This window comes from Moschus berezovskii, chromosome 6, assembly GCF_049115385.1.
Source record: "Moschus berezovskii isolate FMDL1 chromosome 6, NW_MosBer_1.0, whole genome shotgun sequence".
Taxonomy (NCBI): Eukaryota; Metazoa; Chordata; class Mammalia; order Artiodactyla; family Moschidae; genus Moschus; species Moschus berezovskii.
The window spans coordinates 23,223,051-23,350,595 of NC_142465.1; the positions used below are offsets into that span (position 1 = coordinate 23,223,051).

General features: G+C 41.2%; 1 protein-coding gene and 1 pseudogene across 3 annotated transcripts; both read right to left on the reverse strand.

The window, feature by feature from the left end:
* Positions 1–10,682: 10,682 nt before the first annotated feature.
* On the reverse strand, positions 10,683–121,339 carry POC1B (POC1 centriolar protein B). 3 transcript variants are annotated; one of them, XM_055396735.2, is made up of 12 exons: positions 121,212–121,339; positions 120,488–120,572; positions 90,617–90,788; positions 86,017–86,196; positions 70,222–70,329; positions 69,980–70,095; positions 68,717–68,850; positions 65,894–65,962; positions 65,128–65,280; positions 46,128–46,208; positions 15,119–15,337; positions 10,683–11,060 (listed from the first exon to the last, which is right to left on the reverse strand). In XM_055396735.2, the coding sequence occupies exons 1-12, from the start codon at positions 121,224–121,226 to the stop codon at positions 10,956–10,958; spliced, it is 1,437 nt and encodes a 478-aa protein (XP_055252710.2). In that variant the 5' UTR covers positions 121,227–121,339; the 3' UTR covers positions 10,683–10,955. The 3 variants fall into 3 exon arrangements, with proteins under 3 accessions (XP_055252710.2, XP_088692973.1, XP_088692974.1); XM_088836847.1 differs by lacking the exon at positions 46,128–46,208; XM_088836848.1 differs by lacking the exons at positions 10,683–11,060; positions 15,119–15,337; positions 46,128–46,208; ... (5 more) ...; positions 86,017–86,196; positions 90,617–90,788 and adding an exon at positions 115,105–119,783.
* Positions 27,457–27,557, reverse strand: LOC148777553 (U6 spliceosomal RNA; annotated as a pseudogene).
* Positions 121,340–127,545: the final 6,206 nt, after the last annotated feature.

Sequence of the window (127,545 nt, forward strand, 5' to 3'; positions counted from 1 at the left end):
ATGTTGGCTGGGTTTGTTCCATAGTCCAGAGTAGATCATAGTTGGAAGTCCCACTGGCGGGATTTTGGAGGCAATAGGAAAGATCTTGGCTGCTGAGGTTCTACGTGCCTGGGGGAGAGGCCTGGTTCAGCTATTTGTCCTTTTGTTCTGGTTTTCTGTGTCCTGCTGCTGCTGCTGCTAAGTCGCTTCAGTCATGTCCGACTCTGTGGGACCCCATAGATGGCAGCCGACCAGGCTCTGCCATCCCTGGGATTCTCCAGACAAGAACAATGGAGTGGGTTGCCATTTCCTTCTCTAATGTGTGAAAGTGAAAAGTGAAAGTGAAGTCGCTCAGTCGTGTTCGACTAGTAGCGACCCCATGGACTGCAGCCTACCAGGCTCCTCTGTCCATGGGATTTTCTAGGCAAGAGTACTGGAGTGGCTTGCCATTGCCTTCTCCGCTTCTGTGTCCAGGACCCTATATATCTGGTTGTCTTCTTAAGGATTAGATATCGGGGATTGAGCTGCTTGGTGACCTCAGTAAGGACCCTGAGATTTTGTTACCGCAAGCACCTGGAAGCAAGCCCCTTCAGAATTGTGGTGGTGGTGGTGGTGGTTTAGTCACATCTGACTCTCAGGACCCCATGCATTGTAGCCTGCCAGGCTCCTCTGTCCATGGTATTTCCCAGGCAAGAATACTGGAGTGGGTTACCATTTCCTTCTCCACCCAGGAATCAAATCTGCATCTCCTGCACTGCAGGAGGATTCTTTACCAGTGAGCCATTGGGGATTCCCCTCAGAATAGGAGATGTTAATTCAACAACTTGCCGTTTCCTCTAACTTGCATTGTCCAAAATTGGGTGACTTTGAGTGAGGACAGAAATGGTATATACCTAACAGAAGCAGAAGATATTAAGACAAGGTGGTAAGAATACACAGAAGAACTATACTAAAAAGATCTTAACCCACAGATACCATGATGGTGTGATCACTCACCTAGAGCCAGACATCCTGGAGTCCAAAGTCAAGTGGGCCTTAGGAAGCATCACTATGAACAAAGCTAGTGGAGGTGATGTAATTCCAGCTGAGCTATTTCAAGTCCTAAAAGATGATGCTATGAAAGTGCTGCACTCAATATGCCAGCAAATTTGGAAAACTCAGCAGTGGCTACAGGATTAGAAAAGGTCAGTTTTCATTCCAGTTCCAAACAAGAGCAATGCCAAAGAATGTTCAAACTACTGTACAATTGCACTCGTCTTACACGCTAGCAAAGTAATGCTCAAAATTTTCCAAGTCAGGCTTCAACAGTACCTGCAACGTGAAATTCCAGATGGTCAACCTGGATTTGGATTTGGATCATCGAAAAAGCCAGAGAGTTCCAGAGAAACATCTACTTCTGCTTTATTGACTATACCAAAGCCTTTGACTGTGTGGATCACAAAAAAACTATGGAAAATCCTTAAAGAGATGGGAATAGCAGACCACCTTATCTGCCTCCTGAGAAATCTGTATGCAGGTCAAGAAGCAACAGTGAGAACCAGACATGGAACAACAGATTGGTTCCTAATCAGAAAAGGAGTAGGTCAAGACTGTATATTGTCACCCTGCTTATTTAACTTCTGTTTAGAGTACATCATGCGAAATGCCGGGCTGGATGCAGCACAAACTGGAATCAAGATTGCCAGGAGAAATATCAATAACCTCAGATATGCAGATAACACCACCCTTGTGGCAGAAAGTCAAAAAGGAACTACAGAGCCTCTTGATGAAGGTGAAAAAGGAGAGTGAAAAAGCTGGTTTAAAACTCAACATTCACAAAACAAAGATCATGGCATCTAGTCCCATCACTTCATGGCAAATAGATGGGGAAACAGTGGAAACAGTGACAGACTTTATTTTGGGGGGCTCTGAAATCACTGCAGATGGTGACTGCAGCCATGAAATTAAAAGACACTTGCTCCTTGGAAGGAAATCTATGACCAACCTAGACAGCTTATTAAAAAACAGAGATATTACTTTGCTGACAAAGATCTGTCTAGTCAAAGCTATGGTTTTTCCAGCAGTCATGTATGGATGTGAAAGTTGGACTATAAAGAAAGCTGAGCACCGAAGAATTAATGCTCTTGAACCGTGGTGTTGGCGAAGACTCTTGAGAGTCCCTTGACTGCAAGGATATCCAACCAGTCAATCCTAAAGGAAATCAGTCCTGAATATTCGTTAGAATGAATGATGAATATTCATCATCAGCTGATGCTGAAGCTGAAGCTCTAATACTTTGGCCACCTGATGTGAAGAACTGACTCGTTGGAAAAGACCTTGATATTGGGAAACATTGAAGGCAGGAGCAGAAGGGGATGACAGAGGATGAGGTGGTTGGATGGCATTGCTGAGTCTATGGACATGAGTTTGAGAAAACTCTGGGAGATGGTGATGGATAGGGAAGCCTGGCATGCTGCAGTCCATGGGGTCGCAAAGAGTTGCATATGACTGAGTGACTGAACTGAACTGAGTTATGAATCCATGTTGGAGACACTGATTTAATTCTTGCTGTAAAACGACAGGTTTTGGAATGGGGTTGATGTGTTCATGAATGGTAACTTGTGCTTTTGGGTTCAAATTTCCCACCTCAGAGTTCAGTTGTTGATACCACCCATGTGTATCACAGAGAAGCATGCCTTGGAAGAGTAAGTCATTTGAGTACGAGATGGAGACATACGGGATTCTTATAGGCATGTGTGGAACAAAAAACACATCATTTCTAAGAATTTTTCTCTTCAATCATGACTGCCTTTCCCTATAGAACCCCTTCTAGGGTCCTGACCCAGAATGCAGAAAGGTGGGTCCCCCTTTGTGTTCCCTTCACTGTAAACCATGAACATGCATATTCATTTTGTCTTAGCATCCCTGACACCACAGCCCTTTACTCTGCAGGGTTTGGTCTGGTAAAGGTACCAAAAGGCATCCAGCACGTGGGTGGTCCTGCCTTTAGCATTCTTGCTGACTGTATTTTACCAGGAAATAATGTGTTGAGTGAATAATGATACCAAGTTTGCCTGCCTCTGTGAGAGTAAGAAGAACATGGATCACTTGAGTGGGCTTATTGCACTTTGGCTTTCCCATGTTTAACAGGTTCTTAGCATCCATGCATTTCTGTCTCATCTTCTCTTCCCCTTTTTCCTCCCTCCTCATCTCCCAGAAGTCTTTTGAATCAGTTATGAAAGCTACATGGTAGAGATGGTTTCTGTTCAGGTGCTTACGTGTCTAGAACCTTATTTTATATGTTTCCGTTATAGTATATGATAGTATTTTCAATATTTCTTGCACTTAAAAAATTAATACCAGAATTGCAAACAACTTAGGGGCCTTTTCAGATGGTCATCTTTCACTTAGTGATATACATTTAAGATTCCTCCATATATTTTTATGACTGGATAGCTCATTTCTTTTTAACAGTGAATAATATTCCATTGTCTGGATGGATCAAAGTATTATTGTACAAATAGTCCCTGAAAGACATCTTGTTGGTTTCCAAGTTCTGGCGACTATGAATAAAGATGCTATAATCATTCATGTGCAGGTTACTGTGTGAGCACATTTTCAATCTGTTTAAACAACCAAAGATAACTGATTGTTGGACTGCATGGTAATCTGCATGTCTACTTTTGTAAGAAACTGTCAAACTGTCTTGCAAAGTGGCTGCAAGAGCTCCTGTTGCTTCACATGGTTACCAGCTTTGGTGTTCTCAGTGTATTTAGTCATTCTAACAGGTGTGTAGTCAACTCTCCTTGTTTTAATTTGCAACTCTCTACCAGTCCATTCTAAAGGAGATCAATCCTGGGTGTTCATTGGAAGGACTGATGCTAAAGCTGAAACTCCAATACTTTGGCCACCTCATGCGACGAGTTGACTCACTGGAAAAGAGTCTGATGCTGGGAAGGATTGGGGGCAGGAGGAGAAGGGGACGACAGAGAATGAGATGGCTGGATGGCATCACCGACTTGATGGACATGAGTTTGAGTGAACTCCGGGATTTGGTGATGGAAAGGGAGGCCTGGCGTGCTGTGATTCATGGGGTGGCAAAGAGTCGGACATGACTGAGCGACTGAACTGAACTGAACTGAGTGACCTATGACGGAGAAGGCAATGGCAACCCACTCCAGTACTCTTGTCTGGAAAATCCCATGGACGGAGGAGCCTGGTAGGCTACAGTCCATGGGGTCACTAAGAGTCAGACACAACTGAGCAACTTCACTTTCACTTTTCACTTTCAAGCATTGGAGAAGGAAATGGCAACCCGCTCCAGTGTTCTTGCCTGGAGAATCCCAGGGACAGGGGAGCCTGGTGGGCTGCCGACTATGGGGTCGCACAGAGTTGGACACGACTGAAGTGACAGCAGCAGCCCCGGCGGCAGTGACCTATGATGTTGAAGATCCTGTTATGTGCTTATTGAGCCTGAATTTATCTTTGGTGTTTTCAGTTGGTTTATTTATTTTTTGTTTTACTGGGTCGTTTTTCCTGCACAGCCTTCCTCTAGTTGCAGCGAGCAGGGACTACTCTCCAGTTGCAGTGTGTGGGCTTCTCCTTGCGGTAGCTTCTCTTGTTGCAGAGCACGGGCTCTAGAGCTCAGGCTCAGTAGTTGTGCTTCATGGGCTTCATTGCTCTGAGGCATGTGGGATCTTCCCGGATCAGGGATCAAACCCTGATGTCCCCTGCATTGGCAAGCAGATTCTCAACCACTGGACCACCAGGGAAGTCCCGGGTTTTTGTTTTTATATTGTTGGGCTTCAATCGTCTTACGCCTACTTTAGATAGGATTCCTTTATTAGATAAGTGCTCTGAAAGTATTTTCAAAGGTCGGATGGGCCAAAGAGACTCTCCTTTTCAGTTCCCGACATTAAAGCACCCTAACAAGTTTGCTGTATTTATCCCAGATTAAAGTTTGGGAGAAAATTGCACTGAGATACTTGATGAATAACTACTTGGTGCAACAGTTCAGTTCAGTTGCTCAGTCGTATCCTACTCTTTGCGACCCCATGAATCACAGCACGCCAGGCCTCCTTGTCCATCACCAACTCCTGCAGTTCACACAAACTCATGTCCATCGAGTCGGTGATGCCATCCAGCCATCTCATTCTCTGTCGTCCCCTTCTCCTCCCGCCCCCAACCTTTCCCAGCATCAGAGTCTTTGCCAGTGAGTCAACTTGTCGCATGAGGTGGCCAAAGTATTGCAGTTTCAGCTTCAGCATCAGTCCTTCCAATGAACCCAGGATTGATCTCCTTTAGAATGGACTGGTTGGATCTCCTTGCAGTCCAAGGGACTCTCGAGTCTTCTCCAGCACCACAGTTCAAAAGCATCAATTCTTCGGCGATCCGGTTTCTTCACAGTCCAACTCTCAGGACTAGTCAAAATCAAGTTAAAAGATTGATAAAAGGGCCTGAGTCTCTTGGCTCAACCCCTCACTGGGGGACCCAGAACCTTTTATACAAAAACAGATGAATGGTCAGAGATGAAAAGAAAGCTTCTAGGACTCCTTGTAAAATCAAGGTTTTTTTACTCAGTCCTAATGTAGACTAAAAGGGGCTTCCTTGGTGGTTCAGCAGTAAAGAATCTTCCTACCAATTAGGAGACAAAGGTTCAATTCCTGGTTCAGGAAGATCCCCTGGAGCAGGAAATGGCACTCCAGTATTCTTGCCTGGGAAATCCCATGGTCAGAGGAGCCTGGTGGACTACAATCCACAGGGTTTGTCATAAAAGAGTCAGACACGACTTAGCAACTGAACAACAACAATGGAGACTAAAAGCTAAGGGCGTAAAAGTTGGTAGAACTGAGGTGACATTTTATAAACATTGGTACATTTAAATAGGTTTTATTGAAGCTGGGTTGCCTAAGTATATTGTCGAAAAAACACTTGGTCTTGCTGGGGAATGCTTCCCTGTGCTGTGCTTAGGCACTCAGTCATGTCCGACTCTTTGTGACCCCATGGACTATAGCCCACTAGGCTCCTCTGTCCATGGGGATACTCCAGGCACGAATACTGGAGTGGGTTGCCATGCCCTTCTCCAGAATGCTTCCCTTGCTTGGTATTATAAGGCAGGGCATATGAATCTGTCCCTCAGGAAATACATTAATTAGCATACTAAAGGAAACCGATGGGGTTACCTAAAACTGTGCAATATAAAGTAAAAACTGGGAGCTAATATTTAGGGGCTAACTTAAAAAAAAGGAAAGAAACTTTGCTCTGGGTCTAGCCTTGCACTTCGAAAGAGGGCCTTTGTTGAATGCCTTGTGCAAGCTTCTGAAGGTTTGATAAATTAACCCTGAAATTCTAGAACACAGAACTCTTGAGTTTCAGTTTAGTTGGAAATCTTCTCACTTTCTTAAAAGATCAAATTAAAGAAAATCTAGTTGGGCAAAATCAATCTTTTAATATCATTTGGGAGGCACACCGGTTCTTCGGAGAATTAAAAGCAGCTATCTTTCTCTCCCCAGGCAAGAATACTCAAAGTTGCCACATCCTCCTCCAGATCTTCCCAACCCAGGGATCGAACCCAGGTCTCCTGCAATGAGGGCAGATTCTTTACCATCTGAGCCACCAGGGAAGCCCATCTTTCTCTTGCTGCTGCTGCTGCTAAGTTGCTTCAGTCATGTCTGACTCTGTGCAACCCCATAGACAGCAGCCTGCCAGGCTCCCCCGTCCCTGGAATTCTCCAGGCAAGAACACTGGAGTGGGTTGCCATTTTCTTCTCCATCTTTCTCTTGCAAATCTCTTCAAATCAGAAACTTCGTTATAGCCCACAATGACCTGAGACTCAGCCTAATTAATCAGATAGATCCTGACAACAAGGAGAGAACAAGTGGAAAAGTAACCTTAAAAACTCCAACAGTTGGAAAGGCTCTTTTGCCTACAATCCAATTCATAGCTTCCTTAAGGGTTTATCAAGGGCAAGTAAAAATTTTATGCTTTTCCAAAAGGAGTAAAGCCCTAGTCCTCTGTGCAAGCAAATTTAACTTATTCTAGCTATTATTTATAAACTGTTTATACTGTTTATGGGCTTCACCAGTGGCTCAGCAGTTAAGAATCTGTCTGCAGTACAGGAGATGCAGGAGACACAGTTTTGATCCCTGGGTTGGGAAGATCCCTTGGAGGAAGGCCTGGCAACCCACTCCAGTATTCTTGCCAGGAGAATCCCACGGACAGAGGAGGCTGGTGGGCTATATGGGGTCGCAAAAGTCGGACATGACTGAAGCGACTCAGCACACGGCATACAAGTTTATACTAAGTTTATATTGTTTATAAACTTACTTTATAAGTTTATATCTAAATATACTGTAATGCCGGATTCATAACTGTTACAGTGAAGCTATGAGATTTCAAAGTATGTCTGTGTAGGCTGAATAGCTTATATCATATAGTCTCCAGCCAATCTAGGACTGAAACTTCCTAGTGCCATGGTACAAAATTGATCATTAAATGCCTTCTAAATGGTTGAATTTACGATTGAGAGACATAGAATGTTGCTAGCATTTCAGTAAACAGAGAATGTTGTGGTCACTGCACCCACCCTCGATTGGGCACCCTTAATTCAGAATGGAGAAAAAACAGGATACTGGTACTAGATAGTTAAGATGCATATCAAAGGAATAATTTCAATAAGTCCAGACTTTTTGCATCTTCTTATACATAGAAAGGACTTCCCTTGTGGCTCAGCTGGTAAAGAATCCGCCTGCAATGTGGGAGACCTGGGTTCGATCCCTGGGTTGGGAAGATCCCCTGGAGAAGGGAAAGGCTACCCACTCCAGTATTCTAGCCTGGAAAATTCCATGGACTGTATAGTCCATGGGGTTGCAAAGAGTCGGACACGACTGAGCAACTTTCACTTCACTCACTCATACACAGAAAAGTGCTAAAATTCATTAGCTTGAGATATCTGGTTTTCTTCAACAGTAATCTTTTAATGTTCTGACTACTTAGTTTGTATTTGTTTTGTTATGCGGTTTTATTTGCAAAACTTCTATTTATCCTGGTTCCTGTCTTTCCTCTTTAGAAAGTCCCTTAGAGTTATCTGAGAGGCTGTATCTTGGACTTAAGTCCTCAGTAAATGCACTGAATAAAATCTTCTCAATTTTTAGGTTGAGCATTTTTTGGATACCTATCTGTTGAGCTCCTCCTATGAACTGTGCTAGTTTGGAAATCTAAAGATGACCGTGCTTACTTTTTGAGAAGGTCAGTTCACAGTGGAAGAGGCAGAACTGGGATGGTGCTGCAATCTTGTACCAGGGCCAGGCAGGGGGTGAATCAGTTCAGTTCAGTTCAGTCGCGTCCGACTCTTTGCGACCCCATGAATCACAGCACACCAGGCCTCCCTGTCTGGGGGGTGAATGGAGGGTTACTATTTCACATAGGCTGATTAGGAAGGGCACCTCTGAAAAGGCAACATGAGAGCCGGGCTGGAATGTTATGAGGGATGCCTGGGGACAGGGCTCCAGGCAGAGGAAACGGCAAGGCCAGTGCTTTCAGGTGGGAGCTGCTTTGCTTCTACAAAGGGAAGCAAAGAAGCCACTGTGATCAAGGGCAATGAGTAAGTGTGGCCCGCAAGGGGAAGGGGAGGTCTAAGATGAAGGGGTGGGGAGCACATCACCACTGTCAAGCCTTAGGCTTCTACTCCAAGATGGGAGGCCCTGAAGGGTTTGGAGCTGAAAGAGCCACATGTTTGAACTCCGTCTTTTCAAGAACCACTCTGGCCTGCTGTGCAAATGTGACGGTGCAGACAGTTATGAGGTACCGCAGTCATTCTGGGAAGAGACAATGGTGGCCTGTTTCGGTGGCTGATGGAGGGGTGAGAAATGATTAGGTCTCTCATATCTTCTCATAAGATTTGCTGAAGGAATGGGAGTGGAGTGTAGGATCAAGGAGTCAAGGATAACTCCAATCTGAGTGCCCTGAAGGAGAGTTGGAGGTCCGGAGACTAGGGCAGAGAGGAGCTGGCTGGTGGCTGAGGGTACAGTAGGGACTGGCTTTGGGCACATTCAGAGATGGCCTGCCAGGTCTTTCAAGTGGAGATGCTGCTCATGCAGTGAATAGGCAGCTAAGACAAATGAGAGGCTGGAATCTGAAGGAAAGAATCCTCAAAAGCATAAACAAAGGTGTGGGGGAGGGAAGGAGGGTTATAAAATATCCCTCCTGAAAAAGTTTTTTAAGGCTTTTAAACTTCTATCATCACTGTTTTTATATCACTTATAATAAAGGTCTATGGCCATAAAAGTATGTGGCAACATCGTGTTGAAGGAAGTGGCTATAGCTGGTCAACAGTTTCTAAACTGTCGGCCTGAGGCCAATAGCACCAAATCTCCTGTGAGCTTGTTAGAGATGCAAATTATTGTGCCCTGCCAGACCAGACCTAGTGAATCATAAGCCCGGGGAAAAGCACCGGAACTGTTTTGACAAGTCTCTCCAGGAGGTTGTTATGAAGGTTAAAGTTAAGTGAGCTAGATAAGAAATTTAGTATTATTTCTAGATTTTAATCATTTAAAAAGAAACAATTTTTTTAAAGGTAAAATGTCTTTATTGTTTGAAAAATAAAAAAGTAAACAAAAATTGGTATGACATTTCATTTCTTAGTCTTCTCAATAAGGTTATGAAAAATACAATGCCACTTAGTTTTATAAACTCTTGAAATGGTCTAGAAGTTCCTACTTAGTATTGTATAAAAAGGCACTTAAAACACACGAGATGATAAAACAAAACCACCTCATAAATACAATTGAAATCACTTTGAGAAATTTCTCAATATAGACCCGTACGTAAATAGGACTTTTTTTCTTTTCCAAAACAGTATTTTCCCCATGGTATGCCTGCAGGCATCATAAATGTGGACTGTCTTCTCCCATCTTCTCTTTTTGATATAGGTTAACAGAAATGCAAGCTAAATTCTTTTTTTTTTTCAACTTAATCTCTTATTTTAAGATAAAATTCTTAAATTATAACCAAGATCTTTTAGAATGTTTTACTCATTTTCATTTTGTTTCAAATCACAATTGAAAGAGGTAGACAATGATGCAAATAAATGTTCTTTTAAAGTCCTTGTATCCAGGTACCAAAATCACCCTAAATATTCCTGAAGCATGTGAACACACATGTGTGTATATTTTTAAGTATTGCTATTGCATGGTTCTGGGATTTGAGGATTCTGCACTAATTTAATCTTCATAAACTGATATCACAGGTTTGGATATAACCGAAAACATTCAGTGCCTTCATCTACGGGAGAAGATATGTGCACTTCACATATTTCTAATTCTTCATTTTCTTTCAGGTTGGTCAGAGAATAAGCAATATATGCCGTAAATTAAATCAAAATCCCTGCCATATGTCCTGTATGTGCTGTTGCTAATTAAAATAAGTATTCTTGATGTAGAAATTCTGTGGTTTGTTTGAGAGTTTGTGAGATCATCTTTTCATCAAATGGCATAGGTAAGAAAGAGTAAATTTTTTTAACTGAGAAATACAAGTCAGATCATTAATTCATTCTCTGCACATAAAATGCTACTTTAGAGGTAAGAGAATTTATTTCACCCAAAGGGTACTGTTCACTAAGTACACTGATTGTTGAAGGAACTGCCTAAACATGGTCAATTTGAAACAACAACAAAATCCAAAGATTTGGTTCTTTTCCTGGCAGGATTTGAACTATTAATGAAAACTGACATTTAAAAAGTAATATGGGGGGAAATATAGAGCCACTCGAATGCTTATCACTTTATTACTGGAACCATAAATAGTAATGATTTGAATTAGTCCTAGACATTGATTGGTATGTTTAAACTGGTCCTTAATTATGCCTTTTCTGTTGCTCACCCTTTTAAGAAATGCCATGACAATTAGCACATGGTTGCGTTGCATGAAGCAGCTGGTATTGCCTTCCTGAGTGTATGTACATGTGTTCATGTCTCATGACTCTGCTCATACTTTTCTGTTCAAATTTTCCGTTGGATCGCATTGAAAAGCTTTTGCTGATTTTCAAGGCAGTCTTTCAGCTTATCCTCTGTCAAAGTCAGTCGCTGCTCCAAGATCGAAACAGTCTGCAAAACAAGGAGGACAGTCATCAGGGCCTGGAGACCTGGTGGTGGGAATGACGGTGATAAGATAATCTCTGCACTGATCTTTTTCAGAACTGTAACGCCTACCCTTTTACTAGGAGGTTGGCTCAGAAATGAGCTCCAGAACTTGCTCTGTTTCTGCACCCCACCACAAGGCAAAGCACTGCCAAGCCGTTTGAGGAAAAGGGAAAAAGAGGAAGCATTTAAGGAAAAAGGAGTAAATGATCAACCCTCTATGGACAATTCTAAAGTCTGATCTTCTAAAGCATTGATGCCAGAGAAGAGACCACATGAGGCATGTTAAATAGTGTCACAGGTAATGTGGAATGTGGGAGGTGGGACGGAATGCCACATGCCCACTACCACTTAAATGGCATCACTGGTCATTCTGCCACAATCAATCCATATGGACCATATCTATATTACCCTAGACAGCTGGATACCTGGCTTACCTTGAAAATATAATGACTGCCACTCATTTCTGCACCCAGAAGATGACAACAGGACCTCACAGAGTTGGTAGGAAGACTGATTGAAATCAGGCATGTAAAATCCTTAAGCTGGTGCCCGGCACAACAGGACTTTATGAATCTTAGCTATTCTAACTCCTTCGGCTAGTAAGTGAGTATATGAACACACACACACACACACAACTACTTTTAAATTGTGATTATCGATTACTTCACTTCAGTTTTTTTTTTTTAATTTCACTATAAACTAGATTCAGGAAATTGCACACTAAAAAGTGTCAATGAATTCTCATGAGAAAAACACCCTTGTGACCAGCACCATGTCAAGAACTAGTGCCTTGCACGCAGTAACAGCCACTATCCTGACCACTGTAATAATAATCTGCATGTTTTTATGGTTTTATCTTTCAAGTATGCATCCCTAGAAACTACAGCTTTATCTTTACCATTTAATCTGCAGATTCCCCACTTCCTTGCTTTATTTCCTTTATAATTTGTCTATTTACAGGCTCAGGCCATCTGACCTATAGATTCCCTACCAGACTGGATTTTAGGGACTGTGTGCTCCAGATACAGTTAAATCTGTTCTTTTACTCTCTGTATTTTATATAAATTTGAAACAGGATTCAAAGGCTTGATAAGACTCAGGCTAGATCCCTCAGTAAGTCTACTCTTTCTTTAGAGGGCAATGACATTCTATTTCCATTTATTAGTTGGGATGATTTATAAAATACACTTCTCATATATTATTTGGTTACCCGGAAGTACAGTTCATACAGGAAAAACAGCATAAATGCATGGTTACTTTAGTCAATTAGTTTCAAGATAATGAATTGATTCCCTATCAGTTTCTGACAGTAATCAGTTGTTCTTTTTTTTTCTTCTATTATTTAATAGTTTTTTTTCTCTCATATTCCATACTATAGATCATGACTTGTTATGATTGGCCTGGTAAACAGGCCAATCAAAACTAAAGCTGGCATGAGGTTGAGAGAAAAACTGCCTTTTAAAGGCAAGAGATGTCTGATAAACACAAAGTCACCTCCAGCACAATACTGCAATACTGGTAATGATCAAAATTAACAGCAATGCTCATAATACTTTCTAATATTTCTTGGGTGCCTACTACGCTCCAAGCATTTTGCCTGATATTTACATACATTATCACAATGCAAAAAGCAAAAGCTTTTGATACGCATATTATCAACACCTATAACACTGGTTAACTGCAGTTACCTACTGTCTGAAAAATTATAATGAGAAAGTGATATTGTTGCTGCTGCTGCTGCTGCTAAGTCGCTTCAGTCGTGTCCGACTCTGTGCGACCCCACAGACGGCAGCCCAACAGGCTCCCTTGTTAGGTTGGCCCAAATGCTCGTTTGAGTTTTTCTGTAACATCTTACAGCTTACAGAAAAGTCTGAATGTTTTGGCCAACCCAATACAATCTGTACTGAATTATAAACATTGCCACAGGGTTAGGAGATATTCAGTCATCTGTAATTGAAGTGAATCAGAATGTGTTTATTTCACTTGATTCGCCCACAGATTCACACTGTTCCCATTTTGCAAGTGTGCTATGCCTGCTTTTCACTTCTTTCGTATTTGAAGGGTAGTCAGTCCCTCAAAGTTAAAAAAGTAGAGACTTTATCAATAAAGTTTAAAGTGATTCATTTAACCTTGAATCAGGGAAAAAGGTGAAATGGGTCACGAAGCTGATAGAGCAGAGGATGGAAAGACCCTCAAGAGGACCTGCCACTCAATGTGACAGCGCAAGTGAGGAAGCCAGCAAGTGAGGAGCCAGGGCCCTGGGAAACAGGCCCATCAAAACTAGAGCTGGCAGGAGGTTGAGAGACAAACTGCCTTTTAAAGATGAGAGACATCTGATAAACACAAAGTCACCTCCAGCACAATACTGCAAAGCAAAAATTGGTGATTTTCCTATGATTTTCACTGAACAAATCTTATGACTCCAAGGTCTCACAAGACTTATTCCCACAACCTGTCATGACCCGTATCCATGTCCCTTAACTCCAAGGTTCGGAGATGTTATCTAAAGGGTAAAATTTTTAATTACTGGCTCTAAACCCAGAAGGGAACGTTAAAAGATTCATGCCAAGGTCTTTAATTCTCTGGAGATGAGAACTGGACATCTGGACGATTCTTAATTACCTGGGCAATTATAATGAACAGGACTGAAAACAAGAATTAGATATACTTTGGCCACCTCATGCGACAAGTTGACTCACTGGAAAAGACTCTGATGCTGGGAAGGATTGGAGGCAGGAGGAGAAGGGGACGACAGAGAATGAGATGGCTGGATGGCATCACCGACTCGATGGACATTAGTTTGAGTGAACTCCGGGAGTTGGTGATGGACAGGGAGGCCTGGTGTGCTGTGATTCATGGGGTCACAAAGAGTTGGACATGACTGAGCGACTGAACTGAACTGAACTGATGCAAGAGTTATTTCAACTTGAAATATTTATTCTGGGGAAGTAATCGACATCTCCAGTTCACATCAGAGCTTCTTTCTGTATAAGTTGGGACAGCATCTGCTCTGATAAATATTAGTATCCTCATCCTATTTATCAAAGAATGGTAAGACTTATTGAAAAGAAACACCAAGGAGAACTGTAAGGACAACCTTTGATGTATCCATTTTAATACACTGCTTCCATTATATGACATCTAAATTTCCTGACCAAGAGTTGTAAGACCTTTGGTATGTTAAGATTCATGGTATTCCTTCTTTGCAAAGGTAAACTGGCATTCTGTAAAGCAATTATCCTTCAATAAAAAAATAAATTAAAAAATTGCTTAAATGTAATTAAAAGGGATTAAGCCATTACATCTTTCCTTTTCACTGTAAAATTAATTATTCACTACAAGCATGACTATATAGTGAAATTTAATAAAAGAATGTATACAGTCTGGTAAAAAAAAATGAATGCTGGAAGTCAACATGTGCAGTAAAAAATTAAAATTTAGCATCAATAAAAAAAAAAAAAGACTGGGTAATATTCTAAAAGGGGAATGCAAAAACCTCATCTCCAGAATAGAGTGTCCTTTAAGAAGCTTTGGAATGAGGGGAGTTAGTTATACATTGGACAGAGGGAATTATCCTCAGAGTGAAAACTAAAAGCATTGCCAATATTTCATTCTAACTGAAATGATTAATCCCAATACATTTTTTCTTTTGGCCTTAAATATTTCTTTGATAATATCCAAAATCTGAATACCCTGCATCAGAAAATTCTTAGGGCAAAACATTACTGTCCAGAATCAAATTTACAGCATGAAGGACCACAACAGTTCTTCACTGTCTCCTGCCCTCCCTTCTGGTCCTCAGATGCCAGATATAGTACAGTGTGTGTATGAACACACGTTTACATACGCATGGGCTCAGACCTTGCCTCCACAAGATCTAGAGCATCTCAGCAGAGCATGTGTTGCTCTGTTAACTGCCACCTTTGAGCTTGCTGAGAAAGAGAGTATCCCCCCTGCTCTGCTAGTTCTGCAGCCTGCTGTAACCAGGCTCTTACCTCTAAGTGTGAAACACACCAACCCACCTGTGTCAAAACATTGAGCTGTTCCATAATATGCTCTAATGCGTCGGTCACAGCAAGCGGTATGCTTCTTTGACTCTCAGAAGGGAGGTCGCTTATGTCTTCTGTTTTCTTTTTCAAGACTGTAGGTGAACATTCTGATGACATTAAAGAAGGATTCAAGAAATATCCGCTGATCTCTTCACCCTTGTCTGGTAGAGTTCTAACAGTGGTTTCTGTTGTCTTTGACACCATAGAAAAGATGGGAAGAGTTATGTTTTCCAAACTTTAAAATTATATATATATATATATAATATATATAGTTTCAATATTCCTCTTTTAAAAGCCCAACTTGCATTTAATTTTTATCTTCAACTACTGAAAATTACAAGAGGAAAAAAAGGCTAAAAAAGAGAATTGAGGAAATTCACAATTTTCCTTGTTTTTTTTTCAGTGAAATATAGTTTGTATGTTGTATGTATCTGTCTGAAGGATGAGGTGTTATACATTTAAACAGGTTGTTAAATGCTGTCTAATTCTTGATTTTAAAAGTCATGTCAATTAAGATGACTATTATTTGATTTCTGAGGGGAGGAGACAAGATGGCAGACTAGAAGGGCTTGGGTTTGAGTCCTCTCATGAAACACCAAAATTACAACAAACTGCTGAAGAACCATCGACAAAAAAGACTGAAACCTATCAAAAAAGATATTCTACACTCAAAGATGAAAAAGAAGACACAGCAAGATGGTAGGAGGGGGTGCTTTCCCAATATAATCAAATCCCATAACCACTAGGTGGGCAATTCCCACAGAAGGGAGAGTTCTGAGCCTCACTTGAGGTTCCTGAACCTGGGGTCTGGCATCAGGAAGAGGAGGAGCCTCTGACTTTGAAGAGCGTAAGTACAGGAGCTCCATAGGACTGGGTGAAACAGAGACTCCACTCTTGGAGGGCACATATAAGATTTGATTTCAAATGCACTGCAAGCCACGGTAAGGTAATGACTCCATAGGAGCCTGGGCCAGGCCTGCCTAAGGATCTTGGAGGGTCTCCTGGGGAGGTGGGGCTGTGGCTCACTATAGGGTCAAGGGCACTAATGGCAGAGATACTGGGGAATATTCACTGACATGAGTTCTCCTTGAGGTTGTCATTTTCACAGAGACAGGGCCCCACTCAACAGCCAACAGGCTCAGCGCTGGAACACCTCATGACAAACAACCAACAAGGTGGGAACGCCTTGGGGACAGCTGCCAAATGGAGGGAGCCCCATCCATCAGTAGACACGCTGACTAAAGTTGTCCTGAATGTACAGCCACCTCTAAACACACACCATGACACAGCCCTCCCACTGGGAAACCTGCACAAAGCTCCTAGACCAGACACACCCAGCAGGAGGCAGACACTAAAAGCAAGAGGAACTACAGTCTTTCAGTTTGTGAAACAGAAACTGCAATCACAGAAAGTCAGACAAAGTAAGATGACAGAGAAATATGTTCCAGAAGAAGGAACAAGATAAAACCCCAGAAGAACAATTACACAGTTCAGTTCAGTTCAGTTCAGTCACTCAGTCGTGTCCGACTCTTTGCGACCCCATGAATCACAGCACACCAGGCCTCCCTGTCCATCACCAACTCCTCGAGTTTACTCAAACTCATATCCATTGAGTTGGTGATGCAGAGTGGAGATAGGCAAACTACCTAAAAAAGAACTCAGAACAATGATAGTAAAGATGATCCATGATATCAGAAAAAGAATGGGGGCACAGACCAAGAAGATACAAGAAAATATAAAAAGCTAGAAAATACAAACAACAAACAGTTGAACTATACAATAACTGAGATGAAAAACACACTACATGGAATCAGTAGCACAATAAATGAAGCAAAAGAACAAATAAGTGAGCTGAAACACAGATGGGTGGAAATCACCGCCATGGAACAGAATAAAGAATGAAAAGAAATGAGGACACTCTCAGAACCTCTGAAACAACATTAAATGTACCAACATTCCCCTTATAGGGGTCCTAGAGAAGGCAGAAGGGGTCTGAAAATATCTGAAGAGATAACAGGTGAAAACTTAACTAACTTGGGAATGGAAATGGTCACACAAGTTCAGGAAGTGCAGAGAGTCCCATATATTAATAGATAAACCCAAGGAGGAACACGCCAAGACTAATGCATATTAATCAAACTGACAAAAATATAATTGACACCACAGAAATACAAAGAACCATAAGAGACTACTATAAACAACTCTATGCCAATAAAACGGACAATCTAGAAGAAATGGACAAATTCTTAGAAAGGTACAATCTTCCAAGACTGAATTAGGAAGAATTAGAAAGTATGAACAGACAAATCACAAGTACTGAAAGTAAAATTATGATTTTAAAAAATCCTAACAAAATTCCAGGACCAGACAGCTTCATAGCTAACGTCTATCAAATATTTGGAAAACAGGAAACATCTATCCTTCTGAAACTATTCCAAAAAACTGCAAAAGAAGAAACACTCCCACACTTATTCTATGAGGCCACAATCACCCTGATTCCAAAACCAGACAAACTGTTGAAGTGAAAGTCATTCAGTCGTGTCCGACTCTTTGCGACTCCATGGACTATTGAGTCCATGGAATTCTCCTGGCCAGAATACTGGAGTGGGTAGCTGTTCTCTACTCCAGGGGATCTTCCCAACCCGGTGATCGAACCCAGGTCTCTCTCATTGCAGGTGGATTCTTTAGCAGCTTAGCCACCAGGGAAGCAAAACCAGACAAAGATACCACAAATAAAGAAAATTACAGGGCAATATCACTGAACATAGATGCAAAAATTCTCAACAAAATGACAGCAAAGCAAATCCAATGATACATTTACAGGATCATATACATGATCAAGTGGGCTTTATCCTAGGGATGCAAGGACTTTTCCTTGTCTGCAAGTCAATCAGTGTGATACACCACATTAACAAATTGAATAATAAAAACCACATGATCTCTCAATAGATGTAGAAAGAGCTTTTGCCAAAACCCAACATCTATTTATGATTAAGGAAAAACAACAACAACTCTCCAGGATGTGGGCATAGAAGGAACCTACCTCAACATATTAAAGGCCATATATGACAAACCTATATAAACTGACATCATACTCAATGATGAAAAACTGAAAGCATTTCCTCTAAAACCAAGAACAAGATGAAGATGTCCACTCTTGCCACTTTTATTCAACATAGTTTCGGAAGATCTAGCCATGACAATCAGGGAAGAAAAAGAAATAAAAGGAATCTAAATTAGAAAAGAAATAAAACAGTCCCAGTTAGAAGGTGACATGAAACTGTGTGTGAAGTGTTAGTCACTCAGTCGTGTCTGACTCTTTGCGACACCATGGGCTGTAGCCCACCAGGCTCCTTCATCCATGGGATTCTCCAGGCAAGAATACTGGAGTGGGTTGCCATTCCCTTCCCCAGGGTATCTTCTCAACCCAGGGATGGAACCTGGGTCTCCTGCATTGCAGGAAGATTCTTTACTGTCTGAGCCACCAGGGAAGCCCAACATGATTCTATATGAATCTACCAGAAACCTACTCAAGTTCATCAGTGAATTTGGTAAAGTTTCAGGATAAAAACTTAACATACAGATATCTCTTCCCTTTCTATACACTAATAAGGAAAGATCAGAAAGAGAAATTAAGGAAACAATCCCATTTACTATTATTTCAAAAAGAATAAAATATCTAAGAATAAACCTACTTAATGAGGCAAAAGACCTGTACCATACTCCAAAAACTTTAGGATGCTGATAAAAGAAATTGAAGATGACAGAAACAGATGGAAAGATATCTTATGTTCTTGGACTAGAAGAATCAATATTGTTAAAATGGTCATATTACCCACAGGAACCTACAGATTTAATATAATCCCAATGAAACTACCAATAGCATTTTTCACAGAACTAGAACAAAAAAAAATTTTTTTTTAATTTGTATGGGAACACATAAGACTCTGAATAGCCAAAGCAATCTCGGGAAAGAAAAATGGAGCTGGAGGAATCAGGCTCCCTGACTTCAGATTATACTACAAAGTTACAGTAATCAAGACAGTATGGTAATGGCACAGACACAGAAATATAGATCAATGGAACAGGACAGATGCTCAGAAATAAACTTATAACCTATGGTCAATTAATCTATGACAAAGGAGGCAAGAATATACAATGGAGAAAAGACAGTCTCTTCAATAAGTGGTGCTGGGGAAATTGGATAGCTACATGCAAAAGAATGAAATTAGAACATTTCTAACATCATAAACTCTTATAAGGCTTTGTGCCATCAGTAGAGCACTTATCACTTCTTGTTCTGTTTGTGTTTTCATGTCTGTATTCCCTAGCAGATTATGAGGGTTACTCTCTTGAGGGCAGGAGCCATAACTTGGTCATTTTTCTTCCTAAGGTGCCTAGCACAGAGTATGAGACACGGACGGGGCTCAACATTTGTTGAACTAAACTCAACTGACTGTCCTGCATCTGACGAGCCATCAACAAAATGTAAGTATTAATAATTTGACAGTATTTGGAGAGAAGTATAAACTTAAAAGTTAAGATAATATCGTTCTCTACTAAAAATTAGTCTTAAATGCCTCCTAAAGGTGCAGTCTCTTCCCAGGTGGCACAGTTGGTAAAGAATCCACCTGCCAGTGCAGGAGACACAAGAGATGTGGGTTTGATCCCTGGGTCTGGAAGATCTGCTGGAGAAGGAAACAGCAACCCACTCCAGTATTCTTGCCTGGAAAATTCCACAGATACAGGAGCTTGGTGGGCTCCAGTTCATGGGGTCATAAGGAGTCAGACATGAACACACACATGCACACACAAAGGCACAATCAGGGAGCAATATAAGCATTTATCACTCACCTGAAAATCACGGCTTGATTTTTATCCCCTAAAAGTATATTTGATGGTTTCTGGTGAAATAGCATAAGGATTTTCTGACAAGCATGAACGCAAAGGAGGCACTTCACATGTAAAGTGAAAGTGAAAGTCGCTCAGTCATGTCCGACTCTTCGTAACCCCATGGACTATACAGTTCATGGAATTCTCTAAGCCAGAATACTGGAGTGGGTAGCCTTTCCCTTCTCCAGGGGATCTTCCCAACACAGGGATTGAACCCAAGTCTCCCCCATTGCAGGCAGATTCTTTTCCCTGAGCCACATGGGAAGCCCTAAAATAAGTCAGTTTGGGCTTATAATCAACATTTCTAGTTTTGCTTCAATTCTGTAAGTAGAAACTAAAACTTACAGCGAGAACAGTCTATCCAAAAGTGGTCTTGACCCCTCCAGCTAAAGTGAGTTTCCCATCATTGAAGGTTCTAAAATAGACTTGGGATGGTCACTTGTCAGGGATATTGTGAGAAATATACAAACATTAAATCAGGAAATTCAAACTGAATGCCCTTTGAAAGTCCTTTCCATTCCTGACATTCTGAGAGTTTTTAAGTCACTACACGCACACTACTCTCTTACAAAATGCCTGCCTGAAATAGACTAGGATAACAAAAAATATCTTTTGCCTGGACAAAAATAAAAGCAAAGACTACTTTTTAAAGAAAGAATGGATCATTTATTTTCAATGAGAACATTCAGAATCAAGATTAGAAACTCCAATTATCTTTATATGGTATCTAAAATAATGAAGATACACCATTTATTCAAACAAGATTGTTTTATTTTAGCACTTATGGGTCTGGAAAACTCTAGATGCCAGGGATATAGGAGTATATTAGTTTCCTACCATGACTTAAATTACCCACAAGTTTAGTGGCTTAAAACAATACAGATTTACTCTCTTAAAGTTCTGAAGGCCCAGATAAGATTTTATGGGGCTAAAGTCAAGGTATCAGCAGAGTTCCCCACAGAGTTCCTTCTGGCGGTTCTGGGGGGAAACTATCCTTGCCTTTTCCAGCTCCTTGAAGATGCTGACATTTGTAGCTCTAGGCTCCATCACTCTGATCTCCACTTCTCTACTTCCCATGCCTCCCTCTTCACCCTCTAAGGACCACTGTGATTGCACTGGACCATAATCTAGGATAATCTCCCCATCCCAAGGTCCTTAACTGGATCATATTTGCAGAGCCCCGTTGCCATGTGCATGCCTGTTTGCATGCTCAGTGGCTTCAGTTGTGTCTGACTCTTAGCGGCTCCATGGACCATAGGCCGCCAGGTTCCCCTGTCCATGGGATTCTCCACACAAGAATACTGGAGTGGTTGCCATGCCCTCGTCCAGGGGATCTTCCCTACCCAGTGATCGAACTGGCATCTCTTCTGTCTCTTGAATTGGCAGGTAGGTTCTTTACCACTAGCGCCACCTGGGAAGCACCTCTGCCATGTAAAGAACTTTTTTGACAGATGCTGGAAATGAGGACATGGACATCTTTTTGGACCATTACTCTGCCTGATACAAGAAGTGAATAAACAAGAGACCCTGTTGACATGGGGTTATATTCCAGTGGGTAAATATACAGATATGTGATATAATCTCAGGTAGTAACAAGGGTTATAAAGAAAAATAAAGCTGGGTAAGGTGTTACATTATGATTTAGCTCCACTGATGATGCATTTTTTAATGGGAAGGAAGGTAGAGAATAAATTTTGGGCATGTTAAGTTTGAGATGCTTATGTGATTTCCAAATGGAAAAGTCATGGATATATCTGGAAATACATGAATCTAGATTTCTGTGGAGAGCCTGGGGCTAAAGATATAAACTTGGGAATTATCAGAATATATATGGGCTTCCCAGGTGGTGCAAGTCATAAAGAATCTGCCTACAATACAGGAGACCCAGGTTTGATCCCTGGGTCAGGAAGATTCCCTGAAGAAAGGAACAGCAACCCACTCTAGTATTCTTGCTGGGAAATCCCACAGAGGAGACTGGCAGGCTACAGTTGATGGGGTTGCTTTGGCTTAGCATGCAGCATAGAACATACATATATTTACCAGTTTTTACAATGGACACAAATGAACAGCCAGGTGAAGAGGTACATAAGGCAAGGTCTGGAAGGGTATCACTTGCAGAAGCTTCTGTTCCCTTGGAGTTGGGGTGTGAGGCATGTAACTCTTTATAGCTATGAGTCTAGGAACCAAACAGAATAACTGCAAAGACTTTAGAAGGCAGGAAGAAAGGAGCAGGAAAGGTGACTAGCGGCTCATGTGGAAGGTGAGGTACTGGACTAGAAGCCAAGGAAGGAAAAGGGAGTGGTCTCCAAGACCAAGTCCTGTAGAAAGACTGATGTGAACCTTGACAGGAGTGGAATGGTGGGGGCAAAAGCTGAACTGAAGTGAATTCAGAAGGGTGAAAAAAGGAAAATGAAAACAGGAAGACTGAATGTATGCCTTTCTTTTAAGAAGTTTTGCCAAAAAGGAGAGCAGAGCAATGTGACAGGACCTGGAAACAGATGAGGGGTCAAATGAAGTTTTCCTTTTGAAAGATGAGAACTACATCACAAACGCGTGCTGATGAAAAAGATCAAACAGAAAGAGAGCGCTGATGTCACAGGAAAGGGAGGAGGTAACTACTTAGTAAATGGATTGCGAGGCAGTACTGAGTGCTCCTGGAGTTTTGTATGAATAAATGCAAGGGGAAGTCAGTCAGCATGGCTGGCTAGTCAAGTTCAGTTGCTTGGGTGTATAGAGTTGGCAGAAAAATATAACCAGGCTGAAGTTTTTTTGGTGACTACAATGGAGAGAGAAAGGGGGCGAGGGCGTGAATATGATGCTGACTATAGAATCTAAGCCCATAAAGAAGAGACGTGCATACAGACACAGAACGTGAGCAATGAAAAGGCAGAGGCTCGGTGGGCTGGAGCTCCTCTGGAGCTGATGAATTATCGAAACTGGAAGACTAGAGGAAGTGGCGGCCAGTGAGTGGGAGGCTTTACACTGAGTTTACCATCAACACAAAGGATTCAGACGGTTACTGAGTTCTTCTGAGAATCCTGACCAGAAGGGGACGGATGTATTTCAGAAGTGAGTCAGAGTGTTGCTCTGTCTTTGGTTCTTTCCTTGAGATCAAAAGCCAGTGTTAACCAAGGTGTGGATGGATTAATTGGAGATACAGAACACAGAGCTATGGAGTCACCTGTGTGGGCTTGTCACAGGGCCACAACACAGGCAGGAATTGTTCTCAGTTTCTAACACTCTTAGGAAGAAAAGGCTGTTCATCCTGAAAGAGAAAACCACATCTATTTTATATCTGCACAGTGTATTGAACATCCTTGTAAGAACATACTTATCTGATCCAGTTGGATTGATTTAAAAATATTTCTAGGATAGAATCAGAGAATGTCATGTGAAATTTGTGTCTCCCAGACTAAATTCGCTGAGCTGAGAAAGCCTTCTGTTTATCCCTTGGGAAAAATCATACATCTTTTTTTTCTCAAAGAGAGAAAAAAGAGGCTTTGTGGTAACGTTTTACCGAGGGCTTTGATTTCTCTTCTTCAAACCAAATTGGAAATTTCATTTTTGTCAGAAGACTTGAAAAACACCCCTGCCTCAATGCAGCTATCAACTAGAATATCTGAATGATTAATTCTGTGCCCTTGGAAATGACAGCCAAGGCCATAAATCTGTCTGTCTTTATTTTTAATCTTTACTATCATCTCCAGAGAAGCTTATTAGTTTTGAAGCCATGAATAGGTAGGATAGAGTTAGGACAAATAAATCTGTGCAAAAAATCCTTCCAAGTTTCATGATTAGGCAAACATAAGCTATGAATCCCTTAAAGGAATATGTCTTCAAATGCCCTGTGCTGAGTCTCAAATTGTGCACTTTATCAGATAAATCTTAATTAATGATAAAGCACTACCCAGAATTATCTAGGGGAAGTAGAGAAAGAGAGCAGGTAGTCCATGAACTAGAATTAGTACTCTCTCTTCTGCGTTAATATAAAACTAAAAATGCTATTCCCAGTATTCTAGATGAATATAAAACCAATAAAACATTCTGTAAATTCCAAAGAGAAAACACGTAGTTATTATATCTCTTGTAAATCCTGCTGTTATACCCCAAAGGCCTAAAGAGTAAGGGATTTATTCTTATTATCTCTTTCCTGTAGAATCAACAAGAACATTTTATGCAAACTGCTGAAATGACTAGGGTAGAAATCAACCATTATTTATAGCGATACCGCACTCTGTTCAAAACAGGTGTGTGTGTGTATGAATCTAAATTCTGAGGCAGGTAGTAGCTTATACTGTACAATGATGTAGTGCTTTAAAAGATGTTTTACATTCAAGTAAGGATCACACCTTGCAAAAACTGAAGTCTGATTTGGAAGACCACATTTGGTTTAGTTGCACCCATATCATGTCTCAAAAAAAAACCCATCTGATCATCTTTCAGAAAGCTGCCCCTTCTCTGTATGCATATCAACCATCAAGTGAAATTAATATAGGCATGAATAAGAGATGCAGCCTCATTGTAACACTAACATTTCTGAATGAATCTGGAATCCTCCTCTTTTCATCTCATAATAACTAATATTTTTAAGTTCCAATTTTGCTCTTAAAATTCAATGAAAATACCAAGTGAAGTTAAGTCAAAAAGAGAAAGACAAATACCATGATATCACTTATATGTGGAATCTAAAATATGACATAAATGAATTTATCTGTGAAACAGACTCACAAACATCGAGAATAGCCTTGTGGTTTCCAAGAAGGTGGGGGAGGAATGGATCAGGAGTTTGGGATCAGCAGAAACAAACTCATATATGGCATGGATAAACAAGGTCCTACTGAATACCACAGGGAACTATATTCAGTGTCCTATGATAAACCATAACAGAAACCAATATGAAAAGGAATGTGTGTGTGTATATATATATATATATGTATAACTGAATAACTCTGCTGCACAGCACAAATTAACATAAAATTGTAAACCAATTATAATAAACTTTAAAAAAAATTCAGTGAAAAGGTATAAGAATAATAAAGCAACCTTCTCCTCCACCCTCTTAAAGGATGCCACCATTCTGAATATGGTGTCTGTCACCCCAACCTATGTCCCTCTACTTTTATCACATAAGTTGACACCCCTAAAGAGCAGTATTGCTTTTGCATGTATTCAAGCTTCACATAAAACAGTATTATATTAGGTCTCTTTAGTAGTTTCTGTTAACCAATATTGTTGGATTTGCTACAGATAAGTTTGCTTCACTTATTTTCATTGCCAAATAGCATTCCACTGATGGATTATTCCATAATTTATGTATCCTTTGTACTGGTAACTAGCATTGAATTCCATAGTAAGCACTCTTATAAATGTGTCTAGTACACAGGAAGGTGAGTTTCTCTAGAGTCACAGTTTTACCAGATATTCTCCCAAATGGTGGGATCAACCTACTCTTCCCTGTGCAGAAGAAAATCTCCCCTTTTTCTACAAAGTCAAAAATATCTGATAGACATTTTAAATTTTAACAAACTAATGGACAGGAAATGATTTCTCAAAGTTTTAATTTCATTGTGCATTTCTTTGATTACTGGTGACTTGAGCATATTTTATGTGTATATTGATCATTCTTCTGCAAGTTGCCTACTTATGTCTTCTGTCCACTGTTTAGTTGGTCTACTTCTCTTTTTTCTAATTAATATTTAAGAGTGCCTCATAGAGAGAAGTGCAAATCAGAACTACAGTGAGGTACCACTTCACACTGGTCAGAATGGCCACCATTAAAAAAAAAAAAGAATTACCATGTAACATAGCAATGACACTCCTGGGCATATATCCAGACAAAACTACTATAATTCAAAAAGATACGTGCCCACTTATGTTCATAGCAGCACGATTCACAATAGCTAAGACAAGGAAACAACCTAAATGTCCTTTCACAGATGAATGGATAAATAAGATGTGGTACATATACACAATACTATTCAGTCATAAAAGAGAATGACACAATGCCATTTACAGCAATATGGATGTGACTAAAGAATATCATACTAAGTAAGTCAGAAAGAGAAAGACAAATACCATGATATCACTTATATGTGGAATCTGAAATATGACACAAATGAACCTACCTATGAAACAGAAACAGAATTAGGGACAGAGAATAGACTTTATAACTGAATCACTTTGCTATACAGCAGTAATTAACACAACATTTTAATTCAACTATACTTTGATAAAATAAACAAAAAAGTGTTCCTGATATATTACAGTTGTAAATACTTTGTTTATATGTGTAATACATCCCGTACTCTGTGGATTGGGTTCACTTTTATTTTATGGGATATATTTTTACAGATTTTTTTTGCTTTAAATGTAGTCAAATTTATTAAACTTTTTCTTTTATGATTTGTACATTTTATATTTTGCTTAAGTAATCCTTGACTACCCAAAATACAAATATGTTCCTCTGTTTTCTTTTAGAAGTTTTGAGGTATGGTTTTTCACACTTAAGGCTTTAACCCATCTGCTATTAATTTTGTTTGTGGTTAAAAGTAAGAACATAATTTTATTTTTTTCCAAATAGCTGGCCATCCCAGCAACATTTATTGAACAGTCGATTTAGTGTCTACTTCATCTTCACGGATCCAGAGAGTCAGGCCTTTCATACACCAACCATCTGCATTTGTGTGGTTCTGTCTATGTGTCCTTCACATATTTCAAACCCTGTAACAATACAGTGTGTGTGTGTGTGTTAGTCGCTCAGTTGTGTCCGACTTTGCAACCCTGTGGACTGGAGCCCATCAGGCTCCTCTGTCCGAAAAATTCTCCAGGCAAGAACACTGGAATGGGTAGCCATTCCCTTCCACAGGTGAATCTTCCTGACCCAGGGATCAAACCTGGGTCTCCAGCATCACAGGCAGATTCTTTACCATCTGAGCCACCAGGGATGCTCATTCTTAGAGCTTAATGAGTGAGTCCCCAACCTTCAAAGAGCTTCAAAATTGCCCTGGGTATTTTTGGCCCTTTACTCTTCCATATATGCCATGAAATCAACTTTCTAGGTTTCATTAAAAATCTTACTGGGATGTTTATTGGAATTACCTTGAATTTTTAGATTTATTTGGGGAGATCTAAACTCCAATACTTTGACCACCTCATGCGACGAGTTGACTCACTGGAAAAGACTCTGATGCTGGGAAGGATTGGGGGCGGGAGGAGAAGGGGACAACAGAGAATGAGATGGCTGGATGGCATCACCGACTCTGTGGACATGAGTTTGAGTGAACTCTGGGAGTTGGTGATGGACAGGGAGGCCTGGCGTGCTATGATTCATGGGGTCGCAAAGAGTCGGACACGACTGAGTGACTGAACTAAACAACTTCATGACCTTGAGCCTCCCTATCTACAAATAAAATATTCCAAGACACATGGCACATTTAATAAATTCATGTTATCCTCTTGTGGTGGCCACTCTAGTATTTTCTGTATCTTTTCAATTTTAGTATATGTGCTGCAAAAGCAAATACACCACCACCACTTTAGTATCATGGTAATGTACACAGAGGACCAATCAAACCAACAAGCCAAATAACTATCCTCATTGTTTTTATGAAGCGTAAAATTACCACAGAATCAAAAGGATTATTTAGAATAAATTTCTGAAAAAATAATTTCCTGGGCTTGCTGACTCCCTGAGATAAATAATGCCATCCCTTGACATTTTTTACAAGCTTATCTACTATTCCTTAAAACTCTTCAAGTGCCAAGTTCAGGAGAAGTAAGCTGTGTGTGAAAAGTCATGTTTTAATTGTACACATAAAATAACTCATGTTTCATGCTTTGCTCACTTGAATAAGACTGGCTTCCTCACTGTGTTTTAATACTATAAAGAAGCAATTTTAAGGCAGGAATTCATCCAATCATTTAACAAAGCTACATTCAGAAAACTGGCAAGCTTTACAGAACATCTTTTAGAGGGCAAATATTATATTTATTTATGGTTCTACTCACCAGCTAGCATAATGTGAACATTCCAGTACGATTAATGATAACTGTGATTATAACAGGAATGTATATTCACAGCTGGGTACTGAGAACCACTGTTTTATTTATTATTCATTATATCATTCAAAAAACAGAGAATGAAAGCTTTCTATGTGATCTCGGTATACACAATGCACGTTATATTAGTTGATTTTAATTTGCATTTGCAAATTAATGAAGTCATTCCTCATCTTCCCCAAATAGATGCAGTTTGTCCCTGATCTAAATCTCTATAAAAATTAAAATTTTGTTTCTTAACGGCAATTATTATTTTTCCTTCCACTTCTGCTATTTGTAATACTGTGTAATTATCCATGCTAACATATAATATGGCACTATATGAATGAGGCATCAAGTCGCACAGACTTGGCTTTAGTCTTTTCTGTGCACTGACTGTGTGACCTTGGACAAATTCCTTGGCCTCTTGAAGCCTTAGTTTCCTCATCTGTAAAATGAAGAAATTTTATTGGGCTATATTATACGATGGCTGTGACAATACTGGTAAAGAGTTTAATCTATACTCTGTAATCAATTACCTATCATTATCAATATTATCATATTGTGTCCTCCCCTCAGTTCAGTTCAGTTCAGTCGCTCAGTCGTGTCCGACTCTCCGCGACCCCATGAATCACAGCACGCCAGGCCTCCCTGTCCATCACCAACTCCCGGAGTTCACTCAAACTCATGTCCCCTGCTTCCACTAAAATCTGAATTGCACCTTTCGAGAAGACAGAAGTCATACCTCGACTTCTTTTAGATAGTTGACAATATGGTGAGTACTGCCTGTATGAGGCATACATAAAATAATTAATAAAATCTGTTGAATTAAAGATAATTTTCTACCCATTGTAGTCAAAGTTTAAAAAATTCTCCTATGTCTGGTTTCTCTAATTAACAGGCTATTTAAGGGCTGGTGGCAGCTGAATAAATAAATGAATGTGTGTGTGCTCAGTCATTCAGTCGTGTCCAATTCTTTGTGACCCCACGGACTGTAGTCCACCAGGCTTTTCTGTCCATGGACTTTTCCAGGCAAGAATACTGGAGAGGGTTGCCACTTCCCACTCCAGGGGATCCTCCCGACCCAGGGATCTAAACTATGTCTCTAGTATTTAGGACAGAGAGCTTACAAGTAGAAAATCAGTAACAAACACTTCATTATAAATAACTGAAGATGCCATGTATTACTGTTTGATAGACATACTATATTTTTCTTTCCTACATTTTTCTATGTTTATAGTGTAGAAAGGTATGGGTGTTTTGCTCCTAATTTTGCTGGTAGAAGAAACTCAGAAACCAAAGGATAACAACCATGATTTGATAACTAAGAAGGACCTATTGTATAGTACATAGAACTATACTCAATATTTTTAAATAACCTATAAGGGAAAAGAATCTGAAAAAATATATAATATGTAAATATATCACTTTGCTGTACACCAGAAACTAACACAATATCATAAATAAACTATACCTCAATTTAAAACATTAATTTTGAAAATGACTGTATTTTTAACAAACTATCGTGGGGAACATGGTCCAGGAGAATTCATATTCAAATATATCATAAAGTTCAAAAATATTTTTCATGCCATCATGAGTCAAAGAGAATATGAACTAGATTCAGTAACTTTATAAAAGGAGTGGTTAAGAATCATGAAAATTTATTTGCACTAAACACATACCCAGAGGAGTAAGCAGGAAGTTCTTAAAGAGGAAGCCAGGACAGCACCAGAGCACGCTGCTACTTATCGCCATTAAATGCAACCCACTTTATCTGCTTTATGTTTCAGTTGCAGTATTTACCAAATAATCAGCATTATTCAAACAGTGGTCTAATGATTCCTTCGGATGAATGAGATGAGATTACTGCTGATCATCTATCAAAATTGTTACCGTGTTTGGTATGGAGACCCAGTTCAGGGATCATCCCGTGGGACTTTGCAGCTTACTCAGTTAAAGATTCTTAGATCTGGACTTCTGCCTGGATGCTCCACACCCAAGCCCTGGCTTTCAGTGCCATTATCTACCTAGGAGCTTCGCACTTGGGAGATAGTCTATACTCCCCCTCTCCTCCCCCTTCTCCCCCTCATCTAATCAGTAAACAGAATTTTAACTCTCTCTCTTCAGGATCTCGTGGCTCAGTCTTCTCTTCTTTACTCCCCTCCATGTCACTGCTGGAGATCAAACACCTCCCACCCTACATCTGGATCAGCATTGCACTTGCCTGCTAATGTTCATGCCTCCAGTCTCACCTCCCTCTAACCTCTCCTTTATCATGTCTCTAGAGTAACTGTCCTAAAACCCAAATTTGCTCTTGCCACTCTCCTGCTTAAAATCTTTCGGTGGTCTGCCAACAATTATTAGGGTGAATCCAAACACCGTCAAATAGCATTCAAGATTGTCCATGATTCACCCTCACCTTCTCTCTCCTGACTCATCTCTTGCTATATAGAGTCAGCTACTGTTCCCGCAGCCAAGCAGGCAGTTCACGGGTCCCTGAATTTGCCATCCCCTTTCAAGCCTTCTCATCCACACATATACTGAACTGTGTGTTTTCCATAACGGCAGGCAAATCCTTAAAGAATCAGCTCAAATTTCAACCCATCCCAGGAAGTTATCTCTGATTTAAGTTTTCTGTCCCCCACCCTAATTTTCTGGGCTTCTCTGGTATATCAGTGGTAAAGAATCGACCTGCCAATGCAGGAGACACAGGTTCAACCCCTGGGTCAGGAAGACGGCCAGAGGAGGAAATGGCAGCCCATTCCGGTATGCTTGCCTGGGAAATTGCATGGGCAGAAACTGGCGAGATACGGTCCATGGGGCCGCAAAGGGTCACACACAACTGAGCACACACACTCTAATTTCCTAGCACTTACACACATGCACACACTCACACTTCTTATTTAACCACTCTACTGATGTACTCCCATAGCAACTGAGGTATTTATCACTATTACTGGACTGTCTTTCATCTGTGTATTCTCATTGCTTGGTATATAATAGGTGCACAACACATATATTGAGTAAAAATTAATATATTCTAGCTGTCTCCTTCTGAATGTCTTCTGAACATTCAGAAAACTAAGATCATGGCATCTGGTCCCATCACTTCATGGGAAATAGATGGGGAAACAATGGAAAACAGTGACAAACTTTATTTTTGGGGGCTCCAAAATCACTGCAGATGGTGACTTTAGCCATGAAATTAAAAGACCCTGGAAGAAAAGTTATGACCAACCTAGACAGCTTATTAAAAAGCAGACACATTACTTTGCCAACAAAGGTCTGTCTAGTCAAGGCTATGTGTTTTCCAGTAGTCATGTATGAATGTGAGATCTGAACTATAAAGAAAGCTGAGTGCCAAAGAATTGATGCTTTTGAACTGTGGTGTTGGAGAAGACTCTTGAGAGTCCCTTGGACAGCGAGGAGATCCAATTAGTTCATGCTAAAGAGATCAGTTCTGGGTGTTCATTGGAAGGACGGATGCTGAAGCTGAAACTCCAGTACTTTGGCCACCTAATGTGAAGAACTGACTCATTGGAAAAGACCCTGATACTGGGGAAGATTGAAAGTGGGAGGAGAAGGGGACAATAGAGGATGAGATGGCTGGATGGCATCACCGACTAAATGGACATGAATTTGAGTAACCTCCGGGAGTTGGTGATGGACAGGGAAGCCTGGCAAGCTGCAGTCCATGGGGTCGCAAAGAGTCGGACACAACTGAGCAACTGAACTGAGCTGTCTCTTTGCTCACCCTGCCCCCTCTACTCACTGTTCAACCCGCTTCATACTGGCTTGCACCTGTATTAGTCCACTGAAAACGTTTTCCAAAAGGTAACCAAAGACTTCTGCTAAATTCATCATTTTAAAAATTCTTTTGGTTTTCGGCAATGTTGACACTCCTATCTTCTTGGAAACACCCCTCTCTTGGTTGCCCGGACACCACATTCTCCCACCCATCCCTTCGCTCTAGCCATCTTTTCAGTCCCTAGAGCACACCAAGGTCCCCAAAAGTCTCTGCATGTACAATACCCTCGGCCTGGAACACGCTTGTAGTCCTTAATGTCCTCACATCAACTCTTACTGAAGCTTTAGACCAGCACTTCTCAGATTTCAATGTATACATAAGTCACCTGGGCACTGTAACGTGCAGAGTCTGACTCAATAGGCCTGGGATGGAACCCAAGACTCTGCATAGATCTAAGATGCTCCCAAATACACCATGGACCATGTTTTGAATAACAAGGCTTTATATCTCAGCTCCAACTTTTTCAGGGAAACTTTCTCTGATTCTACCTCACTTACACTGCCGACTCAATCAAATGCACAATTCCTACTTTCACTGTATCGTGTAACTTTCCATGATAGCTCTGGCTTATCATAATAGCCTACAACCATTCTCCTCCCCCCTCCACCCCCTATTCCTAGCTGGTTCCTGGCATGTTCATTTTTTGAAAAATGAATGAACAATGTCTGCTGAGCCAGCCCCTGACTTAGGCTGAGTCATTCCCTTCAGGATGCTACACACCACAAGGTTCGCCACCCTGAGCTCAGCTCCTACAGAAAGACAGCTCATCAGTGGTTAGTAGCCTGGAAGATTTTCTATTCCTGACAAGACTCACTCATCTAGGGTCTGCAGAGCTATGGCAGAAGAGTAATTCCATATGTACTGGTTTTTCTACTCTTAACAAGCTGGTTGGCCATATCCTTCATATACACAGTCTACTAGTGCTCCAGATTTTCTTGTGCTAGGTACATAAGAAGCAGAGGAAAAAAAGTAAATCCTGGTTAATGTGCTCAGATCCAAGTCTCCCTCCTTTCTCTTTTGCACTGACAAAAACTTTCAGTACATTCTGAATTTTTTCCATTCAAAATTCATTGTTAGATTCTCAAAAAAATCTTTTTTATATTTAGGAAAATAATTTTGATTAAAAATACTGTAGAAAAAATTATATAGGTTAATAGTTGGATACAACAGCTAGAACACTTACATGAAATAAGTTTTGAGATGGAATATAATGGAAGAGTTTAACTGCATAAAACATGACAACCAGAAGCGTTGCCACTGTTGCCAAGGGAACTGCCTGGAAAAAGTGCCAAAGTAAAACTAAAAATAAACAAATAAGGCATAGTTTGAGATAAATCCCAGCAATGTCATTTCTCTCAACTGCTGCTGCTGCTGCTGCTAAGTCACTTCAGTCGTGTCTGACTCTGTGCAACCCCATAGACAGCAGCCCACCAGGCTCTGCTGTCCCTGGGATTCTCTAGGCAAGGACACTGGAGTGGGCTGCCATTTCCTTCTCCAATTCTCTCAACTAATAAGTACCTAAAAATAGTCATTGCACATAGTAACAGAAATAATAAGACCTTAATGCTTGATTAAAATATTAATCATGTAATACCTTAGGAAAGACTGTTGCTCTTTAAATAAAATGTTTCAAGTATACTTCAGGGAAGAGATAATTTATCTTTAAATAGATATTTTTTTCCAATTCTGTGTGATGAACCTATCAGTATACTCAATTTTTAAAATGGTAATTTTTAAAAAACATATTATTTGCTTAAAATTTTTCATGTCATTTAATTGTATGTCAGACAGAGGCTGTTTTCCCTGAGTTGGTAGGAAGAAGGAATGACCCTCTGATAGATGAGTGGACAAAATGTAAAACAGCTATAGACTTATGGCATTTATAAATCACAGAATATACATAAACTATTTCTTGAAAAAGAAAGAACGAAGTTTTTAAATAGTTTTAACAGCTTGAATTTTTTTCAGTAATTTTATTGTGTACTGAATTTTATAGAGAGTACACAGAATTTTCTAAAAGTACAAATCTGGAAGACTGAATTTCTTAGTCAAATTCTTCTAAGTTTCAACTGATTTTCCAAAGCACACAACTGTCTTCGCTTTATCTTAAAAGAATGCTTAAAATGAGTAATTATTTTTCATCCTGAAATCTCATTAAACGCTTATTATCCCTAAAATGTATTTTTCTGAGTTTAGAATAACATTTACTCTGGTAGTTTGTCTAATGCTAGATGTCATTTAACATGAATTTATTTCACATAATATCAACCTTAAAGAATAGGAAAACAGGGCACAGATTCACTGTACTGAACCTGTAGTGTCAAACAAGAAATTTCCAAGTGAATTATAAGCTGCTTTCACATCTCACCTAGGGACAAGGTGTAACACTAACAGGACAGTATTCCCAAAGACAGGTGGGAACTGAGCCTAAGGAGCCATGAGCGCGGTGGGGCTGGACCCCTGCAACTGTGCGTAGTTCTGATCTGAGCAACAGCAGCAGCAAGAGCGAAAGGAAGGTTGGAGAAGACAGTCTGGGTGCTACAGATGGGTGCACAGCTGTACAAGTGCCTCAAATCACTAGAAAGAAACCCCAAATATTATGGGTTTGAGCAAGCGTTTGAGCCTTGTCATAAGATTTCCAGCCCAATGAACAGAATATTTACCAAGAAAACATAATGCAGTTTAAAAAAAAAAAAGTCAATGGAAAATGATATTCACTTTATAAAATTCACACTGTAACCAAATCTGATGGACACTGACATTATCTCCTATTTCACACAGGAAATTGTATCTGCATGCACCAGGAAGAATAACAGTAACATCAAAGAAACATTATGCACACACAAGTCTTGCCACAGAGAAAACTCTGTTTTTTAAAAAAAAAAAAAAAAAAGAACAAACAAAATGAAAAAATTAAAATAAGTTACAGGGTGAGGTTGAGGACCTCTGAAGGTACCTGAAGTAAAAGAAAAATAACTACAAAGTCCTGCCAAGGAGGGAAAGCCCAGACTCAATTTTTGTCAACTGTCATAATGATGTTCTATACAGTAATTTTTTCCATCATCCCAGAATCAAGTCCAGAGTCATACACACGCATTTAGTTGTTGCTAAACATGGTATGGATATATAATATTCTCTCATTTGACATAATATGCTTTTATTTAACTAAGAGTCTCTTAAAGGATATTTGTTTGATTTGTGTCCATTTTTTGTTGCTGTTGTTTTAAGTAACGCTGACATAAATACCCTTTAAGTTTTTTTCTGTACATCTTATTATTTAGTTAGTATCTTTAGTATGATCATTCAGAACCCAGCAGGAAAACAGAAACCACAACAGTTATTTTAACAGAGAGAATTTAATATAGGGAACCCAGTTAGACAGGTTTGGAAGTCTGAGAAGGCTAAAAGGGAGCACAGAGGTGAGAAGAAATAGTAAATGCATGAAGCAAGCCCCACTTGGGGCTGAAGAAACAAAGGAAAGAAGCTGGTTTGTTATAAAGTTAAGACACTCAGAGGACCCTTGCTGAGCTGAGATGGTTTGTTCATAGGAGGGAAGAGGAATGTTCATTAAAAGGACATTCTGAAAGGAAGAGGAAATGCCTGGCATTCCTTCTGCATCTCTCCTCCAACTTAAAACAAACAAGTAACTCTTATGTGCTTCAGTAAAACAATCCAAACAAATACATGAAAAGTTAAAAGAATTTTGCCACCTTAAATGCTGAAACCCACCAAAATTCTGTAGTGATCTATCTGGAAAGCAGTTTAAAAAGCACAGATGACATTAAAGTTGGGCTTTATAGTGACCATTATTATTTCAACTAAAGGAAAAAGAAAATACTGTAGGAATTAGAGGAAAAAAAATGAAGTCAAATTATACCAGAACATTCCTAGTTGTACAAGTCATTTCAAGTCAGTCGTAATTTTTAAATTATAGGGGCTGATGGGTTGGTTGGTTCGCAGCAGTTTTCTGTATGCTCGAGGACGTATGACAGTGCACAGAGAATGGTATCTTCTACTGATACCTGACTGTCTCAGAAAAGAAAAGCAAGGAGCCGGAAAGACGCATACAGAACTAGGCAAGAACCAGCAGTGAGCATCAGCTGCCAGTTCACTCAGGCCATGAGAATTTTAATCTCTCTTAAGTCCTAATATATTAATAGTTTACATCACCTGATGTCATAAAGCACAAAGAACCTGACAGAAAAACTGATTTCAGCAGACTTGTGGACCACCTCCACCAAATAATTAGCTGTCAGGTGGCTAAACAAAGAAAGGAGCAAAGGCAACTAGCTTCACTGAATAAGCAGCACCGAATAACTCAAAACCAGATGGGTGTCATATATGGAACAGCTGAGAGTGAAGCTTACTATTTTCCACACAACTCTAACAGACCCACGACTGGCATTTAGCTCCAGAGCAAACCTTCCTCTGGGTCAGCAGGAAGCTGGTTAAGGGCTGGCCGCGCAGGAGAGAAGCACTTGGCAGTCATTTCCTGTGTGAAAAGCTCACTGCTGTTCCTGCATTCCTCAGGGTGCGTTTCTTCTCCTCTCAGAGGATGTTGCCCTTCCACAGGAAGAGGAAGGAACCAGTTGTTACTGGATGTGTGGGCTGAGGCTGTCGGGCATTTTCAGCATGCCTCGGTCTCAGCTGTGGGAACTGGGGATGCGGCTTAGATTCCCAGGCCTGGGACAGCCCCGAGGAGTGCCGCAGTTTAGAAACACAGGAGCTCAGGAAGTTGGAAGGCAGAAACGATACCTCCAGTTCCCAGCAATGTGCTCATTTTCTAAAGGAAATTCAAAAAGGTATTTACTCTGTTGGGCTCCCAAAAAGCATATTTTATAAAATCTGTAAATTCTCTGTCTCTCCATTTCATATAGAAAAGTTTAAGTCCTAAACCACTTTTGTCAACAGGTTATAAACACCAGTTTTATTGCACAAATTTTTAACTAGGACTAAGCCTAAAATTTTAATTAGTATAAAATTTTTGGTAAAAGGAAACACAATGTAAGCTTTCTTTCTCTGTGACCTTGAAACTTGAAGGCAGTGAAGCTCAAATTAGTAAATCCTTAACGACAGCTAAGTCAAATTATGATTTTTATCAAAAAGTATATTTTATTTGGAGAAAAAAAAGAAAGCCTCTGACCCACACTATTAATCTCCCTTTACAATGGTACTTAGTAAATCAGCTTTTTAGAAAAGCCACGTTCCTTTAACAGACTAAAAAGTTTTAGCTGGTTGCTTTTTTCCATAATCCCAAAACACACTTTTTTTTAAAGGTCAGTTATCTCATTTACAGCTGTTGGTAGTTCTTATAACATATGGGTCATGATGTACTCAAGCAAGGATGAAACTAATTTGAAAATAGTCTCATTCTCTCTAATGTTTTCTCTAAAATATCTTGTATCTGGAAAAAAAAAGTTTTATATTCTAAAGGGTATGAGATTTATGGAACTGTATTTTTTCTTATTTACTTCTGTTAGTTATCATGTGTGACTTATTTCATTTTTAATGCTTTGACAATTTCTCTCTTTCAGTTTCAAAGAGTGAGGTTTTAAAATTATTTTTCAATCTGATAAGAATTCAACTTTTACTCCTAATATCTAAGTTACACAACTTTTTGAGACATTGAATTAAAAAAAAAAGTATTACTGTATCTCACTTGACATATTCACTATCATTTGAAATTAAAACTAAATGTCTTAATACATGAGGCTAAATTGTGGAAAGCACTTCTGTGTCAAATCCAGAGCTGGGTTTTACAAATGCCTATGTTCATTTTCTTTCAAACACTTAAGATTGGGGGCAGGAGAAAAATATTGAGGGCCACTGCTGCTGCTGTTGCTAAGTCACTTCAGTTGTGTCCGACTCTGTGCGACCCCATAGATGGCAGCCCACCTGGCTCCGCCGTCCCTGGGATTCTCCAGGAAAGAACACTGAACCAATGCCTAAAGATCCTATAAAAATGCCTTTTCCTAAAGTTTAGTAAGTACCAACAACAAAAATACAAACATATCTAGTTTTGGAAATCATATGCACTAAACAAGTCAAATGCTACCTTATAAACTATTGCAAAGTTTAAACACTTAAAAAAGAACTTCACCTACCCCTAACTTTAGAAGGTGTTTATATGATAATCCAGGAATGTTATCATACAAAAAAGCAGTGTAAGCAGAAGCTTTGTGCAACATGATTTTTAATGGTTTTCCTGGAAAGGTAAATGGGGTATCTGGGGACAAAACATTGCATATTACCAATTTACACTTTCCAAATTACAAATTTTAGTTTTGAGACTTTTAGGTTTGCATACACTATTCTTTCAAATAAGTCTTTCCAAATGTTTGCTTACATAAGCAGTTAGGAACTGGCATAACTCTGAACTAGTTATGCAATGTTGTCTAGTAACCAGGATGAACTGTTGCCACAACATCCATGGAGATATCCTCTCTGCATTGGCCAGTTTACTCTTGTCTGTCCTCTCATTTTATCAATACATCAGTATTTTTCAGATAGCATGTGCCATATGACAACCTCCATGAAACTGGATTAACTTTTTTCTTCCTAAAAATAGGCTGATGTGACCATCTTTCCAGAAGGGGAAATCAGTGAACTCTGCTAAAAAATGCAAATCTAAAGGACATCTTGGAAGGAAGAGAATGTTTCACCATTGTCCTTCTCCAAGTCAAAGAAACAGTACAGTATCTCTTGCTTTGATTCAGCTGACCACTTTCTTGATCCCAGAAAAGAAGATAGTAAAATCAAAGGTCTTTTTTCTCTCAGCAACTCCTCTGGTAAAATGATGCTGAACCGGGAGATAATCTCGGCCACCCGGAGATTACTCAGGGCTGCACCTTACTATCCCTGGAGACAGGAGATAGGGAATCCCACAGCTGACATCCAATCTGTCAGGAAATCCTCTTGGCTCTGCCTTCAAAATATCAATACATTCAGAATCAGATCACTTAAAAGCACCTCCTCTGCACCCTGGATCAAGCAACTACTGCCTCCTGTCTGATGATTTCATTAGCTTCCAAACTGGTCTCTTTGCTCTCCTCCACTTCCTTTTCCCAGTACTTTGGCCACCTGATGTGAAGAGCTGACTCACTGAAAAAGACCCTAATGCTGGGAAAGATTGAGGGCAAAGAGGAGAAGGGGGCGATAGAGGATGAGATGGTTGGATGGCATCACCAACTGAATGGACATGAGTTTACGCAAACTCCAGGAGACAGGGAAGGACAGGGAAGCCTGGTGTGCTGCAATCCATGGGGTCGCAAAGAGTCGGACCCGACTGAGCTACTAAACACCACCACCACCTTCGCCAGCTGATTCTCAACACCGTGGCCAGAGTGAACCCATTACAACGCTTATCAGATCGCGCCTCTTTCTCTGAAGGAACCCCACCCCCCGGGGGTGCATCCTCCTTACTCTCAGCCTGGCCTTCTATCACTGCTCGCACTGGCCCCGAGTGCCTCCCCACACATTCATCTGACTGGTTCACTTCATTCCTTCAGTTCCTTCCACAAACACTGCCTTTCACGTGACTCCAATCCTGACCACACTCTCTGAATGCACCTCTCTTCCTCCCTGAGTTCAGTCCTATCTACACCTTTGCACTGTTTCTGTCTACTGTACTACATGGTCTATTTTTGAGATCTGTGAATTGCTTGTCTCCCCCTCTAGAATATAACGTAGGCTTCCCTGGTACAGGCACATGAAGTATGGACTGGGAGCTAAAACTGTGTGCGGGAAGGTATGCTCTTGGCATTCAACCACATCTGCTAGCCCATGAATTAGGCTACGTCAGAGACCCCAGATGAGGCGGATGCACTTGCCTCACTATGGTACGTATCACATTTTCAGTCACTTCTGAGGCATCTACTTATATCTTGCTTTCCCCACCTGGAATGTCCCTATCAAAATTCCACCCATCTCCAGTCAGGTCAAGAGCTGGTCAAAGGTTTTTTTTTTCTTTAAGAGATGTCTTATTTCCTCTAGCCCATTCATGACCTTTTTCTGAATCCTTCCGTTAATAATCTTTCATTTGACAATCATATACCCTTGGCATCTGGACTTCCCAGGTGGCACTAGTGGTAAAGAACCTGCCTGACAATGTAGGAGATGTAAGAGACGCGGGTTCAATCCCTGGGTCGGAAAATCCTCTGGAGGAGAGCATGGCAACCCAATCCAGTATACTTGCCTGAAGAACACCAAGGACAGAGGAGCCTAGTGGGCTATAATCCATAGGTCATAAGAGTTGGACACAACTAAAGCAACTTAGCATGCACTCTTGGCATCTAGTATTTTGAAACTGACACTTATACTGTGTTTTTTCTCTACCTAGGTTATAAGTTTCTTGAGGTCAGGCAGACACCCTGACATCCTGTCTTCAGGATATCATGGGATGCCTCCATGTAGTGTGGACTGATGGAGCAAAAAAAGGGACTGTAGACTTTGATTTTTCTCTTGTAATGCAATTGTCGATTCTCAGTTACTTAAGTAAATTTAACCTAGAAACTGTCCCTAATTCTAAAGAAAGGCATATATAGTACATTCATACTCTATACAGTTTCCAGAGTGAAAACGAGAAATGCAGTTCTCGGAGAAGAGTCCATTGTTTTGATGGTCAATCAATGGAACATGAGCAAGATCAACAATTCCATTGTGGTCATTTGTTGGAAAAATAATAATAGAATACATCAAAACCTAGGAAAATAGTTTATCTAAAAATAACAATTTTAGTAATCTTAGTACTTTAAGTAAATTTTTAAGACATGCCACTTTATATAGACAGTTGCTCCCTGAAAGAAAAGCTATGACAAACCTAAACAGCATATTAAAAACCAGAGACACTGGGCTTCCCTGGCAGGACAGTAGCTGGGACTCTGAGTTTCCAATGCAGGGGGTGTGAGTTCAATCCCTGGTTAGGGAACTAGGATCCCATATGTTGCATTGCACAGTCAAATAAATAAAATAAAAATGTAGTTTCCGTGTTTTGGTTTTTTTTTTAAGCGAGAAATCACTTTGGCACAAAGGTCCACATAGTCAAACCTATGGTTTTTCCTAGTAGTCATGTACAGATGTGACAGCTGGACCATAAAGAAGGCTGAGCACCGAAGAACTGGTGCTTTCAAACTGTGGTGCTGGAAAAGACTCTTGAGAGTCCCTTGGACAGCAAGGAGATCAAACCAATCAATCTTAAAGGAAATCAACTCTGAATATTCATTGCAAGGACTGATGTTGAAGCTCCAATACTTTGGCCACGTGATGCGAAGAGCTGACTCATTGGAAAAGACCCTGAAGCTGGGAAAGACTGAAGGCAAGAGAAGGGGGTGACAGAGGATGAGAGGGATGGGTGGCATCACCAACTCAGTGGACATAAGTTTGAGCAAACTGCAGGAGATGGTGAAGGACAGGGAAGCCTGGTGTGCTGCAGTCCAAGGGGTCACAGAGTTGGACATAACTGAGTGACTGAACAGCAACAGAAATTCCTGACTTGCTCGCCTAGTGAGGACAGGGGCTCAGGATGTAGCCACACCACGTCAATCTAATGTTAAATGGCTCTGTACAATTTTGATGACAAAATCTTGGTCTATTTCTAAAAGAATAAACGAAAACATTAAAATACGCAATGAGAATCTTGAGCTAAATGATCTTCAGAAGATCAGTATTTAACAAGTGACAATATAATTAGAATAAGATTCAGAAGTTTGAGATCATTTTTAAACTGTGTCTATGTGACAGCCTTTACAGAAACACTTTTTTTTTTTATCAACAAAGCTTTAAAAATGCAGATTGGGAACAGCTTATTTTGATCCTGAAATTCTGTATCAGATTTCCTGCCTGGCATTAGAGACACAAGTGCAAGCCACAAAGATACCAGCTGTTACACTGTATCCCATAATTTCTTCTCTGTTGTAAGAAGGCATCAGAGCACAGATATCAATACACTAAGATCTTGAAATCTGCCTGAACGTAATATTAAATCAAGTCAAAACAGGAACAGAAGCCAACTCTTTCTTATATCATATCATGCTTTTATCCTATTAATAAATTTCACAAATTAAGTTTTAAAGAGTAATCTTTTTATATCTCATCTTGATGAAAATGAATTTCTAAAGAAATGTTCTTCCAGTCTGCAAAAACCAAACAAATCCTCAAAATAAATAGTAACCACAATAACAAAAACAAAAAGCACCTTTAAATACTGCTTTTTTTTTTTTTTTTTGGCTTCCAGCATTTCTCTGGGTTTTTAAATTATAATCACATGCAAAGTTCACACCACACTAGTGCTTTATGCCAAAATAGAAACAAATATCCTTTACAATTATGCTTGACTTGTGCAGAAGCAAAAGAAAAGCAGCCAATATGTAGAGGAGATGACAGATTAAGAAATACCACGAAATTAGCAGGCTTCCCTGGTAACTCAGATTGGTAAAGAATCCGCCTGCAATGTAGAAGACCTGAGTTCAATCCCTGGATTGGGAAGATCCCCTGGAGAAGGGAATGGCAACCCACTCCAGTATTCTTGCCTGGAGAATTACATGGACAGAAGAGCCTGGTGGGCTACAGTGCATGGGATTGTATAGAGTTCATGGGATCGCAAAGAGTTGGATACAACTGAGTGACTAACACATACCATGAAATTAATGGAAAGGCAAACAATGATTTCACTTTAGTTTTCTGGCTATCAATAAGCTAAAAGAAAGATACACTGAAAATTTAACGGAAAGCTCTTTAAAGATACTCTGTATAAAAATCTAAATGCTTCATGAGCATCTGTGTCTTCCGAAAATGTGTTAGTAAGAAAAGTAAAATCAGGATTCTTTATGTCTTGCTGGGAGACAAACAGCTATCTTCCAGATTATAGGTAGGATCTCATTAGCCTAATTCCAACCCAATTCATAACAAGTGAGTTTTTTTTTTTTCTGTTTTCTTGTTTATTTTATTTTTAGCATCAAGCACACAACTCAAAGTAACAGTGGAATCTTCCTTTTAAGACTTGTATGTTGGGCTGAACCATGGGAAATCACAGATATTAGATTGCTTTTTCCTACAAATGGCAACATCATATGATTCAATCTAACATTATCCCTTATGCAGATAATAAGTGTACTCTTCAGTCTTATTATACTATTTTGTAATACAATTGCAAACACCGCTACATGTTTATTATACAAATTATTTTGCCTATAGAGAACAGACTTGTGATGGCCAAGGTAGGGAGATGAATTGGGAGGCTGGGGTTAGCAGATGCAAACTATTGTGTATAGGGTGGATAAAATAACAAGATAAATACACAGGTTTCTGTGTCACAAAGAAACAGTATTCCCTGTGATAAACCATGATGGAAAAGAACATTTTCAAAATGTATATATGTGTATAACTGAATCACTTTGCTGTACAGCAGAAATTAACACAACATCGTAAATCAACTACTTCAATTTGGAAAAAAAATAATAATAATTGTCTTCTTGAGGTCCTACCTACTCTGTATTCCTGAGTCAGTTGCTCAGCTGTGTCTGACTTTTTGTGATCCCATGGACTGTAGCCCACCAGGCTCCTCTGTCCATGGGATTCTCCAAGCAAGAATACTGGAGTGGATAGCCATTCCCTTTGCCAGGGCATCTTCCTGATCAAACCCAGGTCTGCAACGCAGGCAGATTCTTTACCCATCTGAGCCACCAGGGAAGCCCTGGCATTCCTGAGTTAGGGTCCCATAATGTAGACACTTGACTTTGATGCCTCTGCAACACCATCGAGGGACAGACAGCCTGATATCACTTGCGAGGTGGCATTTATGTGCACCTCCATAGCATACTATAGAGAACACCTGGATTCCTCAGGTAATGAGGCTTTGCAAAGTTTGAAGGGTACTGGCAAGGAGAGTGAGTCTCAAAAGTTCAGACCAAAGACTTTTGATGATCGCTTGTATCTTCTAGGACAGAAATATCCAATTTTAGTCTATCAACTACCTTACAAGAAGGCAGCACATCTCAAAAGCCACCTATCTTCTGCTCCTCTCACTACTGGGCAAAAACTCAACTCATCAGAATTTATAAATTTCAGTAGGGGGCCTTTTGAGTAATTCATTGAACATAAATTTTTCAGCACCTACTATAAGCTAAGCACTGTGGCAAGAATTTGATGTCTAGTTAATTTTTAATCTCATAAATAACTTACTAATGCAGGAATGCTCACAGGTTTACTTTATAAACATGAACATTGTGAGAGATAAGGCCACAGACCTGCTTGAGGTCCTAGTGCGTGCATGCCAAGTCACTTCAGTCGTGTCCCGCTCTTTGTGGCCCTATAGACCCCATCAGGCTCCTCTGTCCATGGAGTTCTCCAGGCAAGAGTACTGGAGTGGGCTGTCATTTCCTCCTCCGGGGGATCTTCCTAACTCAGGGATTGAACCCACCTCTCTTCTGTGTCCTGCACTGGCAGGTGGGTTCTTTACCACTAGTGCTACCTGGAAAGTTACCAACAATTCTTGGGATTCTCTTTGACAACCAGCCCCTGGGCTGACCCTCCAGCTGATTTCCTGTCTCTGGAACTTCTTATGACTATCTGGGAGTCTTTTCTGGAATTCACCCTAAAAAGACCCTTTAATAAGCAGACTTCTTTCTGACACAGGATAGACTCAGGATAGACTAGTTCTTTGCAGAATTCAGTTCAGTTCAGTTCAGTCACTTAGTCGTGTCCGACTCTTTGCGACCCCATGAACCACAGCACGCCAGGCCTCCCTGTCCATCACCAACTCCCAGAGTTCACTCAAACTCATGTCCATCGAGTCGGTGATGCCATCCAGCCGTCTCATTCTCTGTCGTCCCCGTCTCCACCTACCCCCAATCCCTCCTAGCATCAGACTCTTTTCCAGTGAGTCAACTCGTCGCATGAGGTGGCCAAAGTATTGGAGTTTCAGCTTTAGCATCAGTCCTTCCAATGAACACCCAGGATTGATCTCTTTTAGAATGGACTGGTTGGATCTCCTTGCAGTCCAAGGGACTCTCGAGAGTCTTCTCCAGCACCACAGTTCAAAAGCATCCATTCTTCGGCGCTCAGCTTTCTTCACAGTCCAACTCTCACATCCATACATGACCACGGGAAAAACCACAGCCTTGACTAGACGGACCTTTGTTGGCAAAGTAATGTCTCTGCTTTTTAATATGCTATCTAGGCTGGTCATAACTTTCCTTCCAAGGAGCAAGCGTCTTTTAATTTCATGGCTGCAATCAGCATCCACAGTGATTTTGGAGCCCCAAAAAATAAAGTCTGACACTGTTTCCACTGTTTCCCCATCTATTTCCCATGAAGTGATGGTGGCTCAGCTGGTAAAGAATCTGCCTGCAATGCAGGAGACCTGGGTTCGGTTCCTGGGTTGGGAAGATCGCCTGGAGAAGGGAAAGGCTACCCACTCCAGTATTCTGGCCTAGAGAATTCCAGGGACTCTATAGTCCATAGGGCTGCAAAGAGTCAGACACAACAGAGTGACTTTCAGTTTGCAGAATTACACTACGATAAATACAATTCTTGAGATCTACTGGAAAGTTTATAATATTGTAATGTCAAGGGTTTTTCTTGCTTGTTTTCTTTTTTTGGCCACATGTGAATAATTTACCCCAAATATTTAACTATACTGACACTATTTCAGTAGTGTTGCCAAAGACCACGCCATTCCTCCCATTTCTTTTCAGGACTAGTTTTGCTCTAACAAAATTGATGGCAGAAATGATCTGCCTTGCAAAGATTAAGCACACTCAAATTGAAAGGCTAAAACTCTCAATTTTTTAAGACTTCAGAAACATGGAATAAATAAATTGTATGTATGCAAATACACCTTAATTTTTGATTATCCATCAAGAGAGATGAACAAAGGAAAATGACTACTTTTCTTACAGCTTCTAAGGAGAACAGAAGTAAGTTTAGCACCTCTGAAAGGCAATTAGCAAAAAAGGAAATCTGTGCTCTAACAGCACGTGAAACGTCACATGGACTACCTTAACTGGAGATGAGACAGCATGGATTCTCCTGCCTTCAAGGTCCTCAAACTAACTTTTCTGGAAATTGGTACTGCTCCCCCTGGTGGCAATTTAGACACATTGTAAGTTGACTTTTCATATAAGGTTTTTTTCTAAACTGTTAGGCTACTTAGTCAATTTTATAATTTTTTCTCCCACACACTTTTTAAGGAAAATGGATTATGCCAAACAATTAAATACCACTTAAATGCCAAAGGGAACTTACTGTGGTAGAATCAAAAGAAAGGATGTCCACAACAGGGGGAGTAGAGGTCTGCAAATCGATTACATCAAGCTTTGGGTTAATCTGCATGTATACATTAAAAAGGCCAATATTAGATTTTTATACCATAAGAAATTGGATGCCATTTGTAACAATCTAGAGGGTATGTCCTAATATATTCTAAAATTAAATATATCTGTATATTAGCATGGATACAAAATTTTTAATTATTAGCCTATCAAATCTCTATCAGTATATAAGAAAAGATCATTGTGACCAAGTTGACTTTATTCCAGGAATAAGAGTTGCTTTTACATTTGAAAATCAATGGGATTCACCTATAAAGGGCTATTAAAAATAAAATAAATGACCCACCTTAAAAGATGCAGAAAAAAATCCTAGCCAGTTCAGTAAGACAAGAAAAGGAAATAAAAGCATTAAGATGTAAGAATTGGAACAGAAGAAATAAAAATTGTTATATAATTATCTATAAAGAAATCACAAAAGAATCTACCACTAAATCATTAAAACTAACAAGGGAGTTTACTAGATCCAAAATTGATACACAAAATCAATTACATGTCTGCACTTCGGTACACAGAAAATGTAAAATTTAAAAATACATCAGAGAAAAACAAAGATGCATAAGACCTTTATGGAAAAATAAAACTCATGTAAAGATATTGAAAAAGTTTATTGAAAGTTATACCATAAAGAGCTCAGAAGCAAAGTCCTATATATATGTAAAACAAATACAAAATAAAAATGGTGCCACAAATCAATAAAGGATGACTTGTACCTGAGAAACAGGCTCACTAAATAGATCCCTAACACTACATAAAAGATGGACAGCAGATAAATTATAAACCTAAATGGTATGTTAAAACCATAAAGTTAATAGGAGTAAATGTGTAAAAATATCTTTCTGACCTGGGGTAGAGAAGGATATCTTAAACTAAAGCTGCAAAGTAAAGCCATAAGGGCAGAAACATTAAAAACGGACCCATCTTGTTTACACCAATATTAAGGATTTCTGTTTCACAATGGATACCATAAAGTTAATAATCAGATAATGGAACAGGAGATATTATGTTTGAAACTGGAAAAGGACAAATATCTAAAATATATAGGAAAAACTTACAAACCAATGTGAAAAGAACAGAAGCCCTAAGAAAACATCACAGCTAACCTAACAGTTATCTAGACTATGAAGAGATTTTCAGAAACATTAGTAGTAATTAGAAAAAGGAAGAGTAAAGCAAAATCCCACTTAATACCTATCAGATTACAAAAGCTAGAAAGCTCAGTGATGTGCTGACACTGTTTATAGAGCATTTTTTTGTAATGGCAAAAACAAAAACCACAATCTTGGAGAAACTAACACTACATTGTAAATCAACTGTCAATAAAATAAATAAATTCAAGAAACAAACGGCAATCAGAAATTCCCAAATGTTTATCCACAGTAGAATAGATACATAATCATGGGAATTGCTGTCTTAAACTCACTGGAGTCCTATACAGCGGTGAAAGTGAATGAAATCCAACTATGCACAACAATATCTGAAAGCACATATTCAGAATCCACACAGACAAGTCTCAGGATTTTAATGTTGAATAAAAGAGCAGCCTATATAAAAACATACACAGTATGATTCCATTATCTAAAGTTTAGAACTATGCAAAGTGAAATAATATCTAATTATTGATTCAAACATATATAGTCAAATTTAAAAGAAAAGCAAGGGAATAATAGAGTGGTGACTACTTCTGAGGGAGATTATTTCAGAATTTGGGGGGAAAAAAGGAAAGAAACCACAAGGTCACTAACTATTTACACTAAACATTATGAATACAGAGAAGTAAACCAAGGGCAACAAAGACAGCAGGACTTGGTATCAAATAAATGCTGCCAACAGTAAGTGAACTGGCGAGCCTCAGGAAGGGACTGTTGACTGAGAAAGGCTTCCCACAGAGAAAAGAGAGTGTAAGACGACTTCTTTAGAAAAGTTAAGAAAACAAAAGCAAAGAGAGAGACGGAGAGGAGGTTATGAGCCTCCCTGAGCACAGAGGCAGAATGCTTTCACAAACCGTTGCACAAGATGGCCACAAGAGAAGGTGGCACGGGCCAAACTGCGAGGCGTGAAGGCATTTGGGAAGGCACAGAAAAACTGGAGGCTAACCTGAGCTTTAGAATGATTATGCTGACGGGAACACGCAGAGTATTGGGAATAAAGTAGGGACATAACAGTGAGGACAACCCTGCACTTATCACCGTGGTGACAAGGGCTGAACCCGTGGTAAGAGGAGTGGGATGATTTTAAAAGCACGTATCATGTCTGATCGGTACAGCTGTAGCTTTATGGAAACATTATGAAGTATTTACATTTATCCAGCCACTTGTGTTACAGGGAGAGGGGTACACACCCAACAATCCCCATCCTGCAGTAAAGAAGGAATCAGAACCATACAAGACCATCTGTTTGGCCGCCTAGGTTTTTCCTGGCCATTCCACTGAGCAGAACGCACAGCTTCCTTCCCATCAGCTCTGGGTCCAGAGTTGAGGCAAAGATAAGAAACCTGAAGTTGACTTGCTTTTCTTTCAACGGTGAGCTAGCTGTCCAGAAAGTGCATGCAGACACCTTATTTTCTTTTATCTACTGCCACCTAGTGTAGATATGAAATTGTTTACCAACGAAAAATTCAATCTGCTTTTGCCATCTGAAACAAGAACTGCTCCAAAAGATGAAATCATATGGAAATGATTAGCATTTCTCATAGAGAAATCCTTGAGCTTCTACGAGCTGGGAAATTCTTGCTGTAACAATATTTTACTGTATTGTGCTACAAGTTGCTGCCACATTCATTAAATGAAGCAGGAAAGTCTCACTAGGTAAAAGTTTATAGGCTTCTCCACAAAGAAAATATGCTGAGACAGTGACACTTACAGTTAAGTTCTTTGCAAGCTGATCTCCATGAATATTAACAGTACCTTCTAGCTCTCTTCTTTTTATTAAAGGAAATAATGCTTCAATAACTACAGTTGCCTTGAAATGGGAATCAGCTGCCTCATGAGAGGCTGAGTTTTCCATCACCAAACAAGGGATTCATGCATGATGGAGGATTAATACAGGTGCCCTCACAGATTCCATCCATGCAGAGGTTCTGGTATATCCACCACAGTGAGGCATTCATGAGCTAACAAACTCTGAAGAGCAATAAACATGTCCATCCTGTCCACTGTTGCATAATCTAAAGCTACTATGATGTCCAGTATTTGTTAACATGATGAAATTAAATTTCGATTCTATTGAAGCACTGTATGAAAATAGTTAAAAGGTACAGAATGGAACCAGAGTGACTGGTTGCAATTCTCATGTTGCTGCTTGCTAGCTCTAAGACTTAACTTACATGGACCTCAATTTCTTATGGAATAGAAATGGTGCTTACTTCATAGTTTTAAGGAAGACTTAATGACAGTTTGTGTAAGGCAGTTAGAATAATGCTGCATGTGTTAGATACTATTATTATTGCTGCTATTACTATATAATCTCTAAAGAACATTTTCAGAGGTACAAAACAATACATATACCACACCTAGAACTGAAATACAAAATTGGTAGAGGAGGGGTCAGTTTTATTCACTATAATGACACAATGTTTCAACCTTAATAGAAGATTGAGATAAAAACTCAATCTCAGACTCCAAGTCGTAAATTGATCACTTGTAGTTTTTAACAATGAATCGTGGCCAGACTACCACACAATATCTTTATATAAATATTTAGTTAAGTTAAAGAAGTTTTCCTTCCTGCTTAATATCATACAGAAGTTCCTATGCAATGTGGTGATTAAGGTAACCTCAAATGGCCATTATGAAATCAGAAACCAAAAAAAACAATTATTTACAAAATCTTTCTAATTAACTATTACCCCTTCTTACTGGACATTGATTTGAGCAAACTCTGGGAGATAGTAGAGGACAGAGGAGCCTGGCGTGCTGCAGTCCATAGGGCTACAAAGAGTTGGATGCGACTTAGAGATCGAACACCACCACTACCAACCCTTCTGACAATATCCTGCAACTCTCCCGCTGCTGCTGCTGCTAAGTTGCAACGGTCGTGTCCGACTCTGTGCGACCCCGTAGACGGCAGCCCACCAGGCTCCTCTGTCCCTGGGATTCTCCAGGCAAGAACACTGGAGTGGGTGCAACTCTCCTAGAATAGCTATTTTGAAGCCTTTCTGTCTCCAAGATCTACCACCATCCTTTAGAATGGCTCTATGTCTTCCCATCAAAATGTGCAAAAAGGTAGGGAAGAAAAGTGTCAGGCACACACTTTAAGTTAGTTCCTCCTTCAAGAAGGAAAGTTTGGTTTTGTCTGGGGGTTTGGACTGTGTAGCCCAGCTTGTGACAGTCTGAAAAAGACGAAGTCAGCATGAATTAGTAATGTGCCATTGCACAATGTGGACAGGTTTAAAATACCTTGTACTAAAAATGAGCTTCTTTCCCACCAAGAAAAGAAAGAAGTTGTTCTTGTGTTTTAATTCAGACAGTGTGCCCAGGCCAGGAGCGTTAACAAAGGCTGTGCAGTTAGATGAGCAGAAAGGACAGAGGAGGAGTCTGTCTGACACAGTGAAGAAGAAGATTTTATGCTTTCTGCCTTCTTTCATGTGACCTTCATCTCTCATTTATTCTAAAAGCAATCTGGCCATCATCCTCTCTATCTGTGTAGGAATTAGTAATTTTTATGTGTAGTCAGTTGGTACCCAAGGTCTAAGACTCCATAAGATTCCACACCTTCAAACAAGTGGTGCCTTTAAAAAGACTTGCAAATGGATGACTTTTGCAAAATGTCAAATAATTTCACTTAGAAGATTAAGATTATGTGATTCAAATCAGCGTAACAGAAAACTCAATAAAATACAAATCACAGGAATACAGTGTTGCTTCAAACTCAGAAACGAAACACTTCTGGTTACTAAAAAAAGAGGAAGCTGGGATCATTTAGATGCTATTTATCTCACATTTTCTAATAATATATTTTTATTCTTTTAATTGGGAATTTTGACCTCAAAAAAAGGGGGTTGTTAGTTTTCAATTATTTCCAAAGTAACATATTACTTTGCCTAAAGCTTTGGGAAAAAAATGTTTAATACATCAAATTTAGTATTTCAAAGTAAGATTTGCTTATCTTAAATAATACACAGTACAACTTCTATTCTGATTCACACTAAGTGACATTTAAAAATTAACAGCCTTTTAGCTCTATGAGAGATTCACAGACATTAGTTTGAAGCCTTTAGAAAATAATTTTATATTTAACAATTATTTATTCATAATGTTAAAGACATTCTCTGTCCAGAAATCTTTATACCCTTGCTTTACTATAAAAGATTTTATGGGAAAAAAAATGAAAAGTTGGTTGTTCTTATGCAGAATCCTATATCACAAAGTCTCTGGCATTTTATGTCACAAAATCTGAATTTTGACAAATGTAAGCCATACTGTACACTTAGTTTAAGCAGGTAATAAATGCAAAGTGCTCAGATAGTAACTGATATTTAGTAAATATTCAATACTCACTATTACTGGGCATCTAGTAAGAATGAAGCCTTTTGCTAAATATAAAAAATAAAAACAAACTGGAGTTGTAAGAATATCTTTTTGTACAATCTATATACTCTCTCAGGACATGGCTCTTGTCGCTGTCCGATATACAAGCCATACTTAAGAGTGTTAAAAAATAATTACTTGTTACACTTAGGGAAACAGAACATTAGTTCCCCCGATCATCTTCCATAACTAAGAAAAGGGAAAGAAATGGATAACGACTCTATGAATTGGTCTCTGATCTGCTAGTATTAGAAACTGAATTATGTATCCAGACATTCACTTCCTCAGAAGTGCCATTTTCAAAAATTTTCTTGGTAAATAAATGATAGATGACAATTGCTACTGAAACTTTATTTTAATCTCTATTTAGTAAATATGTATCAGTGCTTACAGGCTTCCCAGGTGGCTTAGTGATAAAGCATCCACCTGCCAAACAAGAGACATGGGTTTGATCCCTGGATTGGGAAGACTCCCTGGAGAAGAAATGGCAACCCACTCCAGTATTCTTGCCTGGGAAATCCCATGGACAGAAGAGCCTGGTGGGCTACAGACCACGGGGTCACAAAAGAGCCGGACAGGACTTTGCAACTAAACAAGAGCAACAAGTATTTACAGAAAATTTAAACTGTACACGAAGGCTGAGTTTCTCAAGGCAACAAACATAATCATTCAGTCCCAAGGTTCAAGATTCTGCACCAAGTAACTGAGCTGTAACTCCAAGATGAAAAGCCAGTTTTTAATAGATTTTTAAGTGTCTATGTGAAAATATGATATAGAACGGTTCTGAATGGCCTGGGTCATCCTGACCTAGCCATACAAAGCAACCCAGCTAGTTTTACTGCTTTCTGGCTGGACTGGCAGAGCAGAGCTACTGAGAGAACTTGTTGACATCTTAAAGAAAGTCTAGCACTCTTAAGTGGGCTACAGGTTGAGCGTAAATCACAGAGAAAACGGCTTGAGTCCCCAGAGCTGAGGCAGTGTGATATCATGGAAGTATCACTAGATTAGGAGTAAGGAGACCTGGGCTCAGCCCTCAGCTCTGTCACCTACCACTCTGGAAAGGTGGGTGGCTGAATGGATAAGAGGACAGCAGCAACGCTGCTGATGAGGCACAGCCAAGCTATAGAAATACTAGAATGAAAAACACCAAGAGTCAATAAAATCAGCGTGGGTCAAACAAGAAAAGGAAACTCAAGTTAAAATATATCTCACATATACATGATGTCAATGCATTTGATCACAGGGGATCAACAAATGCATCCATAATTGTAGAAACTGAAACACAATGTGATAAACCAGAAATTACAATACATTCTTTCTTTCAAAGAAATAAAAGCGGGAGAACCAAGATGGTGGAAAAGCAGGTGGCCGGGGAGTGCATCTCTCTCCACAGATGGATCAGGAGTGCATCTAGAGATACACCAGAACAGAACACTGGCTGAGTACTAGGGGGAGTCCATGGCCACAGGAAAGGACTATACAGCTCTGTGCGTGACTGGGTAGGATGAAGAAAGGAGGAGGAGAGCACGCAGGACCAGGCCTGCACCTGGGGGTGGGGGAGCTGAAGTAGGGGAGGGACTCCTGCTGGTGGTTCCGGGTTTTTTTCCTTCCTTTTTCTCTGGTGTTGTGGTTGTTGTTTTTATTATTATTATTTATATTTAGGCTTTGGGGATTTATTTTTTAAAATCATACTTTTTATTTCTTTTATATATTTCTCCTACTTTGACTTTCGGCTGTACTGTCTATTTAAAATTTTGTGTTGTTTTTTTGTTTTCTTTTTGGGGTTTGTTTGGTTCTTTTTGGATCTTTCTGTTGATGTTGTTTAATATAGACATATTTTTTATATATACTTCTATTTCAGATTTGCTTTTCCGATTTTTTTCTTTTACCATGTTTTGGCACTCTGCTTTGGTCCTGCTTTCTGTTTTGTATTGAGGTTTGTTTTTAATTGGTTGATTTCGTTTTTGTTTCCTTCTGTTGGTCAGGTTGCTCTCTTGTAATTTGCTTTCTGTTTTAGTTTCATGTGTATGACTATGTGTTCCTTTGCTTTTGTTTCGGCTTGTCTCATTTTGCTTTTACCATTTGTCTAGATTTCATTTTTTGTTTTTTTTTTAAAGTCCCTTTATTGCCATGACAAATGGCTCATGGGGTCTTGGTTCACTAACCAGAAGTTGGGCCTTAACCTCTAGGTGGGAGTGCTGAGTCCAGGACACTGGACCACAGAGTACTCTTGACTCCAAGCAGTATTATCGGTAAGAACTCCCACAAAAGCCTCCATCCAAATCCAAGGCCAAGCACCACCCAACTGTCTGCAGCACCCAGTGCTGGGTGCCTCACCCAAAGAATAAGCAAGACAGAAACACAATCCCAACCAGCAGCAGGCAGGTTGCCCACAGATACCCCAAAACGTACCACCTCACACAGCCGTGCCCATCAGCAGGAAAAAACTCACTTCCACTGACCAGAACGCAGGTACAGGCCCCTCCCAACACGAAGCTTACACAAGCCCCTGGACCAGCCTCACACACAGGGCCAGAGACGGGAAACAAGAAAAAGACCCTACAGCCTGACGCTAGGAGACCTCAAACACAGTGACACAAAGGAAAGGACAGAGGAACGCTGCACAGGTGAAGGAACAGGTAAGAACCCACAAGACCTACAGACGATGGAGCTGTAAACGAGGAAATAAGCAAATTACCTGAAAAAGAATTCAGAGTAATGATAGTAAACATGATCCAAAAATCTCAAAAATGGAATGGATAAAATGCAAGATTCTTTGAACACATTTAGCAAGGACCTAGAAGAAATAAAGAATAAATAGTGATGAACAACACAATTACTGAAATTAAAAATACTGTGTATGTTAAATTGCTTCAGTCATGTCTGACTCTGCAACCCTATGGATTATAGCCCACCAGGCTCCTCTGTCAATGGGATTTTTCAGGCAAGAATACTGGAGTGGGATGCCATGCCCTCATCCAGGGGATCTTCCCAACCCAAGGACAGAACTCACATCTCTTTTGTCTCCTGCAGTGGCAAGCAGGTTCTTTACCACCAATGCCACCTGGGAACTGCAAAAATACTCTAGAAGAAATTATTAACAGAATAACTGAGGCAGAAGAACAGATAAGTAAGTGAGCTGTTAGATAAAATGGTAGAAGTAACTAATGAAGGGCAGAATGAAGAAAAAACAATGAAAAGAATTGAGAATAGTCTCGAGACATCTGGGACAATATTAAACTCACCAACATTTGAATTATAGGGGGTAGCAGGTAAAGAAAAGAAAAGGAAAGGGTCTGAGAAATTTTTTGATGTGATTATAAGTGAAAACTTCCCTGAGAGGAAAAGAAATAATCAAGTCCAAGAAATGCAGAGTCCCATACAGGATAAACCCAAGGAGAAACGTGACAAGACATAGTCATCAAACTAACAAAAATTAACCACAAAGAAAAATGTTAAAAGTAGCAAGCAAAAAAGCAACAAATAACATACAAGGGCATCCCCATAAGGTTAAGAGCTGATCTTTCAGCAGAAACTCTGCAGGCCAGAAAGGAGTGGCAGGATATACTTAAAGTGATAAAAGGAGAAAAGCCCTATACCCAAGATTACTCTTCCCAGCAAGGATCTCATTTAGATTCAACGGAAAATCAAATCTTTACAGATAAGCAAACTTAAAGAATTCAGCATCACCAGTTCAGTTCAGTGGCTCAGTCCTGTCCGACTCTTGTGACCCCATGAATCACAGCACGCCAGGCCTCCCTGTCCATCACCAACTCCCAGAGTTCACTCAAACTCATGTCCATCGAGTTGGTGATGCCATCCAGCCATCTCATCCTCTGTCGTCCCCTTCTCCTCCTGCCCCCAATCCCTTCCAGCATCAGAGTCTTTTCCAGTGAATCAACTCGTCGCATGAGGTGGCCAAAGTATTGGAGTTTCAGCCTCAGCATCAGTCCTTCCAATGAACACCCAGGACTGATCTCCTTTAGGATGGACTGGTTGGATCTCCTTGCAGTCTAAGAGACTCACAAGAGTCTTCTCCAATACCACAGTTCAAAAGCATCAATTCTTCGGTGATCAGCTTTCTTTATAGTCCAACTCTCAAATCCATACATGACCACTGGAAAAATCATAGCCTTGACTAGACAGACCTTTGTTGGCAAAGCAATATCGCGGCTTTTCAATATGCTACCTAGGTTGGTATTAACTTTCCTTCCAAGGAGTCTTTTAATTTCATGGCTGCAATCAGCATCTGCAGTGATTTTGGAGCCCAGAAAAATAAAGTCAGTTAATGCTTCAACTGTTTCCCCATCTATTTCCCATGAAGTGATGGGACCAGATGCCATGATCTTAGTTTTCTGAATGTTGAGCTTCAAGCCAACTTTTTCACTCTCCACTTTCACTTTCATCAAGAGGCTTTTCAGTTCCTCTTAACTTTCTGACATAAGGGTGGTGTCATCTGCATATCTGAGGTTATTGATATTTTTCCTGGCAATCTGAATTCCAGCTTGTGCTTCTTCCAGCCCAGCGTTTCTCATGATGTACTCTGCATATAAGTTAAATAAGCAGGGTGACAATATACAACCTTGACGTACACCTTTTCCTATTTGGAACCAGTCTGTTGTTCCATGTCCAGTTCTAACTGTTGCTTCCTGACCTGCATACAGGTTTCTCAAGAGGCAGGTCAGGGGGTCCGGTATTCCCATCTCTTTCAGAATTTTCCACAGTTTATGGTGATCCACACAGTCAAAGGCTTTGGCATAGTCAATAAAGCAGAAATAGATGTTTTTCTGGAACTCTCTTGCTTTTTCCATGATCCAGCGGATGTTGGCAATTTGATCTCTGGTGCCTCTGCCTTTTCTAAAACCTGCTTGAACATCTGGAAGTTCACGGTTCACATATTGCTAAAGCCTGGCTTAGAGAATTTTGAGCATGACTTTACTAGCGTGTGAGATGAGTGCAACTGTGTGGTAGTTTGAACATTCTTTGGCATTGCCTTTCTTTGGGATTGGAATGAAAACTGACTTTTTCCAGTCCTGTGGACACTGTTCAGTTTTCCAGATTTGCTGGCATATTGAGTGCAAAAGTTTCAAAGCATCATCTTTCAGGATTTGAAATAGCTCAACTGGAATTCCATCACCTCCACTAGCTTTGCTCGTAGTGATGCTTTCTAAGGCCCACTTGACTTCACATTCCAGGATGTCTGGCTCTAGGTAAGTGATCTCACCATCGTGATTATCTGGGCATGAAGATCTTTTTTGTATAGTTCTTCCGTGTATTCTTGCCACCTCTTCTTAATATCTTCTGCTTCTGTTAGGTCCATACCATTTCTGTCCTTTATTGTGCCCATCTTTGCATGAAATGTTCCCTTGGTATCTCTAATTTTCTTGAAGAGTCCTCGAGTCTTTCCCATTCTGTTGTTTTCCTCTATTTCTTTGCATTGATCACTGAGGAAGGCTTTCTTATCTCTCCTTGCTATTCTTTGGAACTCTGCATTCAGATGCTTATATCTTTCCTTTTCTCCTTTGCTTTTCGCTTCTCTTCTTTTCACAACTATTTGTAAGGCCTCCTCAGACAGCCATTTCGCTCTTTTGCATTTCTTTTCCATGGGGATGGTCTTGGTCCCTGTCTCCTGTACAATGTCACGAACCTCCATCCAGAGTTCATCAGGCACTCTATCTATCAGATCTAGTCCCTTAAATCTATTTCTCACTTCCACTGTATACTCATAAGGGATTTGATTTAGGTCATATCTGAATGGTCTAGTGGTTTTCCCTACTTTCTTCAATTTAAGTCTGAATTTGGCAATAAGGAGTTCATGATCTGAGCCACAGTCAGCTCCTGGTCTTGTTTTTGCTAACTGTATACAGCTTCTCCATCTTTGGCTGCAAAGAATATAATCAATCTGATTTTGGTATTGATCATCTGGTGATGTCCATGTGTAGAGTCTTCTCTTGCGTTGTTGGAAGAGGGTGTTTGCAATGACCAGTGTGTTCTCTTGGCAAAACTCTATTAGCCTTTGCCATGCTTCATTCCAAATTCCAAGGCCAAATTTGCCTGTTACTCCAGGTGTTTCTTGACTTCCTACTTTTGCATTCCGGTCCCCTATAATGAAAAGGACATCTTTTGGGGGTGTTATTTCTAAAAGGTCTTGTAAGTCTTCATAAAACCGTTCAACTTCAGCTTCTTCAGTGTTACTGTTGGGGCATAGGCTTGGATCACCGTGATATTGAATGGTTTGCCTTGGAAACGAACAGAAATCATTCTGTCACTTTTGAGATTGCATCCAAGTACTGCATTTCGGACTCTTTTGTTGACCATGATGGCTACTCCATTTCTTCTAAGGGATTCCTGCCCACAGTAGTAGATATAATGGTCATCTGAGTTAAAGTCACCCATTCCAGTCCATTTTAGTTTGCTGATTCCTAGACTGTCGACGTTCACTCTTGCCATCTCATGTTTGACCACTTTCAATTTGCCTTGATTCATGGACCTAACACTCCAGGTTCCTATTCAATATTGCTCTTTACAGCATTGGACCTTGCTTCTATCACCAGTCCCATCCACAAGTGGGTGTTGTTTTTCGCTTTGGCTCCATCACTTCATTCTTTCTGGAGTTATTTCTCCACTGATCTCCTGTAGCATATTGGGCACCTACCGACCTGGGGGGTTTCTCTTCCAGTATCCTATCATTTTGCCTTTTGATACTGTTCATGGGGTTCTCAAGGCAAGAATACTGAAGTGGTTTGCCATTCCCTTCTCCAGTGGACCACATTCTGTCACCAAACCAGCTCTATAACAAATGCTAAAGGAATTTCTCTAGACAGGAAACACAAGAGAAAGAAAAGATCTACAAAAACAAACTCCAAACAATAAATGGTAATAGGATTATGGACTTGGTGGCTCAATGGTAAAGAATTTGTCTGTCAATGCATGAGATGCAGGTTTGATCCCTGGGTCAGGTGATCTGCTGGAGGAGGCTATGGCAATCCACTCCAGTATTCTTACCTGGGAAATCCCATGGATGGGAGCCCGGTGGGCTGGAGTCCATGGGGACACAAATGAACTGGACATGACTTAGTGACTAAACAACAAGAACAGTAGGATCATACATGTCAATAATTACCTTAAATGTAAATGGATTAAGTAATCCAACCAAAAGACACAGATTGGCTGAATGGATACAAAAATAAGACCTCTATATATTCTGTCTACAAGAGACCCCCTTCAGACCTAGGGACACATACAGACTGAAAGTGAGGGGCTGGAAAAAGATATTCCATGCAAATGGAAATCAAAATAAAGTAGGTATAGCAATTCTCATATCAGATAAAATAGACTTTAAAATAAAGACCATTACAAGAGACAAGGAAGGACACTACATAATGATCAAGGAGCCAATCCAAGAAGGAAATATAACAATTATAAATATATATGCTCCCAACACAGGAGCATCTCAGTACACAAGGCAAAGGCTAACTATAATAGTGGAAATAGTAACACAATAATAGTGGGGGACTTAAACACCTCACTCACACCAATGGACATATCATCCAGAAAGAAAATTAATAAGGAAACAAGTCTTAAATGACACATTGGACCAGACAGACCTAATTGATATCTAGAGGATATGCCATCCCAAAACTGTAGAATACACTTTTTTCTCAAGTGCACAAGGAACATTCTCCAGAATAAATCACATCTTGGGTCGCAAATTAACCCTTGGTAGATTTAAGAAAATTACACTTTTTTCTGACCACAATGCAGTAAGATTAGATATCCATTACAGGAAAAAGTAGAACTGGAAAAACACATGGAGGCAAAACAGTAAGTGTTTAAGTAGCCAATCAGTGAAGAAATCAAAGAGGAAATAAAAAAATACCTAGAAACAAATGACAATGGAAACACAACTCAAAACCTATGGGATGCAGTAAAAACAGTGCTAAGAGGGAAGTTCATAGCAATACAGACCTACCTCAAAAATCAAGAAAAATATCAAATAAACAACCTAACCTTACACCTAAAGCAACCAGAAAAAGAAGAAAAAAACTCCAAAGTTAGTAGAAGGACAGAAACACAAAGATCAGAGCATAAATAAACGAAATAGAGACAAATAAAACAAATGCAAAGATCAATAAAACTAAAAGTTCATCCTTTGAAAAGATAAACTTTAAATAAAAAATAAATTGATAAATCTTTAAGCAGACTCATCAAGAAAAAAAGATGACTTAACTCAATAAAATTAGAAATGAAAATGGAGAAGTTACAACAGACAAACAGAAATACAAAGGATCATAACAGACAAGAGACTACTAGGAGTGACTATACGCCAATCAAATGGACAACCTGGAAGAAACGGACAAATTCTTAGAAAAATAAAACCTTCCAAGACTCAACCAGGAAGAAATAGAAAATATGAACAGACCAATCACAAGCACTGAAACCAAAACTGTGATAAAAAATCTTCCAACAAACAGAAGCCTAGGGCCAAATGTCTTCACAGGCAAATTCTGTCAAATATTAGAGAAGAGCTAAACCTATCCTTCTCAAACTCTTCCAAAAAACTGCAGAGGGAGGAAAACTCCCAAACTCATTCTAAGAAGCCATCATCACCCCAACATCAATACCAAAGATATCACAGAAAAAGAAAATTATGGGCCAATATCTCTGATGAACAACCATCCTCAACAAAATACTAGCAAACAGAACACATTAAAAGGCTCATACACCATGATCAAGTGAGGTTTATCCCAGGGATGCAAGGATTCTTTAACATACACAAATAAATCAATGTGATACACCATATTAATAAATTGAAATATAAAAACAATATGATCATCTCAATAGATGCAGGAAAGGTTCTCAACAATATTCAATACCCATTTATGATAAATACTCTCCAGAAAGTAGGCATAGAAGGAACCTACCTCAACATAATAAAGGCCATATATGACAAACCCAGAGCAAACATTCTTAATGGTGAAAAAGTGAAAGCATTTCTTCTAAGATCAAGAACAAGACAAGGATGCCCATTCTTGCCACTATTATTTAGTATTGTTTTGGAAGTCCTAGCCATGGCAATCACAGAACAAAAAGAAATAAAAGGAATCCAGACTGGAAAAGAAGTAAAACTCCCACTGTTTGCAAATGACATGATACTATACACAGAACACTCTAAAGATGCCACCAGAAAATTACTAGAGCTAATCAATGAATTTAGTAGTCTCAGGATACGAAATTAATACACAGAAATCCCTTGCATTCCTATACATTAACAACAAAAGATCAGAAAGAGAAATTAAGGAAACAATCCTGAAAAGACAACCCTCAGAAGAAGAGAAAATAATTGCAGACAAACAAACTGACAAAAGATTAATCTCCAAAATAACAGTTATAGCAGCTCAATATCAGAAAAACAACCCATTCAAAAAATGGGTGGAACCCCTAAACAGACATTTCTCCAAAGATGGCCAACAAACACACGAAAAGATGCTCAACATTGCCCATTATTAGAGAAATGCAAATTAAAACTACCATGAGGTATCACCTCATGATGGTCATAATGGCCATCATCAAAAATTCAACAAACAGTAAATGCTAGAAAGGATGTGGAGAAAAGGGAACCCTCCTCCTGCAACGTTGATGGGTGTGTAAATTGATACAGCCACTATGGAGAGCAGTATGAAGATTGCTTAAAACACTAGGAATAAAACCACCATATGACCCAGCAATTCTACTACTGGGCATATGCTCTGAGAAAACCATAATTCAAAAAGGCACATGTACCCCATTGTTCATGGCAGCACTATTTACAATAGCCGCAAGACAGAAGCAAGCTAGATGTCCGTCGGCAGATGAATCAATAAAGAAGCTGTGGTACATATAAACGATGGAATATTATTCAGCCATAAAAGGAATGCATTGAGTCAGATGGAAGAACCTAGAGCCTGTTGTACAGAGTAAAGTAACTCAGAAAGAGAAAAACAAATAGCATACATTAACATACATAAAGGGAATCTAGAGAAATGGTACTGATGAACTTATTTTCAGGGCAAAAAATAGAGATGCTGACATAAAGAACAGACCAGGGGATACAGGTAGGGAAGGAGAAGAGGAGGCGCATAGAGAAGAGCAGCATTGACACATACACAGTACCATGTGCAAAACAGCTAGGGGGAAGTTCAGCTTGGCGCTCTGTGACAACCTAGGGGGTGGGGTGAGGGAAGGAGGAGGGAGGCTGGTTCACGCTGCCGTATGGCAGAAATCAACACAACACTGTAAAGCAATTATCCTCCGATTAAAAATGAACAAAGTCTATTTGAAAAATGAATAATGATTCCAGTGGAATACAATCTGTTGCATGGAATAAAGTTCCATGAGCCATCCTCATGTAAACACACAGATGACTACAGTTTATCAAGCATTCATAGTTGTTTTTAGTGGGAGGTATCCATTTAATCATACTGGTGAAAATGGAATTTCTTACAATCCATTTTGAAGATCTAAAACATATACCACCATGTATTTACACACAGTATGAACTTAATAAATATTTGTAGAGTCTAGGAATATATAATAAAAAAAAGCAAACAATATTACATTCACTTAATGTTCTGACCTGCCTCCTGAGAAATCTGTATGCAGGTTAAGAAGCAACAGTTAGAACTGGACATGGAACAACTGACTGGTTCCAAACTGGGAAAGGAGTATGCCAAGACTGTATATTGTCACCCTGCTTGTTTAACTTATATGCAGAGTACATCATGAGAAATGCTGGACTGGATGAAGCACAAGCTGGAATCAAGATTGCCGGCAGAAATGTCAAAAACCTGAGATATGCAGATGACACCACACTTATGGCAGAAAGCGAAGAAGAACTAAAGAGCCTCTTGATAAAAGTGAAAGAGAAGAGTGAAAAAGTTGGCTTAAAACTCAACATTCAGAAAACTAAGATCATGGCATCTGGTCCCATCACTTCATGGCAAATAGACGGGAAAACAATGGAAACAGTGACAGACTTTATTTTGGGGGGCTCCAAAATCAGTGCAGATGGTGACTGCAGCCATGAAATTAAAAGACAAAAAGATGACCAACCTAGACAGCATATTATAAAAAGCAGAGACATTACTTTGCCAACAAAGGCCGTCTAGTCAAAGCTATGGTTTTACCAGTAGTTATGTATGGATGTGAGAGTTGGACTATAAGAAAGCCGAGTGCTGAATAATTGATACTTTTGAACTACAGTGTTGGAGAAGACTCTTGAGAGTCTCTTGAATGGCAAGGAGATCCAAACAGTCCATCCTAAAGGAAATCAGTCCTGAATATTCACTGGAAGGACTGATGCTGAAGCTGAAACTCCAATCCTTTGGCCACCTCATGTGAAGAACTTACTCATTGGTAAAGACCCTGATGCTGGAAAAGATTGAAGGCAGGAAGAGAAGGGGACAACAGAGGATGAGATGGTTGGATGGCATCACTGACTCAATGGACATGAGTTTGAGTAAACTTTGGGAGCTGGTGATGGACAGGAAAGCCTGGCATGCTGCAGTCCATGGGGTCGCAAAGAGTCAGACACAACTAAACGACTGGACTGAACTGAATGTTCTTATTTTCAACACATCCTATTATTACATTTTACAATAAATGTTGAAATAATTGAAAAAAAAGAAAGAAAAGTGAGGAAATGATAATACAATAAATGGCACAAAGATGAAGTAAAGCACAATGGTAAATACTTTATTTAGAACGTCTGGAAAAATGGTTGCAAGCTGAAAAGGACAAAAATTATAGCAAAGAACTGAAAATAAACACTACCATGGAAAACCAAGGAAAGAAATCCCAAAGATGTGGCCAGATTAAACAAAACCTAGAAAACTGTCCAAAGATATCAATTTTTTTCTGAAAACTTACACACGAGTGTACACAAACACACACACAAACCCTGGGACTAACAGAAACGGTTGAGGTAAGAGGAAAGGCCAAGACCAATGAAACCAAAATTAAAGGGCTGACAGCAGGTGAGGGGCCCAGGAGCCATGGAAGGGAGTCAGACCACAGCATGAATAACAAGTGTGACGTGGCTGGGAACTGCCGTTCAGGAATAATATCTTAAAAATTCAAAACATCTACTCTAAAACCAAAGAAAGATTGTGCCAATAATTGGGGAAAAAAATTCAGATGAACGGACAATAGTGATTCCTGATTTCAGCTCTTGCTGAGAGAAAAAAGAACTTAAGAAGAATCATGCAAAACGGAAAGAAATAGACTAATACCAGCTAAGTATCCAGCAAAGACAAATTTACAGCTAAATAGACAATTATATATTTGAAAATATATGTTGGCAAACAGTAAAATGGTCTCAATTACTAGGTGTAATGCTTAAACATCTTCTTACTGTTCATAAGACTTGCTTCAAGATACGGATTTCAATAACTGCTCTAAAAATTCTTGCCTTTCAGCTCTGTTCTCATGACAGCTATCACATGACTTTCCTAAACACATCTAGAACACGAACTAGCTCAGACTTTACAGTCAGAGGCCTTAGATTTGATTCATTTCCCATTATTATTATCACAGTTTCAAAGTTTTATTTCTAAATCTTCAAGCTGCAAATATGAGGCTTTATCACTTAACATATGACTCTATTTATAGTGTTATTAGTGAATATAATTGTTTCTTAAAGTGCTGTTGTTTTAAAGGAGGACTAGGTTTCATATAAATGTGGCTACAGATGAAGCGAATGAGGGAAGATGGCACGGAATGAATGGAAGAATTTGGCCAGATCATGTGAGGCTTTACGGGCTTCCCTGGTGGCTCAGAGGTTAAAGCGTCTGCCTCCAATGCGGGAGACCCCGGTTTGATCCCTGGGTCAGGAAGATCCCCTGGAGAAGGAACCGGTAACCCACTCCAGTATTCTTGCCTGGAGAATCCCACGGACGTAGAAGCCTGGCAGGCTACAGTCCACGGGGTCGCAAAGAGTCGGACACGACTGAGCGACGGAACAGAACGGAACGGAGGCTTTATATACGGAGAAGGCAATGGCAAGCCACTCTAGTACTCTTGCCTAGAAAGTCCCATGGATTGAGGAGCCTGGTAGGCTGCAGTCTGTGGGGTCGCTAACTGAGCGACTTCACTTTCACTTTTCACTTTCACACATTGGAGAAGGAAATGGCAACCCACTCCAGTGTTCTTGCCTGGAGAATCCCAGGGAAGGGGGAGCCTGGTGGGCTTCCGTCTATGGGGTCACACAGAGTCGGACACGACTGAAGTGACTTAGCAGCAGTAGCAGCAGCAGGCTTTATATAATTAAGTGTAATTCCAAGCATATCGTTCGCCAATAGTCCCAAAGTGTACACTGACAAATGGCAGGGCACCTTCTCATTAAGTACTCACTTCAACAGTCTCAACTCTTCCCTCATGGGGATGCGGTGTCCTTGGGTAGATATCGAGAAGATGTGGTGGTGATTCAAAGTGCAGTCTTTTCAGGTTTCTTTTACTAACATCTTTAAAATTCAGTTCATCAAAGTTAGTCCTCCATAATAAGACCTATACAAATTAATCAAGTTGGCAGTTATTGATTTGCGAGTACAAGTAGTAGAAGGATATTTTTAAAAAATGAACATATAGAATAGGCTCTCAAAAGAGTTAGGAAAGATAGATATATTTTCCCACATTATATCTCAATACTTTTTAAAAGGGTAATAGGGAGAGATTTCGTATTCTGAATTTTATGTCCACCTTATTCAATAAATGTGGCTCTGAATGACTTTTGCTCATTTCAAACAAATACAGATGTGTTACACTTTAAATGTACCATACTCAAGAAGTTTAATCAACATTTGAAAAATAAAACACACAGACAATAGATCAGGCAACAATTCAGGTGAAAAGGCCCACACCAATATTAGGCACTCAGTTTTATGTATAAGTAAGTATAAAGATGAGCAAAAGAAAATAACTGCTATGTGAGTTCCAAAAATGATCAGAACTGATACCATTTCAGCTATGAGATAGCAGATTCCCTGGCACTAACTAAAACATAAACTCATTCATAATCATCTGAACATAGACAAACTAGCTGGTTGTAAGAATCTCAGCTGAAGTCTCAGATTCCATTTCCCCTAATCAAATCAAAGAGGGAGCAGAGAGCTTTACAAACCTGTGCATCTGCACCTCCTGATGTAAACAGCTCTCCACCTTTTGAAAATGAAACAGTGAAGACAGGCCCCTAAGAAATAAAGGGAGATAAAAGGAAAAAAATCATTTGATAACGTGTTTCCATGGCCAAGAAGGCTGTGAGTATTAATTTTTCATCCTAATTTGTGCAGACTATTTATGCAATAAGTCTGAGGACACATTCAGCTGCTAGCAACCAAGGCAGACAAAGAGAATCAAAGCATCAACTCAATTATCTGAAGACATCTATAAACAATGCTAACTGAAAAAGAGATACTAATAAAAATGAGAAAATACACTTTTCTTCCCTTTAAAGTAGTCTGTGCATAGGTCAGTGAGTAAGAATTTCTTCTGTTAAGATTTTCTGGCTTTGGAATTTTAGTCAGCAAATCACTAGCAGAAGCTGAATGACAGAAATGGGGCTGTACGAAGAGAAGTCATTTCCTGAACCCCAACATGCTTCACCAAGTTCTTCACGTGGGCAAGAGTGAGCCACTTAAAGTTCTGAGAGCAGGACACAGAGAAGAGCTGTGACTGATGACAACTGATACCACGACTGTGAGAATGATGAACTGGAGTCTGAATGAACAGTTGGAAGCCACTTAGGAAGTTACTGCAGTTATCAGGGTGGGAGGTAACAGGAAAGTGAGCATGGTGAGCCATGGCTGTGGCGCTGGATGACTCGGCACAGTCACAACATGACCTCTGGGTCAGTTTTTAGTCAAGAGGACTCATTTCTCATCTCAAAAATGCTAGTATACTGTTTGTTTTTTTAATAAGCCGGTAATCTATACAATGGAAACAGTGAGAGACTTTATTTTGGAGGGGGTTCCAAAATCACTGCAGATGGTGACTGCAGCCATGAAATTAAAAGACGCTTGTTCTTTGGAAGAAAAGCTATGAAAAACCTAGACAGCATATTAAAAAGAAGAGACATTACTTTGCTGACAAAGGTCCATCTAGTCAAAGCTTCGGTTTTTCCAGTAGTCATGTATGGATGTGAGAGCTGGACTATAAAGAAAGCTGTGCGCTGAAGAACTGATGCTTTTGAACTGTGGTGTTGGAAAAGACTCTTGGGAGTCCATTGGACTGCAAGGAAATCCAACCAGTCAATCCTATAGGAAATCAGTCCTGAATCTTCATCGGGAGGACTGATGCTAAAGCTGAAACTCCAATAACTTTGGCCACCTGATGCGAAGAGCTGACTCATTTGAAAAGACCCTAATGCTGGGAAAGATTGAAGGCAGAAGGAGAACAGGACGACAGAGGATGAGATGGTTGGATGGCATCACTGACTCAATGGACATGAGTTTGAGTAAGCTCTGGGAGTTGGTGATGGACAAGGAAGCCTGGGGTATTGCGGTCCATGGGGTCGCAAAGAGCCAGACACAACTAAGTGACTGAACTGAACTGAATCTATAGAAGAAAATTTATGGGGAAAAGCCTCTTGTATCTTTCATGTAGACCAGCCACAGTCTCAGGTTACTAACACCTCACAAACACCTTCGCCTCCAGACTGTGAAAAATTCCACCTTTGTGTATAGTGCTTTTCTCCTAAATTATTTTATTTACCTTTTTTTCCCAGTACTCAGTCCTTCCATGGATATTTTAATCCATGGCCACTTTTATTGGTTGTTCATCCAGCCCAAATCCATGGGTACACATATATCTGAGCTGGTTAATTGTCTATTTCTGCTTCCCTCTAACACAGCTGTGAAACAAATGATAAAGCAAGCAGGAAGTCTGGCAGGATACATGAAGGCAGAAAAAGAAAACTTCTCCCCTAGACCACAAAGCCCATTCTATTTCTGGATATAAATAGCTTATACTTGGTTAAAAGGAAGTACCTAGTACATCTTATTAAAAAAAAAGGTGGGGGATGTACTCTACGCAGAAAGGAAGGATAGTTTTCACACTTAAAAAAGCTTTTCTTTGGTATATGCATGTGTATGTGAGTGAACAGACTCAATAAATAGCACCCCACTTCCCCACTGGGTTCCTGCTGCTGCTACTGCTGCTAAGTCACTTCAGTCGTGTCCGACTCTGTGTGACCCCATAGACGGAAGCCCACCCGGCTCCCCCGTCCCTGGGATTCTCCAGGCAAGAACACTGGAGTGGGTTGCCATTTCCTTCTGGGTTCCTAAACTAATTAAAAAATAAGACAAAGAAATATTATCTTTCTTACTGATGAGGGCTTTAAAGAGAACATGGCTTTATCTGTGGGCAAACGGGCTTTCTAGAACTGAAACCCAAAGTGAGTCAGGCTTGAGTACCCCATCACAGGCAAGACTGGACAAGGGCTGGCCTCCCCACAAGAAATATCAGAGGAAAACCATGAGCACAGGCTCCTACGGGCTGAAGGCATTGGCTCGACTTTTCTCCTTCTAAACTCACCCATCAGTTTAGTGGAAAGTGAGAGTGAAAGGGCGTGGAGGCTGAGAGGGTCAGAGCTGGCACATGAGCGGAAAGAGCAGAAGTCAGAAAAACACATATCTGTCACCATTTAACCAGTCATATCCATACTACATACTGAGGAAGACAGCAGTGGAGGATTACGTTATGGGCCATTGAAAGATACACATTGATTTTGACAAAAACTACAATAAATAATGTTTCGAAGAGTTGTTTCCAGAGGATGAAAACACAGCCTTGCAAGCAAAAGCAAAAAAAAAAAAAAGTAATAGCAGCAATGTGTAGTACACTTGGAAAAATGTAATATATTTTTTACATATATAAAGTTTATATCTTAATTAGTGCCATATACTAAAGTGGATCAGAGCTAAAGCAAATATCTTAGGGTTCACACCGTATGTCCTTGAAGTGTATATATAAGCCTTCCTTCTAAGAGGTCCAGGATCTTCAGCGTACCATCTGAAGAAGCAGTGATGAGATAGTTACCCGAAGGATGGAACGATACACAATTAACTCCACCGCTGTGAACTGATTTGTAGAAAATAAAAGCAAAAAGTTCAGAGAATAATTCTTAATTCTAAAGATGCCCCTTCACCCTACTAGCAACATTAGGTTGAAAGCAAAAATCAGCTAGAGGTAATGTCTCCATAGCACCACAACTCCACATAGCTCACTGAAACAAGTAAGTAGTGTGGCATCGAACAGCTTAACCTTCCAGTTCAGGAGACAGAAAATCTTTACAAATGAGAATCTGTCATGGAAAGACAATCTTATTAACTACGTAACTATAAAATCTTCGGATATATTACCAATATAAACAACCACTGTCTACCACCAGTTCATGTAAGGTATACATCCTAGCCTTAAACTAAATTTAATAACCAATTAGTTGCTTGGGACAAGGGGTGAAGAGTATGGAGATGTCTTTGGAGAAGGGCAGTCTTGCCAGTTTGAGAATTCATTTCTGGACACCATCCTTCCAACAGGAGGCAGTATAACACAGCGATCAAAAGTTTGTTAATCACTGTACTTTGTAAAACACGTACTTTGTAAACAGAAAGACCTATGTCGGTCCGAGCAATATTTTAGCAAGTGATATAGGCTCCTTCAGCCTCAATTTCCTTGTCTTTAAAGTGGAGGTAACAGTAATACCTCTGAGGGCTGATGTGAGAATTTAGCACAGTGTCTGCTACATTATGTTTGTTAAGGAATGGATATTTGGATTTAATATAAATCTAATACGCATTAAGAAATTAATTCATTTCTCTTTTAACTTCAATAGACAGGCACAGTAGGATGTTGTTTTCTGCTAGTTATAACACCTATTTGTGCTCACGTATCTCCTTCTGAGTCAGCTTCTATCCTGGATTCTTATACAAAGCAGATAAACAAAGCCTGAAAATCTTATAGGAACTTTTTTCTTTTCTTTTTCCTTTTTTTTTTTTACAGCTCTGGCATCATTTTTAAGGTCCATCCACCTCCCTCTGCAGGCTGACACCTACCCCAGCTCCTTGGACCATTCTGCTGAGGGTGGCTAACTTTTCTCTAGTCAGTCCATCACACTCAGTAAGAGGGCTAAGCCACACTGAGAAGAATAGTCTCTGCCAGTATAAGAGAAGCCCACTGTACAATTCAATTCTGTTATGGAAATCATTACCTTGATAATGCTGGAGTAACTTGTTCACTCTTATATCCCAGATTTTCACAGTATGGTCAGAACCTGCTGAAGCTATGCATGTACCGTTAGGGTTAAAAGCCACAAAATTTGCAAACCTGGGAGGAAGGAATAAGATGGTCTAATATTTCAATTTCTCTTTAATTTCTTTATTTGAATTGTAATAATTAAATGCCTCCTTAGCAAATTAACCCATATAAATGCAAAAAGAGAAGTGGACTTACCCTACGAAATCTGAGAAGTTGTTAACACACTGTTTATTTGTGGTATCCCAAATTTTAATAGTTTTATCCTCACTGCATGATACAATTAGTCTGCCATCAGGTGAAAACCTGGAGAGCATAAGAAAGATCATTCATGTGGAAGGCTCATGACAATCACAATCAACTCTACCATGACACACAAGTCAGGCTGTATGTATTAAATGATACCACAGCATGCAGCAGAATCATGTTCTGCTACCATCATCTTTCCAACTGAAAATAACACAATGAATGACATTAATAAACCATTAAAAAAGATCACAATATACTATATAGACTAACCAAGTTTCTCTTAACCTTTTATTCTTTTATTTAAATAATTTACTTTTACGGTATCTGTTCTAGGTCTGCACTGCTTCCAAGCCAAATATCTTATGCCTTTTTTTTTTTAAGTATTCTCTGTCATTTTCCAGTGTTATCCATATGACCCAAGAGAGTCTCTATTACTCATCTTACCAACGCTGCAGTGAAGCTCTTTGTAAGCAAACGACTGGTATCTTAAGAATTAAAATTGAATGCTATCAGCAATAGGGGCTTCACTGGTGGCTCAGTCGGTAAAGAATCTGCCTGCAATGTGAGAAACATGGGTTCGATCCCTGGGTTGGGAAGACCCCCTGGAGAAGGAAATAACAACTGACTCCAGTATTCTTGTCTGGAGAATTCCATGTACAGAGGAGTCTGGTGGGCTACAAATGTGTCCATGGGGTCACAAAATGTTGGACACAACTGAGTGACTAACTTTCTTTATCATCGACAGGAGAACAGATTCCCCAAGCCTGTAACTTCCTGGATGAGGGGAGGCCAGAGAGCTTCAATGGACTGAAAATAGGACAACTCATTTATACAAAACTGAACTTCCTTCATGGACACACCTACTATCCACACACCCCATTAAAAAACAAACGAAAATATTCTCAGACATTTTGTCTACTGCTTTTATACTCTCTCTCCCTTTAAGATCCTTGCCAAGGTTGCTTTTCTGCCTTAAGTGCCTTTTTAGAATGGAGACAGAAGAGCAGGAGATCAAAAACAAAGTGAAAACTATTAGAAAACTATGAATACTAATTTTGCTATTAATACTTTAGCAATAACAAAACCCAAAAAAGACAGATTTAGGTCATACACCAATTGTGTTTCAATTTTATTTGTAGTTTCCCTCTTGGCCCAGATTACTATAAAAGTCATCAACTAAGTAAGGGTGTGGATTATAATTGAAAGCTTTTCCTTTTGTTCTCTCACCATCCCCTCCTCCCAACTCCTGTTTTTAAGGCTGGCCTAAAAATAATTCTTCCTAACAGAAACTTTCAACCTAGAACTTACGAATTCACCATATTTTAAAAAGGACAGAGATACATAATTAATTTCTACGTGAAATAGTCCTTAAAAATTCAAAGAAATAAACGTGCAAGGAAATATCTTCCACACTGGGCAGTTCAGCTTAATTTTATAATAATGTATTAATCTTTTCCTTTAGAAAATATGTGAGGAAGATTCAAATATGAGGGGTAGAAAGGAAGATGGCAGAGGAATAGGACAGGGAGACCACTTTCTCCCCCACAAATTCATCAAAAGAACAGTTGAACGCTGAGTAAATTCCACAAAACAACTTCTGAATGCTGGCAGAGGACATCAGGCACCCAGAAAAGCAGCCCATTGTCTTCGAAAGGAGGTAGGAAATAATATAAAAGATAAAAAGAGAGCCAAAAGAGGTAGGGACGGAGATCCATCCAGGGAAAGGAGGCTTTAAAAAGAGAGAATTCTCCAAACACCAGGAAACACTCTCACTGGTGAGTCCGTGGCGAGCCTTGGAACCTAAGAGGGCCACATAACCGGGAGGAAAAATAAATAAATAATCAAAACCCACAGATTACGTGCCCAATGATAGCTCCCAGAGGAGAAGCAGCACAGACGCCCGCATCCACCACTAGCAAGCAGGGGCTGGGCAGGGAGGCGTGGGCTGCATTGCTGAGAGTGAGGACCCGGCCTGAATGCCCCGAGGGCAATCTGAGGGAGCTAACTTGAGATAGCAACCAGACTGTGGGATAGCTACCCCGAGAAAAGGCGAAAAGCCCTAACCTAAGACACAGCCAGACCTGCTCACAGAACAAAGGACTGTATAGAGCTCCTGGCTGTAGACGGCTCATCCCCCATCCCCCGCTGAGACAGGCAGAGGAGCACAGCCAGAGTCCGAAGCAGGCAATCGCGGCCCCAGAGAGGCAACCGATACCAAACTGCAAGCAGGCTTTGTTGCTAACCAAGACTTCTTTGATTCTGGGTGGTCGACATCCAACTGAGAAGGTGTGCCAATTGTATACCAGAAAACCAAGCGGCAGGGAATGGGGAGGAGATAAGTCACAGTGACCATGCTCGCCAAACACCTGATCACCTGAGCTGCTCGGACCAGGGAGGGCATAAAACGCAGACCCAACAGAGTCTGCACCTTTGAGGAGTACCCGAATACCTGAACCTGAGCGGCTTAGACCTGGGACAGTTCCCGGCAGAGCAACCTAGAACCTGTGCAGGGTAGACTGGGACAGCACACACGCTGTGAGCGGGGGCAAACCCCATGCAGCTGAGTCACTGCAAGCACTCCCCACAGAGGCCAGTAATATTTGTTTGCAGCACTCCTCCCTCCCCACAGCACGACTGAACAAGTGAGCCTAAAAAAGTGTCCACCACCACCCACTTGTGTCAGGGCGGAAATTAGACACTGAAGAGACCAGCAAACAGAAGAAGCTAAAACAGAGGGAAACGCCTTGGAAGTGACAGATGGAGAAGTCTTGAGGCTACTGCAAGAATAAGACTGAAAACCAGAGGCAGAGGCTTAAGTCCAAATCCTGAGAACACCAGAGAACTCCTGACTCCAGAGAACACTAACTGATAGGAGCTCATCAAACACCTCCATACCTACAATGAAACCAAGCACCACCCAAGGACCAACAAGTTCCAGAGCAAGACATACCATGCAATTCTCCAGCAACACAGGAACACAGCCCTGAGCTTCAATATACAGGCTGCCCAAAGTCACTCAAAAACCATTGACACCTCATAACTCATTACTGGAAACTCCATTGCACTCCAGAGAGAAGAAATCCAGCTTCACCCACCAGAACACCGACACAAGCTTCTCTAACCAGAAAACCTTGACAAGCCACCCGTCCAACCCCACCCACAGCAAAGAAACTCCACAATAAAGAGAACTCCACAAACTGCCAGAAGACGGAAAGGCCACCCCAAACACAGCAATATAAGCAGGATGAAGAGGCAGAGAAATACCCAGCAGGTAAAGGAACAGGAAAATACCCACCAACCCAAACAAAAGAGGAAGAGATAGGGAATCTACCTGATAAAGAGTTCCAAATAATGATAGTGAAAATGATCCAAAATCTTGAAAACAAATTGGAGTTAAAGATAAATAACCTGGAGACAAGGATTGAGAAGATGCAAGAAAGGTTTAACAAGGATCTAGAAGAAATAAAAAAGAGTCAATATACAATGAATAATGCAATAGATGAGATAAAAAACACTCTGGAGGGAACCAACAGTAGAATAACGGAGGGAGAAGATAGGGTAAGTGAGTTAGAAGATAGAATGGTAGAAATAAATGAAACAGAGAGGAAGAAGGAAAAACAAATTTAAAGAAATGAGGACAATCTCAGAGACCTCTGGGACAATGTTAAATGCCCAAACATTCGAATCACAGGGGTCCCAGAAGAAGAAGACAAGAAGAAAGACCATGAGAGAATACTTGAGGAGATAATAGTTGAAAACTTCCCTAAAATGGGGAAGGAAACAATCACCTAAGTCCAAGAAACCCAGAGAGTTCCAAACAGTATAAACCCAAGCCAAAATACCTGAAGACACATATTAATCAAATTAACAAAGATCAAACACAGAGAACAAATATCAAAAGCAGCCAGGGAAAAACAACAAATAACACACAAGGGGATTCCCATAAGGATAACAGTTGATCTTTCAAGAGAAACCCTTCAGGCCAGGAGGGAATGGCAAGACATACTTAAAGTGATGAAAGAAAATAACCTACAGCCCAGATTACTGTACACAGCAAGGATCTCATTCAAATATGCAGGAGAAATCTTTACAGAGAAGCAAAAGCTGAGAGAATTCAGCATTACCAAACCAGCTCTTCAACAAATGCTAAAGGATCTTCTCTAGACAGGAAACACAGAAAGGGTGTATAAACTCGAACCCAAAGCAATAAAGAAAATGGCAATGGGATCATACTTATCAATAACTACCTTAAATGTAAATGGGTTGAATGCCCCAACCAAAATACAAAGAATGGCTGAATGGATACAAAAACAAGACCCCTATATATGTTGTCTACAAGAGACCCACCTTGAAACAAGGGACACATACAGACTGAAAGTGAAGGGCTGGAAATAGATATTCCACGCAAATAGAGACCAAAAGAAAGCAGGAGTAGCAATACTCATATCAGATAAAATAGACTTTAAAACAAAGGTTGTGAAAAGAGACAAAGAAGGACACTACATAATGATCAAAGGATCAATCCAAGAAGATATAACAATTATAAATATTTATTCACCCAACATAGGAGCACCGCCATATGTAAGACAATCACTAACAAGTATGAAAGGGGAAATTAACAACAATGCAATAATAGTGGGAGACTTTAATACCCCACTCACACCTATGGATAGATCAACTAAACAGAAAATTAACAAGGAAACACAAACGTTAAATGATACAATAGACCAGTTAGACCTAATGGATATCTATAGGACATTTCACTCCAAAACAATGAATTTCACCTTTTTCTCAAGTGCACACGGAACCTTTTGCAGGACAGATCACATCCTGGGCCATAAATCTAGCCTTGGTAAATTCAAAAAAATTGAAATCATTCCACGCATCTTTTCTGACCACAATGCAGTAAGATTAGATCTCAATTATAGGAGAAAAACTATTAAAAATCCCAACATATGGAGGCTGAACAACACACTGCTGAATAACCAACAAATCAGAGAAGAAATAAAAAAAGAAATCAAAATATGCACAGAAACGAATGAAAATGAAAACACAACAACCCAAAACCTGTGGGACACTGTAAAAGCAGTGCTAAGGGAAAGGTTCATAGCAATACAGGCATACCTCAAGAAACAAGAAAAAAGTCAACTAAATAACTTAACTCTACACATAAAGCAACTAGTAAAGGAAGAAATGAAGAACCCCAGGGTTAGTAGAAGGAAAGAAATCTTAAAAATTCGGGCTGAAATAAATGCAAAAGAAACAAAAGACAAAAATCAACAAAGCCAAAAGCTGGTTCTTTGAGAGGGTAAATAAAATTGACAAACCACTAGCCAGACTCATCAAGAAACAAAGGGAGAAAAACCAAATCAATAAAATTAGAAATGAAAACGGAGAGATCACAACAGACAACACAGAAATACAAAGGATCATAAGAGACTACTATCAGCAACTATATGCCAATAAAATGGACAACTTGGAAGAAATGGACAAATTCTTAGAAAAATACAACTTTCCAAAACTGAACCAGGAACAAATAGAAAATCTTAACAGACCCATCACAAGCACGGAAAGCGAAACTGTAATCAGAAATCTTCCAGCAAACAAAAGCCCAGGTCCAGACGGCTTCACAGCTGAATTCTACCAAAAATTTAGAGAAGAGCTAACACCTATCCTACTCAAACTCTTCCAGAATATTGCAGAGGAAGGTAAACTTCCAAACTCATTCTATGAGGCCACTATCACCCTAATACCAAAACCTGACAAAGATGCCACAAAAAAAGAGAACTACAGGCCAATATCACTGATGAACACAGATGCAAAAATCCTTAACAAAATTCTAGCAATCAGAATCCAACAACACATTAAAAAGATCATACATCATGACCAAGTGGGCTTTATCCCAGGAATGCAAGGATTCTTCAATATTTGCAAATCAATCAATGTAATATACCACATTAACAAACTGAAAAATAAAAACCATACGATTATCTCAATAGATGCAGAGAAAGCCTTTGACAAAATTCAACATCCATTTATGATCAAAACCCTCCAGAAGGCTGGAATAGAAGGAACATACCTCAACATAATAAAAGCTATATATGACAAACCCACAGCAAACATTATCCTCAATGGTGAAAAACTGAAAGTATTTTCCCCAAAGTCAGGAACAAGACAAGGGTGCCCACTCTCACCACTACTATTCAACATAGTTCTGGAAGTTTTGGCCACAGCTGGAAAAGAAGAAGTAAAACTCACTGTTTGCAGATGACATGGTCCTCTACACAGAAAACCCTACAGACTCTACCAGAAAGGAATGCAAACTAGTACAGCCACTATGGAGAACAGTGTGGAGATTCCTGAAAAAACTGGAAACAGAACTGCCATACGACCCAGCAATCCACTCCTGGGCATATACACCGAGGAAACCAGAATTGAAAGAGACACATGTACTCCAGTGTTCATCACAGCACTGTTTATACAGCACTGTTTATAACAGCCAGGACATGGAAGCAACCTAGATGTCCATCTGCAGACGAATAGATAAGAAAGCTTTGGTACATATACACAATGGAGTATTTTTCAGCCATTAAAAAGAATACATTTAAATCAGTTCTAATGAGGTGGATGAAACTGGAGCCTATTATACAGAGTGAAGTAAGCCAGAAAGAAAAACACCAATACAGTACACTAATGCATATATATTGAATTTAGAAAGATGGTTAATGATAACCCTGTATACAAGACAGCAAAAGACACACAGATGTATAGAACAGTCTTTTGGACTCTGTGGGAGAGGGTGAGGGTGGGATGATTTGGAAAAATGGCATTGAAACATGTATATTATCATATGTGAAATGAATCGCCAGTCCAGGTTCGATGCATGATACAGGATGCTTGGGGCTGGTGCACTGGGATGAACCAGAGGGATGGGATGGGGAGGGAGGTGGGAGGGGGGTTCAAGATGGGGAACACATGTACACCCGGGGCGGATTCACGTCAATTTATGGCAAAACCAATACAATATTGTAATTAGCCTCCAATTAAAATTGAAAAAATTAAAAGATTCAAATATGAATGACAGTATTATAGAAATGCTCCAAAGAGATGAAACTTATTTTGTATAGATTCTGGAGAAGAAAAACCTATTCAGTATCCCCATGAAAATAACCTTTGCATAAAATTATAAATAATTAATGCAAGAAATCAAAGTGTGTTTCTTAATATGCTATCTTTTTAAAAAATTACTTAATGTGAACATTTTAAATTTTATTTCTAAGAGATGATTCAGTTCTTACATTTTAAGAAAGCAATGATGAAAAATGTAATAAAATGGAAGGATTAGGTGAAAGCAAAGTACAAATACAAATTCACACTATGACATTACTGGCCAAATTAAACCACTGCCACCGCCACCACCACCACCACCCTCATTCATCCTGTCAATATTAACTGAGCATCTATGTACTAGAACGGTTCTCAACACTTTACTTATAACAACTCATTCAATTCTCAAAATAACCCTACCAAACTAGGGCTACTGCTGGTCTCAATTTACAGATGAATAAATCGGGGCACCTAAAGGAACAGGAACTGCCAGTCACACAACCAGGAAGATTTGAACTAGGAAGTCTGGCTCCAGAGCCAAACCACTTGGCCACTCTGTTGAAGGCTCTGACAGAAAGGAAAGTTTCTCTTAGGGGCCAAAGTAGAGCACAGGAAGTTCTGTGTGGCTTCTTTGTAACCACTGAAAGTTCTAAAGTGGAAGCAAACCACAAGGCCATGCTCTTAGGAGCCTAAGTGCCTGGGTTCTGCTTGACAGGCTGCCCACCAGACTATCTTTTAATAAAACTCTGTGTGTCTGCTGCCATGCCCCATCAGTGCCCTTGAGGAGTCTGTGGGAAGGATATTCATTCACTGACTCACTCAAAATTTACTGAGCACCTGCAGGAACCAGGCACTGGGCACTGACCTGGGTTATAGGAATATCATGGTGAATGACAACGATAAGACCCCTGCTTTCAGGAGGCTTTCATTCTAGGTGGGAGGAAAGGCACACAAATAATATTATTTTAGATAATGTTAAGAAAAAAGTTTTTAACAGAAAGGTGCCCACTAGAAGTTCCCCAGAAGAAACCTGTGAATAAGGAAAAGAATGTTATCTTGACTAGCCAGAAATTCATCCCGAGCAGCTGGAATTATGGCCTGGGAGAAATTTCCCCAGCGATGGAGAAATGAAAGGAAGAGAATGTGAACTTCGGAGAAGTGGGGAGTGGAGGAGCTGGCTGGGATGAAAGGAGCTGGTGCAGAGAGGATGTTTGTATCTCCAGCCCAGCAGGGCTGAGGCAAGGCTCAGGAACCTGCTCTGGACACTGTATTACAAACCCTGCATAGACTCTCTGTAGGGTCTCTTTGTCTCTTGTGTGTATCCCTGTCTTTGATCACAAAACGACAGTCCTTTTTTGTGTGTGTGAGGGTTCAACCAATACCTAACAGGGTTATTAATTTTAAGAATATTAAGAGGATGTAAAATTTCTACCAAGACATTAACAAATTTCTAACTCTCTAATTCAGCACCACCCAAACACCTTTTAAAACTTCCAGCAAGTGTGTCACCAAGATGGATATTAGTCAATGGTGACTAATGGATCAGCAGACGTGAACTGTCTGTAAGGCATTTGAGACGTTAACTACTTCTTATTCAATCTCTTAAAATGTACTTTGGAGAAAAGGAGGAAATTCTCGAGCTTTTTGCTAGAAAAACTGGTTCACATGTCCGTGAGAGTAGCCCAAGTTATATAACAGGAGTTCTTTGAATCTGCGGAGTTCCTAAACCTATGTGTAAAACTGTAGTCCATAAGCACAGTGATTGAGTTACTTCTTCATTAGTGAGCCAGACAGATCCGTGAACCCTGAGAAGTTTTAAAGTGCATTCATAAGAAATCAAAATTCTCATTTGGATAGTTCTTATCATTAGACTAAATATTCTATTAAAAAACCACTATATACATACATGTATCAAATCACCACACTGTACACCTTACCCTTACACAAGGTTATATGTCATTATATCTTAATAAAGCTGAGGGGGAAAAAAAACGAGGGCACACAATTTCCACCCCTGCCAGACAATTAGTTGCACGGAGGAAGGGCTAAGCCTTCTGAGATGAGAGCTTGTGACTCAACTATCAGCCCTCCATGCAGGAGAAGGAAATAGTTTAATTTGAGAGTTAGATAAGCAACATTTAGGAATTAGTTATGGTCCCTGAGGACCAACCTGGACTTCACAGGCCGAAGGAGATTTACTCAGCATCCAGGATCAGCCACACCCAACTGCATAGGGGGCTAAAAAAAAAAAAGGAATTTAAAATAAGGGAGGGTAGAAAGGAAATAGTGGAAGAGAAGGAAAGAATGAAGAACACATAGAAAGAAATATATTCTCAAAAACCAAACTTACATTTCTGGCCCTCAGGGCTCTGAGACCAAAGTAGGCATTGTTCCATGTCCCTTAAGAAACAAATCATTAGTAAGTGGTACTCTGAAGCCAGCAGCTATTCAATAGGAAGGGAAAGCAGTGAAAAGCAGTGAAAATAAGACTGCCGGGTCAGTACAGAGTCCTGAATTTTAAGGCAATTTCTGCAGCTGCCCAGCTATGTAACCTTATGAAGCTCCTAACCACCCGAGCCACTGTTTTCTGTCTGGATAATGAGAGTCTAAACTGCATTCAAGCCTGAAACTTTTCTGTGGTGGTTTACTTGCTAAGTCGGGTCCGACTCTTGCAAAACTTTCATAGACTCATTAAAAAAAAACTCCAACAAAACTGGCAGCGTCAAAGTTTGTTTTGATGGGGTTTGGGGTTTACATACTGAAGGTGGAGTTCAAGGCAATAAGCAAAACATTTATGTTTTTTTAAGTGTTGGTCAGTATTAGAAGAGAAACCATCTGTTGATCGCAGTGATAGAATTCATTCCTATAACTGCTGAGAGACAAAAAGCAGATGAAAAGAGATGCAAAAAGATTTAGGTGTACTGTGAAACACGCTAATTACTGTGGGATCATTTACCATTTACACGCCCAGACTCCTCTCCTGGGATTTCCACCCATAAGGAGAACTGCCTAGTAAGCGCTTCCTCTTGGATATCCTGCAGGCACTCTGACTCTGAACTTGTCCCAGTCTGAACTCATCTTCCTCTGCAAACTCCAGAGTTCCTTTTCCCAGCAAATGATTTCTCAAGCCAGAAACCGAGCAGTCACGAGCAATCCCTCTGTCCTCCACTCACTGTTGCAGTCCAGTCCATCACCAGACCCTGCCTCTTCAGATCCTAACAGGCCCTGCTGACGTTCCATTTGCCACAATCAAGAACGATCTGTAAATCTTTTTTTTTTTTTGATTGAAACCCTTTGGTGGTTTCACATTTTTCATGGGAAAAACTGCCTCCAGGATCTGCCCTCCTGTCTCGTCCTCATCACCTTAACACTTCTGGCACCACACCCCTCTTCTCTCTGTTCTTGCCCCAGGTATTCCCTCATATGCTGTTCGCTTTGCTCAAACACTGCTCCCTACTCTTTATCTTGTTTCACATACTGACTCTTTGTGACTGTATAGTCCATGGAGTTCTCCAGGTCAGAATACTGGAGTGGGTAGCCTTTTCCTTCTCCAGGGGATCTTCCCAACCCAGGGGTCGAACCCAGGTCTCCCGCATTGCAGGCGGGTTCTTTACCTGCTGAGCCACAAGGGAAGCCCCCTAGTACTGAGTATCAGTTCAGTTCAGTTCAGTTCAGTCGCTCAGTCGTGTCCGACTCTCCGCGACCCCATGAATCACAGCACGCCAGGCCTCCCTGTCCATCACCAACTCCCGGAGTACACTCAAACTCATGTCCACAGAGTCGGTGATGCCATCCAGCCATCTCATTCTCCGTCGTCCCCTTCTCCTCCCGCCCCCAACCTTTCCCAGCATCAGAGTCTTTTCCAGTGAGTCAACTCGTCTCATGAGGTGGCCAAAGTATTGGAGTTTCAGCTTTAGCATCAGTCCCTCCAATGAACATCCAGGAATGGACTGGTTGGATCTCCTTGCAGTATAAGGGACTCTCAAGAGTCTTCTCCAACACCACAGTTCAAAAGCATCGATTCTTCGGCGATCAGCTTTCTTCACAGTCCAACTCTCACATCCATACATGACCACGGGAAAAACCATTGCCTTGACTAGACGGACCTTGGTCGGCAAAGTAATGTCTCTGCTTTTTAATATACTATCAAGGTTGGTCATAACTTTCCTTCCAAGGAGCAAGCGTCTGAGTATACCCTTCGGTAAATAGGTAGAGCATTAAAAAACTTTGCAACGGGATTGGGATTAACTTCATATTATGGTCAACGACACGACTGAGCAACTGAGCACGCACACACACACACAGATTCAGTGAAAGCTGATGTGTAAAACTTACGTTAACTATTTGCATAACATGAATGGACTCAATGCCTCTGAACTATACACCTGAAAATTGGTTAAATGGCAAATTTTATACTATATATAGTTTACACAAATACAGAAAAGTCTTTGCAATTCAGAGGATCAAAGATCACTTGTAACACAACCAAAAACTGAAAATTAAGGTCAGATTATCCCCGTGAAAATTAATGCTAGAGAAACAATGTTGGAAAAGTTGTTTCATTGGCCTCTACTTATTTTTGACTGAGGATACCATAAAAAAACACAAGTTAGCCCACAGCACACATTATTTTTAAATATTGAACTTTTAGAAAAATTCTTCTGCCACTAAAAATAAGTATTTCTCACCTATATATGTAAGATATTTCAAACAATACATGTTTTCTTCATCACTCATTAAAGACAAATTGCATGTTTAAAAAAGCTGGGAAACATAGTAAATAAAAACAGCCCATAACATCATCACACAAACAAAATCATATAATATTGTGTCTATGCAGGTACTTTATCTTTTGTTCATGTATAGATGTTTTATATTGTAATCACGAGTTCTGAATATTGCCCCTCTTACCCCAAACTTGAAAACATATTTTCAAGTCACTATTTACATATCTTCTTTTAACTGCTATATAATCATTTAAGTTTATTTAACCAGCTTTCTCTACTTGGAGAACTTGATTATTTCCAAGTTCTCATCATTATAAATTACACTGAAAGCAGTATCTTTAAAAACAGATTTTTTTCTTTGAATAAGAATTTGAATAAATCTATTTAGGATAGATTTCCAGTTGTGAACTCACTGTAACAAGGACTCCTGATATATTTTACAAATGGATTTCTAAAATGACTATGCTAATTTCTATTTTTAAAGCATGAATATATCTCCCAATATATAATATATCTTAAAAAAAATTTGTGAATCAAGATGTATGACTGAAACAATAATTAGCCTAGAAAACACAGCTATTCATCTGTTCTTACACTAATGGGCACCACCTCTATGCCACATGGAGTGAGTCCTGGGCTCCAGGGACAAACTCATAGTAAGTACTGGGCTCAGAAACAAGACATTGAATTTTAATTAAGTCCACAACACACTTAAAATTCAAATACTTAAGGGAGAAATAATTGCTCTGTTGACCCTCTATATTCATTTAAATATATTGTCAATGCATTGGAAGGAAAAGCAGTATCACTTAGGCTATTTCTAATGTTAAGCTGTCTAATTCATCTGTAATTTTTGGAAATGTGTGGTGTGCAATACAGATCTAACTTAAATTTTTCCAAATAGAAATCTAATTATCTGAACTACATACATACATTTTAACATATTAAATAACTACTTAATATTATCTTAATATTTTAACAACTATTCATCTACTTTACCACTGATTGGAAATACCATCTTTATCAGAAAACATATGTGGATCTGCACCTGAACTGTTTATGACCCATTGTCCTAGTCTGGTACCATGACTGTCTTATTTTAATTTCTACAGGTTTATACTGTGTTCTAGGAGCCAGTTACACAAGCTTCTTTCTATTTTTTCTGGTCATTCTTTTCTTGGTTATTCCTGGACATTTAATTCATACATACGAATTTTGAAATCAGCTTGTAAGTTTCCACTAAATTCCTTTGGCAAAGCGTCCCGTTCTGAGTAAGGGTAGTAATGATTATCAGACTTACTCCCCTACTATAAAAAATCATACAACTGAGCAAAATACATGAAGCAGCTGTTTTTAGGCACTGGATGAAAGACAGAACAGGGCTGTGAAAATTGAGAGACAGAAAACAAATGAGATAAGCACCAAATGCATCCCAAATTTCTACCTGGGAGCATTTTTCAGACATGGCTTAAGGACACAGAGCTCAAGGAAACAGCTGCAGTCTCACTGGGCAGACAAACAGCAATTAGAAGTCAGAACTGCTGAAGGGCTGGAATTTTGAGGGGAGGATTGATAAGAGGACCTGTGAAGAGCAGAAATACCTCCAAATCTGCCTGAGTCTTGAGTCTTTGATCAAATACAAACCTGAAAAGGCTCAGGACAAGAAGGATTGGAAGAAAACAACAGAGACTGTGAGTCAAACAAAGATTCCTGAGGTTACACAGCACCAAGGCAAGTCCAAGTTCTCAACAGATCTGCTTGAACACTCCCGGCATTCAGTGGAGGCCCTAGAAAGGCCACTAGTACTAAAGTCCAAGAGTAAAGGCCACTCTAGATCCACCCTAAAAAGTCTATATCCAACACAATCTAGCTAGGCCAGCAGAAATGTAACAGGTTACCAAAACAAAACTCAACACTTTTTAGAAGATGATAGAGTAACTCATACTCTCAAACATTTAGCCATGTTTGAGCACACAATAAAAAATTTTTTTAAAATATAAACAAGCAAAAATTTTGACTCAGATATGACATAAATATTGGAATTAACAGACAAGGACTTTAGAACTATTATTATAAATATGTTCAAGAATTTAAAGGAAACCATGAGCATAATGAGCAAACAAATGGAAAATCTCAGAGAAATGGATAAGCTTATAGTACACTGGACACGGCAAGGAAAAAATACCACTGAACTTGAAAATAGGCCAATAGAAACAACGCAAATTGAGCACAGAGAGAACATGAGTTTGAGAAAACGAACAAAGCCTCAATAAATGATGGAGGCTTATTGCAAAAGTCGCCATAAGGGATAATGCTGAAAATGAAGGCAGTATTGGGGCTGGAGCTACAATAGGTATTATGAGTGCACATGACTGTATGCAAGGACCACTCCCACATTTCCAAACTCTGCTTCACGATCACTTCCTATGGAAACTGCCTTTTAAAAAAAGAGTGAAAGGAAACGTTTTAAGGCTTATGTCTCTGTCTCCCTCCCCCTCTCCTCCCCTTCCCTTACTAATAATTCCAGGTATGGCTTTATCCCGAAACCACACCATGTAATTAGACAGCACTTTCTGTCTTCCTCTCACAGCGCCACGATCCTCTGAAAGAATCAGCATCATTCTCACATCGGTATTTTGAGCACAGTGTCCCTCAGCAGTACAGGTTCAAATAAGGCTTGGACTATCTCATGCCAGCCCTCTAAATGCAAAGTCATGCCAGTAGAACAGATGAATCAACAAAACAGAGCTCAGATCACACTTTAAATAAGGAATTTAAAACAAAAGTGCTTCCCTCCCAGGCCAGTTTCGATAAGGAAAGGAGATCCATATTTTAAGTATTGTAGCAGTGTGTCTTAGGAGTAGAGGGCTTCCTGGCTGTTAGTAGATGCTAATAACAGTTAGCACTTGTCCCAACAGACTGTTGCCAAAGGTGATGGAGTCATTCTTGGTTCCTCTCTTTCTCATCCCATCCAATAAGACAGCAAGTACTTTTGGTTATAACTTAACTATAGCAGGCCCTTGAACAACATGGTGGTTAGGGGCACCAACCCTCTGCACAGTGAAAAATCATGTGGAATTTAGTTTACCTTAGGAATCCAAGGTTCCTCCATATTCACAGTTCTGCATCTGTGGATTTAACCAACTACCCCTGCAGCTCAAACCCATGTTATTCAAGGGTCAACTGAATAAATGATCTAAAATCCAACCACATCTCAAAATCTCCACAGCCACCACTGTAGACCAAACCGGGATGAGAACAAGTGCAATAGCCCATACTTCCCAGCTTTGTCCTGACTTTTGATGGTCTACTCTCCACATGGTGTGGTCAGGGAGATTCCATTAAACTCTAAGTCAGAGAGATGAACAGCCTCCAATGGCTCATCAGCTCAGCCTGTCCATCAGGGCTATTCCTCCCCTCTCCCACACTCTCCACCACCCCTGCCGTCCTGCCCTTCCTCACACAGCCTCCCAGCTCCCGCCCGAGGGCTTTCACTCTGGTTTCTTCTGTGCGGTACATTCCTTTCCCAAACATCTTCAACCCTCACTCCCTGACCACCCTCAGCTCTCTGTCCAAAGGTCACCCTTTCTGGGCGCAGTTGCTGAACATCCTGTTTAAACCAGCAGCTCCGTTTTTCTCCATAGCACTTACCACCATCTGACCCACTATATCGAGCTTCCTATTTACTTATTCTCTGTCTCCCCTCCCCAGAATATAAGCTTCATGAGAGCAGCAGTCTTTGACCATTTTGTTTATTAATATTCCTGGCACACAATAAACATTTGATGATTGAATAAATAAATGAATGAATGAATTTGCCCTCAATCCCCTTTTCTGGGATTTGGGGGTAAAATACAGACTACAGCAGGAAAAAATGTATAGAGAACTTATGGTGAAACTCTGCACTTACTTGGCACAGCGAACCCAGTGTGTGTGTCGGTACAAGGAATATAAGAAGCGCTGGCGATACATGTTCCATACTTTGATAGATTTGTCTTCAGAAGCTGTAGCAAGAAACTGACCATCGGCCGAAAAGTCCACACTTCGAACTGGAGCTGTGTGAGCTTTAAATTCAGAGGATTTCCCTCTCCTGGAAATAAATAGTTTAATATTTATAAATAGATTTAATTATAATCACAATCTCATCAGTATACAGACTTTGAAACATATACAATAGTTTAACTTATAAAAACTGACAAAAAGTGTGGAAAGGCTGTTTTGTACTGCACTCTGCATCAGAACTGTTTAAGCCGGTTTTGTTCACTGAAGTCACAGCTGATACTAACAAGAGAGAGACCCTGGTGGTCACGACCCGGAAATTCATTTGCTGATTTTGTTTAACAGGAAGCTAGGAAATAATATTTTGAACAAATCTCTACCATGTATTTTAAGTTCCTGTTGTTCCTCTAGAGACTGCAATACACAGCTTAAATAAACTGCAACCTAGCAAAGCGAAGATTCGTTATATAAGGAGCTCGAAGGCAGTGTTTGCGTGTTTGCTCCAATGCGGGAGACCCGGGTTCGATCCCTGGGTCGGGAAGATCCCCTGGAGAAGGAAACGGTAACCCACTCCAGTATTCTTGCCTGGAGAATCCCATGGACGGAGAAGCCTGGTAGGCTACAGTCCACGGGGTCGCAAAGAGTCGGACACGACTGAGCGACGGAACAGAACAGAAAGGCAGCGTTTTCACATGGAAGTTGTGTGGGCTGGCAATCTGGGTTGGGAAGGAGGAAATGTCCTCCGTGTCATATGCCTTGACAAAGAATGTCCCTGGGTGATTTGACTCTCCTGTTCTGACCCACCAGCAAGGGGAACTGAGACCCTTGGGGTGTACCTAAGACCTTGCTCACCTCTGAGCCCAATCTTACATTCACAAGCAAAACAAAAGATAAATGGCAATAACATACTCCGATTCTCAACACCTTGAAATTTCAGATACCTTTTTCTTTTTCTTGGCTAGGGTGCGGAAAAGAGAATAGGAAAAAAAAAAAAACGATGAAAATAATGTGTGGTATTATAAGGAGAAGCAGCAGGAAAACTGAAATAATTTGGGGCAGGCTAGTAGATGGAACTGGAGTTAAACGGTGACATTTGGGAAATGCTATTTTGTGTCAGCGTTTGCACTTTCCCAAGGACTTTCACTTTATACCACATTTAGACTTAGCAATTTTTTCCTTTCAGAAAGTCACATTTACACAGGTGATGCCTTATGGGAAAAAATGCCAGTGTGTTAAGAAGATTAGGCAGCAGAACTGGCAGAAGCCAAGAAGTTACACCCAGCTTCTCCTCTTCCCCAGTATCCAAGGGGTCAACAGACCTATTTAGTAACAGTGAGATCGCCATCACCTCCTAAATATCTTTTGAACCTCTTCTCTTCTTTGCATCCCAGCTGTGTCCATATTAAGGTAGATATACACACCTTCTGTATCCTTCACCTAGATTACTGCAAAAGCCTCTTAACTGGTCTCCCCGCTCTAATCTTTTATCCCCCTCCAGTCACCTACATACTGTGTTTATAGACTTGCTAAACGTGTGATTCTAAGCATGTAAATCCCAGTGTAAATGTGTCATAGGCTGCTCTCCAAGAAAAAGTACAATGCCCAAGCTCTTTGGCAAGACCTCCTACCACTGCACTGACCTTTGTACCCTTAAGACAACCACACTGCCTCAGACACACCCCTGGCTTTGTACTTGCTGCTTTCCTAGCCTGACTGCTTCCTCCTACCCCGCCTTTCACCAGCCCAGTTAGGTTTACTTCTTCCCTATCGATATGCTGTGTCTATTTTCCTTATCATATTATACAGTAACGTTTGTTATAAAATAGACCTGCTTTTCTCCTATTAGGCGGTAATTTTTCTGAGGACTGGAATCATGACTTACTTATCTCTAAAAGACCAGCATCTAGCACAATGTCAGGCATGTAAAAAGAGCTAAATATGCTTTGCTGAATTCTGCTGCGAAGAGTCGATACTTAAATGGTTCTTAGATCCATCCTGGCTTTCCCTTCCAGTGGTCTGTAGAAGGCAGAGGCGACTCTGTCAAAAATCTCCATCACCTGATATGTGGTATTTCACCACGAATAATGAAAATAATATGGGAGGGAGCATTCAGGGACTAGTCCAGTGAGGTTTCAAGGGAATGTTCTATGAGTAGAAGTCAGGAGTACAGCATGGGCTGATTTCAGTATAAGGCTGCGAGTAAACAAAGCGAAGACTTGGCATCTAATGTGACCAGGAAGCCAAGGATAGTCGGTATCATCAAAATCTGCCTTGACCTTTATTGGACCCTCCACACTTCAGAACGTCTATCCTGTCTGCCTTCTTTGTAACAGCTTCTCCTCTTGGCAAGAGACAGGCCCAACTGATGGACCAAGATTCCGTCCCAACAGGAAGTATGTAAGAACCCGAGATAGGAGTGCCGAGTGTTTGTTGTGCTGGCGCTTAGCTGGTTTCTAGCTCCTCGCCTGCCTAAACAGTCTTTCCACCTCCCACACAGGTACCTGCCCTTTCTGCCCGAATTCTCTTGACTGCCCACCGTGACCAGCGCCAGCCAGACCTGCCTCCCTGCTCGCTCCTGCTATCCTTTCTCAGCCTTTCGATCACCAGCTGTGGGGTCGGTCTGCTCACCCGGCTGCCCACAGCTCCTCTCCCCGACAGGCACACACACCACTCTTCCCCACCGGTGACAGAATCCACCAATTTCTCCTCCTTCAAATCTTGAGTGGTACTCAGGCTACTGTTGTGACTGACTGTAACCAACAGGACGTGGCAGAAGGCACACTGTGCAGGTTCCAGGCCAGCCTTTAAGAAGTCTAGCCGCTTCGGCTCTGATTATCCTAGATTGTCCTACAGCTGCCATGCTGTAAGGAAGTCCCTTTATGCTGCTGCAGAAAGGGCAAGTGGAGCACAAAAGTGCCCAGCCAACAGCCAACACTGAGGCCATCGGCATCTGAGGGAGGCACTGGACCTGCCAGCCCAGCTGCCAGTGTAATGAAGCTGCGTAACGGCCCACATTAACGGGGCAGTGGGAAAATCGTCTGGACAGCCCCTAAAATGTGAGAAATAATAGTTACTATCTTAAGGTACTAAGTTTGGGGACTGTTGTGCAGCAACAGGTAACTGGTTCATTAGTTTCCTTCTCATTGCCATGATCCACTGTTGCTCTGGCCTGCTGAGATATGATTTAGCAAGAGGAGCTAGACACACCTATGCAAGCCTAATTATGGTGCTTAGATCAGGCAGTGAAAATTAATGATTCCGTGTGCTTTAAGCTCATCTACCCAGTGGTTTACTCACTGAGCTTTCCCCAAAATAGCAATGGGAGATGGAGGCTGTGCTGAACACAGCGAACCACCAGTCCTACATTCTCGAAGTCAAGGCTTTTAAAAACGCTTTCCCTTTTAGACCCTGAGCCAGTCTCTCTTCCTTACAATTCCCTCTGACATTCTGTAGTGTCAGAACATGTCACTGCTCAGTAGTGTTTGCTGCCTTGAGATAATGTTCAGATTTCTCAGTTTGGAGTTTCCTTTGGGCAGTGGCAGGGAAAAAAAGTGCCCACTGGCAGGGAAACGCTTCAGGAACTTTCATTTACTTGGGAGTGCCTGAGCCCATTCAGGCACGAACCACAGATCAAATCCCGCCCCCACAGAGTGAAGGAAAACATTTTATTGTCTGAAGAGAAGGGATCTGATATGCACATATTCCAGAAAAAAAGGGGATGGAGGACAGATGCAACAAGACGGACAGAACAGTGAAGAACTACTGAATCTGGTGGATGGTTATAGTGGGGAGTTGTCATGCTGTCTACTCTATTTTCATTTATGTTTGAAATCTATATAATTAAGAGTTTAAAAACTTTTAAAATAATCAAGGCTCAATAACTGCTTAAAATAGATGGACTATCAGCTAGGATTTGAAAAGGCAGTAGGTTGAAAGTGAAAGCGTTAATCGCTCCGGCACGTCAAGACTCTTTACAACGCTGTGGACTGCAGCCCACCAGGCTCCTCTATCCATGGACTTCTCCAGGCCAGAATACTGGAGTGGGTAGTCATTCCCTTCTCCAGGGGATCTTCCTGACCCAGGGATCGAACCTGGGTCTCCTGTATTGCAGGCAGATTCTTTATCATCTGCGTCACCATAAGCTGTAAAATCTTGGTTAGGGAGTCTGATGTATATCTTTCTGAGGAGATGATCTAAAGCTTACATGAGATTTATAAAGGGATTGATAACCATCACCCTCCCCAACCGCCTCTCCCACAAAAACACTTTAGACATTATTAAGCATATTTCCATGGTTAGAAATAGTTTTCAAATAGAACACACAATTATGAGTTCAAGATGAGGAAAAAATGGTATGAAATAATTTTACCAGGCCAGTACACCTCTTTTGTGACTTAGACTAAATATGTACAGGTAACTGGGGGGTTAGGCAATCCGAGAGGGACACAATGCACAGCTCAACCCCAGTTATCTTTTACATTTCTACAGCATAGCAGGTGTTCTTCTCTTACTTATCAGGGATCCAGAGTCTAATGGTCCTGTCTCGTGAAGCTGATGCCAGTAAGTTTCCAAGTGGAGAAAACTGCACGCTGGTGACAACGTCCTTGTGTCCCACGTATCTGAAAGCTCTAGCTTGTGGCCTGAAACTCCATAGCATGAGAAACGTATCCCAAGAACCGGTAGCTATTAAGAAATAGAAGAACAAAACCATTGTGTGTTAAAATGCAAACATAGGCATGTCTCATTACAATGGGTGGGGTATCTAATAACAAGACGTCCAGGTAACAGAGAGGCTGGAGGTGGCACGACAGACCAGGTATTGGAAAAAATATTTTAAAAAGAAACCCAAAGCCATGTCACTAATATGCAAGCATGGCTGTGCCCTACGTAGCCACACAGCAGGATCAGTGGCCCCTGTATTTGGTTAGAACTCAATGACTATTTACTAAAATAAGGCAGCTCAGTACAACAAAGACACAGGACTGGGGGTCAGTTCTGTCTCTCTCAGGGTGACTGAGAAAGTAACTTAATCTCTGTGTCATAAGTACTGCATGCTTCTCCTGAGAGGGCTGGAGGAGATGATTTTTTTCAACTGTTCATGTGGAGATAATTTCACAGTTGCAGAACAGTTACATTAACAGTATAATGAACATAAATATACTTTTTACCAGATCTACCTGTTGTTACTATTTTGCCCCGTTTGGTTTATAATTTGCTTGTGTGCTCACTCTTTTTCTGTACACAAGCATGCATGTGTGTGCACGTACACATACACACACACACAATTTTTTTCTTAAGCCATCTTGGGGTAAGTAAATTCATCACCATGACAGCTTTATTCCTAAATACTTAAGTGCATGTTTTTAAGAATAAAGCTATTCTTCTACATACCAATAACACTGCAATCAACTTCACAAAATTTATCAATGACAGTACTTTAACCGACCAAATGTTTTCCAGTTTTGCTAGCTGACCAGTAACGTCTTTTATAGCTAGATAAGCTTAAAACCCCCTATGTGTTCTGTTATGACAGCCTACAACTAATAAAAGAATCATATGTTTCAGACATTACCTTAAGGCTTTAAGAAAAGGAAAACAAATGGAATCAATAGTGGAAATAAATGCCTTTGATCAAGAAGTAAACAAATGAAAGACAGGTCTAACTCTTGCCTCAAAACCAAATGTTATATATGCACTGAAGTGAAGTGAAGTGAAAGTTGCTCAGTCATATCCGACTCTTTGCGACCCTATGGACTATACAATCCATGGAATTCTCCAGTCCAGAATACTGGAGTGGGTAGCCATTCCCTTCTCCAGGGGAATCTTCCCAACTCAGGGGTTGAACCCAGGTCTCCTGCATTGCAGGCCTATTCTTTACCAACTGAGCCACCAGGGAAGCCTATTATATATGCCTGTACCCCCAAAATAGTCCCAATGAGAGAAACCAGGTCAGTGAGAATCATTAAGTTTATATTATAGAATGTTTAGGAAAAAGTACCTTGAAACACAATTAGTATTACTGTTAGAAGAGAAAAATAAACTCTCTGAAGCTCTGAAAAACTTCTAAGCTCTTTAGCCATAGATAAAATTCATTTGAACTTGGTCTATGCATTGTTTCCATTTAAAACAGTTAAAGTGAGTTTATAAGCTGCATACTACCCCCCGTTTTTTTCTTAAAGTACAAAAGCTGATGTTCCATCACAATTCATCAAATTATTAAATAAATCAGGTTCAAATTATTTGGGGCTAATGTGACAAAACAGGGAAAACCATGAATTATCATATGTGTTATATTTAGGACTCGAGTTCTAAGGTATTATGCTACAAACAAGAGCTACAAAAGGAAATAAGACACAATTTCTTGGAACTGCAATAGAGTAGGAGATAGTTCATTAGTAATGTCATACATATTCAGAGGACTTTTACATATTATTCTTTTTTTCTTCCAGTTATGAGATATACATAAAATGATTACCGCAATAGATTTAGTGAACATCTATAATGGAGAAGGTAATGGCACCCCACTCCAGTACTCGTGCCTGGAAAATCCCATGGATGGAGGAGCCTGGTGGGCTACAGTCCATGGGGTCGCTAAGAGTCGGACACAACTAAGTGGCTTCACTTTCACTTTTCACTTTCATGCACTGGAGAAGGAAATGGCAACCCACTCCAATGTTCTTGCCTGGAGAATCCCAGGGACGGGGGAGCCTGGTGGGCTGCCGTCTATGGGGTTGCAGAGTTGGACACGACTGAAGTGACTTAGCAGCAGTAGCAGCAGCATCTCATAATTCTTATTAAAGAAATAGAAAAAAAATCTTTCCCTTGTGATAAGAACTCTCAGGACTTACTCCCTCAGCAATTTTCATATACAGCATATAGCAGTGTTAATTAATGTTATACATCACGTCTCTTGTACTTATAATGGAAGCTTATACCTTTTTCCCATTCTTAATATTATACGGAGTGGTGAGAGATTCTGCTTAAGGAAAGGACATCCCCATTTGAGCAGAGACTTGAGTGAAATGAGGAATGATTCAGGCTAAGACAGGAAGAAAGAGCACTCTAGGCAGAAGGACTCCACCTGTAAGAGCCTGAGCCAGCAATGAACTTGGCAGCCTGAGGAACAGCAAGGAGTCCAGCATGTCCGTCAGGACAGAGAGAAAAGCCCAGAAGGAAGCAGACGCCAACAAGGAGCCATGTGAGAGGTGTATATTTAGTTCTAAGCCACTGAAGGATTCTGAACAGAGGTATTTTGTGATTTAAGAAAACTGCCATTTTGACAGTGAGAAAAGGATGGGCTAGCCACCAATAATGGTGGGGCAACTGGGTATTCACAACGAGCAAAACAAGGTCTCCTATATTTTATACTGTACACAAAAATAATTCCATATGGATTACAGATCTAACTGCGATAGGCAAAACAATAAGCGTTTAGAAGAGAACTTAGGGGAATGTATTCATGGTCACTGGGGTAGGCATGATTGTTTAAATAACACATGAAAATTTCTAAAATACTAAAAGAATGATAATCTGTACTACACTAAAATTAAGAAATTTTATTCACCAAAAGACACCACCAAGCGAATAAAATGGCAAGCCACAGAGAGGAAAAAGATATTCACAATACATTTATCCAACATATCACAAACAATATATAAAGAACCCTACAAATCAATAAGCAAAGTCAAGAAAACACAGTAGGCAAATAGGCAAAGGGCTTAAATAGGCACTGCATAAGGGAAGATATACAAATGGCTAATAAATGTATAAAAAGGTGCTTAAATCCATTAGTCACCAGGAAAGTGCAAATTAAAACAACAACGAGATACTACTACACTCTCGTTAGAATGGCTAAACTAGAAGAGATCAGTTCAGTTCAGTCGCTCAGTTGTGTCTGACTTTTTGTGACCCCATGGACTGCAGTACGTCAGGCTTCCCTGTCCATCACCAACTCCCGGAGCTTATTCAAACTCATGTCCATTGAGTTGGTGATGCAATCCAAGCATCTCAGCCGAGGCTGCCCGCTTCTCCTCCTGCCCTCAATCCATCCCAGCATCAGGGTTTTGCTAATGAGTCAGTTCTTCATATCAGGTGGCCAAAGTATTGGAGCTTCAGCTTCAGCATCAGTCCTATCAATGAATATTCAGGACTGATTTCCTCCAGGATTGACCGATTGGATCTCCATGCCATCCACGGGACTCCCAAGAGTCCTCTCCAACACCACAGCTCAAAAGCATAAATTCTTTGATGCTCAGCTTTCTTTATAGTCCAACTCTCACATCCACACATGACTACTGGGAAAAACCATAGCTTTGACTAGACGGACCTTTGTCAGCAAAGTAATGTCTGTTTTTTAACATGCTGTCTAGATTGGTCATAACTTTTCTTCCAAGGAGCAAGCTTCTTTTAATTTCATGGCTGTAGTCACCATCTACAGTGATTTTGGAGCCCAAGAAATTAAAGTTTCTCACTGTTTCCACTGCTTCCCCATCTATTTGCCATGAAGTGATGGGACCAGATGCCATGATCTTTGTTTTCTGAATGTTGAGTTTTAAGCCAACTTTTTCACTCTCCTCTTTCACTTTCATCAAGAGGCTCTTTAATTCTTTGCTTTCTGCCGTAAGTGTAGTGTCATCTGCATATCTGAGGTTATTGATATTTCTCCTGGCAATCTTGATTCCAGCTTGTGCTTCATCCAGCCCAGCGTTTCTCATGATGTATTCTGCCTGTAAGTTAGATAAGCAGGGTGACAATATACAGCCTTAACATACTTCTTTCCCAATTTGGAACCAGTCAGTTGTTCCATGTCCAGTTCTAACTGTTGCTTCTTGACCTGTATACAGATTTCTCAGGAGGCAGGTCAGGTGGTCTGGTATTCCCATCTCTTTAAGGATTTTCCACAGTTTGTTGTGATCCACGTAGTCAAAGGTTTTGGCATCGTCAATAAAGCAGAAGTAGATGTTTTTCTGGAACTCTCTTGCTTTTTCCATGATCCAACGGATGTTGGCAATTTGATGTCTGGTTCCTCTGGCTTTTCTAAAACCAGCTTGAACATCTGGAAGTTCTCAGCTCACATACTGTTGAAGCCTCACTTGGAGAATTTTGAGCATTACTTTGCTAACATGTGAGATAAGTGCAACTGTGCAGTAGTTTGAACATTCTTTGGCATTCCCTTTCTTTGGGATTAGAATGAAAACTGACCTTTACCAGTCCTGTGGCCACTGCTGAGTTTTCCAACTTTGCTAGCATATTGAGGGCAGCACTTTCACAGCATCATCTTTCAGGATTTGAAATAGCTCAATTGGAATTCCATCACCTCCACTAGCTTTGTTCATAGTGATACTTAGTAAGGCCCACTTGATTTTGCATCCCAGGATGTCTGGCTCTAGCTGAGTGATCACACCATTGTGGTTATCTGGGTCATGAAGATCTTTTTTGTATAGTTCTTCTGTGTATTCTTGTCACCTCTTCTTAACATCTTCTGCTTCTGTTAGGTCCATACCATTTCTGTCCTTTATTGAGCCCATCTTTGCATGAAACGTTCCCTTGCTATCTCTAATTTTCTTGAAGAGATTGCTAGTCTTTCCCATTCTATTGGTTTCCTCTACTTCTTTGCATTGATCACTGAGGAAGGCTTTATCTCTCCTTGCTATTCTTTGGAACTCTGCATTCAAATGGGTATATCTTTACTTTTCTCCTTTGCCTTTATCTTCTCTCCTTTTCTCAGCTATTTGTAAGGCCTCCTCAGACAGCCATTTTGCCTTTTTGTGTTTCTTTTTCTTGGGGATAGTCTTGATCATTGCCTCCCGTACAATGTCACAAACTTCCATCCATAGTTCTTGAGGCACTCTATCAGATCTAATCCCTTGAATCCATTTGTCATTTCCATTGTATAATTGTAAGGGATTTGATTTAGGTCATACCTGAATGGTCTAGTGGTTTTCCCTACTTTCTTCAGTTTAAGTCTGAATTTGGCAATAAGGAGTTCATGATCTGAGCCACAGTCAGCTCCCGGTCTTGTTTTTGCTAACTGTATACAGCTTCTCCATCTTCAGTTGCAAAAATAAAATCAATCTGATTTCGGTGTTGACCATCTGGTAATGTCCATGTGTCGAGTCTTCTCTTGTGTTGTTGGAAGAGGGTGTTTGCTATGACCAGTGTGTTCTCTTGGCAAAAATCTATTAGCCTTTGCCCTGCTTCATTCCGTGCTCCAATGCCAAATTTGCCTGTTCCTCCCGGTATCTCTTGACTTCCTACCTTTGCATTCCAGTCCCCTAAAACGAAAAGGACATTTTTTTGCTTGTTAGTTCTAGAAGGTCTTCACAGAACCATTCAACTTCACCATCTTCAGCATAACTGGTTGGGGCACAGACGCGGATTACTGTAATATTGAATGGTTTGCCTTGGAAATGAACAGAGATCATTCTGTTGCTTTTGAGATTGCATCCAAGTACTGCATTTCGGAATCTTTTATTGACCATGATGGCTACTCCATTTCTTCTAAGGGATTCCTGCCCACAGTAGTAGATATAATGTCATCTGAGTTAAATTTACCCATTCCAGTCCATTTTAGTTCAGTTCAGTTCAGTCGCTCAGTCGTGTCCGACTCTCTGCAACCCCATGAATCACAGCACACCAGGCCTCCCTGTCCATCACCAACTCCCGGAGTTCACTCAAACTCATGTCCATCAAGTCAGTGATGCCATCCAGCCATCTCATTCTCTGTCGTCCCCGTCTCCTCCCACCCCCAATCCCTCCCAGCATCAGACTCTTTTACAGTAAGTCAACTCGTCGCATGAGGTGGCCAAAGTATGGCAGTTTCACCTTTAGCATCAGTCCCTCCAATGAACACCCAGGACTGATCTCCTTTAGAATGGACTGGTTGGATCTCCTTGCAGTCCAAGGGACTCTCAAGAGTCTTCTCCAGCACCACAGTTCAAAAGCATCAATTCTTCGGCGATCAGCTTCCTCACAGTCCAACTCTCACATCCATACATGACCACGGGAAAAACCATAGCCTTGACTAGCCTTGACTTTGGTTGGCAAAGTAATGTCTCTACATTTTAATATGCTATCTAGGTTGGTCATAACTTTCCTTCCAAGGAGTAAGTGTCTTTTAATTTCCTGGCTGCAATCAGCATCTGCAGTGATTTTGGAGCCCAAAAAAATAAAGTCTGACACTGTTTCCACTGTTTCTCCATCTATTTCCCATGAAGTGATGGGACCAGATGCCATGATCTTCGTTTTCTGAATGTTGAGCTTCAAGCCAACCTTTTCACTCTCCTCTTTCACTTTCATCAAGAGGCCTTTGAGTTCCTCTTCACTTTCTGCCATAGGGTGGTGTCATCTGCATATCTGAGGTTATTGATATTTCTCCCAGCAATCTTGATTCCAGCTTGTGCTTCTTCCAGCCCAGCGTTCCTCATGATGTACTCTGCATATAAGTTAAATAAGCAGGGTGACAATATACAACCTTGACGTACTCCTTTTCCTATTTGGAACCAGTCTGTTGTTCCATGTCCAGTTCCAACTGTTGCTTCCTGACCTGCATACAGGTTTCTCAAGAGGCAGGTCAGATGTTATGGTATTCCCATCTCTTTCAGAATGTTCCACAGTTTATTGTGATCCACACAGTCAAAGGCTTTGGCATAGTCAATGAAGCAGAAATAGATGTTTTTCTGGAACTCCCTTGCTTTCTCCATGATCCAGCGGATGTTGGCAATTTGATCTCTGGTGCCTCTGCCTTTTCTAAAACCTGCTTGAATATCTGGAAGTTCACGGTTCACATATTGCTGAAGCCTGGCTTGGAGAATTTTGAGCATGACTTTACTAGCGTGTGAGATGAGTGCAATTATGCGGTAGTTTGAGCATTCTTTGGCATTCCCTTTCTTTGGGATTGGAATGAAGACTGACCTTTTCCAGTCCTGTGGCCATTGCTGAGTTTTCCAAATTTGCTGGCATATTGAGGGCAGAACTTTCACAGCATCATCTTTCAGGGTTTGAAATAGCTCAATTTGAATTCCATCACCTCCACTAGCTTTGTTCGTAGTGATGCTCTCTAAGGTCCACTTGACTTCACATTCCAAGATGTCTGGTTCCAGGTGAGTGATCACACCATCGTGATTATCTTCGTTGTGAAGATCTTTTTTGTACAGTTCTTCTGTGTATTCTTGCCACCTCTTAATATCTTCTGCTTCTGTTAGGTCCATACCATGTCTGTCCTTTATTGAGCCCATCTTTGAATGAAATGTTCCCTTGATATCTCTAATTTTCTTGAAAAGATCTCTTGTTTTTCCTATTCTGTTGTTTTCCTCTATTTCTTTGCTTTGATCGCTTAGGAAGGCTTTCTTATCGCTCCTAGCTATTCTTTGGAACTCTGCATTCAGATGCTTATATCTTTCCTTTTCTCCTTTGCTTTTCGCGTCTCTTCTTTTCACAGCTATTTGTAAGGCCTCCTCAGACAGCCATTTTGCTTTTTTGCATTTCTTTTCCATGCGGATGGTCTTGGTCCCTGTCTCCTGTACAATGTCACGAACCTCTGTCCAGAGTTCATCAGGCACTCTATCGATCAGATCTAGTCCCTTAAATCTATTTCTTACATCCACTGTATAATCATAAGGGATTTGATTTAGGTCATATCTGAATGGTCTAGTGGTTTTCCCTACTTTCTTCAATTTAAGTCTGAATTTGGCAATAAGGAGTTCATGATCTGAGCCACAGTCAGCTCCTGGTCTTGTTTTTGCTAACTGTATAAAGCTTCTCCATCTTTGGCTGCAAAGACTATAAACAATCTGATTTCGGTGTTGACCATTTGGTGACGTCCATGTGTAGAGTCTTCTCTTCTGTTGTTGGAAGAGGGTGTTTGCTATGACCAGTGCATTCTCTTGGCAAAACTCTTACTAGCCTTTGCCCTGCTTCACTGATTCCTAAAATGTCGATGTTCACTCTTACCATATTCTTTTTGACCACTTCCAATTTACCTTGATGCATGGACCTAACGTTCCAGGTTCCTATGCAGTATTGTTCTTTACAGCATCAGACTTTACTTTCATTACCAGTCACATCCACAACTGGGTGGTGTTTTGGCTTTGGCTCAATCTCTTTATTCTTTCTGGAGTTATTTCTCCACTGTTCTCCAGTAGCATATTGGGCACCTACTGACCTGGGGGTTTCATCTTTCAGTGTCCTATCTTTTTGCCTTTCATACTATTCATGGGGTTCTCAAGGCAAGAATACTGAAGTGCTTTGCCACTCCTTTCTCCAGTGGATCATGTTTTGTCAGAACTCTCCACCATGACCTGTCCTTCTTGGGGGGGGCCCTACATGGCATGGCTCATAGTTTCATTGAGTTAGATAAGGCTGTGCTCCATGTGATCAGAGACTGAGCCAGACCTGCCTCTGAGTGTTTTAGTGTCTCCTGCAGAGGTCAGCAGTGACCTACTGCAGGGGCAGGGGCTCTGGGTGTAGCAGACCTGGATATGGCATAAGCCCTCTTGGAGGAGGTAGCCATTAACCCCACCATAGAGCCACCAGGACTTACACAGGACTGGGGATACAGACTCTTAGAGGGCACAAACAGAACCTTGTGCGCACCAGGACCCAGGAGAAAGGAGCAATGACCCCACAAGAGACTGATCCAGACTTGGCCATGAGTGTCCAGGAGTCTCTGGCAGAGGCGTGGCTTGGCGGTGGCGGCTGCAGGGTCCAGGGCACTGAGTGTGGTTGTGCGTGCACCGGATCTTTTGAAGGAGGTCTCCATTATCTTCATTACCTCCACCATAGTTTGGCCTCAGATCAGACAACAGGGATGGAACACAGCCCAGCCCATCCACAGAAAATTGGATTAAAGATTTATGGAGCATGGCCCAGCCCATGAGAAAAAGACTGTTTCCCCCTCAGTCAGTCTCTCCCACCAGGAGGCTTCCACAAGCCTCTTTCCTTCTCCATCCGAGGGCAGACAGAAGGAAAACCACCATAGAAGGGATAAACGGCACCAACTCTTGGGGAGAATGTGGAACAAGGGGACGCTCAGACAATGCTGGTGGCTATAACCACCCTTGGAGAATTGTTTTGAAATCTGTTAAGCTGAAAAACTTCCCTAGTGACTCAGATGGTAAAGAAGCTGCTTGCAGTGCAGGAGACCTGGGTTGGACCCTTGGGTCAGGAGGATCCCCTGGAGAAGGAAGTGGCAACCCACTCCAGTATTCCTGCCTGGAGAATTTCATGGACAAAGAAATTCAGAGAGCCACAGTCCATAGGGTTCAAAGAGTCAGACACAACTGAGCGACTAACCCATAAACACACCACATAACACACACACACAAGATGATTATATTTGGGCTTCCCTGGTGGCTCAGTGGTAAAGAATCCTCCTGCCAATGTAGGAGAAGTGGGTTCGATCTCTGGGTCAGGAAGATCCCCTGGAGAAGGAAATGGTAACCCACTGCAGTCCTCTTGCCTGGGAAATCCCATGGACAGAGGAGCCTGGCGGGCAACAGTCCATGAGGTAGCAGGAAAGTCAGACACGACTTAGCAACTAAACAACAAGCAGCTGAATATACACTTACCATCTGACTCAGCAATTCAACTTCTAGTAGTCAAATACCTACAGAAATTCTTACACATGTTCAGCAGAAGATATATACAGTAATGTTTATGGAACTACTACTCAAGACCAAAACTAGAAACCCAACTGCCCATCAAAGTAAAATGGATATACAAACTGTGGTATATACATACTGTGTACCTGTGTAATTAAAATGTACTCACGAAGTTCAAGAAGAAGCAAAACTGATCTATGGAGTTAGAAGTCAGCATAGAGATTATGTGGGTGGCGGGCAGGGAGGCCAGTGGCTAGAAGGGAGATCAAGGGTACTGGCAAAACAGGTAAGTCACATTGTGTTGATTCAGCAAGCTGTTCAATGTTGGTACATATATTATACTTCAAAAAAATGTTTAGACAAAACGAACAAAAAATCTCGGTCTGGCTATTGTTTGGAGTGCATACAGAGGGAAGAAGGAAATCAGTTTGGAGGCTGTTGCAATAGTCCAGCCAGAAGGAGGTGGTCTGGACTAGGCTGAAAGCCGTGGAAGCAGGAGTAGTCAAAACCAAGGTATATTGTAAAGACAGAGTCCACAAGGTTTGCAAACGCACTAGGTGTGAGGGGGAAAGACAGAAAAGAAAACAAAGGTGACCGGCTGCAGGGCTGGGCACCCAGGTGAATGCTAGAGATAGTTAATGAGATTAAGACATTTAAAGTATTAAGTGAAATAATACTCATAAGCCAAGTCTGGCACACAGAAAACACTCAGCTGTAGCTATCATTACGGTAGTTTTAGTTTTTGCTACTGTCAGCAGTGACAGTGTAGATAATACATTAAAGACTGGAGATTGGATGGGGTCACTCAAGCAGTAAGTCTAGATACAGAAGCGGATGAAGGTACTTAACCTGCAGAGAAAGAAGCGAAAGGAAGGAGCCATTAGTGGAGGAGGAAGGGCCGGGAGACTGCAGTGTCCAGGGATAAAGTGTGTACTCACAGAGGGTGACAGAGCTGTTGTCAAAGGCTTCAAAGAGACTTGGTAAGATCAGGCCTGAACATGATCAGCTACATAATTTGTGGGATCCAGTATAAGGTGCAAACGTGGGGTCTCTTGTAGGAAATCAGTGAAAATGTCAAGACCAGGATGGCAGGGCCTTAAACTAAATGTGTGACTTGTGCGACCACACAGGTCAACTGCCCAAGAAGCCAGCTGTAGGCCCGAGGATCAAAGGCTGGTTTGGCAGCATAACTGTTTCAGTGAAGTGGTGGGGTCAAAGCTGGAACGGTGTGGGTTGAGGAGAAAACGGGAGGGAGACAGTAGAGAGAGTTAATACACACAACTGACCCACGAACTCACTGAAGGTTTATAGGGTCCCTAATATTCAGTATGACAAGGACCAGGAAAGAATGTTATTATAGGATCAACGTGAAGTGACGATTAATTGGGGCTGGTGGCAGGGGTGGGAGAGACACAGAGCCAGAGGTATAAGAATACGACACACCCGAGATGGTGACACAGGAACTGAGCTTTTACATATTTCCTCAGAAAAGGAAAAGGCCACCCTAACAGAGTTAGTGTTAGTTGCTCACATGTCCAATTCTTTGTGATCCCATGGACGGTAGCCCACCAGGCTCCTCTGTCCATGGGATTCTCCTGGCAAGAACACTGGAGTGGGTAGCCATTCCCTTCTCCAGGGGAATCTTCCCGACCCAGGGATCTAACCTGGGTCTCCTGCATTGCAGGTGGATTCTTTACTGTCTGAATGACCGTGGAAACCCTTACCCTTCACTAGAGTGGATGCTCAAAAGTTGTTAGCTTTAGAGTTGATGGCTACTTACCCTTATTACAGCAATACTTGCTATTATCAGCATGAGGCCTGCTACAGAGTGACAGAAAACAGGATGAATGCTTAGTTTAAAGGATGTGGACAGCTCGCCCTGAGAGCCAGGTGGCATCTCCGAGCCCTAGTCACTATGAGACGCAAGCAGCAGAGATGCCCCACTTACAACTGTGGCTCAGCACACACACCACACCCTTCCAAATTCCAAGAAAACAGAAAAAGGACTAACAATCTACAGGATGCTCACGAATGCGTTCTTCTTGGAAACTATGGAAACCAACACTGAATTTCCCTCCTTAGTTCCTTAGCCCTGATCCACCAAACCCTAATACCATCATAATAAAAGGTGTTTGATTACTGGTATATGTGCTGTACAGTGTCAACTTGGAATTTGCGTTCATACATTTCCAGTGAACCACACCCTCTATAAACATTACCCCATCATTTAAAATGTCAAAGCTTGTACCTAATTGCCATCTGTTTGAGATAAACTATCAGAGGGAGGAAGCTAAAAGTTTAATAAGTCTAGCCATTAAAGAAATCTTTAAATTATATTCTATAACAGTAGTCCATTGTTTCAAGAAATCCTCATTAGGACAAAAGAAAGAACAAAGTCCACACTCACCTGGAGCTGACGACAAAGAACATACTAATGGTTTGCTCTCCATAATGTCCAGAAGGGCATCAGTTGTTGTGCTAAATAGCAATAATTTTCTTTAATCAACCCAAGCCCTCTCACTGATTTAACCAAAATCAACTACGGTTAATTAGAGGCTTGTTGTGTGAGGAATACCTTTTCTGGAAAGGATGGTATTGCCTCTGGATTTTTACATTTGTTCTTCAATTCCCTTATCTATTCTGTTGTGCAAGTGTGTATGATATAGAATTCCAATATTACAGGAATATTTACTGAATTTCCCTCCAGCCCTTGGCCACCTGGTTCCCCTTTCTGGAGGCATACTTAACATATCTGTTTAAGCACAGAGGAGAGAAGATACTCTTGAGTATTTTCTTGAGTATTCTCCTATGTGCTTAAACAAATGTGGGTGTCTAGTCACATTTTTGTCTAGATATTTATAATTTCTTCCTCCAGTTTTATTGAGACATAACTGACATACTACACTGTGTAAGTTTAATGTGTACAGCATAATGATTTGACTTACATAACTCAAATGATCACCACAGTATGTTTAGTGAACATCCATCATCTCATATAGATATAGCAAAGAAATAGGGAAGAAAATATTTTCCCCCATGATGAGAACTTTTCGGATTTACTCTCAACTTTTATATACAATGTCGGTTGGTCAATCTGTTGATCAGTGGCTCACTTGTGTCTGTCTCTTTGCGACCCTATGCACTATAGTCCGTCTGTCCATGGGATTTTCCCGGCAAGAATACTGGAGTGGGTTGCCATTTCCTCCTCCAGGGCATCTTCCCAGTTCAGGGATCGAACCTGCTTCTCCCACACTGGCAGGTGGATTCTTCACCACTGCGCCCCTTGGGAAGCCCACGTATAATGTACAGCAGTGTTAACTGCACTCCTGCAGCCCCGGTAGCACGTCTCTTACAACTGGAGGCTAGTACCTTTTGACCACTTTCATCCAGTTCCTCCTTCTCCTACCACTGCCTCTGGTAATCACAAATCTGGTCTTTTTTTTTTTTTGAGTTTGTTTTTTGCGATGTTTCCTTGTCATTAGATTTAGGATACATATATTTTGACAAGAATGCCACAAAAAGTTATGCTCTGCCCTTATCAGTGCATTGTATTAGGGTACATTTGGTATCTGTCTCAATACTGGTGAGATTAACTTTGATCACTTGGTGTAGGTAGTTTTTGCCTTGTAAAGTTAGTGTTTTTTCCCCTTTGTAATTAATAAGTATTTTGTGGGGAAGATAGTTTAAACTATGTAAATATCCTCTTCCTCAATAAACTGTCACCCACTAATTTTAGCATCCTTCAATAACTTTTTAAACCATTATTCTTTAATTTACTAATTAATGTTTAATTACTGAACTATTATTTAATTTGTTGATTTACTATTTTAAGGAAGAATCTTCTTTTTCTCCATCTATCTACTTATTCAATTGCTCGTTTACATCAGTATGGACTCAGATTATCTTACTCAATGGGCTATTATCCAGATTTACTATTATTTATTCTGATTCTAAGAGATGGGAATCCCAGACCACCTGACCTGCCTCTTGAGAAACCTGTATGCAGGTCAGGAAGCAACAGTCAGAACTGTACATGGAACAACAGACTGGTTCCAAATAGGAAAAGGTGTACGTCAAGGTTGTATATTGTCACCCTGCTTATTTAACTTATATGCAGAGTACATCATGAGGAACGCTGGGCTGGAAGAAGCACAAGCTGGAATCAAGATTGCTGGGAGAAATATCAATAACCTCAGATATGCAGATGACACTACCCTTATGGCAGAAAGTGAAGAGGAACTCAAAAGCCTCTTGATGAAAGTGAAAGAGGAGAGTGAAAAGGTTGGCTTGAAGCTCAACATTCAGAAAACAAAGATCATGGCATCTGGTCCCATCACTTCATGGGAAATAGATGGAAAAACAGTGGAAACAGTGTCAGACTTTATTTTTTTGGGCTCCAAAATCACTGCAGATGCTGATTGCAGCCATGAAATTAAAAGACGCTTGCTCCTTGGAAGGAAAGTTATGACCAACCTTGATAGTATATTAAAAAGCAGAGACATTACTTTGCCAACCAAGGTCTGTCTAGTCAAGGCAATGGTTTTTCCCGTGGTCATGTATGGATGTGAGAGTTGGACTGTGAAGAAAGCTGATCGCCGAAGAATCGATGCTTTTGAACTGTGGTGTTGGAGAAGACTCTTGAGAGTCCCTTGGACTGCAAGGAGATCCAACCAGTCCATTCTAAAGGAGATGAATCCTGGATGTTCATTGGAGGGACTGATGCTAAAGCTGAAACTGCAATACTTTGGCCACCTCATGCGTCGAGTTGACTCACTGGAAAAGACTCTGATGCTGGGAAAGGTTGGGGGCGGGAGGAGAAGGGGACGATGGAGAATGAGATGGCTAGATGGCATCACCGACTCTGTGGACATGAGTTTGAGTGACCTCCAGGAGTTGGTAATGGACAGGGAGGCCTGGCATGCTGTGATTCATGGGGTCGCGGAGAGTCGGATACGACTGAGCGACTGAACTGAACTGAACTGATTCTGATTCTCACATTGTTCCAGATTTGGCTAGGAAGAGCCCCCTAAAGCTTGCTTCTGTGTCCTTCTGATATGTGCCCATCATTCTTTGAATACTTCCTTACTTCCATAATTACGAGGTGTTGCAAGATGTACTTTCCCTGCTCCAGCCCTGGTGCAAGTCTTTTTTTTTCCCCCAAGAAGTTCTGATTCCTTTTCATAGAGAATGGCAAACTTAGAAACCAAGATCTGGCAACTATGTTTGCTCACTGCTACTGGGCTTACCAGGTGGCGCTAGGGGTCAAGAACCCGCCTGCCAACACAGGAGATGTAAGACACGTGGGTTTGATCCCTGGGTCGGGAAGATCCCACGGAGGAAGGCATGCCAACCCTCTCCAGTATTCTTGCCTGGAGAATCCCATGGACACAGGAGCCTGGAGGGCTACAGTCCACAGGGCTGAAAAGAGTCGGACACAACTGAAGCGGCTTAGCACGAATGCACAAACTGCTGTGACAGCTGACAGATCTAAGAAATAAGATATAAATAGAAAGCGGTATCTATCCATATGCAGAAATCAAGATAAAGATATTAAGAACCATGTGTTCATATACTGGTAATTTCCATTTCAATCTAATAGCACAGAGTACGCTTCAGCCCTTCATCTTCTAACATTTATAACTCTCCTTCCCCATAGCACAAAAAAAAAGAAAAAAACCTGGCTCACATTACACTCAATATATTTTTGTTCAAGTCTAGAGCAAGCAAACAGTTTCAGAATCACTAATCCACATCCCTGCCATAAGCAGTCCTACTAGCTAGAGTCAGGGTGCAGTTTTACGTTTTACTCCTTTTGATCTTGTCAGACTTGGTTTTATTCTTTGTGAGACTGAAACTCCTTCAGTTGTGAACTGAGTTTCGGGCATACCCTTTATTTCAGATGTGGTTCTGATGCCTACAGCCTGGCCTCCCTGGTGTCTCGCCTGAGGTGCTGGGAAAGATCTCCCCTCTGCCTGAGCTACAGCTTGGTCAAGCTCTACCCGGCATGGTCCCTGGGATCACCAGCCTCTTCCTCATCCTCCCCCGCCTCCTGCCTGGCAGGAAGGGATCTCCCCTAGACCTCACATTCGCTCAAGTGCACCTCAGCCAAAACTGCAGCGGCCCCACAGAATCTGAGGCCGCCCACCCGACTCATCAGCTTGGCCCTGACACAGCCAGAACTAAGGCCCCTGCTGCCTCGGCTCAGCCAGGCTCAGTCTGCTCGGCTCTACCTTCCGTGGGCAGCAGGGAGAGCGCCCCTGAGAGAAAGCCAAGGCCATGCGGGAACGGGAGGGGCTCACCTTGTGTCTCCTTCTTGCAAGGATCACCGGTTTACGTTCCCTGTCGCTCAGCATCCGAAAACAGTGGCCTTGCATATTCTGTCTTGTTTTACAGTTGCTTTCAGCGGGAGGGCATGTTTGGTTCCTAGTTAACTACCATGACTGGAGGCAGAAGTCAGCCTCATCTCTTTCATAGCTGAAGAGTGTTCAGTGGTGGTGGTGTTTGGTTGCTAAGTTGTGTCTGACTCTTTGCGACCCTGTGAACTGTTAGCCTTCCAGGCTCCTCTGTCCATGGAATTCTCCAGGCAAGAATACTAGACTGGGTTGCCATTTCCTTCTCCAGGGGATCTTCCCAACCCAGAGACTGAACCCATATTTCCTGCATTGCAGACAGATTCTTTACCACTGAACCAACAGGGAAGCCATTCTATGATGTGCCTATATCTTAATTTTTTCAACCAGGTGACCATATTTAGGTTGTTTACAAACAACACTGTAATGAACATGTGTCATTTCTGATATGTACAAAATATCACTGTGATAAACACCCTGAATAATTATTGATGGGTCAAAAAGTACATATTCTAGCAGGCCCATGGTCACCATCTAGTATCCTTCACAACTTAAAAAATCTTGATTATAATCCTCTCAGGCCTTTTCATCCCATAGTCAAGAGGGTCTGAAAAACTCAAATACCTCCATACAGAAATTCTTGAATTTTTCAGTTATTTCAGAAGTTCCTCGGTATACTTCTCACCTTCATTATGTCTGCTTTAAAACTCCCTACCAGGACGAAACTCAGCTCTCTTGTTTGAGGGCACCATGATTTTGAATTTTCTGTTAGGTTCATATTGGTTTTGGGTTACAACAGAAAACACTGGATCACCTTCTTCAGGGAGATATAAACAAGACAATTTTCTAAGGAAATCTAAGAGGAGGAATTCACTGTAAATATTATTTTCAAGACAAGAAAAATAACATGTAATCCCCAGGCAAACACACCACAAGAGACGGTTGCATAATATAAAGACAATATTCTAACCATAACTGGATAAACTTTAATATTTTATCTAATTCTTTCAGAATCAGCTTGTCCAATCCAAGCACTATGTAACAGTATTGATATAATTAAGTGATGGCACTAACTCAAAATTCCTCTGCCATGAATAGGGAATAATTTTCCTGAGAGCTGACATGAAGTAATTAGCCTGTTAGTAGGGTAAAACAGAGTCTCAAAGAAACTGTGGCTGCTTTAAAAATAAGCCTTAGTAATGACAATGTGGAGAAATTCAATTTATTCAAATTCTCCACAGAGGACTGAGGAGCTTAACAACACAAACCCTTCCGGAGTTGTCACTAATGGCCAAATCCTTTTAAGAACTTGGTAAACATCCTTTTACTTAATCCTCACAAGGAGGTAGGTGACTATCATTATCCCTTTTATATGATGAGGAAATGAGGCTTGGTGAGGTGAAGTAACTTGCCCAGGGTCATAAACACAGAAAGGAGTAGAGTTTAACCCAGGTCTATCAGACTCCAAGGGCTTCCCTGGTGGCTAGGTGGTAGAGAATCTGCCTGCCGATGCATGAGTCGTGGGTTCGATCCCTGGGGTGGGAAGATCTCCTGGAAAAGGAAATGACAAACCACTCCAGTATTCTTGTCTTGGAAATTCCATGGACAGAGGAGCCTGGTGGTCGACAGCTCACCCACTGGGGTCTCAAAAGAGTTGGACCCAACTTAGGGACTAAACAACAACAACAATCAGACTCCATATCCACATCCGTTTAACCAAGAACCCAAGCTCTGGGGATTTACAGATAATCCCTACTGGAATTCCTGGGGACCTTGTTAAAAGCGTGTATTTCTAGTAAATTGCGCTAGTAAGTTGCGTTATCCAGAGTAAAACCCAGGAACCTGAACTCTTGACCACGTTCTCAGTTAATTCTGACGGATACGGAAATCTGAGAAAGACCGCGCTCTACGTCTGCCTCTCAGTGCACACCTGAGATCACTTTAGCACTTGGGAGCAGTATTTAAAAACTGTAACAGTAGGAGGAGCTTCAGTAAAAGCTGCTACACAAGTTGCCATCAAGAACCAGAATAACAGGCTTCCCTGGGGGCTGAGGCGTAGAAAAACCGCCTGCCGATGCAGGAGATACGGGTTTGATCCCTGGGTCAGGAATATACCCTGCAGTGGGAAGTGGCAACCTGCTCCAGTATTCTTGCCTGGAGAATTCCATGGACAGAGGAGCCTGGTGGGCTACAGTCCATGAGGTCTCAAAAGAGTCGGACACAACTCAGCAACTAAGAACCAGAAGAGAAAAAGAATTTTTGGCAAACTTCAATTATGGTTTCACTGTCAGGAAAATAAAAAATTTACAGTTTCATTCTGCCTCTATTCAGTAAGAAAAAGGGTAAATAAAATTGTTCTACACCATCATTTATTCTACAAACACTGCAGAGATTAAATAGGGAATGAGTCGATGTCAGAGCAACCCTGAACACAAAAAGAGGAAAGGCTGATAACATCAATGCTAAAATACATCATTTCAATTGGAAACTTCTAACATGCAGCTTAGACTGTGCACGTCATATGAAAATGCTCTTAAACTCTTCTAATGTTTGTATAAACCTGAGTGCAGCCCTCTGGGAAACTGAGCTAAGGGGAAGGAGTGTGGCTCCAGCAGCTGACTGGAGATCAGGCTCTGCTGCTTACCAGCAACAGCACTTCAGCTAACTTACTCAGCTTCCAGTTTCCACCTCCATAACGAGGGGTGACATTCACAAGTTATCATCTGTTCCCATCCTCTCCCCTCTGATTGCCTCCCAGCCTGTGAAACCCAGGAGCCTTCTGAGAGGCTACTGAGTATACATAAATCCACCATCGCTCCTGTTCCGCTTCCTCCAGTCATGCCTTCTGCCCCATTGTATCAATCACGCTGCACTCTCACTCCCATGATGCTTGGGGTGGTCCCTGGGCTGAGCCTGGTGCCCACATTTGCTCTCCTTCCCCAAAGCTACCACCTGGCCAGAAAAACACCACTTACAGGATCTCTCCTGTACACACATCCTCCTCTCTGAAAGTCCCTCCTCCTACTTACCTACTTACACACTGACTCTGCTTGAGGACATCGAGCTCCCTGAAACCCTCCCAAACGAGAAGCATTTTCACACTTCACCTACCTGAGGTCACAGTCTTTCTCTCTGTTCCAAGTCTTGGTATTATTAGTTCACTCAACAGATCTCTCAGTCCTACCACATGGAAGGGTAGGGTGGCTGGGGCGGGGGAGTCCTGAGTTACAAAACAGGCAAAAACTCTCTAAACAGGGAGCTTCAAATTAAAAGAGGGCAACAAGTCAATGAGCAGGCTAACGTATCAATTTAAATTGTGCTAAGAGGTACTCCGGGAGTTGGTGATGGACAGGGGGGCCTGGAGTGCTGTGATTCATGGGGTCGCGGAGAGTCGGACACGACTGAGCGACTGAACTGAACTGAACTGAAGAGGCATGAAAGGTAAAAGCAGGATGTCATATGAGAATTTTTTGTGGGCACAGAATACTTAATTCAGGTGCAGTGATCAGTGGCAGTTTAAGTGGAGGTATGAAGGACACGAAGGAACCAGCCAAGCAGAGTGAGGTAGTGAAGAACATTTCCGATCAAGGGGACAACCAGGCCTCTCTGAAGACCTTTTCTTCCCTGTGTCCTCAGCATCCTGTTCCGGTGGTCACACCCTGGATGTTATCACAAGCAGTGCCAACACTTCTCTGATTACTAACCGAAACCCACTATCCTCAACAACAAGCTTTCCTTGTTCTCAGCTTCTATCTCATCCAGAACTCCAATCCACTGACCTACGTTCTCCACTGAGGTTCTCTTTCACTACTTTCATTTCACTATCCAATTTGTAGCCTTCATGTCTTTCCTTACCCAGTTTATAAACCCTTTCTTGCACATATATTCAGTCCTTTGACTTGTCTTCCTCCCTTCAAATTCCTCTGGCAAAATCTCAGTCACTCTGCCTTTTCTGAGACTGTATTTGTGACAGAATTGCTAGACACACGCCAAGGAAGACTAGGAACAATACAAATTGAAGACTGCTGATTTCTCAGGGACCTGTCTACACTGCTCAGTGGCGCTCAATTCGGCAATAATTCCCTCCCCCACTCTCTCTAATGACTAACATATTCTCTCTTTTCAACATTTTTACCCTACTCTATCTATACCTTGGCTTTCATAATACCCTGCTATAGTGGCATTCCCTCCTATTTTTCTAACCATTCCTTCTTGGATTCTTTTGTTATTTCCCCTTCTGACCCAAAGGCTGGAGATCTTTGCATGTGTGCAAACTTAGTCGCTAAATCGTGTCTGACTCTTTGCGACTCCGTGGACTATAACCTGGCAGGCTCCTTTGTCCATCGCATTTCCCAGACAAGAATACTGAGGTGGGTTGCCATTTCCTTCTCCAGGGGATCTTTCTGGACTAGGGAATTAACCAAGTCCTGCACTGGCAGGCAGACTCTTTACCACTGAGCCACCTAGAAATGGGCCATTTGCCCTCATTGTTCTATGTTTTTCCCAGGTGACTTCATCTATTCCATGACTTTAAATACCACTCATAAGCTAGTAACCCTAGTCTGAAGACCACCATCCTAGTTTGAAGCACCATCATCTCCTGCTGATATTACTATAATGGGTCCTAACTGATTTTTCTACTATGTAGTTCAATCTACACAGAAACCAGGGTGGCTGTTTTGAGGTGTCGATCAGATTGTATCATTGTCTCACTTAAAATCCTTCAACAGAGTCCCATGACTCACGGAACAAAAGTCTAAAACATGGCTTCTGTCTGTGGCGGCCGTAACCAAGTACCGAAACTTTGGAGCCTTAAAACAACAGAAATCTGTTCTCTCACAGGTCTGGAGGCCGGAAGTCCAAAATCCGAGTGTTGACAGGACCACACTCCCTCTAAAGGCTCTAGAGGTTTCATTCCTTGCCTTTTCCAGACTCTGGTGCCTTCAGGATCTCCTTGGCTAGTGACTCTATCATTGCAATTTCTGCCTCTGGCTTCATGTGACCTTCTCCTCTTATCTCTCTGTATGTCTCATTTGGGGCCCACCTGGATAGCTCAGGAGGAGCTCTCCTCAAATCCTGCAAAGACCTTTTCTTTCCAAAGATATCACATTTACGGGCTCCAGGCATTAAGACAGGGACACATCTTTGGGAGGGTCACCATTTAACCCGCTACAGCCTCCAAAGACTCAGTGAGCTGCCTCTGCCTCCCCGGCAACTACACCTCCCAATGCTTTCTTCACCTCCCAAAGCCTGTTGTTTACAGGCTCTACCCACTCGGGCCTTCTTTTATCTCCCTGATCAAGGACAAGCTCTTCCCCACTTGGAATTTTTGCTTATGCTAATCTCTCTCCAGGCTTCGCTGGTGGCTCAGTGGTAAAGAATCCGCCTGCCAAGGCAGGAGATGCCGGTTTGATCGCTGGGTTGGGAAGATTCCCTGGAGAAGGAAATGGCAACCCACTCCAGTATTCTTGCCTGGGAAATCCTATGGACAGAGGGTAGGCTACAGTCCACAGGGTCGCAGAAGAGTTGGACACAACTTAGTGACTAAACAACAACAACAAACTCTGCCTCTAGTCTTTGCCTAGCTAGCAAAGGTCTTGAGTTGAATCTAACACACAGAGAAGTGTTCTTTGACCCCCATAAACTTAAGTATATTGCCCCAGTTATCATCCTTCAAAGGACCCTGTTCCTTTTCTTCACCACAAGTTGCATCTGCAGATGATTTGTGCTTACTTGTTAATATCTGTGTCTATCACTGGATCATGAATTCTTCATACCATTGTAAGAAGCACATGATTTGTACATTTCTGTATGTACACCCAAGCATAGGATAGCACCTGACAAACAGCAGAACTAAACTACGAAAAAAGAAAAAAGTAAGTAGAATACCTCCTATTCCTTTTTGAAAGAGGATCAGATAAGTATAAATAAATGAGTTAGAGTGATGATCAGGCAGTGGAGAACACTGCTGGCCTGCAAGAGACATCCCTGCGCAGCCAGCCTAGAAATAAATGTTCAAGCTGGGCACAAAAGGAAAAGTAGTACCCGATTACTAGAGTTAGGAATTCTCTAGTCTCCAGATCTGCCACAGACAGCTATATAATCTGTCCGGAACTCATTTCACTTTTTATAATAATCTCTACCTCCTGTTCAAAAGGATTGACTGAGGTTTTTCTGAACATTTAGGGAAAAACGCAAATACAAACTAATTTCTACCTGTAGCCTAATTCTAAGTTAGGTGGTGCACAGGTTTATCTAACTTCCTTAATTATGCTGAATTACAGCAAGACTCAAGCATTAACAACAAATACCGCTGGGCTGGTTTAAAGTCTAGTATGCACGGAGGGGCTTCCCTCATAGCTCAGTCGGTAAATTACCTTCCTGCAATGCAGGAGACCTGGGTTCGATTCCTGGGTCAAGAAGATCCTCTGAAGAAGGAAATGGCAACCCACTCCAGTATTCTTGCCTGGAGAATTCCATGGACAGAGGAGCCTGGCAGGCTATAGTCCATGCGGTTGCAAGAGTCAGACATGACTTAGCGACTAAACCACCATGCACCGAAGGACAGAAAAGAGAGTAGTCTTTTCTGAGACTGTGAAATTCCCCAACCAATTTTTCTCCCCTCAAGTTTTGTTTTTTTCTAACTGAGATACAATTCACATACCACAAATTCATCCTTTAAAAATGTACAATTCAGTGCGTTGTTCCAAGTTGTACAACCACGGTCACCGCCTCATTTCAGAACCTTCTCACCACCAGCATCACACCCTCCAAAAAACCAACCTTCACGAGCCGTCAGTCTCCAGTCCTGCCTCCTCCAGGCCCTGGCAACCACTAATGTTCTGACTCTAAGCATTTTCCAGTCTTTTATTTTTTTTAATGTTAATGAAACTGAAACACAGAGAGATGAATGATTTGCATAGAGTTGCAGCCACTTAGAAACTTACCAGCAAGATTATTATCCCTCCTTATTAGGAAGATCACAACACACATGTTTAGGGTAAGTTTTTAAACTGTACGTAAAAGAAAAAAACCAAAAGATCAGTGAAAATATATTTAGCTTGACTGTGCATGCAGGCTCAGTCGTGTCTGACTCTTTGTGATCCTAAGGACTGTAGTTGACCAGGCTCCTCTGTCAATGGGATTCTCCAGACAAGAATACTACTGGAGTGGGTTGCCATTTCCTCCTCCAGGGGATCTTTCTGAACCTTGTATACGGCGTCTCCTTCGCTGACGGGCAAATTCTTTACCACGAGCCACCTGGGAAGTCAACTTGACTACACACACCTTAAATAAGGCTGTAAGACACCTGAAATATAAGACAGAGTCCTGAGACTGGTGATGCTCAGGCAGTGTGTCATGCCAGGGATTAGCCGGAGTGGAGGGTATTTGACAAGGATTACTAAAAGAGGAGGAAAGATACTAGTGGTGGACAGGAACTGTGCTTAGGGACAGGGTAATACAGACAGAAGGTTGGGAGCAGTGTGGCACTATGCAGTTTGCAGGACAGGCATATTTCTTTTTGGCCCAGGGTTTTGCATGTTGTGTTTATGTGCCCACGGGTCCGCTTGCTTCCTTTTATAGTGCTCCCAATTTGTCCCAGAGATTTCTGATCATTTCCAGTTTGTTTATGAGTAGTTAATGCATGAACAGTGTTAGAACCACCACAGAATCCTTGCTGGTTAATGACACTTTGCAAAATAATACATGGAATTCAACTTTTCAAATATTCTACTGTCTGCATTTGTCAAATAAGTAAAATGATAACAAGTTTACCTTACTCCTATTACCATCCATAAATGTGTACATAGAAAGAGTGATCCCAGAGACTAAAACCATCAGAATCCATTTGCAAAAATAATTAGGCATATGTTTTATTTTACATGTCTTAATCCATATTGCAAATATAGTTAACAAAAGGAAAAAAGGATAGAAACCGCTCATCATACACCAAAAAATTCACTGTTCAAAAGAGATTAATCTGAATCTCAACATTCTTTGTGCTCATTTAATAACATTATTAAAACATCAATTCAAAAGGACAACCAATCAAAACTAAGTATTTTATTAACTAAAATTGAGACCCTAAATCAACTACACAACTGAAAAATAACCTACCATCAACCTAGAAAAGTTTGATTTGGTGACATATAATGAATACTCAAGAGTCTACTACTGGGTGCATAGACAAATTTTCTTTTACAAACAAGTTATTTTGAGTTATGGAGACTCTGCAGATGACTAGATTATCATTCTTTTTAAATGGCTGCTAAAAATGACTATTTAGAGAGAACCTATTCACAGCATTGAACACTAAATAACACAGCGATCATTTAAAGTTGAAATTCTTGTCTACCAAATTTTTATAACACTTTTTAAGCACGTAAATTAAAAGATCTGTTAATTATAAACACAAAAGAGCTTTGGTACCAATAAATTAGAAGTAGGAAATCAAATATACCTTATAGTTTTACAGTGTATTTCAGGAATTAAATTGGAAATGCCCCCAACACGTCAAAGTCTCATTCTTCTGTTACCTACATTATTATGAAGAATGAACCACCGACTTATTCTAATAAATAAAACACGAGCCTAAAATTTCTTCCAAAAAGATGAATGGGTCACACCCTGCAATTTAGGCAAAAGGTAAATAAAGAATTCAGTGCTTTACTTTTCAATGCTCCCTTTTTCTTTTGATGAGAGCAGGAAGATTCTAGGATAAAAATAATTCCAATAAATACATCTAGAATATATCAATCTTAACACTGCCATCTGATAGGGGGCTAAGAAGAACCACCACCTGCCAATGCAGGAGACACAGGTTCAATCCCTGGATTGGGAAGATCCCCCGGAGAAGGAAATGGCAACCCACTCCAGTACTCTTGCCTGGGAAATCCCATGGGCAGAGGAGCCTGAAGGACTACAGTCCACGGAGTCACAAAGAGTCGGATCTGACTAAGCAACTGAGCGTCCAAGAAGAACAGCAAAAATAAATAAAAAGAGAAAAGTGATTTTTAAAACCAAAAGGCAGACTGAGTAAGGGGTGAGGGTGGGTTTAGTAGAATATTTGCTGCCAATTAACCAATTCAGAGCACTATTACAAATTCTTCCTAAATTACACCCAAGGTCATGCACATTGCACATAGAATCTAAACAATTTTTTGCTACATAAGGAAAATTATCAACACATTTTTAAGAAACAAAAGAGAAACAAAATATACAAAGCAATATTACTGTTTGAAAAGGTTATTCTAAAAACTTTTCTTAAATTTAGATTTTGCCAAGTTCCTACTCTCCAAGTCGTCAAGTAGACACCAAAAAAAACTTCTGAGTACTGTGGACTGATCCTTTGTGGAGCATGCATTTTTCACAAATCTACAGCAAAATGAGCTAGTTAAGATTTAATTCTGAATTCCGCCTGTGCTTGATTTCTGGATATAACATTGGAATAAAAACAGTAAAAGTAACTTTTTAAAAGTATGTTTACTTCTCATATAAATTAGTTTGGAAAATATTCATATTCTTAACCCAAAAGATCCCTTTCAGAGTTTGAAAGATTAAAGAATAACAAACAAAACTGGTTCACAATTCTCAAAATAAAATGAATACAAACACTGGCCACAGCTTTCCACTCAATCCAAAATAAACCACTTCAGTTGAGCTCCGCTCCCTGAATTTTCAACAACCATTTCTTTTTTCCAGCTTCATACCTGGAATGACCGTTGCTCAACAAGATTATCTGCGTTAGCAGGGAGGAGAGAAAAGTGCTGCAGAGACTGCAGTCCCTGAACGTACAGACTCCCCAGAGCTGGAGGGACTCTTCAAGAGCTGCTCCAGCACCCACACTTTACAGACGAGGAAACCGAGGCCCAAGGGGAGTCACTTAAACAACTGACTGGACCACAGCCACACTGTTTGGCTGAGCCGTTCATTCAGCCAGCCCTTCATTCACCCACTATTACTGACAGCTATCTAGGCACCAGGCCTGGGACTCCGTGCAGAAAGGAGGCTGGAAGGCCCCATCTACCACTGCAGAGGCTATCCTTCCTTCCCCTTGGAAAACCTTAAGATCAACCCTCCAAAGTCCTTATCAGCAAGAACTCTGGAGCAGAGTTGCACTGACTTTGTCAGACAGGGCTCACTTTCAGTTTCACACGTTTCAGTAAACACAGTTGGCCTCTATTGTGTTTATTTTAAGCGATTATTAAGCGTTTACTTTAAGTGATTAAGCATTAACAAAGAGAAGCACAGTATTCTGAATGAGTCCCTCTCTGATACATTCAAAGTTTAAGGAAGTGCAATCAGAAAATACCCCATACACACACACAAGTTCACAGAGAGGATAGCTTACAAAATCAGAGCGATCTGAGGTATCAGCATAGAGCAGTTAAGTCTAATAGCTCAAGCTGCCAAAGTGTGGAATGTAAATGGTTCCCATTTCATTCAGGTGTGGGTGTATTTTTCTGAGATGTCTGTATGTTAGGAAGACCTCTAAACTGAATTCCAATTCACATCCAGTGAGAACATAACTAAACCAGGCCTTTCTCCTGAAGAGTAACTTTCCTTGATTTCTATTTGAGTAACAGAAAATTAGAATAAAAAAACTAAATAAAACCTAAAATTTCATGTGCTGACTAAAGGAAATTACAGCAAAAATAGCAACAGCTTGAACTGCACATTTCTGAGTTTTTTGTTTTTTCTTTTTAATGAGATGTGCATTACCCATCAACTTACCCATCAACATAAATCATCCCTCATTTTGCTTGGACTTTTACATTCTTTAATATTAAGTCTGGCACTTAAATGTTCTGTGTATCTCAAGTCACAGTCGAGTCGACTTCTTTAAGAAGTAAGAGAACATACTGACAAAGCTCTTAAATAAAACAACCCCCAAATAAGGCACTTTGAAATATTACACAACAGCTCTGTGTACCCAGTGTCAGTGTTTTTTTTTTTTTAACCAAAACGCTCCACCGCTTTTACACAGCTCTTGCAGATGACCATTGGGTGAATGCTGATGAAATAAATCTTCACTGAGGCTCTCTGAAGGCTGACTCCCCTGAAGCTACTGTCAGTTCAGGACCAAAGTGCTGTTATGCTCGTCTATTTCTCAAACTTCCAGATTTGATTTTTATCCAGAGCATCACAAGTTCTCATCTGAACATCAGGCCGGCCCTCGGGTGTCCGGTAAGCACTAAGACACAGTCCTGAGTGGGGATGAAAAATGGTTCCATCTTCTTTAAAATGCCAAATAATGTTTGCTGGGATAGGAAACCCATCTTTGGGACAATTTTGCATTCCCACATGCTTTTTTAGCTCGGGAACTTCTGCACATAACTCCGTCACCGAATTAAACCTTATTTCTTTGTTGGAGGTATATTCAAAGAATTGATTGCCTCCTTGACCGTGGCATCCAAAAAGAGAAAGGTTAGCACTTGTGGGGTTGTTGTCAGGAGCATTATAATCTAAACATTCAGAAGAGATCCCAATACTGCGAACAGCTCCGTGCCAGCCTGGCCTATCCTCTGGAACGTGCAAAGTAGAAAACACATTTTTCAAATACCAGTCAAAGTTCTTGCACCTCAGCCTTTCCCGCAGTAATTTTCTTTCAGAAATATCGCCATAAGCTTCTTTCCTTGCTGGAGGGTTTCGATTGTAGAAATGTTCTTTGTACTCGTCCATCCAGACTTCTGCTGCGCGAGCAGTATTCTGCAGGAAATTGGGCCGAGCATATGGTGCCCGCTTAGGGAATACGTGGCCCACGTGGGAACATGGGTGGATCTCCAGTTTACCTCCACACTGCCACACCCTGAAAGACAGCTCTAGGTTTTCACCTCCCCACACTTCCATCCCAGTGTCATAAGTTCCAAGGTACTGAAAATACTTCTTGCTGACCGCAAACAGTCCTCCGGCCATGGTGGGCGATCTGAATGGTTCAATTCTTGATTTACGCCTGTCCCTTTCATGTTTGGGGACAGAATGCCACTGGAATGTTAGACGCCAGTCGAACCCACCAATCATGGGCTCCCCAGTCTGCATATAGAATTCAAAAGTATTCCAGTCGATGGTGTCTATAACAGGACAAACGATCACTGTTTCATCCTTATGAATCCTTTCCAAAAGTGGCTCCAGCCAACCAGTATTACACTCACAGTGGCAATCCAGGAAAGTGAGGACATCGCCAGTGGCAAAAGTGGCCCCAATCAGACGGGCCCTCACCAGCCCTTCCCGCTTGTTTGTTCTAATTAGGCGGACTCTATCCAGATTGCTGACATAAGTTTCAAGCTGTGTCTTCAAATATACTCTGTCGCTCAAGTCATCGACTAAGATGATCTCCTTCAGAAGGACTGCGGGAGAAGTTTCTAAAACACTGTGGATGGTGCGAAGTAAAGTCGACCAGGCTTCGTTATAGAAAGCGATGATGACAGAAGTGGTGGGAAGTCTCCTGTAGTTAAACTTCTTGGACTTACACTCATACATTCTTTTATCCTCGATGTGGCGGTGCAGGGAAATCCTGTCACTGAGGTAAATGTTAATGGCATATCTCTCAATGAGTTCCTCTTGCTGCTTCAGTTCACTCTCGCTGAGTTGGAGTTTGCTGGCTTTCCCCCACTCCCCAAGGGCATGGGAATCTGCAGGGGGCTTCTCATACAGCGGTCGAGACAAATCCACTGCTTTCTTCCCCGGCTCTGAGAGCCCTCTTGAGCCCGGCTCCCGGGCCCCGCCGGCTCGTAAGGAGGCATGGAAAGTGGAGACGGAGAGCTCCAGCAGGAGGTAGGCCACCGTTAGAAGCGCCAGCAGCAGGCAGCTTTTGCGCGCCCACGTCCGCCTCACGGCCACCCGCATCCTCACGGCTGGGGCGCGGACGCCGCCGCCAGAGTCACCGCGCGCAGGGGAAGGGCTGCGGGACCCGGCGCTCGGGCTCCGGGCTCAGGGAGCAGCGAGCTTCCGAGCCGGTCCCTCCTTTCTTGCAGGCGTTCGGCTCCTCGGCAGCCGCGGGGGCTTCCTGGGGGTCACCTGGGACCTCCGCGGGGCTCGGCCTCCGGGGCAGCCCCAGCTCCTCTCTCTCCACTTCCTCCTGCCTGCCTCACAACTTTTCACAAACTCTGCAGCCAACAGCACCCCACCCGCCCCGGGCCGAGGACAAACCCCTCCCCTTCCCACTTCCGCCCCCTGGTGGCGAGTCGGCGCCAGCGGTCGGCGGGCCCGGGCCCAGGCGTGCGGGCGACCCCGCGGGGCCTGGCGCGGGCGCGCCGCGAGCGCCAAGGTGACCCCGGACTCGGGTCCACCCCGGCTCCGACGGCATCTCGGCCGCGCTCCCCGCGGTCCATCCATACAGATGCTCAGTGCTCCCGGGACGCGGCGCGGACGGGCGGCAACCCTACCGATGGAGCGTCTCATCACAAAGAAAGGAAAAAAAGAGAAAACTTACCAAGTTGTTTGCCGTTGGGGCTAAAGTCCGCGGAGGTGATCGCAGCTTTGTGGCCCTTAAAGTAGCGCTCCAGAACCGGGTCCTCCTGGGAAGGAAAGTTGTCAAGTTTTGAAAGCAGGTGCAGACCTCGAACGTGCGGGGGTCGGAGAGGAGCGCGGTCCCCGCCTCCGCGAGGCGGCCCGGGAACGGCCGCATCGGCGGAGGCTTGTGGGGGAGCGGCAGCGCCCCGACCGAGCACGCGCGGCCGCTGCGAACTGGGGTGAACGCCGAGCACCGGCCTCCGCGCAGAGCCGGCGGGTCCCCGCTCGCGCGGCCCAGAAGCGGGCGCCCGCCCGAGGCCACCTGCGCAGAGCGACTGAGATGCACGTTCCGGGGCCCGCCCGCGGGCTCGCGGCCACAGGTGCGGGGCGCAGCCCGGGCCTCGGAACTTTTCCCAGGTGATTCTGACGCAGGCGCGCCGCGGAAACCCTCAGAGAATTCTGGGGGGCCGTGGGGCCGCCGGGGCGGTCGGAGCTCCCGGGCTCCGCCAGGGCTCGGCGCTCCCGGTGGCTCGGGGGCAAGGCACGAGTCACGGGCGCCGCAGGCCGAGGGGCGCGCAGCTCGCGGCTCGGGACTCGGCGGAGGACTCCTGTCTCCTTGTCCCGCCAGGCGCGGGTGTAGCCGCGACCCGGCTCCCCAGCCCGCGGGACCGGCTCCAGGGAGGCGCACCGCAGCCCGTCCTTACCGGGGCGGAGGCCATGGGGGAGCGTTCGGCTCCCGGCTCCCGCCCGCAGCGGGCACCGGGAGGAGTGAGGGGGCGGGGGAGGGAGGGGGACCGTGCGGCGCCCGGAACCGTCCGCTCCGAGCGGCAGCGCCTCCCGGTCACTACAACAACGGCGCCCCAGTCAAACCCCGCGCTCCAGGCGTGGCCAGCCGAGCTCCGAGGCTGCGCCCGCGCCGCGAAAAGCGGGACCTCGGCCACCTGGCAAGCCGGACGCCCCGGGATCGGGTGTCGCCACACACCAAAGCCAACGTTTGCTAACACCTGAGCTCCCCGCGATACCAGAAGGAGGATAGTAACCGAGATAGGTAGGAGACCGATGGTTGGGAGAAGGTAATGAACCTGTGATCGATGCAATCAGAATTCTATTACGCGTTAAAGAGACAGCGCGCGCGAATTTGAAGCGGGTCCCGCACAGCTTATTGTTTGATGCGGAAGAGAATTTGATCTGAAATGAGGCAGCTTGCTATTTATTAATATGCACAAAAGAACGAAATATCTGGAAGACAAACTTGAATTTATTTAATCACTATTTTTCACAAACGCCCAGCGTGTTATAAATGTAGATGCTGGGTAAACGTGATGAATGAGTGAACGGATGTTTTCCATCCACTTAAGGTTTTTCTGCTGTTTCTGTTCCAATCTCTGCCTATGCTTTAGAGCTGCAAATTGATACAATAGCATATTTGAAGTCTTTAGGAAGACTTTAGAAAACATATTTTTTGTTCTGTTTAAATTATCCGGCCACATAGTAACTATAGCCATTGCTACAGAATGTCATTTGAGCATTATGGCTGGATGGCATCACCGACTCTGTGGACATGGGTTTGAGTGAACTCCGGGAGCTGGTGATGGACAGGGAGGCCTGGCGTGCTGTGATTAATGGGGTCGCAAAGAGTCAGACACGACTGAGCGACTGAACTGAACTGACTGAACACTGCGAAGCTGATAGTTGGAAATGTTGCCGACCTTTAGAAATTATAAACTTGATTCTTAGACATTTTAATTATCAAAGGTTACACAAAGACAGCTCTTCCAGTTGCAAGTCCATATCCTTTTTTACCCTGTTACAAAACTTGAAGGACTCAGCTGAAAATTACATATAAAGATTCTTGGCAACATAAGATGGCATAATAGACCACAGCTGGTAAGATACACGGTCTATACAAATGAAAGGCATACTACGCTATTACAGATTTTCTAACTAGTTGTTTAGTGATATAATTGCGTTGTAATTAATGTAATGTAATTCTGTACATAGCATTCAAGCAAATTTAGACTGCAATATTAGTTCAAGTATATGTTTGTTGAATATCTCCAGGATATTTGGCAGTGAGGAATACAAAAGTGACTGAGATATTTTCCCCGCCTTTGAGAACTCAACAATCTAGCTTTCTGAGTTTCATGTTTTAGCATGCATAATGATGATTTTAGGGGACCTCAGTGCCAAAGATGCTGATTCAGCATATATGAAGTGTAATCAAGGACCCTACAGATGTACTAATAATAAGCCTCTTAGGTGATTGCCTGTGTACATTGAGAAACATCACTCTAGTTTAGGAGGTGATGTGTCAAGATTGTTGATACTAGCAACTTATAAGCAAACTGTGGCAGGACTCTAAGCTTTGCTACTTATTCCCAGTCCAGGTTTGACTTTAAAAGAGAAAAAAAAGACCAGCATATTAAAAACAATAATGCTGGATGCTTGTGGGAATGTAAAAGGATACAGCACTGTGGAAACAGTTGACAGTTCTTAAAAATTTAACCCTGAGGTATATACCCAAGTATATTAAAAACAGGGACTGGAACAGTTACTTGTACACATAGCAGTATTATTCACAATAACAAATAAGTGAAAGCAATTCATGTATCCAACAGATAAATCAATAAGTAAAATGTGATACTAATTACAATGCACAGTTCAGTTCAGTCGCTCAGTCATGTCTGACTCTCTGCAACCCCATGAATCACAGCACGCCAGGCCTCCCTGTCCATCACCAACGCCCGGAGTTCACTCAAACTCATGTCCGTCGAGTCGGTGATGCCATCTAGCCATCTCATTCTCTGTCATCCCCGTCTCCTCCCACCCCCAATCCCTCCTAGCATTAGACTCTTTTCCAGTGAGTCAACTTGTCGCATGAGGTGGCCAAAGTATTGGAGTTCACAGTGCACTGTTACTCAGTCATAAAAAGGAATGAAATTCTGATATATGCTGCAACATGCTATGTGGTGCTTAGTTGATCAATTGTGTCCGGCTTTTTTTGACCCCATGGACTGTAGCCCTCCAGGCTCCTTTGTCCATGGAGATTCTCCAGGCAAGAATACTGGAGTGGGTTGCCATGCCTTCCCTCCAGGGGATCTTCCCCACCCAGGGATCGAACTCAGGTCTCCCACATTGCAGGCAGATTCTTTACCATCTGAGCCACCAGGGAAGCCTGCTACAGCATGGGTGAATCTTAAAACATTGTTAAGTGAATAGACCAAATACAGAAGAACATATATTGTATGATTCCACTATTGAGGTAACTCAAATATGTGGATTCACAGAGACAGACAGTAGAATGGAGGTTAATAGAATGGGCTGGGGATAAGGAAGAATGGAAAGTTATTGTTCTAACAGATGTGGAGTTTCTGTTTGAAATGATGAAGTTCTGGAAATAGTGGTGATTGTTACAAAACATTGTGAATATACTTAATGCCATTGAACTGTACACTTAAAATAGTTAAAATAGTAATACTTATGTATATCTAACTACAATAAAAATAAATAATAAACTACATAATAATTCTGAAAACTCTGAGGACCTCAAAATTTCTCACAGTCAAGATATAGCTAAAATCGGGTTCGGCAGATTAACAGAAAAAGATGGAGATGTATAAACTAGCTCAAAAAAAAAAAAAGAGAAATTTTAAGTATGGCTTTTTCTCTAAGTCTGTTAGTTAAAAGAGATTCCCAGGTGACAGGCTTCCCTGGTGGCTTAGGTGTAAAGAATCCACCTGCGAATGCCAGAGACATGAGTTTGATCCCTGATCCGGGAAGATCCCACATGCTGGGGAGCAACTAAGCCCATGTGGCACAACCCCTGAGCCGTGCTGAACTCACATGCTCCCTAGAGCCCGTGCTCCGAAACAAGAGAAGCCACCGCAATGACAAGCCCCGCGCACCCCAGCCAGAGAGTAGCCCCTGCTTGCTGCAACTACAGAAAAGCCCACGCAGCAACGAAGACCCAGCACAGCCAAAAATAAATTTAAAGAAAAGTTTCCCAGGTGGTGCAGTTGGTAAAGAATCCACCTGCCAATGCAGGAGACTGAAGAGATACATGTTCAATCCCTGGATCAGGAATATCACTGGAGGAGAAAAAGGTAACCCACTCTAGTATTATCACCTGGAAAATTCCATGGACAGAGGAGCCTGATGGGCTACAGTTCATAGGGTGGCAGTCAGTCAGTCATGACTGACGAGCATGCACACTTGGTTAAAAAAAATTTTTAACTTTTTTCTAATTATCAAAAAATAAATAGGAATAGGAAAAAAGAATCACAGATTGTCCCATCACTTAAAAGCTGCTTTAAAATTTTTTATTCAAGTACCTATGATAGGCTCACCACATGCCAGATACTCTTCTAAGTACCTTAAAATTTTTGACAAACCTCATAAGAATCTGATTAGATAATATTAATATTTTTCTTCCAGTTTTGTTGAGATATAACTGAATCACAGCACTATATAAGATTAAGACATACAACATAATAAGTTGACTTTCATACATGAGGAAATGATTACCACAGTAAGTTTAGTGAACATTCATCATCTCATATAGATACAACATTTAAAAAAAATTATTTTCCTTGTGATGAGGACTCAGGTTTTATTGTCTTAACTTTCATATATAGCATACATCAGTGTTAATTATAATAGTCATGTTGTACATTATAGAGAGATGATATTTTTCCCATTTCCTTTGTACAGATGAGGAAATTGACATGCAGAGACATTAAGTTGCTTAGTCACAGGCACACAGCTAGGATGTGGAAGAATTTGAGATTTTACTGGGTGCTTCCAGACTCCACCTCTTAATCACTAAGTCACGATGCCTTTTTTTGTGATTGCAAGCACATTAAAAATATGTAAAATTCTGTATCCTACCTAACACTTTTCCCAGGAAGTTTTACCAAAAGCAAGAAATATAACACCTCCTTTATTTCCATTCCACTAGCCTCATTTACTACTCCAAACTGCCCTGCCCATTATTCTCCATATTTGATTTTATTTCTTTTTTGCTGTTCCTAAAGTTTGCAAACAGCAAAAGCTCAAAGGTCAGTTCAGTTCAGTTCAATTCGGTTGCTCAGTTGTGTCCGACTCTGTGACCCCATGGACTGCAGAACACTAGGCCTCCCTGTCCATCGCCAACTCCCAGAGTTTACTAAAACTCATGTCCATTGAGTCAGTCATGCCATCCAACCATCTCATCCTCTGTCATCCCCTTCTCCTCCCGCCTTCTATCTTTCCCAGCATCAGGGTCTTTTCAAATGAATCAGCTCTTCACATCAGGTGGCCAAAGTATGGAGTTTCAGCTTCAGCATCAGTCCTTCCAGTGAAGATTCAGGACCGATTTCCTTTAGAATGGACTGGTTGGATCTCCTTGCCATCCAAGGGACTCTCAAGAGTCTTCTCCAACACCACAGTTCAAAAGCATCAATTCTTCAGCACTTAGCTTTCCTTATAGTCCAACTCTCACATCCATACATGACTACTGGGAAAACCATAGTCTTGACTAGACAGACCTGTGTGGGCAAAATAATGTCTCTGCTTTTTAATATGTTGTCTAGGTTGGTTGTAACTTTTCTTCCAAGGAGCAAGTGTCTTAATTTCATGGCTGCAATCACCATCTGCAGTGATTTTGGAGCTCAAAGGTGGACATCTGGAAAAATGGCCCAAGTTGGGAATTTTTTCCCCTAAACTCAAGCCTGCTTGAGTTCATGTAATTCTACTTGCTACAGTGATCATTTGAGACCTTCTCGGATTACAAATTTATTAATCTGAATGTGAGCCACAATATTTAAAAATCTACAAGTTATTAGAAGCCAGGTACAAAGGTAGGACAAAACGGATTCTTTATTTAGCCCTCCTTTTCCAGATCCCCCTCAAATCAGAAATTGAGTTGATCCACGTTGACACTCCAAAGGATTGTTATTTTAGCACTAGTGGTTCTGAGGTCAGTTCCCTTCAAATGTTGACAATTCAGGCATAGCACAGAGGTGCCATCTGCTGTTCGTCTCCCTTTATGGCACTTGGACTGAACCTAAACGGAGTTAACCCTTGAACAGCATGTGTTTGAACTGCACAGGTCCACTTACAAGTGGTATTTTTTTTTTCAATAAATATATTGGAATTTTTTTTTGGAAATTTGCAACAATTTGAAAAAACTTTTGGACAAACTATGTAGCCTAGTAATATTAAAAATTAAGAAATTTAGGTATGTCATGAATGCATAAAAATATGTAAGGTTCTGTCTATCCTTACACAGGCATAAGGTGAGTGATATTTCATATTAAATGAATAGTGTGTTAGCCTTCTTTTATTTTATAATTTTTCTTTCAAAGAATTACATCATAGAGTATGCCTCTTGTAATCAGAGAAACTGCATATCAGCCTAGCATCACAGGTAAGTTTTTCTTAATAATGTTTTGAATACTGTACTGTGAATAAGACTGTAATACTTTATGCTGTAATGGTTTTCCTGGTGGCTCAGTCATTAGAGTCTGCCCACAGTGTGGAAGACCCTGGGGTTCAATCCCCAGGTCAGGAGGATCCCCTGGAGAAGGAAGTGGCAACCCCTTGAGTATTCTTGCCTGGAGGATTCCATGGACAGAGGAACCTGGTGGGCCACAGTCCATGGAGTCACAAAGAGTCAGACACGACTGAGTGACTTACACTGTATGCTATAAAAAAATTTATATTGATCGTTTGTGCTAGGCTATCATGAAGCATTTGTATTGATTACACCAGGCTACAGTGAAGCAATCATGTTGCTATTACTTCATTATCAATGCAGAAACTGTTATACCTATAAACAAGTATGGATTTCTTTCCCACATTACCTTTTCATTTTTGATGTCTGGTGTTAGTAATATGTATAACACCTACAGAGTTTTGTAGTATACTGAACTATTGATATAGATAGAGGCAGATGATTCATTTTGTAAACAGATGACATAAACTTCAGTTCAGTTCAGTCGCTCAGTCGTGTCTGACTCTCCGCGACCCCATGAATCACAGCACGCCAGGCCTCCCTGT

Bases quoted from the DNA above. Each gene is read 5' to 3' on its own strand.
- POC1B (XM_088836848.1), bottom strand. The intron at 119,784-120,487 runs GTAAGTTTTCTC...CCTCCTTACGAG, and splicing joins CCCCAACGGCAAACAACTTG to CCGGCGGGGCCCGGGAGCCG.